We start from the raw sequence: 144,179 nt of genomic DNA, 5'->3' as shown, positions 1-144,179 counted from the left end.
AAGACTCGGTGCACTGAATATTAACATCATTTCACACATTCCCAAGATGTATGCAATTACCTCCGGGAAAGGAGCTGGGAATGTGAGGTCTCAAGGGCTTAGATAATGACACAAAATAAATTGTAACGATTACCCATGTACTTTTTCAGGAGATGTATTATTTAAAACCTATCGAGGCCTTCAAGAATGAAAGACAGAAGAATGTCCACTTTATGAAATTGCCATTAATGTGTGACCTAGAGTTGAAGACAAGGTTAATTATGGGTTTTTAACAGAAGTATCATTCTGGTTTAATATCAGTGCCCAGGTCTTAAATATTGAAGTAAGTCACATTTTTCAGGGACAATTGCCTTTGAATGAAGAATGACAGGGCTGTGATCTTTGCTGACCCTTACAACTCCCACTGTGTAATCCATAGCAACTATGTTGCTAAGGCAACCAGGGAACACGTAGTAAAAATAGGATAAGACCATGAAATCTGATGTCATACTTTCATAAGATACAAAATTGCAAGTAATCTCCTAAAGCAGATTTATTAAATATTTGATGTATTGTGTAGAAAGTATTTGAGATGGACGTGCACTGAATATGGATAGTCATGGCCTGATCACAACAAAATGACTTTGGTTGATTAGGTAAACCAATTTAACTAGTAACTTAAATGTCTGGTCTGATGTCCTATACGTCAAGAAATTATCCTCAAATAACTTTTTTGATGCTCTAATTTTCTTGAGCATTTTGATCTGTTTCAGGCTACAAAATGTATTATACTGAATATACTAAGTACTAGAGCCACGGAGTTGTTATTATGCTCCTAAGCAGAACTTGGTGAACAGAAGTAAAAACATATTTGTAAGATACACAGAACATTAAATACTAAGTTCCATTTTTAGCATATTCACTAACTTGTTATTCCTTGTGTTTGTGAACATTCATCCAAACAGAATTTTGCTCAAATGAAGATTCACAAACACAACCAACATAATCACACTGAATTATGTTTTATAACAAAAGGAAATGTGATATATGACCAAATAGAATAGGTCTCAGGAGAGAAGAATAAATGTCATGTGACATCATATGACCAATTTTAAGTTATATAATAGCAACAAGAATCAACAAAAAAAATTAAGATAAACAAAATTGGTTCACAAAACAATCAATAGGTTAAATTATTTGTTTTCAGAAAAAAGGCAAAAATTGGTCCAACAACACTAAAATAAAAACCTGAATCATGATAAATAGTTCATGCTGCTCTACTCTTAGAAGGTTTACCAATTAGGATAGTCTTCCAGTGGTCTTCTGTGTGTCTCACTGAATAGATGATTGTGTTATCCTTATTATAATAGTTTCAGATCTCTAGTTAATATCATGCAAGAAATCTATTTTATGAGTGCAGGAAGCACCATCCTGGAGCACACCAATCATCCATTTAGTCCATCATATCCTGTCTCAGACAATGGCCAATGCTGGATACTTCAGAGGAAGCTGTAAAATCCCCATAATGTACCTAATTATACAATTCTACACCACAGGGAGACATTTCTTTCTCAGCTCAGCTGGTGATCAACTTATGTCCTGACCTAAAGCATGAGGATTGATAGCTCTTGTAATCTGATCCTGCCTAGTTAGTACAGCTAGTCGATGAGGAGTGTGTTTATCTGAAAGTTTTTTGTCTGTATATAGAAATAGCCAGGGGCAATATGCTGTAGTGCATACACTATATATAGTTTCTATCTTAAGTGGAAAACCATGAAAGTGCATAGGCCCAAAATGGGAACTTCACAAAAAACACTATTTTTTAATATATCCCTTTGATTCAGGAAACACAAGCAGACTCCAAAACAAGTAATAGACTTAGGGGTGCATCAGATGAGTTGGGAGAAAAACAACAAAACAGACTAGACATTGGCAGTTCTGTTCTTGTTAGCCAACAAGGCGAGCATATATTATTTGCATGCTTACATTTGTGATCCCAACATTTTTAGGTTCTCTTTCTTTTGCTCACTCAGTACTTCAGTTGGTGTTTTAAGACTATTTTATGTCCTTGGTTTGGAGGCCATGAGTTATTAATGGTGTTTTTTAACCAGAGAGACTATTTAAAATGTAAGTTTTTAAACAGGTAGAAATCAAAGTATTGACTTGTCGGCTTTGACTTTATCGTTTTACATCTGCGCAAAATTAAGTAACAGGCTCTGTCACTCTCTGTGTAGGTGGTTATGAAAAAGTAATTAAATATATGTATGGGTATGTCTACACAGCAAAGTTATTTTGAAATAACAGCTGTTATTTCGAAATAACTTTACCAGAGTCTACACAGCCAAACCGCTATTTCGAAATTAAATTGAAATAGTGAAGGGCTTATTTCAAAATTGGTAAACCTCATTCCATGAGAAATAGCACCAATTTCAAAATTGCTATTTCGAAATAAGCGTTGTATAGAGGCTTTTTTTGAAATAGGAGGCCTCCAGCCCTTCCCAGGGTGCCCTGGTGGCCATTCTGGGCACAGCCAAGAAAACTCGTCTCCCTCCCCCCTCCCCGGAGCCCTTAAAGGGGTAGACTCTGGCCACAGTGCCTGTGTCAGCTCCAAGCCTGCGAGCCCAGAGCCAGCAGTCACTGCACCTGACCCAGTGGCCCCAGCATGAGCCATGCAGCCAGTGTCAGCCACCCCTCCACTGCTCCCCAGGATCAGTCTGCCAGCTCCCAGGAGCCTTCTAGGGGCCAGAAAAGGCGAGCGCCTGCCTGGTCCAGTGCAGAGATCAGGGACCTAATTCAGGTTTGGGGGGATGCCTCCAACATCCATGATCTCCGCACTAAACAGAGGAACGCAACTGTCTACAGGCGGATGGCTGCCAGCCTGGCCACCAAAGGCCACATGCGAACCCAGGAGCAGGTTTGCATGAAAATAAAGGAGGTGCAGCAGGCGTATGCCAGGGCCACAGGGGACAACTCCCAACCAGGGGCAGACCCAGACCCCTGCCCCTGTCTTGATGTCCATGCTCCCCAGGTGGTCATCGACCCTGGGACAGAGCTTGCTGCCTCCTGCTGCTCCAGTCCCTGCTGCCTCCCCAGCTACCACTCCTTCTCCCCCTCCTGCTTCTTCCTCCCATCCTCCCCACAATCCCAGGGATGCCAAGGCCCCCGCACCCACAGTGCTGGGAGACAGTTGGGCCGGTGAGACCCCAATCCTGAGCTCTGAGCTTCTCCTCCCCCTTCCTCCCCTTGCTTCCCCCTGCCAGCTCCCTCCTCCCAGGTTTCTCCCTCCCCTCTCTCACCCTCCCTCCTCCCCTCTCCCACCTTCTTTCCCCAGTCTCACTTCAGTTTCATTCCCCCCCACTACAGTTTTGTTCAATAAACAAACTTTGTTGTAATGAACACATGTGTCTTTTATTGTACAGCAGGAAGGGGGGTTAGGGAGGGGTAAGTGGAAGGACATGAGGGAGGAATGAGGCACAAGCCCCTAGTGGGGCATCCCATGGAGACTGTTACTGCCTGCAGAACATGCTGCCAGGCTCACAGCAACACGTCCTGGAGAAGCACCATAGTGCCCAGGGGCAGCTCCGGCTCCATGCTGCAGAGTGTTATGGTGTCCTGAGTGAGGGCAACCAGAGCATACAGAGAAAAAAATGCTTTGCTGTCCCTCAGCAAGGTAGGCAAGCAAGCAGGGAAACCTTAGAACCGGCTGTCGGGGGGGTCCCTTTAATCACAGGTCTCAGATAGCCTCAGGCAGCAGCCACACAAGGTAACTCCTGACCTGATGCCCTGCCAGAACCGGTTCCGGCCAGACTTAAATGAGATTCAGCATCCTATCAGTGTGGATGCTCTATTTTTAAATAGCAAAATGCTATTTCGAAATTCATTTTGTGTCTAGATGCGTTATTTTGAAATAAGATATTTCGAAATAACTATTTTGAAATAAGATATTTCAAAATAACGCTGTAGTGTAGACATATCCTACATGTTTAAACTGAACAAAATATTTGTTATAAGAATTACATTATTCAAAGAAAGGAAATTGAGAAAATTTCCTCTTTCACCACAATTTTTCATGTTTTCATTAAAAAATGAAAACTTTTTTTGCTGTGGTTGGGTTTGTTTGTTTGTTTGTTTGTTTGTCTGTAACAACCTAATTTTTGAAGGCTTTTGACAACTCAAAGACAATTTTGAGGAGGAGAATGGAGAAAGGCAGGAAGAGAGTATGTCTAGCTGTAGAAAACCAGAAAATATATATTTTTTATGAAAACTGAAAAATTCCATGAAACTTTTCAGCAACAACAACCATTTGTTGTCTCAGAAGTTTTCACAGACTATACAATAAATGTAGCTTTGCGGCTATTTAGGGGAACTCCTCCAAAATGTGAAGGACAGAACATTTATACTCTTTACTTTCTATGATTATTTACTCACAAGTTTATTTTACATAAAATTATAAGAAACAGAAGGCAGAGAGAATCCTGTGAAGCTTTAAGTGTTTCAGATGAGGCTGGCTTATATACTATTTGACTGCCAAATTCCTGCCTTTACTACTTTTACATTTTTATTATGGGTGTGACTAAGCCTGTTGCTAATCATTTTCTATATGAAAAGAGAAAGCTGAAATGCTGAACTCTTTTTCCTTATGGTTCCTGCATCACAGACATTGATAGGAGTTTTTCCATTGAGTTCAGTGGGTGCAAGGATAGATCTTAAATAGTCTCAGGTAATTTATCAAGCAGATTTCTTCCTTTTTACTAATGTCTGCCCATTGTACCAAAGACTGAAGATGTCTAGCCTAATTTGAGTAGCCTCTGGTGACTGGAAACTTAAACTTACAAAAAGTGTAATGTTGAAACTTATTTTGGGAAATACAAACCAGGTTTTGCTAGTGTCCTGATTCCACTGTAGTCACTGCAGCTTTTGTTTTGTACCAATGAAATAAATGATGCAGTTTGCTAATGAAACAACTCCTGCATTCTGTGTGTAGATGTTAAAATGAAAGACAGGGGTTTTTTTTTTTCTAAAAACACAAACTTATAATTCTTCTCATATGTGTAAGGGGGTTTATTTATATTCTTTGTTTTTTATTTTTATTTTTATCTGCTTTCTAGGCTTACTTATTTTATCAGCTAACAAACTGGAAAATATCCTTTCAACAAAATACTTTCATGTTTATATTTTATTTTGTTTTTAGTTAACCCCCATGATACTGCTCTATTTTTATAATGTTCCATGAAATACATTGATAGACAGAGGTGGGAAATTTCACATTATGTTATATAGCAATCCCTTTCGGTCAAAGTTGTCGAGTATATGATCTGCCTACAAAACAATTAGAGTAATAAACAACATGTTATGTTATGGGGTGGGGGGAGAGAGAGAGAGAGCCTGGGACTGACTCTTCAGAGTTTTATAAGTATGTTAGTTCTATTTCAAAGCATTGATTCTACTAAAACGTTGAAATAAATCAAATCCATACTAAAACTGTAAGATCTTCAGGGCAGAGACTTACTTCTTGTTCTCATTTTACCTGCTCTAGTGTGAGTACTTATAAAGTGCTACATTATTGATAAATAATAACTCACTTCCCCTGTTATATCGTCACAAAAAGGTTTAACTGATTTAAGTAGGGACTGATCCTAAGGGCTCATTGCTTAGTTTTTGTGGGGAGATTTTTGAGTTAGTAATAGTTTGATGATCAGTAACATAATTGGCTCTAATTTTTAAAAAATACTTTTTCTGTTCAAGTAGCCAAAGAAAACAACAAAAGAGTTAAAAGGTTAAAATCTGAGCCAACTGCCTTTCCTCAGGAAAAGTCTGTAGTTGGGACAAAGGGGAAAACATATATGAGAATCATTTGCTCATGCTGCATATAAATAAAGAAACTTTACTGTGAAAACATTAGCCAAGAGGTTGTTTTTGATATGAGGTCCTCACATATTGACTCCATCATAGTGCAGTAGAGCCCCTTTTTCACTGTGTCTTATTTTAATAAGCACTTTTAGTGAGGGAGGATAAACACTGTATCAGACTTTTTATTAATTTTTAGAGTACTGAATTTCTATATGGTTAACATCAAAATCATTACAGAGTTGAACAGTGCAGGGCAAGCTGCAAGTATAATAATGACTATGTGTACACATGTTTTAAATTAAATTGTTAGGGGCCCCTAAACTGCCCTCCACTGGGAAGAAGGGAGGGGAGAAAAAAATTTAAAAAGAGGTAGAGGGAGCTGCATAACTCTTACGATTTTGTTTTGGCTGTACTGTATTGCACTTTTAAATTTCTAACGAATCTGTGGCTGTTTTTGTGAGGCAGAGCTAATGCAGCATGTCAAAGAGGAGACACACTCTCTCTCGAAAGGAATACTTGTTATTTTTAATGCTCTTGAAAGGTCACTTTGCATCTCAGCATGGAGAAGCCCCTGCATACTAGCTCCATGCAGTCAAGGCTCCACAAGTTTCATGAGAGCCATCTTGAGGGTGGCGCCAAACAGGAATCATAGTTATACTAAGGAATATCATCTAGAAGACAGGGCTGATGTTGCTTTAGTATTAGCATCCCCTCCATGTCTGCAACATCTTGTAGGAAAGGGCTTGGGAATAAACACTAGCTGATTAGCTGTTGGCAACACAGCTGAAGATTTCTGACGTACACTGCAAAGAAACCTCCACATCACACCGGGGAGGACTCAGAGTTTGCTTAAGGTAGCTCTATAAGCTCAGGGAGTAGAAGAGTATGTACCCAAACTTCACCTCTCTCTCTTTTTCCCTTGAGAAGAGAATACAATTAAAATTATGCAAGTTCATACACTCAAGGATTTTCTCACAACATCCTTTCCTCCCCACCCTCCCACCACAGAGCAGCTTTCCTACCAGGAGAGAATGCACCCTTCGATATTAAGTATAAGGAGAAAAAAGTCCCACTGGTTTTATTATTATTATTATTTTATTAGAACAGTATTCTAGAGTGCTTTAGCTTCAGAATTGCCTCATGGAAAAGATTCACTCCTCAATGACAATCTGAAATTAATTATTGTTAGCCAAAATGTAAAAATAACAAATCTTCTCCATAGCCAACCCTATGTTTTGTTTTGTGAAAATCCTATCTCACTTTGCAGAAACTCATTGTTTAACATCTGTGGAACGGCGCTTAGAGAAACATTATTGTTTAGTATGATACAGGCTGTTACAACAATCTCCTTTTCCTCTGGGCGTTCACGGCTGCAATACTTCAGATTTTTAATAGAATTTTTTTTTGTATAGGTGCTGAAGATTGAAATTTATAGCTCTAGGATTACTTTGCTACTCCCCTGTGGCTTTGTAAGAGAGGGAGGAAGCAAAAAGAACACGTTTCCTGCCCTCCCTTGGAAGCAAGAACAAGAAAAGGAGCTACTGACCAGAAGCTGAAAGAACTTGATTATTCATCTCTGGCTGCCTGAAGTGCTTCGCTTGGACACCAAAACAGAAAGGACTGTTTTTGCTATCTTCATAGAGAAGGAAGTCAGAAAAGCTGTTGCTAACCAGAAGGCAAGTATCATTCCAAACCAACTTTTAGAATGTTTTCTCCCAGGGCCACTGCCTGTGGGGGCAGGCGAGAGGTGGAAAGGGCACAGTTGCTTCAGGGTCCAGCAATTAAAGGGGCCCAGGGCTCCCTGCTATGGCTACCTCAGCTACAGACCTGCCCCCGCACCCTCCCACACACACACCTTGTTCAGGGGCCCAGAAAGTCTCTCAGCACCCTCTTTTTCTCCACCATTCTTTTCAAAAGTGACTAGAGATTGTGAATGCCTCTCTTTCTGAGCACCCAAATTACGATACATTAAGAGGACCTGATGTTTGAAAGATGGATTCTTAGGCATCCAAAATCAATTATTTAGAAATATGGAAGCTCTCAGAGGTACAGAAGACACCTTAAAAATCAAGACTTGTCATCAAGTTATGTCAGATTGCTCAGATTGTATTTAGGGATTGTACATATTACCACTATGTCGGTATAACTTAGACACTCCATGTGTTTGACGAATTGGTTTTGACTCACAAAAGCGTATGCCCAAGAAAATCTGTTAGTCTTTGAGGTGCCACAGGGCTCTCTGTTGGTATAATTTATGTCACTAAGGCTGTGTCTAGACTACATCCCTCTTTCGACAGAGGGATGTAAATTAGACACTTTGAAATTGCAAATGAAGTGGGGATTTAAATATCCCGTGCTTCATTTGCAAAATCGCTTAATGGCGCTCTTTCAAAAAAGCGCCATTTCGAAAGTAAAACCGTGGTCTAGATGTGGTTCTGTCGAAAATGACAGGCTTTTTTGAAAGATCCTGGAGGCTTTTTGAAAAAGCCTGCTGTTTTTGACAGAACCGCATCTAGACTGCGGTTTTACTTTTGAAATGGAGCTTTTTCAAAAGAGCGTCATTACGCAATTATGCAAATGAAGCATGGGATATTTAAATCCCTGCTTCATTTGCAATTTTGAAGTGTCTAATATACATCCCTCTGTCGAAAGGGGAATTTAGTCTAGACACAGCCTAAGGGTATGAATAAATCACCCCCTAAGTGAAATAAATTACACCAATCTAAGCACCCATGTAGAAGACAGCACTATGTTGGCTGGAGAGCTTCTCCCACCAACAAAGCTTTTACATCTTGTGTAAGTGGATTTATTACACCGATCGGAGAGCTCTCTCCCATAGGCATAGAGTGTCTTCTCCAGATGCACTACATTGGCAGGAGCAGCCCTAGACAAGCTGCCGGCAACTGGCGTCCTAGGCGAAATGCGCGATCAGCGCACGATTGGCACCCCCGCCTCCAAATTCCTCAACGGCCGTTTTTCTCGGCACCCTAGGCGACCACCTAGGTCACTTGTATTGACGGGCCACCACTGTACAGTGGTGCAGCCGCATCAATATACTTCTAGTGTAGACATAACCCTTAGTAACAGCTAAGAAGCAGCTGTGGGTTCCTTGGATATCACCATGTGCTATTTGTAGGTAAAGGTTGATTTTTAATAGTGGATCAGGCATCATTCTTCATTAGTTTTATCTTATCACATTTTTTCAGACTCAGTGACATGTTTTCAGGTAGGTGCAATGCAATTTGGGTGTAAAATGTTTTTGCTTCTAAAGGGTTGAAGTGGAGAAGGAACACAGAGCACTGACAAACGTCATTGATGGTACTGAAAGATTTTGTATCAGAACTAAAGAGACAGGCTGATGTACTCAGGGGGGGAAAAAATCAATGAATAAGAGGCATTTCTTTGATGACATATGTCTGGTTTTAGATTCCAAAGAGGTAATAGAAAAGAAGAACCAACTGCACAGTTTGAAGAGATGAATACAGTAGAGATAAAGTGCACAAGAATCAGGATAACTGAAAGGTAATGACTGGGTAATTGTGAGGACAGGTATTAAGAGAAAAAGGAAGTATGTCAGAAAGAGGCTGAAGTAGCAGGGTCTAATGCGTCAAATATTAGTGATGTTGATTCAGAGGATGGGGTTATACAACACAGGGAAATGAATGAGGAAGCAAGAGTAAAATAAAGTAGAGATGAACAACATATTTTTCACATGTGGCAAATGGAGAGGACAGAAAAGAAAGTTGTTCTCGCCTCAATTTTTTCACAAAGGACAAAAAGAAACAATAAATCAATATATTTGAGTGAAGACATTGTTTAGTTTTCATCTGACTTTAATACATCGTATCTGTGGCTTCTCTTGTTTTTAATTATCTCTGTCCTCTTATATATTTCAGAAATGGTCTTCATTTCCTTCTCTACAAATTCCTTCTGTTTATTCCCCAGACTATATTTATATACATTTTTGTTAGGAAGCTCAGTTATCAGCTGCCATTGTGTTTAGCACATGCACTATTGCCATTAAGTTTTCAATTAAGGCCACTCTTGTTTGGTTGTTATCATCAAGGCCAAATTGTGCTGATGAGGCACTGGTCTGGTCTGGGTAGCTGTGAACCTGCACTGCCAATGAGGAGTTTGGACTAAGATTATACCTCAAAGAAGCACAGTCACTCCTTGATGCAGCTTATACACCCTATCCCCTTCGAGTCAGAGGCACTTCTATGGGAAGAAAAAATCATGACTGTTGCACCTGGGCCATGCAGAGGCCTAAAAAGAGGAAGTGAAGAAGACATATCCCTATTCTGACACACTGAGCCTTTCACTTAGTAGCCACACTGTCTTAGCATATAAGCACAAGAGGCCAAGTAACTGAGTGTAATAGAAATCATGGCAGACATAGTAGAGCTGATCAGGAAGTTGTAAATATTTTCCAGGAGAAAAAAAGGAATTTAATTTGTATAATCCAAAAAATGGTTGGTTGGTTGGTTGGCTGGTTTAAAACAAAAACTAAAAAGAAATAAAACATTTCCATTTCCCAAAAGAGGCATTTTTCATCCATTCTTTTTAAATTGACTCTAATACACAGTCTGGTGGCATTTTAAAAACTAACGCATTTATTAGGGTATTAGGACATTAGCTTTTGTGAGATACAACGCACTTCCTCAGATGCTGAAGAAAAAAGAAAACAAAAAAGGAAGGGAGACAGAGATGGGAGTGTGATATCAGTGCTAATTAAATCAGAATGGATGTGGCTCGTCTCCAACAGTGAGGAGAAGCTGAAAGTACCTGAACGTGAAATTGCCTTTTACCTATTGGGCCAGCATCAGAGTGCCAGCAGCATGGCAAGCATCAGAGTGCCAGCATCAGAGTGCCAGCAGCATGGCAAGCATTAGAGTGCCAGCATCAGAGGGTGTGTCTAGACTATATGCCTCCGTCGACGGAGGCATGTAGATTAGCCAGATCGGCAGAGGGAAATGAAGCCGCGATTAAAATAATCGTGGCTTCATTTAAATTTAAATGGCTGCCCCGCTCTGCCGATCAGCTGTTTGTCGGCAGATCGGGGCAGTCTGGACGCGACGCGCAGACAAAGAAGCCTTTCTTGATCGGCACAGGTATGCCTCGTGAAACCAGGTTTACCTGTGCCGATCAAGAAAGGCTTCTTTGTTGGCGCGGCGCGTCCAGACTGCCCCGATCTGCCGACAAACAGCTGATCGGCAGAGCGGGGCAGCCATTTAAATTTAAATGAAGCCGCGATTATTTTAATTGCGGCTTCATTTCCCTCTGCCGATCTGGCTAATCTACATGCCTCCGTCGACGGAGGCATGTAGTTTAGACGTACCCAGAGTGCCAGCAGCATGGCAAGCAGCCAGCAGTGGGGCCGGTGACCACTAGCCCCACTGGGCCAGCAACAGCAGGGCCAACAACCAGGCTGGGCTGGGAGCCCAACCAGGCTGTAGCAATGGGGCCAATATCTGGCAGCCTGCCTTGCAGTCAACAGTGAGACTGGCATCCAGCAACCCAGCTGGACTAGCAGCAGCGGGGCCAGAGTGGAGCCAGCATCTGGCAGCCTGGCCAGGCCAGTATCCAGCGGGGGAGTCGAGGCGGAGGGGTAGCATCCAGCAGGGGGTCTAGCGGTAGCAGGGCCAGGCCAGCAATAGTGGGACTGGCAGCCCTACCATGACTGAGAGCCCTGCAGGGCCTGTGGCAAGGGAGCCAGTAGATGGGAGCCCCACTGGGGCCAGGAGCCCTGCAGTGCTGGCAGCAGGGGGAACAACATTGACCTCTTCTGGTCTGGCAAACTCCCTCTTTCGGGACTAATCAGGTCCCAATGTGCCAGACCAGGGAGATCCAACCTATAATACCAACTGTGACCTATTTTCTTTCAAATAGTCTTCTATTTTTGTACTGCTGTGCATTCACTTTCTTGATACCTCTTCATATCTTTAATTAGTTCTCAGGTCTTGTCAAAACTGCTGACTTTTTACATTTGCAAATCTTTACATTTAAGGCACATACTGAAACAATTGCATAAAATGGTCCTCTAGACTTTCCTGAAATTCTGTGACAAACCACTGCTACTTTGCTGTACAAGCTAATCTTAAGCATCATATTAGCAGGGGACTCATTCATTGTGAGCTGCATTTATAGCAAAGGGCATTGGAACTCTGAATTGTCAGGATACAAAGCAATGTGTGGGCTTTCCAGCTACAAAGAATTTCCCTCTTAATAGATGAAATCCATCCCTCTGCAGAAGGCCAACAGAGGCACCTAAATTGAATTTAAGCTCTCAAAATATTGTGCAAATAATTTATGAACTTGAGCTGGTTCTAAGATCAGGAGTAAATTTCACCAATGGTGACACTGTTGTGTGAAGGGAAAAAAATGGAGAACAAGATTCCACAGCACTAAGCAGACTGAGTTAATTTCCAGTTTCATTTCTCTGGATTGGATTTTTAACAAAGAAGCTCTATGCACGAACTGATAACCCCCAAACCACTTCTAAAAGCTAACAGTTTATTCCATGATCTATGAACACTGAAAAATCATTTGTATGTAGATATGGTCTTTGAAATATTTAGAATGTTCTTTAATTTCTTTAGCTTCAGGGGGTAGCTGAGTTAATCTGTACAGGATAAATTTTAAAAACAACAAATGGTCTGGTAGCACTTTATAGACTAACAAAACATGTAGGCTGTGTCTACATTGGTATCCCTTTCCGGAAAATAGGATGCTAATGAGACACTTCGGAATTGCAAATCCGCGGGGGATTTAAATATCCCCCGCGGCATTTGCATTTACATGGCTGCCGCTTTTTTCCGGCTCGGGGTTTTTGCCGGAGAAAAGCGCCAGTCTAGACGCGATTTTCCGGAAAATAAGCCCTTTTCTTGAAAGTAGGAATAAGGGATCCTCCGGAAAAAGGCTTATTTTCCGGAAAATCGCGTCTAGACTGGCGCTTTTCTCCGGCAAAAACCCCGAGCCGGAAAAAAGCGGCAGCCATGTAAATGCAAATGCCACGGGGGATATTTAAATCCCCCGCGGATTTGCAATTCCGAAGTGTCTCATTAGCATCCCTTTTCCGGAAAAGGATGCCAATGTAGACACAGCTGTAGATGGTATCATGAGCTTCCATGGGCAAGCCCACTTCTTCAGATGACTTGTCATCATAGTAGCATAGTAGCTCTCCTGTCAACATAGTAGCATCTTCACTGAAGCACGATAGTGGTGCGGCTGCTGCGCTACAGCATTTTAACGGCTGATCTGACCAAAAGCTATGTCTATACTTAAAACTCTACAATATAGCCACCACACTTCAGTATAGACAGTACTGTGATGGGAGGGGTTCTTGCATCACTGTAGTTAATCCACCTTCCCAGGGCTGTCCTTAGGATTTATGGTGCCCTATACGAGATTATTAAACTGGTGCCCCTATGACTGACTTGCTCTTCCACCCCTACTCCCTCCCCTTCCCAGAAACCCCAGCAGCCAATCCTTTCCCTCAGACTGTGCTTCAGGCAGTGCATTCAGCTCTGTAGGACCCAGCCCTACTGTAACATGCTCTACTGCTTCCTGTCATAAGCATGTGCAGCACATTTCATTAGGGTATGCACCCAAAGAATTTTTTTAAAATGTAATCTTTGACCCCCCCATTAGCCATACCCCTGGCTCCCGTTAGCCATGCCTCTGGAGGCAACACTCTCAGGGCAAGATGGACACATGACCAAAAGTAAAAGGTGTCATGTAACACCCCCCCCCCAAGGACTTTTCCTACCATCCTCCTACCAATAGGGATTAGATTGGCCCCCACAGGTACGTCTACACTACAAAGTTAATTCGAACTAACAGCCATTAGTTCGAATTAACTTTAATAGAGGCTACACATACAAACCGCTAGTTCGAATTTAATTCGAACTAGCGGAGTGCTTAATTCGAACTAGGGTAAACCTCATTCTGTGAGGACTAACACCTAGTTCGAATTAAGTAGTTTGAATTAAGGGCTGTGTAGCCACTTAATTTGAACTAGTTGGAGGCTAGCCCTCCCCAGCTTGCCCTGGCGGCCACTCCGGGCCATACCAGGGAAACTCATCTGCCCCCCTCCCGGCCCCGGAACCCTTAAAAGCTCATTCCAGTTGCAAGCCTGCCAGCACCCAGCTAGCAAACCCTGCACCTGGCATGGCATGAGCCAGCCAGCCGCTGCCACCCAGCCCTCCGCCTCTTCCCAGGATCAGGCTGGTGGCTCCCAGGAGTCTGCCCGGGGCCGCAAGAGGTAGGCGCCCACCTGGTCTAATGCGGACATCGTGGACCTCATCGAGGTTTGGGGGGAGGCCGCCAACATCCATGACCTCCGCACTAGGCAGAGGAATGCGGCCATCTAGGGCAGAATAGCTGCCAGCCTGGCAACCAAAGGCCACATGCAAACCCAGAAGCAGGTTTTCATGAAAATCAAGTTGCTCCCGTGAGACCCCCGACCCTGAGCTTAGAACATAAGAACATAAGAATGGCCGTACTGGGTCAGACCAAAGATCCATCTAGCCCAGTAGCTTGTCTGCCAACAGTGGCCAGCACCGGGTACCCCGGAGGGGATTTACTGAAGACAATGACCAAGTGATTTGTCTCGTGCCATCCATCTCCAGCCTTCCACAAACAAAGGCCAGGGACACCATTCCTACCCCCTGGCTAATAGCACTCCATGGACCCAACCTCCATGAATTTATCTAACTTCTCTTTAAACTCTGTTATAGTTCTAGCCTTCACAGCCTCCTGTGGCAAGGAGTTCCACAGGTTGACTATGTGCTGTGAAGAAGATCTTTCGCTTATTAGTTTTAAACCTGCTGTACATTCATTTCATTTGGTGTCCTCTAGTCCTTATATTATGGGAACTAATGAAGAACTTTTCTTTATTCACCCTCTCCACACCACTCATGCTTTTATATACCTCTATCATTTCCCTCCTCAGTCTCCTTTTTTCTAAGCTGAAAAGTCCCAGTCTCTTTAGCCTCTCTTCATATGGGACCTGTTCCAAACCCCTCATCATTGTAGTTGCCCTTTTCTGAACCCTTTCCATGGCCAAAATATCTTTTTTGAGGTGAGGAGACCACATCTGTACACAGTACTGAAGATATGGTGTACAATAGTTTTATACTTCTCCTCCTCCTTCTTCCCCTGGCTTCCCCCTTCCAGCTCCCTCCTCCCAGGTTTCCCCCTCCCCTCTCCCACCCTCTCTCTTCTCCTCTCCCACCTCCTTTTCCCAGTCTCCCCAGAGGTTAATCCCTGCCTCCCCAGTTTTGTTAAATAAAGAGAGTTTCTATTTTTGAACACACATGTCCTTTATTTTTTACATCAGGAAGGAGGGCTAGGGAGTGGTAAGTGGAATAGGTGAGGGAGGAATGGGGCACAAGCCCCCGATGGGGAGGACTGGGGTGGCTCTGCAGGCTCCTCGGGGTGGAAGCTCTTCTGCAGGGCCTCCAGGGTCCTGACAGCCCCCTGATTGACCCCTCCCCCTGGATGGCAGCCTGCAGCAAGTGCAGCCGGGCTGATGGCCGAGTGTGGGCACTCAGGGCACTCCAAGACAAGACTTCTTTGCTGTCCCTCATCGAGGTAAACAAGCAAGCGGGGAACCCTGAGAACTGTCTGTATGGGGTGGGGGTTGGGTCCCTTTAAGCACAGCCCTCAGCTAGCCTGAGGCAGCAGCTCCACACTCTAAGTCCTAATCTGATGCCCTGCCGGCACTGCTTCCAGCCAGCCTTAACCTCAGTTCAGGGTCCACTCAATGTGGACATGCTAGTTCGAATTAGCAAAATGCTAATTCGAATTAGTTTTTAGGTCTAGATGCACTAATTCGAATTAGCTTAGTTCGAATTAACTAATTCGAATTAAGTTAGTTCGAATTAGTGCTGTAGTGTAGACATACCCCACCAAACCCCCCTCATGCAACTATCCTACAATTGCATTAACCCAATGTGTGTGACATTAACCTTGGGGGGGGCGGAGAGGCTGGGGGAAGTGTTACATCTCAGGCTGTGTCTACATTGGTGCGATCTTGCGCAAAAGCAGCCACTTTTGTGCCAAACTTTGCTGTCTGTCTACACTGGCCACACGTTCTTGTGCAAGAACTCTGATGCTCCCGCTCAGGAATAAGCCCTCTTGTGCAACCTTGGTGCCTTACCCTTTCTTCTCCTGACCTGCCCCCCTCCCATCAGCACAAGCCCCTTCCTCTCCCACCTCTCCCCCTCGCCTCACTTCCCTTCTGCCTTCCCATTTGCAGGGCTGGAGTCTGCTGCGATCGGGCCCCAGAAGTCTCCGCAGCCCGGGCTCCAGACCACGTGCCGGAGCTGGAGCTGGGCTGCTCGGCGTTCACAGCCCCGGCCTATCACAATACGGCTGGTCCTGCCTCTAGCGAGGCTCTGCTTCCCCACACCCCGCTCAGCACGTCTCCGTGGTGGCGCATCAAAGGGTCAGCACTGCATGGATCCTGGGGTGAGCTGGGCACTCTAGCTGATCACGGGCTCCATGCAGCACTGCCCCTTGGAAACATGGAATGCTTTATATGGAATACAGAACCTAAAGGGCACTCTTCTAAGGTATAGCATGTCACAGAATCCTTATTCACTAAGTATCCACTACCACTTATGTCAGTATAACTTACGTCATTAAGACCATGTCTTCACTAGACAGAATATCAACACTGCTGCAATCTATCTTCTGGAGTTTGATTTAGCAAGTCTACTCAGGACTCGCTAAATCAAATTCAGAGTGTGCTCTGGCCAGCGGCCAGTACTCCTGCTTGTGCAAGGAGTGAGGGATGTATTCTTCATAGCTAGAGTTGTGTACCGTAAGCCGAACTTCCAGGTGTAGTGTATACTAGGCCAGTGTTTCTTGACCTTTTTTTATGAAGTACCCCTTTAAAAAAAAAAAAGTATCCCCAGTACCTACAGTTTTCAGACACACCATTTTTTGGTTCTACCATTGCAACACATTTGTTTAAACAATTTAATCGTAGCCAGGTGGGCAATGAAATTTTTGGGTGTAAAAAGTACAAAAATAATAAAGCGCTGTAAAACTTACAACAAAAATTCAGTTTTCTTCAAATTTCAGTTGTGTTGATGTACTCCCCCGCATATTTCTCTCGAGTACCTCTAAGGGTACTTGTACCACTGGTTGAGAAACACTGGACTAGGCCATATGGAGCTCATGCTACCATATAACTGTCCTGAATGTTACTCTTCTCTATGGCAACCCTATTTCATTGCCCTATTTCATATAATTTCTGAGACTGGTTTCAAAGATGTGTAATCAAAATGGCAAATTCCTCAAAAACTTTTAATTCAAGTCTGTTTGTTAGATATTCAGCAAATATAACAAGGTCTTATACTGGGGTATAAAACTGATGTTATTAACTTATTTTCACTGATTGTTAAAAACTTATCCTAATTTTTTGTTTAACCAAAACAAAATCAGCAGCTGACACTAGAAAATCTGAACTGATTTATTATCTAAAGTTTGCTAAATATACTTTGTTATTTATTCAAACTACCTCAGCCTTGAGAGCTAACCTATATCAATGCACATTACACAGAACCAAGACTATCCTGCATCCAGCTAAATTCATGGAAGAGGGCTGTAACTCTCCAACCTGAAACAGCTGCTACAGTCTATCACATTCTAAGTATCAAGAATGTCCATATAAAATATGGCACCCTGTATGTCCTGAGTTCTCTCTTTCCTGATTACTAAACCTTCCTTCCTGATCCTTAAATATTTTGTATATCCTTATGAACCTGAGCTTTAATTAAGAGCAGTAGTAGATACATGTGCATCCAGAAACTTGTTTTGATTTTATTTCCAGATGTATTAAAATGATTTTATAAAAAAAAAAATTAAAATGTTTGCATGGACAGGCACACACACACATAGAAAAACACTCTTACGAAGTAGGGCTCAGCAACGTAAATAAGTTGATGAGAAAGATCAGCATTTCTACTGAAGAGAGAGATAAGATGTTACAAGCTAGAGCAAAAATCAAGTGAACAAGGACTGAGATAAAGCTAGAGTCACATAGTTATTGGACCACTCTGCTTTTCCTCCCCAGCAAGTCTTACTGTTCTACAGCGATGACAGCATCAACTTGATTGTGCTCTTTAAGCCATGCAGAATGAATGCTGAAGTTGCCCTTTCTGAATAACATATCATCTGATTACACCATATGCCACAATAATAGAATGGATTTAATTACCACTTAGCACCTGAACACTGAATTTTTTGAAACCTACCAAGTAAAACTTTCCAGGGTTCTTCTGAAGGGACATTATTATGATTATGATTATTATGGACAGGTCTATTGTGTGAAACCAACTTATCATTTCGTATTCTGGGACACTAAATTGTTCAGAGCACTGAGCTCATTCCTCACTCATTGTGCTGGGTCAGGCAGCTCCTATGAAGGGTTCTCAAAATTCCATTATCTCTTGTCACCTCTGTGACCTTCCCTTGTGACTGGCTGTCACCTCTGCTGTGTGGGGTTATGCTACCTTTGGGTTTTCACTTTGAGGAGCTTTTGTAAACTCTTCTTTTAGAAGTGAAACAAGGTTTCATAATTATGAAGTAATCCAGGAACCTTTTCTCTCTTTTTAAGTTCTTGCAAAAATCTCCAGTGTAGATGAATCTCCTGGACTGAAAGAGCTGGTACTATAAGAAAAGATAACGATTACAACTGTTCTGTTTAAGATGACATGTGATTATTTGAACTGAGTGTGACATGGATACGCTGGATTTTAAAAGTTGAAATGGCCATTGGCAGACTATTAAACGCTGGCAACTCAACAAACAGTATTTTTTAAAATTGTGTCACAATGATGCCTCAGTTTGAAGGTTCATATTTTCATAGTCTGGTTTAGAAACTTTAGCTGATAATGGTGTCAGTAAAATCTGCTATTCTATCAAGTCAACGGATAGCCGTGGGCAATGATGGCTTTTTTTCAATTAGCAATTTGCTTTTCAAAGTTGGCCCATGTATAAATTGGCAGGAGCATTCAATGAGCTAAATCAAATGAAGCTGAACAGCTAACTATCTGAAAAGAGACAGCTTTATCTGGGCAACTTGCAAAAACAAATCAGACTGACAGAATTTTTTAAGCAACACAGAATTCAATACAACAATCTGTCTAATAATTTTGCTTCAAGGGATGGGTAGATGTGGAAAGTTGATAAGTCTTGACTTGATTTTTTTTAATAAATGTTCAAATGTAATGCTACTCTTTAAATGAAAAAATATACTTAGAGATTTTGCTAATACATGAAAAATACAAGTGTAAGGTATATATTTGCAAGTATTTATTTTTGTTTTTGATTTGTTTTAGTTTTAGTTTTGGTTTGGGTGTGGTTTTTTTAATTGTATAATATTTCATAGCTGAAGGACATGAAAACAAAATGAAGAGAGAAAGGAATGTTAGTTGTTCAATGAGTACATGTCACATTTGATCTAGATTCTAGACAGTAGAAAAATACATTAACCAAAACACTCTGGTCATAATCCATCCACAAAAACAGATGTAGGTCCAAATTTAGCAAAGCGCTTAAGAATGTGACAAGTCCCTTTGAGGTTAGTGAGACTCTTTTGTGCTTAAAGTTAAGCAGTTGCTCAAGTGCTGCTGAATGGAGGCCACAGAGAAGTACAAAGTTAAGATGTTTTCAGCTCAAAAATTGTTGGGAAATGGAAAGTTATATCCATGAGTTATGCTAATACAAAATACAATTTTTTTTTCTTTTCAGGAAGAGGCACTATATGACATCAAACAGAACTATAGTTGGTAGCACATTAGCCCCAAAAATCACAGTGATTCCAATTTATAGGACATTTCTTCTAATCAGTCAGAGCCAACTCCTTTATAACACATCAAGTACTAGCATATTAGCACATAACCCCCCTGGTTGCTATAGGCCTCTGGTGAGGCCACATCTGGGCTACGTCTAGACTGGTCCCTTCTCCGGAAAAGTCATGCAAAGCAGGTAAGTCAGAATAGGGAAATCCGCGGGGGATTTAAATATCCCCCGCGGGATTTAAATAAACATGGCCGCCACTTTTTTTCCGGCTTGGGGAAAAGCCGGAAAAAAGCGTCTAGACTGGCGTGATCCTCCGGAATAAAGCCCTTTTCCGGAGGATCTCTTATTCCTACTTTCAGGAATAGTAGGAATAAGAGAAAGTAGGAATAAGAGATCCTCCGGAAAAGGGCTTTATTCCAAAGGATCGCGCCAGTCTAGACGCTTTTTACCGGCTTTTCCCCAAGCCGGAAAAAAAGCGGCGGCCATGTTTATTTAAATCCCGCGGGGGATATTTAAATCCCCCGCGGATTTCCCTATTCTGACTTACCTGCTTTGCATGACTTTTCCGGAGAAGGGGCCAGTCTAGACGTAGCCCTGGTGTATTGCATCCAGTTCTGGGGCCCCTTCTACAGAAAGGATGTGGATGCATTGGAGAGGTGTGGAGGGCAACCAAAATGATAAGAGGGCTGAAGCACATGACCTATGAAGAGAGACTGAGGGCTTTGGGCATATTTAGTCTACAGAAGAGACTAGTGAGGGGGGATTTGATAGCAGCCTTCGACTTCCTGAAGGGAAGTTCCAAAGAGAATGGAGAGAGGCTGTTCTCAGAAGTGACAGATGGCAGAACAAGGAGCAATGGTCTCAAGTTACAGTGTGGGAGGTCTAGATTGGATATTAGGAAAAACTATTTTACCAGGAGCACTGGAACGGGTTACTTAGGGAGGTGGTAAAATCTCCATCCCTAGAGGTTTTTAAGTCTTGCTTGACAAAGCCCTGACTGGGTTCATTTAGTTGGGATTGGTCCTGCTTTAGGCAGGGGGCTGGATTTGATGACCTCCTGAGGTCTCTTCCAGCCCTATGATTCTATGATTCTTCAAAGAATAAGGAAGGAAGGGTTCGCTAACTAGACTTTCCTATCTACAGAAGTGCACATTTCCACTTGTCCATTGTCCAGCTGTCATGTACCACATCCACAGACTGCATGCTATTCTTCCCAGCTGCTGCTTCCTCAGGAGCAGATTCTTTCTTAATTCTTAATGCTTCAAATTTCTTATCGGTTGATGAAATTGTCCTGTGTAAGGAAGGGCAGCAGGTTATTGATAACTAATGAGATAGTGTGTCATGCCAGAGAGTTTTTCAAGGCTCTATACCCTTGTCAAAGCTGGGACCATGTTGGGTTTGGTCGGTGGGAGTAGAGAAATCTACATCGTTAGGGGCTTCTGAATGAAAGAGGAGAATTTATTGCCTTTGATTTATTTAATTTCTGGCAGGCATAACAAAGCTTGGGGGACAACTAACTTTAATCAAAAGATCTATTTTGAACCATTTTTCACTTCAAAATGCTCTTCCAGGGGATAAGAAGGAAAGAATAGATCATAGCCATCTTCCTCAACCTTCCAATAGCACCAAGTCTTTATTGTTTCACAAAATACATTTTCTCCTTAAATGCCACTTTGCTGTGCTATATATTATTCAGTCATAATTAGCATGGTGCTTTACTTCTGTCTGAGTAGCTCTGAGGCCTGGAGCCTGAAAAAGAAGAAAGCTCAGTGCTGTTGTAGCCCCAACGGGGCAGATTTGAACCTGGGACTTCTGAAGCTGAGTATAGGAGCCTCTACCCTCTGAGCTAAAAGCCAGCTGGCTTCCTGCTTATGCTGTAGAGGTCTCTTGGTCTTAACTATTGCTGTGGTCTAGGTACCACTTGCATTGCTCAGTAACCACACTAGGGCTATGTCTACATCGTGGCTTCTTGCGTCAGAAGTATGCAAATGAGGCAAAGTGTGGAATATTGCCAAGCCTCATTTGCATACTTAATGAGCCGTCATTTTGCAGAAGAGGTTCTTGCGCCAGAAGGAGCTGTCTACACTGCCCCTTCTTGCGCAAGAAAACCCCTCTTGCGCAATGCCATTACACCAATTATTTTCAGGAATAACGGCATTGCACAAGAGGGGTTTTCTTGCGCAAGAAGTGGCAGAGTAGACAGCTCCTTCTGGTGCAAGAAACTCTTCTGCAAAAATGGTGGCTCATTATATATGTAAATGAGGCTTGGCAATATTGCACGCCTAGCCTCATTTGCATACTTCTGACGCAAGACGCCGTGAGTGTAGACATAGCAGGTGTGTGGGTTACACTGTCACACATAGACAATATGGGAAAAGAGCAGTCCAGAGTTGCTTAAGAAATGCAGAGAGGCAGGAGATATTTTGGGGATGGAGATCTCCACCAGAATCTGCTGGAAAGAAAAGGGACTTGACTGAATGAGCCAGCCTTCATTTGCATTTTAGTGATGATAGTTTGAGGCATTTGGTCAACGTTCAAGTAATTTTTGAGTTTAGGGACAATAAAATGCAACTTTGTTGGAAAACACATTGATACTGAATTCGCCTGTGTGTCATCTGATCAAGTCTGTTGTTAGGGGCAGTTGGGTAAGGAAGCCTGCACAGAGTTAAAAGAGCCAAAAAAAAGACTCCTGGGCTGTGTCCAGACTCAGGGGTTTTTTCGGGAAAAGTAGCCTTTTCTGAAAAAACTTCACCTGCGTCTAGACTGCAGCCACGTTCTTTTGAAATTAAATCGAAAGAATGCGGCTTTTCTTTCGATGGTGGTAAACCTAATTCCACGAGGAAGAACTCCTTCTTTTGAAAGTGCTCTTTCGAAAGAAGGCGTTCTTGAAAGCAAACAGGCTTTTTAGAAAGAGAGCATCCAGACTCACTGGGTGCTTTCTTTCGAAAAAGCGGCTTGCTTTTTCGAAATTCCGCGTGCAGTCTAGACGCTCTCTTTCGAAAGAGGCTTGCAGTCTAGACATAGCCCTGGTTTGGGATGGGAGCTTGTCTCTGGTGGTGAAAACTCTGTCAAGTGTGCTACCACTGGTTTTGAGTAGACACTGCTGAACCATGGATAATGCAGAACAGTGGCAGCTTCAAGACTGTGGTAGCAACTTGGTGGTTGCACACAGCACACAACGGTGGCAGCAGCAGTTTCTCTGAGGTGACAGACATCTCAGAGCAGCAGCGGCATCTTTGTGGTTAGATCTATGCAGCTTGGTCTGAAACAGTAGAGAGAGCGGCAGACTATCCAATGGACTCTGGTGTTGGACTCCACTCCCAGAAATGGAAGCTGAAATCACTAGAGAGGCATCAATCTGGGAGAGCCGAGGCAACATGACCCGGTGAGAATCCTCAAGCTTCTCCAACACAAGACATCTAACTGCGAGTAGAGAACAAGGGAGCAGGGACATGACCAGAACACAGCAGCCACGCATAACTACCAAAGGCCTGAGATTGGGACTATAGTTAATACATCCTTGAAGGGAGAAGAATCTGGCATCTTAGATTCTGTTAATTTATTAATAGCTGGTTTGCCCAACTTCATTCTGTTAGCTTGTTTTCCATTCCCTCTCTCATAATAAAGTTTTCACTTTCGTAACCCTTGAACTCAGTGCTTGCAAGTGGGGAAGAATCACCCATCAGGGAGGCCAAAGTTGGTGTAAATAGCTTCCCAAGCTTATAAGTAGGGGTTTTAGCAGGTTTTGGGTAGGTCTTTGAGAAAACGCTTCGAAAATTGAACCTTGCCCTTTTTGCTGTCATCAACACCGGGCAAAATGGCTACATCCATTATTTCTTAGTAAATGTTTCCTCAAAGCCAGCAAACTATCCAAGTTCCCATTTATTTCTTAATATAAAGAGGGAATGCAGAAAGTGCTTGCTCTGCTTTTATTAATGCACAGCTTACAATGCAGATAATCCACATGATCCGAAGAAGAAAAATTGCCACTTTATGCAGGTGCGTGGGCACGGCTGAATTTGCAGGTGCTTCCAGAAATCTAATATTGGTCTGAGGATTTATCCTCGTTGGATAAATATGTAATCCTTCAAGTGGTTTTGCACCCAATACTTCACTCAGGAACATAACAAGAAGCTATTTGGCATGTGGCATAAGGTACAGGTTTCACAAAGCCATGGCACAAAAGTGATTTATCTTGTTTAACAGGGGGAAAATGACTAATGTGCAATCTCTAATATTTCTTGGAGCCTGGAAAAAAATAGCAAGAGAGAATCTTCTTGCCCAGTGACAAGAAAAATCTTCAGGGATTTTTCACACTAAATCTGCATGAAGCTATCCAAAAACTATCTTTTCATCCTTTCTCTCAGTTTAGGGGACTTTGTGTGGGGGGGAGAAAGGGAGGGGTCCTATTCTGTTTGGCTTTACTCTTACATTTTAGTACCAGATGTCACCATAAAACAAAAGGAATACCAATCAAAAACATATATATTAACTGACATATCAGGCTTTATTGCTGCTACACCAGTTATGCCAGAAGTTTATACACTTTACCAGTAGATGTGCTCAGCGCTGCTCGGGTCCTTAACTGTAGTAATGTTTGGGGTTTGTTTTTGTAAATTGAAAGGAAAATGTGCATGTTTTATTTACATGGGGTTGGGATGGAGGCTCAGAGCAGGGTGTAAAGGGGGAGCTCAGGTATGAGGTGGGGATGCAGAAGTGAGAGTAGGAAGTGGGAAGTGCAGGACTCAGGTCAGGGAAGCTGGAGAGGGTGTTTACCTGGGCTGTTCAGGGTGGTGAGGATGGCGCTGGTGTGGCAGCAGCTCAGCCTGGGGACTTTGGAGGTGCTTTCTAGACTGCGGCTCCTTCTGTGAGGCTAGGACTGTAATCCCTGGTTGGTCGCTTCTTCCAGGACGCCGGAGCTGCATGGGCTGGCCCCAGTCTGCAGGTTGTCTGAGGGTGGCGAGGCTCCCAGGGCTGGCCCCAGGCTTCGGCACTCCACCCCCATCCTGAACTGTCTGTGGATGGGGCAGGCTGTGGGGGCCAATCCAGGCCTCCAGCCACCCCTTCATGTTCTGCAGCCTGTCCAAGGGGGGCTGCAGTTAGGGGCCGGGAGTGGGGTTTGGAGCAGTGGGGCTACTTACTGTACTGGCAGGAAAGATGAAAGATGTCGGAGACCCAGCTCTGCTGGTCACTCCCTCAATGGTATGGCTGCCCTCACTGCAGTTGCAGCAGGGATCTGTAATGTATGGCTCTTGAGCCAAATATGGCTCAGGATGGAACCAAATATGGCTCTTTTGTCATTCCCAAAATACATGCAACCTTTTAAATTAAAATAAAACATTCAAAATTTAAAAATGTGTAATTCCTCATATAGCTTGAATGTGTGCATGAACTAGAAGTTGATTAGTTATGATGTAAATTTCAAAGAAATGTGCGAAAAGATGGAGCAGCAGAAGTCCCATTAAATAAAGTCTGTGAGTGCCTTTCATTTATGCTGCTATTAATCATTATATCAATTATCAATAATATTAAGTTGTATATTTCCAGTCATGCAAATGGGCATTCTTTTATGGCTCTTTGTTGACCATGTGTTCTGAATTTTGATGTAGTTTGGCTCTTTGGTTTGAAAAGGTTGCTGACCCCTGCTCTGCAGAATAGCTCTCCCCTGTGGACTTGCTGCCCCCAGTGGCCACTCTCATATCACATCTGCAGTGCCAGAATGGGCCTGAAAGCCTGCCTCTGCCTTCACCCCCACGTTGTGCTGCTGACGGGGAGCTGCTCAAGGTAAGCTCCTCCTGTCCCAGCCCTCACCCTCCCCAGAGTTGGAGCTCCCCCATACACGCCAAAGCTCTCATCTTCAGCGCCACCTCAGAGTCCACACTCTAATTCAATGATGCTTGGTCACAGATTTCAACAATTTTCTTCAACTGAGTCCTGAGAAAAAAAGTTTGAAACCCCCTGCTTTAATCTATATCTAATATCTCTATCTAAAGATAATTAGGCATTACATGGATTCCAGCAGCATCTAGAGGTGCAAACTGATTTTGAGGTCCCATTATGCTAGGCCTTGTACATTGAGAGAGATTCCCTGGCACGCAGAGTTTGTAGTCTAAGTTGTTAGGATAGACAAAGGTTGGCAGAAGAAACAAACGTGAAGTGACTTGTCCAAGTTTTCAAAATATGCCATTGCCACAGCTAAAACAGAACTAAGGGCTTCTAATTTCTAGTTCAGTGTCTTATTCTTTAGACAGTTCTATCCAGTGGAGCTGATAGCTTCTACAAGCCCTGGGCAAAATGTGAGGAGGGGTCGGCCGAGGCCTCAGGCAGAAGGGGTGGGGCTGGGGGCAGCCAGCCCTCACCACCTCCCAGACAGCAGCACTTGCCCCCTTAGAGCCGTGTAGAGTGTGTAGAGCAGTACTCTGGTGGCAATTTAAAGGACCCAGAGCACCAACTGCCATTGCTGCCATAGTAGCAATGGCGGTAGCCAGGAGCCCTGGGCCCCTTTGAATCTCCAGGCCCCATGGCAATTGCCCCTGTCTGACTCCCTCCCCACCCCCATCAGTGGGCCTGGTGTTATTTCTCAACCGTAGTTGAAAGTACTATAAAAAGTAAACACATGGTAGTCTAACATAAATTGCCTTCATTTAGTGCCCAATTCTACCATACTTACTTACGCAATCTCTTTTAGTAGCTCCATTGATTTCAATGGGATATCATAGTAAGGTAGCAAACTATTTATAGGGCAATGTAATATTCATGGGTATGTCTACACTACCACCCTAGTTTGAACTAGGGTGCTTAAGGTAGGCAACCGGAGTTGCAAATGAAGCCCGGGATTTGAATTTCCCGGGCTTCATTTGCATAAAGCCGGGCGCCGCCAATTTTAAATGTCCGCTAGTGCGGACTCCGTGCCCGCGGCTACACGTGGCACGGACTAGGTAGTTCGGACTAGGCTTCCCGAGGAGTAACGGTAGTTTGGACTAGGAAGCCTAGTCCGAACTACCTAGTCCATGCCGCGTGTAGCTGCGCGGCACGGAGTCCGCACTAGCGGACATTTAAAAATGGTGGCGCCCGGCTTTATGCAAATGAAGCCCAGGAAATTCAAATCCCGGGCTTCATTTGCAACTCCAGTTGCCTACATTACCACCCTAGTTTGAACTAGGGTGGTAGTGTAGACATACCCCATGTGAGTAAGGGTGGCAGAACTGGGCTCTTTATTAATAACTGAGATATTATTAAGTAGAATATTTTACTGTTGGTAAATTCAGAGCCTTATTTTTATAAAAGCACATTCACCTAAGTGTATTATGATGAATTAATAAGTATCATAACAACTTACATAGTTAGATCATTATAATTCATAACTTGTCTTAACTGAACAACATTCATTTTGTAGCAGAAAAGACAAAGTATTTTTCCTCACAGGCAAAGTTTATTTATGAAAAAAAATCAGGCTTGTATCAAGGGATGTGTAACCTATAGGTGTTTACAATACAGTGTCCCTGCCAATGCCTTTCACATTTTTTTTCCATGTCAGAAGATTTCGGATTTGGTTCAAGGAGCAGGCGGCATATGTTTTACATGGGCATGTCTGGTCATCGTAGGGAGTGGCAGGTGGAATGTTTGCAGGATAGTATGCCTTGGGTCAGTGGGTTAAGGGAGGACACAAGTGTCTGGCTAGAGGGAATGGAGAAATGGGATAGGCAGGTTGGAAGTGGGATACTTTGCCATGGAATGGGAATTGAATGTAAGAAATGCAGGGGAAAAGGTTTAGAATAAGATGTGTGTATCACAACTAAATAACAGGACAGAATTGTTTGTAACCCTTATCCACCAATTTTCCTACTTTCCCTCCTGTTGTTTATAACTCTCATTTGTTCCACCATGCTTGTCATTGAACTGTAATCTTTTTGAGACAGGGATTGTACCTAGTTGTATGTTCTGTAAACTGCCGAGTAAACTGTAGGGGTTATAAATATACAATTTTCTTCTCTGCTTCTCACCAGCCATTTTCTCTGTTTTGTTAATTGCTGCCCTAAAAATCCCAGCGCTACATATTTACTCATGAGTTGGCTCTTTCTCCATGGTGTGATATGCTGTCTTCAGTTCAAGCAACTAAACTAAATGAATGGCAACTAGCTTCTCTTTCTAGGTTTTCACTTGCCTCTGTAAGGCTCACGCACGCACACGCACACACACATACAAAAAGTTCTATCCAGTCTGGTCTCTGAGAGATGCAGCTGTAGGCTAATTATTCCTCCAGTGTGTCAGCAAAAAAATTAAAGCGACATACACCTTTTTTATATAAACCATGGCCCAGAGCTTACTCCAACTAATTCTCCAATCTTTCCCCACTAATTTCAAAGGGTACAAATAATGGCTGAATTTATCTGCCTATATTTTTACAGCCTTTCTAAACTGTACATATAACTTTACAGCTATCCAGCTACATTAGCCAAACACAAGAGTTTCTTGTTTCCTGGATGGTTAATAATTAATGCTTATCCGGAACACACTTATATAGTGCAATCCTTAGTATCACAGATAAGTCTTCTCACATGATGAGACAGATATATATTACTTCCATTTTGTAAAAAAGGATTTTGAGGCACATAGACTATGCGACTTGTCCAGTCCCACAGAAAGAGTACATGGCAGATTGGAATTACAATTTAAATGACTGACTCTCCGTTCTGTGCTCAGACCACTAGGTCAACCTATATTCATTTATTAGCAACAGGGTGATCATAGTTTGCTAGATAAGTGGCTTAATACAGGCAAAAAATCATGCACATCTAAGTCTATTATTTCTGCCTTTCTGGTTCAAAGAGATACCAGTGCACTGGTTTTACCTTGCCAAGTTTCTTCACACAACTAAAAAGGATACAAAATTCTTTTTAATTTGTAATGAAAATCTAAATATTGGAAAATAAACAAGTTTTTGGTAAGACCTTAAATTATAACATTTTTCTAGGACTGAAATTCCTGTTGCCCAAACCCCTGATTTCACTGCTGTTGTCTAAGAATGCTAATATGATATATAGATGAGAGATACGGAAATATACCCTTAAGCTTATGTGTTGCTGTTTCTTTTACATTTCTTCCCTTCCTAATTTTCTTAAATACATTTGTTTTTAGACTCATGTACATCAGGTTTTTGCTGCTTTACCTGGTCTTGAGGGTTCCATTGTCAGGTAGAAGTTGTAACCAGACCCACGTCTGGAGAAAAGAACCAGCTGCAGCTTCTTTACTTTTACAGGAAAACAGAAACCCTAGATCAGTTGGAAAGTTGCCTAGATGGTTTTCCCCTGTCCTGGGCTGAACTTTGCTGCAATGCCTTAGTAAGTAAATCAACAGCAATTAAAGACACACATCCTCTCTATGCATGTATTTATATGTTTCAATATGTGATTTTGTCCAAAGGGAAAATGTAGCTTCACACTTCCACAGTCAGGAAGTTCATCCTAGTAGAACTGGTGTATTTCTACAATATAAATGGGGATGGTGGACATGTGAAGAACATACCCGAGACAGTATGACCCTTTCCACAGCAATGCCTAGGAGCAGGAGAAGGTTGACATAGGTAGTTCTTGAGGAAACTATTTCTCTTAATAAACTGCATGGGGAAAAAAGGGCAGCATTACCCAATACACTTCCAATACATGAGGGTTCCTCAGACAAGTGAATGGGGCAATAATGAAAACAGCGTTGACCTTACGGTGTTTTTGTTCCTGTTGTCATGGAAAATACACTGCTTGTTAATTAGTTTACTTGTCCTTAAATATTTTGCATTAGCTTATACACAGACACGTGTAGGTTAAATCAATCATTTGTCAAGAATCTGATGGGCTGGCTATGTCCCTGTCTGGGAAAATGGCTGACATTGCATTAAACAAGGGAAAATTGTCATCTCCACTGATGGAGGAGTGAAGGAAAACTGTCCTAGTTTCATAGAATTCATTCTAGAACTGCAAGAGAAATCAAAGATGTTTAGGGACTTTTCTCTTCAATAGCATAGCAGGAGAATTAGAAGCTGTATGGAAACACCCAAGCAACTAAGGGTACGTCTAGACTACATGCCTCTGTCGCCAGAGGCATGTAGATTAGGCTAACAGGTATAGGAAAATGAAGCGGCAATTTAAATAATCGCGGCTTCATTTAAATTTACAAAGGTGCCGCGCTGAGCCGATCAGCTGTTTGTCGGCTCAGTGCGGTAGTCTGGACACGCGGGTGTCGACATCAAAGGCATTTGTCGACCACCCAGGTATGCCTCCTGGGATGAGGTTTACCTGGGTGGTCGACAAATGCCTTTGATGTCGACACCCGCGCGTCCAGACTACCGCGCTGAGCCGACAAACAGCTGATTGGCTCAGCGTGGCATCCATGTAAATTTAAATGAAGTGGCGATTATTTAAATCGCCGCTTCATTTTCCTATACCTGTTAGCCTAATCTACATGCCTCTGGCGACAGAGGCATGTAGTCTAGACGTACCCTAACATTCAATGGGAATTACGAGAAAGGCATAAGGGACTGTACTTTTCACTCCATAGGATTAGCTGAATATGAAATACTGAAAGACAACAAAAAATGCTATTTAGACATGTCCAAGATAAGAAACGGGCCAAAAACTGGGTGATGATAGTAAGGGTCAGATTTTCACTTTGGCCTTTAAACTTGGGCATGCAACTTTTTGAAGGTCATCCATTTTGAAAACTGGTTAGTGCACAATTTAAGCTGACTAATTATATACCTGAGGACAAGTTCTCAGATGTGGGGGGACTGAAAATAAGCCCCCATCTCTCTATTTAGGCATCATAATAAAAATAGCCTGAATTTCAAAGCTGCTAAAAACCCGCAGCTTTCACTGAAATCAATTGAATGAATGCATCTGAAAATCAGGTTGCTTTCATTTAAGTGTCTAAATAGTAACTAAGGGTATGTCTACACTACAGCACTAATTCGAACTAAGCTAATTCGAATTAGCATGAATTAGCACATCTAGACTTAAAAACTAGTTCGAATTAGCGTTTTGCTAATTCGAACTAGCATGTCCACACTGAGTGGACCCTGAACTGAGGTTAAGGAGGGCCGGAAGCAGTGCCGGCAGGGCATCAGGTTAGGACTTAGAGCATGGAGCTGCTGTCTCAGGCTAGCCGAGGGCTGTGCTTAAAGGGACCTGACCCCCACCCCGGACAGACAGTTCTCAGGGGTTCCCCGCTTGCAAAGCAGTCCTGGCTTGGAGTGCCCTGAGTGCCCACACTCGACACATCACAGCACTCGGCCATCAGCCCGGCTGCACTTGCCGCAGGCTGCCATCCGGAGGGGGGGTTAATCAAGGGGCTTCAGGAGAGCTTCCACCCCAAGGAGCCCTCAGAGCCACCCCAGTCCTCCCCATTGGGGACTCGTACCATGAGGAGTACAGCTAGTTCGGATTAGGCTTTCTAATCCGAACTAGCTACTCCGTGCCGCGTGTAGCCGCACGGCACGGGGTTCGAACTAGCCGGGATTTAAAAATGGTGGCGCCCATCTTATGCAAATGAAGCCCAGGAAATTCAAATCCCGGGCTTAATTTGCAAGTGCGGTATGCCTACATTACCCTCCTAGTTCGAATTAGGAGGGTAGTATAGACATACCCTAAAAGAGACTGGTTTCCTGGAAGATTTTGTATGGGTTGGGGCATCGGTATAGCTCCATTTAATTTCACACAAAACTACAAAAAAAAAATCTTCTAATAATTTGAGGGCTGATCCTGCCTCTCTTATCCTTAGTGAGTAGCACTTATAGCTTAGATCTTCAAAGGTACTGATGTGCCAAACTGCCTTTGATTCTCTTTTCTAACAGCACACGACTTACTACTAAGAGGGCTGGTTCACTGCTAAATCTGAGCTGTGTCACCTTCTGAATTGCCAGCACCACTTCCTGTGTAGCATACAGATGCTCTTTGGAGCATCATATGCTCCATTACGGGTCTGGGTTTTGTGTTTTGGTTTGGGTGTTTGTTTTTTTTGCTTCCAATACACTTTATTTTTTTTCTGCTAAGCCTTTAGGGCATGTCTACACAGCAGGCCTAAAGCCAAAATAAGCTACATAATTTGAGCCACATTAATTACATAGCTTAAGTCGAAATAGCTTACTTTGGCTTTTGGCGCTGTCTACACAGGAGGAAGTCCAAGTTAGATTTCCCTTATTCCTTGTACAATGAGGGTTACAGGAGTCAGAGTAAGACGTCCTCCAGCTCACCATTATTTTGACCTTATCTTGAAATAACTGTTTGGTGTGTAGACTCAGACTATGTTATTTCGCTCATGACCCACTTCGGAGTCTTGACCCACAGTTTGAGAACTGCTGCCTTAGAACAACACTTTCCTAGCTCCCTCCGCTCTCTTTTTTTTTTTTTTTTTTTTGGCACTGTTCAGATGGTAACTTGAGCACTTGTTCCATGTACATGGTAAGTCTCTTGGTTTGAAAAATTCCAGATTATTTTTAAACAGCCAAAAAGCCCCTGAAATACTCCAATGGGAAGATACTTCCTTCATCTATTGTACATTTCAGAACTGTCACAATTGCCAGACAGTTCATTATGTTCACTAAACCAGGCAAACCAGTTCTTACTCCTAGAAAATGCATGAGTGAAACAAGACATTAAAATGTTGAGATACATTCAGGCCTGTCTTTATTTGGCAGAGTTGTATGCTTTACTCTGGCTGAAAAAATAAATGTTCTTACCTTTCCAGCAATGGTCTTTTTTTAATCCATTCAGAGTGGAATGAACCTCAAAGGAGATTTGGGGCCATCGTGGTAAAAGGGTTAAACAGCTTTATAAGCAAAGACTATAAGGCTACGTCTACACTGGCCCCTTTTTCGAAAGAGGCATGCTAATTTTAAACTTTGGAATAGGGAAATCCGCGGGGGATTTAAATATCCCCCGCGGGATTTAAATAAAGATGTCCGCCGCTTTTTTCCGGCTTGGGGAAAAGCCGGAAAAAAGCATCTAGACTGGCCCGATCCTCCGGAATAAAGCCCTATTCCGGAGGATCTCTTATTCCTACTTCGAAGGGCTTTATTCCGGAGGATCGGGCCAGTCTAGACACTTTTTTCCGGCTTTTCCCCAAGCCGGAAAAAAGCGGCAGACATCTTTATTTAAATCCCGCGGGGGATATTTAAATCTCCCGCAGATTTCCCTATTCCGAAGTTTATTATTAGCATGCCCCTTTCGAAAAAGGGGCCAGTGTAGACGTAGCCGAAGAGACTAACTTGCTGAAGTTTTTAAAATGTCATAAAAAAATCACCATATTCATATAGGCAACATCCTGGGACAATCTTGGAGTGCAAAAAACTGTATTTTAAAAAGAGCTGTTTATTGGTCAAGTACATGAAAAGAGTAGTTTTAAACATCTGGGGCTGAAAAAGCAGTACAGCTCAGATCTATACTTTAAAGGAGAAGGCAGTGAAATCAATTATGCAGCACCTGGCTCCTGTCTTAAAATGACTAAAAAACTGAAGATCTCATCATTGATTGCCACAGCATCTTGCAACATGATCCCTTTCTGATATATTTTTTCTAAGGCTCCTTTTAGGCCTCCTGTAGGCTGTGGCTACAGCAAACAATCCCTGTGAGCTCTTTGTCTGTGTGGAAATTGGCAGAGAGAGAGAGGAAACAGAGTATAAAAGATAACAAGTTTTCTTCTATATTGTTATCACTTCCAGCTAGCAATTGTGTCTGCTTACTACACTAAGCAAACTCAAGATAAAAAAAAAAGAGTTCTTGAGGCCATCTTGAAACCTTAAGTTTCTCCCCAATTTTACTCCCTTTCTACCATCAAAACTCTGTCTTGTAGTAGTCACATTCACAGCCAAGGCCTGAATGCATCAATGTTGCTTCTCAGTTGGCCAGCTGTGTGCTTCAGAACAGTGAAGTATGACCTCTTCCATTCCAAGAAACAAGGACAGCTTTGATATAGGCAGGTCAATTTAAATTATGCCCACTTACATTAGGGATGGATCTGGGGTTGGCCCTAGATCTGCTGTCTCACACAGCATTCCTAACCGCAACAATAGCCACTAGAGTTTTCTAAAAGCCACTATTGTATTGTGACTGATTTTGAGATGGCTGTACTGTTGCCCCACGCTGCCCCTTTGGTCAAGTGGTGACTTACTGTTCAGTTTCCCACTTGGGACAGAAACTAGTGAGCCACAACATGGTATTTTTTTACATTAGGTATGTAAATTTTCCACACTAGGGTGAAACCCTGGAAGGCTGGGGTGAGTTTATCACACAGATCCAGGAATGTGGCCTTGTGCATCTGAAGGTTCTACAGCCAGTGCTTGTCATCTCAAACCTGCATGATGATGTGATCCCCTCAATCAGTGCTTGTTTTTCACATGCAGAAGTGGCGCTGCCCACGTGTAAGGGGACTGTTACTCCTTACTAAAACTCTGTGGGAGTTTTTTGTTTTGCCAGCTCCCAGTTTCAGAAGGGGAAGGGTTCATGAGACTGACAGACCCCAGAGACAATGGAAAGCAGCCAAGACTCCAGCTCAGCCTGATTGACAGGTTGGACAGGCCAGTGAGGAAGGGGAGAGGCTAGGCCCCATCCTCCCTGTGAGCTGGGATTGTTCTGGCTCTCTCTGAGCAAATAGAGAGCTGAGACATAGCCCAAGGAGTGCAAGTTGTGTGCAGAAGAAGTCCTGCAAAAGGAACAGAGAGCTGAGAGACAGCCCAAGGAGTGCAAGCTGTGTGCTGAGGGGCAGTTTTTGCAGCAGCTGAGCCTGACCCACACAGCTCAAGGAGCGCAGACCCTGTGTTGAGCAGCAGAATGGCAGTGCTCAGAGAGCCAAAAGGAACAGAGAAGCAACGCAAGGAGCTAGAGACTGGCCAAGCAGCACCCTGCAGCTGGATGTGGTGAGCAGCTGGGAACTGCAAAGTGTGGGGAGAGGCTCTAGAGTGGGAGAGGGGTCTGGCCACTTAGAGCTTAAGGCTGTGTGGTCACTGCCAGAGCAAGCGTGTCCAGCCTGCAGCCCCCCCCCCCCCCCCCCCCGCAGCACATCCAAGGCCTCTAAGGGGCCTCTAAGGAAGAGACTGTAGACTGTCCTTACACTCTGCAGGCTGCTGTTTTGATGTCCCTGTGCTACAGAGCAGGGCTGTGTGTTCTCATTTAACCATGCTCATTTTTTTCTTATTTTATTCTCTTTAATCAGTTGTTGTTTAATAAATTGTATTTGCTTTGAACCTTATGAAGTGATCACTGGGCCAAGAAGGCCAGCAGTGTAAAGAGAGCACCTCGGAGTGGGGACACCCTAACTCCTGCCCCTAGTGACTACAAGGTCGGGGATTAAGCCCCAGGAAATCTGGGCCCAGCCTTGTTGGGGTTTCCAGGGCTCTGCTACTCAGGAGAGTGGAGGGGGAGCCCTCAGGAACAGGGGAGCTGTGGGGTAAAGGAAGTGGGAGTGGGGACTCAGATCCTTTCGCTGGTTCATTTCACCGGGGTGGTATAGAAGCCAGGAAAGTTCCCCACAATAGCGGGATCATTTCCCCGCTTACACATGCATTTGGTTATTCTTGTGATTCTGCAAATACTGCAGGCTTGCGTGCCCTGTGCTTGTAACATTCAAGGCAACAATGACAATCTGTGTAGGCTCCAAGCTCCTGTTAGAATGGCAGATAGTGAGCAAGGCCATGCATGCTTGTGGGATTTTGTAAATTTAAAAAAGTCACAAAAGTTATGGGATGCAAATAACATGATGAGATGATGGAAACAGTTGACCCCATCCTTCTTGTAACTGCTGCACAGTGCAATTTGGTCCCATTATACATAGACAAAATTTCTAAAACACAGTGCACTGGACAGTGCCCTGTTAAACAATGGGATGCCTACCCACGGAGCACAATACTCTGCATCCATACGGGCAGCCTTGGTGAATATTTATGCACCATCAACAAGAGGAAACAAGTATGCACATGGCCTAAGTTTGCTGTCAGGACAGGCTAAGAGACACAGGAGGTATATGTACATGCATGTGTCACCTGTAAATAATTAAAAAGACCTAGTTCTGGGTTTACCAGAATCAACTATGCTTTAACTTTCATTTCCCTGTTCTGACTTAAGACATTTCATATTTTGTGTGCCAGGTGACTAATAAATGCTTAACTTGTTTTGAAAAGGCTGCCTGTGTCATTTCAAATACTCACTGAAAGCTTAATACCCTGAAGGAGCACAGTACAAACCTCCCTCCTGACTCAGGCCCAACTGGATTTGCTACAGGGAGTCATAGAGTGAGACAGGGATCATAGCGTGGGACAAAACAAATGGTCTTGGAGTTGTGGAGTTCATGGGCTTCCCCTCTAGAACTGTAGCTGTCTTTGGGACCCAGCACACAAAAGGGGTCAGTGCTGAGACACTGGTTACAGTGTTCCATGCCAACATTTCTTTAAGTAAATTTATTTTTCTAATTGAAACAACCTTTCTTTCAAAACGTTAGTAAATACAGCGTAAAGGAAATAAAAAGGAAGAAGGGTCAAACGTGAAATAGAATGTTTCATAATTGTCAAAACAAAATCTTTCAACTGACTCACAGCAAAACCTTTTTCAGTTTCTGGGTTTGAGAAAACGGTTGAGAATTTTGACTTTTTGTCCTGATTTGGGATGGGAAATTTGTCTGAAATCTCAAGAATTTTCACAGAACAGAAACTCCATTTCCTGCTCACCTTGGGCAGAAACTAAGACAAAATGCCTGACCCAAAGGCACATCAATCTCCATGGAGAAACCTCTCCTGAGACCAGAATGAGCACAAGCCTGACTGTTTCAGCACACTGTACAAAAAACAACAACTACCTTCTTTTGCGTAAGTCTTTTGCTCAAGTGGAGCTCATGATTGACTCAGCATTATTTCTCATCATCAGATCATGACAGAAAAATCCAATCACTAACCATTTGCCCAAGATATGGAGAAGAGACCATTAGAAACAAATGTATATTTGACATCTAGATCCCTTGATAATTGGGCACAATGAAATGTAACAGAGGAATAATTCTCAAAGTCACTGAATAAAAGCTACATATAAACGTTAGCCTCGCTGATCTTCTTCCACATGTACCTAGGCATTAGTATATTTCTGGTGTCTTCAGTGAGGGAATGCCGTGCAAACTTCCCAAGCAACCAGCTGCATGGAGAAACAAAAATGCCTATGTAAGTACATTTCTGACAATAGTAATACTTACTATTTTATCTTTAACATATTTTAACTTTCAGGGAGTGTAAAGAAAGCGCGGGGGGAGGGGGGGAGAACCCTGCTGAAAGAAACTGCTAGCATGGAGAGAAGGGGAATGTATGTTTTTGTTGGAGGAGCTGTATTTCTTGTATTGTATGTATGTGATCACATAGGATACAATGACTGGTATCCCAAACCCCCAGACTTCAGTTTTATCACTGCTTGTGGTAAGAGATTGGACAGTGCTAAATAAATAAACCCAATACTGGCTGACACCATACAAATGCACAGAACAGTAAAACTAATGAAGACTTTGACTTTCCAGTGCTGAGTATTTAAAAAAAAAAAAGAATTGATTATTGCCAAAAAACAGTCTGTCTTTCAAATATTTGTGCTCATCTGTGGGCTGCAAACTAGCCACAATCTCTTGATTCTGCCCAAAGGAAGTCTTCCAAAGTAAACTCCTTAGGCTTTCCTGGAGCAGATTTACTAAAATTTACTTTAATAAAAAAACACTGCTTAACATTTTTTGTATAGCACAATCTACTGAGAAGAAATGTAAAACCAAATGGAATCAAATGAGTTTGTGCTTAGGAATTTCATTGCATGCATTTTTTTAACCCAAATACTCAATACAAAATGTCTGATTAAATAACATGGAGTAGAGGAGATTGAAAATCAGGGATGTGGTGAAAAAGCATGAACATTTTCAACAAAAATTTCTGATCAGCTGTCGAGACTCAGCCTTACAAAAGGGAAGAAATTCTATGTTAAAATTCCAAGGGAATCATTCCCTTTGCCCTCTTAGACCGCTTTTGAACTGAAGCTTATTTTTGAACTGAAGCTAGATCTTCCACTAGAGAAGTGAATTTAAAGAATCTGTTTTCCCCTGTAGAAGCAGCAGGACAGGGTGTCACCTCAGAAGAACAACAAAGGACACTGGCCAGTGCATCACAACCAAAGGAAAGTCTGGTCTGCAAAAATGCATGTCCAGCTGTGATCAGCAACTGGGATCCATGATACTCCTTTACAAAGCAGCAGCAAAATCTACCCCACATCTTGACCTGTAGGTTTGAACCGCAGAAAGTGTCCTAGTCGAATGGGTTCTTAGATCAGAAGATAAATAGGCCCGTGTTCCGACTCCGCTACCATGCCACTCCAGGAAGGATTTGCCCCGTAACATATATCAATCCTGACAGGACTCTGAGCGGGGTTGCAAGGGATCTTGGAGTTGGCAATCAAACTGGTGCTTGATTGCCCTTTCCAGAGTCAGCACTTTTGTCCATGTCCTGTTCAGTATTGCAACATCTTTACTAAAGTCTTCACCAAGCCACCATTACTGGAATAATGGGTGGGTAACTGGGACACAGCTCAAGAGTATGTGGTAGCTGGGCTGAAGGAAGATAACAATATATATATTTGATGACCACCATTTTGGCAGACACCAGAAACTGAACTGGGGACTTTCAGAAATTGGAATGATTCTTTACAGCTAGAGCTAAAGAGCCAGGTTCTGACAATATGGCCTGTATCAGACTCACATCCTATGTGGATCAGTCACAAGCAGAATATGCTACATGCTATGACTAGGGAAAAGGAATTATCTATGGAAGGACGCACAAGTGAACAGATACTGTAAAAGTAACTAAGGGGGCTTAGACCATTTGGGTGAGTGCAGAGAGTGGAGGGGACAGACCCTTTGGTGGATGGGTACTGTGTCTGGTGCCGAGTATGGCACAATAATTAATTTAAATATTGAATTAAGAGAGGATGAAAAAAAGATATTCAAATTGAAACTATTTTTATTGTACAATTGTTAGTAATCCAGCCTACAGTTGCAATTTTTAATAAAAGTTTTAATAAAACTAATATTTATATAAAATGAAATACAAATTACAATTATTATGGAAATTAAATATCACTTATAAACACATTGCCATTAATATGGTTTTCAGTCCAGTATTTGTAGTGCCAAGTGCAGTGACACTTCGATAAAGCAATCTCTCTCCCTTGAGGAGCTTGAGGTGCCATAAGATGATCAAATCTATACCAGCATTGTGGATAAAGGTAGAATTCAGGACTGTGAGAAAATTGAACCAGATGCTAAACTGAGCAAAGTTAATTTACACCAGCTGAGGATCTGGCCCAGACAATAGAGCACAATCACCTTTCCCACATTGATACCCAAAAATCAGAGAGATAAGGCAGGCCCTCCTTACTGTTTTTTTAGCTGTATTTCAGCAGCACCCACATAGGCACTATTCATATATGTATGAAAATATAGACCAAGTCCAATTCCTGGCTACACTATCTCTTCCATTGACTTCCACTCTATTCCTATCTATGACGTATTTGAAAGCTGGTTCCCATTCTGCTCTCGATTGCATGTTCCTTCTCTCCTTTCAGTATCTATTGGCAGAACTGCCTAAAACCTGGCGTCCCACCTATTCATAGTGCCATCCATCAACTGGTGCTTGATTGCCCTTTCCAGAGTCAGCACTTTTGTCCATGTCCTGTTCAGCATTGCAACATCTTTACTAAAGTCTTCACCAAGCCACTATTACCAGCAATGGCATCTCTTTTCTCCAGCTACCACGAGAACTGGGACTGACATCTAAGCCCACTTTGGCCCACCACTGCTCTCACAATTACTGATTCTCCTCTGCATCTCTTGCTGCCATTCCCAGGATTGCTCAGCCAGATTCTTCCCACCTTAACCCACCCCATCCTTCTTCAGGATCTATTGTCCTTCTCTCCATCAAGTATATGTAGAACTGTGCCCATGTTTGGCAAGATTGTTAGGCTCTTTTCCCATGTCTAGCCTGGGCAGAAGTTGCATGCATGAATAGGAAAATGCCATGTGAACACCACACCTCCTATCATTCTTTCCATCACCACTCTCCCCACTGATTTACCTGTCTGACAACTCCTAAGAGGAACATGAAGCCCTGATTAATTAAGCCTCAGAGCATGCCAGTGAGTCAAAATGTACGTAGATCTCATTTTATAAACTACGGAAGAGTCAACAAGCCAAGTCTATGCAGCCCTTCAGTGGCAACAGCACCACGTAGTTCTGACTCCTCAGCTCCCTTTTTCTTTATCCAAAAATCATCATCCTACTTGTAATCTGATGCTTCTGTTATTATAGGAGCCACTGTGTCACCAGTGTATTATGGACTTTACCCTAGTTTGTTCCATCCTTGCCCCTCTGATTTTACTTTTGTCACCTACGAAGACCAAGCTCACCTTACAAAAGTCATTTTCCACATTTTATTGACTTTTCTCATTTCTGTTGCTAACCATTGTGCCTGTTTTTGAATGACAAAAATTTCTTGCAGAAAGAAAGTGTACAATGTGCATAGAATCCAAGAGTGACACTCACTGAGTGAGCATTTGAGCAATGCACCATTGTCATGTTCAAAATAAGAGAACATTTCAGACATAGGTAGTAACATTTTGCTATTCTTACTCTGTGAGACAATATTTTATGTAATAGATTCTTACTCCACTTTAGAAGGATAACAACTGTACATTCTAATTTTATTTTCCACTTAGCAGAGCCTATTGACTCAGACAGACTCCTACTGGGGAACCAGGCTTCATAATGAGAACAGTAAATTTTGATTTTGTGCTTGTTTGATAATTAATAGTGCAGTGTCAGCAGCCGTGCAAAAATGCAAGTATATTTTTTTCTCTGCATGTTGTAAAAGATGGGCTGTAAGTCAGCAGTTTTATGTTGGCTATATTTCTGTAAGGCACATACCATTCCCCAAAAGAATGTAATAGATTGAATGGAGTGTCTATTTGTTGATTTATATGCCCCCACCCCATCAGCATAGCATCTCAGCCCCTCACAATAATGAATGTATACTCTCATGATATTCGAGCAAAACAGTGAAATATTTTTAATCTCAGATACAACTAGGGAAGGAAGACAGGGACACCAAAGCTGTGGACCAACAAAGCATCCCAATAACTTAAAGCACAAGTAGGGCCCAGTAATGTTATCTACATGCATAAGATTTTATAGGATCAGACACAAGTGACTTGTCCGTGAAGTCAGTGGAGCTACTCACATGCTTAAGTGCCTTGCTGGAGCAGGGACCAAATGACCTGCTCAAGGTCATAAAGGGGGTCTATGGCACAGCAAGTTAAAGTCACTGACATTCTCCAGGCGTACAAGTCCAGTATCAAAAAATGTGTCAGTGCAACATATGCACCACCTAAAAGTTACTTTTTACCTGTCAACCTTTCTTTCTCTGATTATTCAGCAAAGACAAATAATTTGACAAATGGGAATTACACGACCAAAAGCTATGAATAACTAGCTGCCTTTCTCAAATGGAAACTCGAAGACAACTTGGCATCAATTGTTAAAGTGACAAAGGCATCTTTCCCCTCCTCAGACCTCCCCACATATTACTCTACAGATGATTGTTCCAATTATGTGCTTTCATGGTGACTGGGCTTTTGTGAAAAAAAATGACAGTATTTGTTAAATGTGGGTGTCAGTTGTTTTAGTGAAAATTATAGAGCAGCACGCCCACATATACTGTATGAAGGCTTGTATTTGCTTGTATGTCATAGGACCCAATCCTGTAAAATCTTATGCACTTTAACTTTACGGATGTGAATACTCTCATTGATTTCACTAGGACTGCTCACCAGCAGCAAAGTTGAACATATACATAAGTATTTGGAGCAGTGGGACCCTGAGCAGTGCCACTGACTTTACTAGGCTCCATTCTGCAAGCTGATGCATGTTAGTAGGCCCCTATACCTTAATAGCATCCACTGATCTCAGGCTACGTCTAGACTGCAGAGTTGCGGTATCCCAGAAAACCTCTTCTGAGTCCAGGGAACGCCTCTGCTTTTTTGGAACAATTTCCAAAAAAGCGGGCACGTTCTTTTGGCATCCCTGTATTCCTCTCAGTGAGCGGAATAAGGGATGTTCTGAAAGAGGAGGTTTTTCCGAAATGTGCCCCCATTTAGACAGGCCAAATTTTGGAAAAGCCTCTTCTGGAGAAAAAAAAAAAAAAAAGATACACAAATCGTGATTTGCAATTTGTGTATCTTTTTCTGAAAAAACCCTGAAGTCTAGACATAGCCTCTGAGCGGCTTCATGTGGGGCATAACGATCGGCCACTATGAAATAGGTTGTAGGATGAAGGTCCTAATTTGAAAAAAAATAAATAAAAAAAAGGCTTATGTTTCCCCTATAAGTCAGTAGTTACACTGGAGAGGTTTGGTTTGGTTTGGTTTGTTTTTGAAGAAAAAGAAAACTAAGAAAAAGGAAAAAAATAACTGATCAAAAACCAAAGAAAATACTTAGAAGGCAAGATTTCCATAGGAAAAAATATTTTATTTTTTTAAGAACAAATTCAGTTTGAAACAGACGTGGAATGTGATTTTCATAGTTTTCATTTTCTGGGGGCTAATTGCAACGTGGAACTAAAGCAGATTTCAAACCTATGACAGGCTAGTTAAAAAAAAGAAAAAAAGAAAAAAATTATTTATAACTCAAGCGTAATACTGTGTTACTTACAAACTGGACAAAGAAATTCTTAAATAAATATTCATGGTACACACTTACAGCACAAATATGCAGCAATTTGGCAACCTTTTATACCATTTTTTTCCTCAATACAGTGCAAAGGGGAATGACACTGCCTTTAAACAAGCTGTAGCTAAATACATTGCAAAATTCAAATTTTATACAAAACATCTTGCTTAGACTTTATAAAAAACCAACATTGCTCTATATACACAATCTGGTTAAGAAAAGCCATTTCTATTTTGTTTTCATGTGTATTTTTTATTTAAAAAGGTGAATAAGGCTACTGTAACACCCCAAATCCATAGACAGTGAATCTGAACCTATTTACAGCATCTTCACTTAGACATGATGGTGCAAATTCCAGGTTGGGTGACTAGGGATGATAATACAAGCAAGGCATTTACAGTAACTTTTCAAAGCTGAACCAACGTCAAATAAAGGAACAGTTGGTAGATTGTCATAATGCTGCACCAAACACAAAACAGAAGCACAGTACGTTTTTTTCAACTGGTTGCAGGTTGCTCTTCATCAATTCATCTTTTTTTTTCTTCACAGTTTAGTACATAACCAGAATGTAGCCAACTGATGAAACATACATTTGATTTAATTAAAATCAGACACACTATGCCTATCTTTTCACTTCCTCCCCCTCCTTCAAAATAAAATCTTAATGACTTACAAGAAAATCTTGTGTTGATGGAGTCACAGATAGGAGGAGTTGTTGGAAAGAATTACACATGTACTGTAGTTAGTCACCATGGTAACCTTCCACAGAGCCATGCTTTTTTCTTTTCTTTTTTGCCCCCCTCCTTTTTGACCAACATCATTTTCAGGTTCAGGAAATAGAGAGAGTAATCATTTCTATGACAGTTCATTTTTTTTGCAGATGCTCGCTGGAGGTTTGAGAACCTTAAAATGCTGTTGCTACATTTTCTTTCCAATTCGGAAAGCAAAGTGTTACCATAGTAACATGACTATGTTAAAGATGTCTATTTTGCATAGCACATAAAAAGTAGGATTTTTTTTTTAGCTTGGGGGATGTGGGGAAAAAACATGTTAAAGCAGAAAAACTTTAACCTGAAACTCCCCTTCTGTGTGACCTGTTGAAATCTACAGAACACTTCAGTCCATAAGGCAAGGGAAAACACAACACAGAAAAATGCTGGAACATCTTGTCATTGTTAAATATATGACGCAGTAACATTGATTTCCTGGATTTCTGGGCTTGTGTTTCCTAGACTAGTGTTATGTGAGATGCCTTCACAGGGCTTTGTTATTTTTGTATTTGCACTCATTATTGTTATTTTTGGAACAAAGTCGTTTTTTCCCCATAAACAGTCATCCAATTTTTATTTTTAATGCTAACAAATTAAGATCATTTAATTGACACAAATTCATTTCACATCTTCTGGTGTAGATTCTGTGCAATCTCAAAATATATATTAGAAAAACAATCTTTCACTTTATATTCCTTGCTTTCTATACACCTATTATAAATAAGTCATATCGTCCTTCTCCCTTTCAATGTCATAATTCATTTTATCTTTATGGTAAGAGGTTTTCCATATGTGCTTTAACTTTGAAACAGAGCACCAACGAACTGCTGTGTCAGTCACTGTACCTACACTGCACTGCGCAGGGACAGCACTACCATAAACCAAAGAGTCAAAAGGCTCAATCAGAAACAAAATCCTGATCTATTATGAGAGATGAGAAAGTATTTAATAACTTCATTGGCGATTGAATTACAGTTCTTTTGACCCTTTGGCTTATAATCATCCATGTCAGATTTGGCTCTCTGCTATTTTCTTAAATGCTTTCCCTGTGTTTAGTAAAATATGATAAGTATAGCAGCCGAGTCTGCTTAAAAAGTCATCCAAAGCAGACCAAGATTTTATTACAGCTTGCAAGCTGTATATCTTATTGCCAGTACCACAACAGTTCTGCGCTAGTACATCATCAGCGGTCTACTATTGTCTTGTCTTCCAAATGTATTTATTAACAATACCCCTTTGTCCTACTGTATTGAAGGTACTATTTTTTTCTGCACACTGCTATTTGATAACCATGAACTCCTTCAAATGCAGCCCTATTCCACTGCCTGTGTTGTGTCTCCTACTTGCCTCTTAACACTTAGCATACCAAAGTGCTGTGCTACCTACATTATGTTTCTTTCCAGTTTCTATTTCAGAGGCAGCAGCATTCAACTGCAATTGCAGTTGGCTCTTCCCTGCCACCACCCAATCCTGGTCTTGACCTCACTGACAGTCTAGCTGGAAGGCTCCTTATTAGCAAACACAGTTTCTATAAATATATTACCCATTCGAGAGAGGCTGCTGTAGCAGATGGATGGAGCACGGAACTCCAAATGTTAATGTTCCATTAGTGATGCAAAATGTGGAGTGAAAGGAAATCTTATGTGAAAGATGGCAGAACCCTGGACAACAGAAATAAATGTAACAGTGACAGACTAAAAGCAAGAGAACTTTAAAAGTCTTACTTATATGCCGAGGTCTGTGTGACAAATCCAGTCTGCACTGAGAAAGACTCACAAAAAAGTCATAAGATTGCATTTCAAGCCTGATATCCCAGAGCACCTTCCCAGGATGCCTAGAACTATTAAACATCCGCAAATCACTCCATCTTCCCTTGGTGTTTGTCCATGCCTGGATGCCGGCAGCACATGGCTTCGAGGATGACCGATGTAACAAGAATACAGCAATCAGAGAATGGGTATCTTCTACGGAAAGTCTTCCAGCTTTTAGTGAATGTTCGTTCACTGAGACAGGAATTCTACAGACTAGGTAAGCTGTCCAGCTCAAGAAGGCTCTCTGAGAAAGGGCTGTTGCCTTTCCCCCCCTGTGCCTGAGTCAATACTAGCGCACAAGGGGTCATCACAAACCCCAACAGAAAGCATCTGACCAGTAAGTTTCCTCTATAACTCAAAAGTACCACAATTGGTCAGACTTTGTAATAAATGTTTGCTGGACTCTGAGGAGGCATCTCTTGAACTATATACACTGGATGTCCATAGTCTCCACTGACCTTTTCATAATGAGGGCAAAAAACACTGTCTGCAGTCCTTAGAGGAATGATAATGTCACTGGGCTCAGAACCATTGTTGTTGCCACTGCGTTTTGGGGTGGCTAACGTACTAAGTGACAGAGTTGTAGTGTGCTGGGGTGAATGCTTCCTGTGTCTTCGCCGGTACTTCAGTAAGAGAACCACCAAAGTGATGATGATGACGATGAAAATTATGCACCCTGATGCAATCCCTGCAAATAAGGCCACCTCTGAACCAAGTATACTGGAATGCCCAGCCTTACTGCCATCTGTGCTGGAGCCTAGAAAGAGGAGAAAACACAAAGAAAAATTATCGCTGTCCTGTGACCATTTCATGGTGCTTAAAATGTGAAGATTCAGCAGGATGGGAAGAATTAAGTGGCAGCTAAACTTTGACAAACCAATTACCCTGTTAGGTAGCTAAATGCAAACAGCTGAAGTCAGCAATCAATATTAAACAAGACTTTGTGTCTGCTGGTCTTACTTTTATGCTGCTCCCAAACCGCATTGTTTTCTTTTCATATATCATCATCCATCAGCAGCAAGGCCTGGGACTGACAAGGCAGCCTTTGATACATTCTGCATTTTTTAACAGATGCCAGCCGGCTCAAGGCAGCAACCAGGGAAAAACAGGGAAATGGCAAGTCTCAGGACAGCTGACACTTTGGTATCATAGTCTTGCTAGGGCAGTCTTTGAGAAATTAGTTTAAATTAAACCACTGACTATTTCTATGTATTTTTTCTATTAATGAAACAAGGAAGCTTGCGGTAGCATGGGAGGCAAGTAAAAAGTTTCTCATGCAACCCGCTTTTATTACTTAAATTACATTTATTAAAAAATACATTTGGAAGGCAGAAAAAAGTTCTCACGCTGTATACCATGCTATGTGCGTGGCATCGTCACATTATCAGTTAGTCACAAGATTCAATGAAAGTTCACTTTACACTTTCTTACTTAGACTGTCTGAAATAACTTCCCTCTCTTGGTGCTCAGCTCCAGATGGAATAATGCTGCGGATGCTAAATTCACAGAACTATCAACTCTGTCTACAATAACCTTAGCACAAAATTGCTGACGCCTGCTCAACAACTGCCAACTCAAAGATTCATTAATGGGGTAGCAAATAATGTAGCCAGCAAGGACAGACTTGAAGCCATTGGTGAGAACCTAGAATTGACAGATAACCAGTGTGGCATTGTAGTATTCTAAATTTCCTGTCTTTCACAGTGACCTTTTTCATTTTCTTTTGTTCACTTAAAACATTAATGCAATTTGAAGATATTGTTCTGAAAGCCATACTAAAAAATGCATTTTAAAAATACCTTTAAATTTAGAGAAGGATCAATCAGTCATTTGTAGACTTTATATGAACAGATAAGAGATTAGCGCATTAATTATACATGTGTTACAATAAACCTTACAAATGGTTGTCGAGAACCACTTGATAATGTATCAGATGAGAAGAGAAAGATAGTAATATCCTCTCATCTGCCAGGGCACTAGCACCTACCACTGTAAAGCTATTCAGAGAAACTACTACTCAAGAACTTTACTGGAAATTAATGATTTTCTTATCAAATGTAATTTACTCCCAACTGCAAAATGGGATGGGGCAATATATGTCCTGACCAAAATGTACAGCTTCTAGCTACCATCCACTGGTGCATCAGAACACATTTTTGTTTGATCTTACTATACAAATATTTGCTTTTAACAAATCCCAGCACGAAAATAGGGATGTATGGTGTAGAGGAAAAAAAATCCTTACAATAGTACTTCCTAAAACCAAAACATCCTGATGTGTACCTGAATTATCCTTTACAAATGGACTTGTTGTGGAGCTTTTTCCATTGGTACCAGCTTCTTGTTCTGGACGCTTAGTTGGATCAATATTACGGCGTGATCCAACAGAATTGGGAACTGTAAGAAAAAAAAAGAAGACTGATTTGGACAACTGAAGCTTTATAAGGCTGCTACATATCATGAGGTAGAACTAGCTTTGAACAGAAGATTCGTTACGCAAACGTTCATTATGAGATAGAAGAATGCAATTTTCCTTTTACAGCAAAATTGTTTTTTTCAGAGGTTTAGATTGTGAGGCCATCTGCAGAAACTATAGGGATTCCTGTAATTGGCAAGAAAAGCTTTGCAGATGACATTTCAGTTTAACTGAGCAAGATGAGTGACTCCTAAACCAACTTCTAATTAGAAGAATAATTCTTTCTTTCTGCACAATAGGTTATCTATATACAAATGAAACAATGAACAAAAACCTCTTCTGTAGTTAGAATTCATAACAAGAAAACTATAGAAACATTAACTCCCCTCCTTTCATTTATTCCAAATAATTTTGAACTGTGAAGTTGAGGTTTTGTTTTTAAAATAAAAATAAAAATGACTGAAACACATTATTACTAGCTGCCCTTCTCTTCTAGGGAGCTCTGCAATAAAGAGATCTTATTACACAGACGCTCCTCTTGTAGAAATCTGTCAGTAGTTTAGGTACAGAAAATAGGCTTTGCTCTCAAAACCTAAGGGAAGAATGACCAAACTAGACTCAGTTGGCACTCTCTTCTATGCTATTAAAAGAAGCCTGCACACTAAGTGGGATACTGAGGCCTATCAAAGTGATTTCAGGAAACAGCAGATGGTCTTTACCTTGTCCAACTTTCATGAGGATCTTCATGGCTTTTGTCTGGCACACCCCTCCCTCCTGGTTATCCAGGCCCTCTAAAGACCCATTTGATGTTGCTGATTAAAAGAAAAACAAAAGAGGATTTCAGGAAATCAGTAGGCAAAGTGATATGAATATGAGTCTCTGAAAACAGGGATTCCTTTAATCTACTGGATTCTGTTCTTGTTGCTCAGGTTGACCTAGGATAAGTTGTGACATGTTGAAAGCCAAAAGAATGAATACATCAGTAAGTAATACATTATATACAAATGCTGGAATGAGTTATCACGTTTCAAATTTACTCAGCCACTTTTTCTTCTATGCACAATTGACTGACTTACTATATGTCCCTAGATGAAATGGCATCACCTTCCAAATAAAGGTAATGGAGTCAGCTGAAAAGAAAGCCATGCCGGGCTCAAAGGAGCAAAGTACTTAATTCGCTCTTTAAAAAATCATCATCATAATCACCATAGTACACCTGCTTTCTCTGACATTTCCTGCTTAAGGAAATGCACACATACAAAAGACAAGCTGAAATTCCACACTGATTGGAAAACAGTATTTTATTTTTTTTAAAAGACATTTTTATTTTTCTTAGGGTTTTAAAAAAATGTTCTACTTTAATACAAACTTTTCAGCTTCTACAAACAAATGGGAGTCTCTCCCATGTTTAAACTGTTCTTTCTTATCTGTGTGCTTGCTTGAACTCCACACGCCCTCTTGCAGTCCACTGCTGGATAGTATGACAATCTGATTTGTGTATGAAGCACAGTTCCGTTTGGGAACTCATGTAAATCAAGTATGAGTCTACATCATTTTACTCTGTCGCTCGTATTAGGAGGAAGAGGAGAAATCTGTTTTCTTCCATGCTAAGTGAATACTATGCTGCGTTGTATTCTTAGAATCACAGCATATTACATCCCTTACTGGCCTCAGCATCATAAGATTACTCCTGACAAAACAACAGTGCAGATGGACCAGATCAATTAACAACAATGCAATATTTAATTGTGGGGTATGATTCTAAATTAAGGTTGCCAGGTGTCCGGTTTTGAATCGGACAGTCCAATATTTGAGGGTTCTGTCCGGGAAACAAATTGAGAAAATACCAGACATATAAAAAGTCTGGTATTTTCTAATTAGATAAGTTTTATTATTATTAGGAGTATCAGTACGTGGTTGCAAACTGCCTCGATGGTAGACATGCTCACGCTGCGTGAGTGTGTCTATCAGCCAGCAGTACACAACTATGCGAGGGGGGCCGGGCTGGGGTGGGATGGAATCAGCTGGCGGAGAGTGGGACTGACCCGGGCGCATGCAGCTCCCGGGGTGCCGCAGCTCCCAGGGTGCCGCCGGGACCACGTGTGGGATGGGCAGCACCCCGGGATCTACGTGCGCCCAAGTCAGTCCTGCTCCCTGCCAGCTGATTCTCTCCCCTCGCTCTCACCCCAGCCAGCCCCACTGCCTCCCCCAATTCTCCCTCCCCCGCCAACCCTGCTTCCTGCCGGCCAGTTCCCTCCCCCTACCTCCTCCTGGCCAGCCCCGCTCCCCTCCTGGCCAGTCCCCTCCACATCTGAGATCAAGTCTGTCCAGTATTTTTTTTTGAAGCCACCTGGTAACCCTATTCTAAATCTACTTCATGTCATGATTTGTATGAGCTTCGTGCCTATCTCCCTTCATCTCCCAACACACACACCCTGATGCCAGATGACCTAGTGCAAAAATATAAATAAATAGCAGATACCAGTTATATTACATGTTGGGATTCCCATGGACTATTAAAATTAAACAGCATTTTTTTTAGTCTTTTCATCTAAGGACCTAATTCAGCAAGGGCCTCACACTGTCCAGCTCTTTGTTTTCAGTTCCCCTTTCCTCTCTTTCAGCTTCCTCTGGGATTTGCTTTCAATATAGCTTATGTGTATTTCCTACTTCCTTTACAGTTTCTTCCCAGCCCATGTCAATATTTATTTCTGTTTTAATCTTTTCCTTAGCTATACAAGTTATAAAACCTTTACACTGAACCTACTTTCTGGGCCTGTGATCCATTAATTTTTCTTCCACTTCTATTCATTTGTGTGTAACTTGTTTTGCCCCCTCTGTGTAAAATTTCCAGTTTGTTACTCCTTCACCCATATTTCCTTTTCCATATGTTTGGGCCCTCCCAGATTTTTGCCCCCTCTACAACTAATCATGTTTACTCTCATCACTGCACAATAACCACAAAGAAAGTTACTGAATATATGTTTGTTTTTCATTTCTAATCTTGTCTTTAAAAGTTTTCATAATAAAATAATAATAATAATAAAACAGCAACCCGCACCACAGTAAGTAATTTAAGATAAAAGCAGTTCTGAAATGTACCATTGCATTGCCAGACTCAGAAAATAATGGAGACATATAGTTTTGGGGTTTTTTTGTTTTGTTTTCCAGAGGGAAAAAAAATCAATACTAAGAACTAGTTCTGGACATAAATCAAATATGTCTTTGCTGAAAGTGTTTTTTATGACCTATTTGCCAATGTACAGGCACAAGGACAGGGAAAAAGTGGTAAATAGAAATATCAAAACTGAGCATCAGATGAGAGTGTAACTAATACACACTGACTTTTTTGTTTGTGGGTTTTTGTTGTTTTTGTTTTTATCTAAGTTCCAGGGATTCGCATCACTTTAAACTCCTCTTTTTTTCAGATTTTAATTGAATAGAGTACAGCCCCTTCTCAATAATGGTGCTCTTTAAAAATATATCTGATTTAATCAAACATATCAGAGACGCCAATAAAATTAGAAGGCCCACAAATCTCAGACTCTCATACAAAGAAAGTACGATGGCAACAGGAATGCAAAACTACTATGCAAAACTACTACAATGCCTGATGTCCATTAAGACAGGCCAACATTACAATGAAGCGGGTGTGTGCTTTAAGAGTTCAAACTGCCTTGTTTGCTTTCTAAAAGAATGCTTTCATCCCTTTGATGCTGGATGAATGAATTTGCAGGAGTTTTCACTTTTTTCACAGTCCTTCAACAGGTTTTCTGAAAGCCAGTGTTACAGTTTAGGGAGAGAACATCATATCCTGTGGAATGAGGAATGGTCAGTGAAATAATATTCCAGTGGCAAAGCAACTTTCCTCCTTAATTAAACTAACAATTAGCAAAGGCTGCTGGAGGAAATTATTTCAAAAAATTTCATTAAGGCTGTCAAGATATCACTTCACATATCCCAGTGTGTGGGGAGGAAAGGACAGTTTAAACACAGTTTTAAGATTCATGAAGATGAAGGACTTTCATTGAGAGAGAAAAATAACATGGAACATCAGAGAAAACAATGTTTCCTGTTGAAAGCTTAGTATGCAGAAGTCAAACAAGGGAACAAGTATAAAATATTCCTGGAGCAATTGCAGCTGTCTTTATATTTGCTCTCTGAGTGAAAATTACACCTACGGTGATCTAAATCTTGTACATAACCCTGTCCCTGGAGTTGTGAGTACAATAATGTTGTATCCTGATTCTAATTTTTTTAAACAATCATTAAAAAGGGGTTTTCTTTGATATTACTTCAGGTAATGATCACAAAAATCACCAAATGAATTACCTATATTTTAAAGTGGAGTTGCTAAACTAAGATTTGTGTGTTTATATAATATTGGACCAAACTCTTAAACCAAAGGTGAGGAACCTTTTTGGGGCTGATGGGTCAGGGACCACTGACTCACAGAAATATCACACAAGTGAGAGGCCAAATAAATAAATAAATAAATAAATAAAAACCCACCTCAGTGACATGGCGCCCAACTGAAGAGAAAGACCCCCACATTCTCCTTGCACACCAGAGTCCTGAGGTTCCCCACCCTGTCTTAAACTCTCCATTCAGTTTATTTTGAAAAAGAATGTGCATTTTCTATTCCTATGCATGATCTGCTTTAGGAGCATTTGCTCCAATTGTCATGCTAAGGAGAAAGTGTAATGGATGTTTAATGCATTAGATTCTACTTCAATGATGACTGTGATGCTCTATGATTGAAGGTGACCATTTGTATCTTTGTTTCCACCACTGTTATATAATTGCACCAAATCTTGTACTCGGTGAATCATGTGAATTCACTGTGAATACTGTGAACACTGAATTGTGTACAGATGTAGTCACCTCATCTCAAAAAAGACATATTAGCAATGGAAAAGGTTCAGAAAAGGGCAACAAAAATGATTAGGGGTTTGGAATGGGTCCCATATGAAGAGAGATTAAAAAGACTAGGACTTTTCATCTCAGAAAAGAGGAAATAAAAGGGGGATATAATAGAGGTTTATAAAATCATGACTGGTATGGAAAAAGTGAATAAAGAAAAGTTATCCACTTGTTCCCAAAACATACTAACTAGGGGTCACCAAATGAAATTAATAGATAGCCAGTTTAAAACAAACAAAAGGAAGTTTTTATTCACACAGCACACAGTCAATTTGTGGAACTCCTTGCCAGAGGATGTTGTGAATACCAGGACTTTAACAGGGTTCAAAAAAGAACTAGATAAATTCATGGAGGTTAGTTTCATCAATACTTATTAGCCAGGATGGGTAGAAATGTTGTTCCTAGCACCTGTCTATCAGAGGCTGGAAATGGATGGCAGGAGAGGGATCACTTGATGATTACCTGTTTCTGTTCACTCTCTCTGGGTTATCTGGCATTGGACATTGTCAGAAGACAGGATACTGGGTTAAATGGACATTTAATCTGACCCAGTATGGCTGTTCTTATGTAAGGTACCAATGGAAAAGTTACAAGCGTTCAAATATGATTATTGGTTAAATCCATGTATCATCAGTTATAAATATTGGTCACGTGTATCCGTATCTCAAATGTGTTTGTTCTTGGGATCATACCCAGAATGTAGGGTTTTTTTCCCTATACTAGCACTTCTGTCTGCAAAACTTAAGTCACTCAGAAGTGTGAAAAAAGCATGCTTGGCCAACCTGAATTACACAGATAGAAGCGCTGTTGTGGATAGTGCCATATCACTGGGAAATGCTCTCCTACCATCATAGCTACCACCCTTTATTGAAGGTGATTTAATTTTTGTCGACAGGAGCAGCTGTACAGGAGATCTTTTAGCAATGCTATTGCATTGCTATACCCAGGGCCACCTGTAGATGGGTTCAGGGCCAGGAACAAACCCCATCCTCTGCCCCATGCCTCTTCCCACCCCTGTTCAACCCCCACCACTGCCCCATGCCTCTTCCCACCTCTGTTCCACCCCCACTCCCTCTTTCCTTCTCCTCTCCCCGTCTCACCTCTTGAGAAACACTAGGAACTGACAGAGTGGAGTGGGCAAGAGACAATTTGTTCCACTTCCTATCACTGCTGATTAGTGCAGGGACAGGTCTAACCCCTGATGCTGGCGCCAGGCTCCCTGTTAATACCCCAGGCCACTCTTGACTCCACACTTCTGCATACGCTGAAGCACGGTGCCCCCCACCCCAAAGTGCCGAGCCTGGGGCAGTTACCCCAAACCATCTTATGGACCTCTGACCAGACACTGCCAGGTCCCCCTTTTTTAACCACACTTTCTGGTCAAAAAACTGGAACCAAGCAATACCAGGCAGGAGATAGAAAGGACTCCTGAGACATCTCCATTTTCCCTCATTTCTGCTCCAATTCTCTGTCTGGACTGTGGATTTACAATTAAAACAGAGTATTCTGAACTATGGATGGAGAATCTTCCAATCTTCTGGAAGTTACTAGAGAGACTTTTATAAGCAAGCAGTTAATTCCATCACTGGTATGATCCTGATCTACGAACACTGCAAATCATTTGAATGTATTTGATTTCTTAACCTTCAATAACTCTCTTCTTTTCTTTTGTTCAGAACATCTTAGTATCCTAATGATCAGCTGACAGGGTGATATTTGCATAGGATCTGAAATACATATTAACCTCGGGCGCAAGCGTCTGATCCCTTGGGATTGGCAGAAGCTCATATACGGTGAACTGAGTTTTCAATAACCTCTCAGTATATTAGACCTGTCTGAATGGGAGGCAAGGGCTAGAATTCCTAAAGAGAACTGCGTTTGGCTTCTGATCAACTATGGTCATGTTGTAGAACAGGGCTACTCAACTTTGGAAGCCAAGAGGGCCACAGTGATACTCCTAGCACATGCCAAGGACCATAACTTAAGTGTGGTTGCATATACATGCAAATATATATGCAAATAGCTTCTTTCACACTGATGGGCATGAATACAAAAATTAAGGCAAGACTATACAACGCATAGGCCCATTTAAGTCAGTTCTGCTGATATTAATAAAATGCAATATTTACCTGATTTTTACCGATATGACAGCACTTTTAATGTGCAATGACAGTCCAGGAATTTAACCACTAAAACGCATATCAACAGAAGACCAATGTATTGACTACTTTTTTATTTGGACTCCAACCCGTGGGCTGCGTATTGAGCCCGCGTAAACCCAAACAACACCGTGGGCTGCAAACAAATGGGCTGTGGGCTACATGTTGAGTAGACCTGCTGTAGAAATTCCTTTGATAATGCTTTGGTGAAACTAATTATAGAACAAGCCACCAGTTTGGGGAGATAAGAACATAAGAATGGCCATACTGGGTCAGACCAAAGGTCAATGAAGTCCAGTACTCTGTCTGCCGACTGTGGCCAATGCCAGATGTCCCAGAGAGAGTGAATTGAACAGGTAATGATCAAGCGATCTCTCCTGCCATCCATCTCCACCCTCTGACAAACAGAGGCTAGGGACACCATTCCTTACCCATATTGGCTAATAGCCATTTATGGACTTAACCTCCATGAAATTATCTAGTTCTCTTTTAAACTTTGTTATAATCCTAGCCTTCACAACCTCCTCAGACAAGGAGTTCCACAGACTGACTATGCGCTGTGTGAAGAAGAACTTCCTTTTATTTGTTTTAAACCTGCTGCCCATTAGTTTCATTTGGTGGACCCTAGTTCTTATATTATGGGAATAAGTAAATAACTTTTACTTATTCACTTTCTCCACCCCTCATGATTTTATATTCCTCTATCATATCCCCCCTTACTCTCCTCTTTTCCAAGATGAAAAGTCCCAGTCTCTTTAATCTCTCCTCATATGGGACCCGTTCCAAACCCCTAATCATTTTAGTTGCCCTTCTCTGAATCTTTTCTAAAGCCATTATGTCTTTTTTGAGATGAGGAGACCACATCTGTATGCAGTATTCAAGATGTGGGCGTACATGGATTTATATAAGGCAATAAGATAGTCTCCATCTTTATTCTCTATCCCTTTTTGATTCCTAACATCCTGTTGCTTTTTTGACTGCCACTGCACACTACGTGGATGTCTTCAGAGAACTATCCACGATGACTCCAAGATCTCTTTCCTGATTAGTTGTAACTATATTAGCTTCCATCATATTATATGTATAGCTGGGGTTATTTTTCCCATGTGCATTACTTTACATTTATCCACATTAAACTTCATTTGCCATTTTGTCGCCCAGTCACTGAGTTCGGTGAGATTGTCTGCCCATTTTCTTGCAATCTGTGCTCAATGTGGCATTCTCAGGGTGGTCTACCTGATCACATTGACATCATCAGAAAAACTATATAACCCTGCAAACACTGACATACTTAAACAAAGTTGCTCCCAAGTGTGTTTTCAGGATTGGGCCATAGTTCCATTATATCATCAGCATCTTTTAGTAAACTGAAAATAAGCAAGAATGATACTAAGCATAGAGGGAGCTTGGCAATGCAAATCTCTGTCACACTCACACACTGTGTGTGTCTCTGTCACTCCCACAAACACACACTGTCCTAAGACAACACGTACATGGGGAATTAGTCCTACTTTTACTGCTTGCAAAGTGGGTTGTTTTTAGTTTTTAGTTGCTGCAGGTGCATCCTGAGCTTCTGAAGTCCAAACATATTCCACTGAAGTCTACGGTAAAACTTCTGTTGACCAAAGACAGAAGCAGAATGAAGCAGTCAGTCAGCAAGAGCCTATAGCCAAGTTTTAAACAAACAAACAAAAAATGCTTAGAATCTTTAGGAATCCCACCTGTTCCTATCCAAAGTTTAAGGATAACATGTTTTCAACAATAAACTGAAATTGATGTTTGATCACTATACTAGAGACCTGTGTCACATTACTTGAATTTCATAAGAGTTGTCAGAGGGCAAGGAATGCAAGGTTGGGCTCAAAGTGAAGCTGATTTGCAGATTTGTGTCACTGGATTTTTAAGATGTGGCAGTTAAAGAGACTTGACTAATTCTTGCTTTTGGGAAATGAATGTGTCTATTTCAGTCACTGTAAAATACATTCTCAGTATATCCCCGTCTGATTTGCCATGGGAGGTGATTATTATTATTCAGACCAAAGCATACAGTTCTAGTGCTGCCTTCTGTGGTTTAAAATACATAAAAAGACACTGGAAGTCATAAATCAGTGTTTGATCTTTCATATTTATTTGCTTTTAAAACTTCACAATCCCTGTTTATTGTGTGAAATGCATTAGCTGTAAATGCAGAGGCAGAGAATCAGTGAGTGAAACAGAAATCAGCAGACAAGAATAGTTCCTGGCTATGATTTTTATACAGTCCCCATGGAGAGGAAGTAATATTACATTTTAATATGTCTTCATTTGATTGTTATTACTCGGCCTCCCAGGAGGCTAAGCTGCTCCATGGATCTTGGCTGTTTTCAACCTATGAGGTTGGTGACTTTGCTCTAATCAGATGGAAAATTAAGCTTCTGGATTTGTGCCTGTATATAGCTTTTCATTCACAAAGAGATTAGAAATGAAGGCAAAGTCACAAAAATCAAGGCTCACTCATTTTTAAAGATACACAGTACAAAATTAAAAATGCCATCACCATTTCTTCAAGGAAAATGTTACTACAACAAAGTCTTGAGCTTCACATCTGTCACAATTACCTTTGATTCTGTCAGTTAAAAATACTTGTCTGCTTTCTCAGTGAGAAAATAGGCAACATTCATGACATGTCCCTTAGCCTAACACAAATTTGCAACCAATGTAATCCAAGGTTGGATTGTGACATGGATTACACACCCCCACAGCGGGAAGTAAAATCACACCCATTCCCAACATGCCCACGCCTCCGGCTCAGACCTTGCGTCTGGGCATGCAGAGATGAGCAAGTGCTTGCTGCTGACTGACTACTTCTTCCCTTTGAGAAGTTGGGCGGGGAAGCAAGTGGAGCCTCTACTATGCGAACCAGCACAACTACATCATTGCAGAGGCAGAAGTTACTGTAATTTGCTGCTGGTGTAGGCCACAGTAAAGGCAAAGCAGGGAAGGAATTGAGACTCAGAAGGGTCTAATGAGGCACAATGCCTCCCAAGGCATACCCCTGAGGTAGTGAGCTCTATGTACCATCTCTTGCTCAGAATTGAACCTTAAGTCACTATCTAGGCCTTTGAAATTTCTTACAATTAAGAGTCAAATAAAATCAACATACATTTATTATCAGCTTTCGTCCTATGCTCCTCTTGAAAACGGAAAAAGAAACAGAAAAACCTAAGAGCAGCAATAAAACATAAATCCAGCAGTAGCTTCAACAGTAATAAAAAGTTATTCTGACTACTAGGGACGTAAAATCCTGTTTAATTAGTTAACCAGTTAAATGTTAAGTTTAACCAGTTAACTTATTAAACGGGGTGGGTGGGCTGTTCCAGCCCTTTGAGGAGCTCCCAGTTCCTAGCACAGGTAGGCTGGGAGCTGTCAGCCCTGCACCAGGGTCCAGTAGAGCTGGAGCAGCCCTCCGTTCACAGCAGGCCGAGGGCGGGGGACTGCTCCCTGGCTTCCAGTTAACCGTTACCTGGTAAGCATCCCCGTTAAGGGCGATGCTTAAAGAGTAACCAGTTAACTGGATACCCATTAACATCCCCACTAATTACAATGGTATACCTGATTGAATATGAGCTCACAAGATCACTATGTACATTTTTTAAAATAAAAGAGCATTCCTTTGCTACAGAATCTTGTATATATGCTCTAGCTGCTTTCATCTACTTTTAGTCTTTTCAAAGACTTTCTCAGTAAAACACCAAATAAATAATTCTTTCCCATAAATTATCTACATTTACGAGACCAGTTTAAGAACACCAAGAACCACATTCCAAAAAAGCACAACTCAAAAAGGTTGTTTCTAGAACAGCCGGGGTGATGGACTAGGCAGCTGCAGAGATATAAAGGGAGTTTTAATTAAATGAATTATATTTGCCTTTTTCATCCAGCAGCAATGCCAGATCTTCATGAGTCTGGAATAGCTAGAGAAACTCATTCAGATCTGTTAACCGAAGAATGAGTAAGTCATCATGTACTCCGCCTGGTGGGCTAAAAGAAATTTTGCAGGGGGAATAAAATTTTGCTATTAAAACACATTTTAAAAAATATACTGAATTGTGGCTTCTTTAGAAAAGAATCAGCTTCCATACTGTATCCATAAAAGGTCCCAAAATTAGGCCCTGACACTGGAAATACACACCCCACTCATAATTTTAAACATGTGAGCAGCCCCACTTAGTCAAAATAGCATACGTGTGTCTACCTGCCAGCTGGGGAATAAATCATTAGGCTAATTTTGACACCTTTATTCACATTCAGTAGTGCCTTAAGTAGGTGAATAATGCCACTTATTCCAATGGGATATAGTATTATATAACCTGAGCAAGGGTGGCAGACTTGGGTCCTTTATTATTAATTATTACTACTATTAAACTTAAGTCTTTCCTTTTAAGGGAAGGAAAGGGCGTTTAGCAAGGTTCCAATGCCATTTGTTAGCTCTACATTTATTTGCTTCCAAACCTGTCAGTTTTGAGGAGAAAGGCAGCAGCATTTTTATCTCCAGATGAGTGGATTCCATGGGTAAAGTGTGGTAAACAGAAAATTCTGCCATAATTATCCCATGTGATCCAGAACTACATCTTGATTTAACGGGCAGTCGTCTCAGGGGCCACATTTGTCTTTGTAAAACACAGGCTCTGCCTGTCATTGTCCATTGCAATGCAATCGAGAATGGTAAGGCTACAAGTACCTACCCATGCTCAAGCCAAAATATGTGTTCTTTCCCATGAAGTTCAACAAACAGTGATGTCAGTAATGGATGACCTTGGTCACATTTAAATTAACAGCAAAACCGCCACTGACTACATCTGAAGCAGGATCAGGCCTAAATTGCTCCCCTTCCTATTAATGGAGATTGGACCAATGCATGGGGTGATATGGAGTAATTAGCTTGTGCCCTCCATAATCACTACTTCTTCCTTGCCATCAAACCATATGATTGTTTCACTGTTTTCAAGTGTCTTAGAGTTGTAAAGGTTCAGAGCCAATTACAGAAAACAACCGTCAAGGCTTTCTTGCTAAAAATATTTTACTTCTAAGATCTTTCATTAGAGTTACATTTTTTCCAACATTAGTTCTGTTAAATGGTTCTCATGAAAAATATTTTAGGAAATGTATTTTTGACATAGACTTGCAGAGCAGGATCACTATCACAAACAGGTGCCTATAGTTTACATAAAGAAATGATGTGTATGTGAGTGGTGAATATAACTATATAGCAAGCCTGCTAATTAAAATATATTCACTTTATAACTTTTTCCAAAGCGGATTACTGGATTGCTAACATCACCAGACAGGAACAGATATTTTACAGAGTTTGTAAAACAGCCGCTGGCAAAAGCCTCACATGGGTAGAAAGAAACCTCCCTACTGCCACAATGTGCTTTGCTTAACAGTTCAGCTGAACAGAACTAATAGAATTAGTTAGCATTCGGGTTACACTGATTGTCCCTAATGACAAATAGCCTGGCTAGAAACAAGACCCTGCGTTTCAATATTATTCAGGAAAATACTTTCTGTAGCACAGAAACTCAATAGCTTCCTTTAGAAATCTGCATCTGCCTTTAAATTCTCTGTTTTTTATGAGTTGAAGCCCTTGATGAGAAAAGGTTATAGTAAAATGTTTATATTAAAAACAAAATAAAAAGCCCACTCCTGCTCATTCTACTGTCACTAATTGCATGCAATGATATTAATGACCCAGTAATTGCTATACGAGTGGCAGTGAAGTGGAAAACATCATTTTGAGGCAGAGTTCATCTCTAGGTGGTAGGACTTCACCAGTGACTGAGTTAATGCCTAGTGACAGTTTAGAATATAACACTACAGATGAGAAAATGTGCCACTCTCATGCTTATAATAGTTTAGATGGACATGACGTTATTTGCTTTGACCGCGTAGAGTCCAGCAGTAACCCCAATAAAGTGCCACAGTCAGAGTTTGCCCTACAGATGAACCTCATTCCTTTCAGGGGAGACGCTCTATACTATAACAATCTAGAGCAATTTTCCACATGTTTGCTTCAATAAAAGAATACCTTCATCTCCTGCTTTTACATCCAGCACAACAAAAGCCCGCTTTATTGCAAAACACAAAAAGCTATTTACATCATCTAACTATCCTTCAGCAACACACAGCTTGGCACCTGAGTATTCAGATCAATTATGATACTATTGAATGCACTTTTTGCAAAGCTAATCAGAAGTTAAATGCTGTTGTGATTATTGTATGTATGTGTCTGTATCTAGAACTATAAATGATAATCCCAGAGATCAGGGCCCAAGTTTTCAAACTTGGGTGCAGTACTTAAATCAAACTAGCCTGATCTTCAAAGGTGCGGAGTGTCTGTTATTCCCATTAACTTCAGCAGGAACTGTGGAGATCAGACCCACTTTTACTTAGGCTACAGACTATGTTTACGCTATAGACTTTGCAATGTGGCACAGCTGTATCACTACAGCTGCACTGTGGTAAGACATCCCGTGTAGCCGCTCTATGCCAACAGGAGAGAGTTCTCCCACCATCGTAATTAAACCATCCCCAATGTGTGGCAGTAGCTATGTTGATGGAAGAGCATCTTCCACAGATATAGTGCTGTTCACACCAGGGCTTTCGGTACAACTTAAGTCTCTAGGGGGGTGTTTTTAATTCCTTTTCGACTTGCATGCCAGGACCTGAGTTCAGAGCTCTGTATGGTCTCTGCAACAGTTAAAACATCATAAGCATAATAAAGATGAATATTTTCCTGCACTTTAATTGCTTATGGTGTCATTAACTAGTGCATCAAAAACAGATAATGCTATCAGAAGTTAGAGCTCTAACCAAGTTTTTAAAATAGGTTTTGCTACAAAGATTCCTGTGTAATTTCCATGAACACTGTGACCAAGGAACTTAACCACTGCAAAGAACCACTGTTATAGACTACCTAAAGCCAAATCCAACTTGTCTTACATTAGTATTTGGACTGAAAATAGCAACTAAGGTGTGGTCGTAGTTTACAGAAGAGCTGATCAGAAATCAAAACGTTGATAATTTTTTCATCAAAATTTCCAATGTTGACTAAAACTAGAGATGGAATTTTACAAAAAAATGTCACCTCAAATTTCACCCAGCTACTATATGATGTAGTTTGTCTAGTGCAGTTCTCAGATAAAAAATTATCCAAAGAAACCATATCTGGGGAAAATGCATTTCTGATCCCAGGCTGGGCAGGACTTGGGTAAGGAGGAAAATGATTTTTTTGAATATTATATATAATTTATTTTATTGTTTGGATATATAAAAACTTCAATAGATGCCTATGCAATTCTCAGGACTCCTGTACTATTCATTAGAAATAGATCCTATGAAATATGTAATGCACAATATTATGTAATAGCACAATATAAATGACCACTGGTCCCACACAGAATAAATGAATGTAAGTGTATTTCTTGTTTTAGGTTAATAAATATATTGGATCTTAATTAAGGGACCTACTCTTTAAACTTGCGATACAAGTTAAGTCTCATTGATTTTAGTGATAGGTACTCATATCCAGCAGCACAAGAATAGGCTCTAAGGCCCTGATCCTTCAAAGACTTGCACCTATGCTTGATTTTATACTTGAGCAATCTGACCGAAATCAGGAGAATGGCTCATGAGCCTAAAGATAATCATGTACATAAGTCTTGGCAGGATCTGGTCCTAAGTTATTTTTAAAAGCATTTCAATTCTCCCTTAACGCTGATCTACACGATGAATAAATAAAGGCTCCTTAGCAAGGAAATTGTTTTCCTCTGTGCGTACACTACATCTCCAGCATTGTTAAATCATTCATAAAGCTAAGTGAACTAAAAAAAAATGCTATAAATAAATAGTGGTTGAAAATACTAAACTGTATCCTGTGAAATATTAAAAGCATTTTCATTTTGAGCAATTCTTAAATAATTCTTTCTTCCCTTCTAAGCAATCATTCTTCATTTCCTGTCTGCTTATATATCCACTTTGCATATAATTTTTTTCCTCACCGGCTCCCATCCTATTAACAATCAGAGCAATCTTGTTCTTTCATTTGCTGCCCTTGGGAACAGAGAAGTGGTACTTACAGATTTCCTGCTGTAGTACCTCTGTCTAGTTTTAAATGAGATAAACTGTCAGTAGGTAATGGCACTGAATATGAACAAAGACCATCAATCTAAAATAGTCTTATTCTCTTACAAACCTTGTGTGGTCTGGAACAAAAATCCCACTGGACCATGACTCCATTAGTCCAGCAGGTCTTAGACTCTGTTAGGAATTTGAAACTGTACAGACACTGGGTTTTTTTCTCTCTCCAATAATATTATTTGTATGAATTGTATTTATATTTAATTTAACAAGACTTAAGTGGTGTTGCTGATATATCCCTTAAAACATTCTCAACAAACTCAAAGGCTGACCTTTAGATATCATTTTACACTAAGAAGAGTTGGAGGTAATTCATTTAATTGTCTGAGGAAGAGGAGAAATAGGACAAGGAAGGAAGAGAGAATGTACATGTATAGCCAGAGTCAAGGTGGCTTTTAAACCATGGGCTTTCCCTCCTGGAAACAATACAAATTACATTAGAGCGCTACAAATGTACGCTCTGCAGTAAAATTACAATTGCTTTTGTGTAATGGGAAAAGGAGTGAAAGTCTATAGCAGTAGTTCTCAACCTATTTACCTTGGTGGGCTGCATCCACTACTACCTTTATGGCTCTGAGGATGTCACATGGGTCACAGCTCTGGGCTGATTGTGTCACAAAGATAGAGAACCACCACTCCGTAGGGTTTTTTTTTTTTTTTTTTTTTTTTTTTTACAGCTTTGTGCCTTTTAATCTCAAAACATTTTAATGACGGCACCTTTGCACTGGTTGCTTTTGGGTAGCTGAAAATGCTCTTGTGAGCTGTTTGGCAGGTTCCAAGTACTGCAAACTAAGAACACTGTGTAAAAGGCATTGGATTCTTCAGACTAGCAGAAGATTAAAAAATGTTTTGTCAGGAAAAAAAAATCAAATGTTCTTGTAAATCTGATCGGTCACTCTAAAAGATTTACTCCTTCCAAGCAGGCCATATTTCAGGGCGCAATCTGTAGAGTCATTTAATGACAGTTACTGCCTTTTAATTGTAATAGTATGACAAACTGATGGTATAAAAGTTTTATTAAAAATCCACTTAATGCTTAAGATCCAGAATAAATGTTTTAGCTCTTAAAAAACACCCTGCTATTAAAAGAATTCTCTGAGTGTTAGTACTACTAGCCAGTCCAACCTTTTAGATCAGTGAGGGAGTCACGATTTTTTTTACAATTTAAGCCAGCGGCCAATTACATAAATGGGTCACTTGAAGAAGCTGACAAAAAACGCTTAAGAAAAACTGCATATTCCATTTTGCTACTGTCAAAGCAAATGATCATCTAATGGAAAGCTGAGCTAAAGAGGTCAGAGTCAGACGATCGGATTCAGTGGAACTTTTCCTAGGGGCATTCTGTAGCCACCTCTTGGGTCCAAGCATTCTCTCTTGAGGAATAAAACTTATTTTTCAAATTTCTAAAATGCAATGATTACATTGAACATGGCTGTTTAGTGCTTCATATTCAGCTTCTTGAAGACTTTGGACCAGATCACTCCCTTTGCTTTATGCCACAGAATGGAGGAGGTACACAGAAAATGTGCTCTGCTTGCCACAATTCTACTATATAGGTGGTGGTGATTTGAGCAAAAATAACATTGTCTCTTCCTTCAACTCCATGGAATCCCCTCCAAGCCAAATTAGTGCATTTGTGGCTCTGCACTTTCTGGGGCTAAACGAAGAGTAAAGTTACTGTATAAAAATCACAGTTCTCCTGGAGTCAGTGAGATTTTTGTCATTGACTTCAATGGGGCCAGGACTTCCCCAGGTTTAGGCATCAATCCATCTAAAATCATAACAACTTCCATAACTACAATGATTTTACATTTTATTTTATGTAATCTTGATCCACCTTAAAAAAATCTTCCTTTCCTCTTAGGGAAGGTTATTCCTTCCAGAGAGGTTCTGGGCCTCTGCATGAAGACCCAGGCTTTTGTGGATATCTGAGTATCACAGAGCTTATTATGAAATACAAGGGATAGAGAGTCATACCTCCTGCCCACACAGTGGTTTAGTGGAATGAATGGATGAGATGGTTTACCAGAAACTCCACAGGCTGAAATCTGTACAGTTTTCTACCTATCTTTGTCCTTCCCATGTATGCTTACACTGGAGGCATGATTTAGTTTCATGCATTTAATTATAGATTTCCTTAGGGAGTTATGTTATGCTCGTTAAATAGCTGTATATTTTAGGGTAATCTTATGTGAATGCATCTCAGATCTCAACTACATTTGACCTCATCCAGCTCTACTGGAAAGAAATCAGATAATACAGCAAAAGCATAAATAGATCAATTACAGCAGAACCTCAGAGTTTGAAACACTTTGGGAATGGAGGTTGTTAGTAACTCTGAAATGTTCATATCTCTGAACAAAACATTATGGTTGTTCTTTCAAAATTTTACAACTCAACATTGATTTAATACAACGTTGAAACTTTACTATACAGAAGAAACTTTGAAACTTTACTATGCAAAAGAAAAATACAGCTTTCCCTTTTCTTAGCAGTTTATGTTTAACACAATAATGTACTGTATTTGCTTCTCTCTCTCTTTCTCTCCTGCTGACTACGTACTTCTAGTTTCAACTGAGGTGTGTTGACTGGTCAGTTGATAACTCTGGTGCTTATAACTCTGAGATTATACTGTAATTTCCAAGGAATCAAAAACTGATGATAGCAAGCTCCAGAAAAGTAAAAACATTATTCCATTGCAGTTTATTCATTTTCACAATAGTATGCAACATCATCTTTCCAATACTGCCATTAGCAGCATTAACTCTTCAAATCAGATTCTGATGCTCTTACTTACACTGAATAGTAGTACATCACTTTACCAACAGTCCCACAGCAATGCAATGGATTCATTGCAGACTAATGTACAACTGAATGCGAGAATGGCTAGCTTTCAATATGCTTTCTTTTCTAATGCATTTTAAAGTATATTTTTGTTAGTGAAATCATTTTTTACATGTAATTACTTAATGGAGAAAAACTATTTCCCTACCTTTATACAAGACTTGTCTACATGGTACTTTAGTTCAAACCAGTGTGCACTAGTGTGTTGCAAACTAACTGACCTGTATGGATCCTAACAGCATGCACTAGAAATTTCCTAGTGCACACAAATGTAGTCAAATTTCAAACAGCATTACATTAACCCATACTAGAGATTTTTTTGTGTTATTAGCAAGGCCTTCACTGGCCCTGACATACTAGGGTGCATCAGTATTTACACCTCTTTGGTGCAGACTAAAACATCGTGTGGACAAGTCTATAGTCACACTTTTGGGGGGATTTGGGGTATGAAGATCTCTCTTATATTTCCATCATCAAAATGTTTACGTGACATGGGAAAACATTACCTTAACCTCAGCTTTCCCTTATGGCATACAGTACAATGGTGTTTCTCTGGTCACTTCACTATTAGCAGTGCCATCATCATCATGGTTGGGATACTATTCTTTGGAACCTTTAAATTCTTTGGATCAAGCCACAGTCAATTCTCATAAACTTCCCTCCCAACATGATGATTCCCATGATTCATCAGCATTCTTAATCAGATGGGAACATACTGTCAAAAATGGAATGCAAAAACCACACAGAATGGGAAATGTTACAACAAAATATTTGTGTCTCTCTTGCAACAGATAACTCGATGCATTCTTCCAGGGGAACTGACATCTGTTAAACTGAATATATATATATATATAAAAAAAAAAAATCTGGATTTTATGCAAATGACTGCATGTCCTAATTTGCATAGATGATAAATATGCATTATATCATTTACATATCTGGCAGCAAATATCTTGATTACCAGAGCCTACTTCTGACAGAGCTATATTAGGGAACTAGCTTTACAGAGCTGGAAATTGCTGTGCTCTTTACTGGCTATAGCATATCTCTGGGCAGCTGTTTCTGACTTTGAGTCTCTTTAAATTTAAGTTTTCTGGAGAACCTCTTGAACTGAGTGATTTACTACACATTTTACATATAGTGAAATTACCAAAAGCAGTGCATATGAATACTATGTAATAGGGAAGTAGGTCTTCACATTATTTTTACAATTTGTTTTCCTTTAACACTCAATTTCACATTTTGTGTGTGTGTTTTTAAACAATCTATGTTCATTACAAAAGAAAAAATATCAAAAGCATTCTCAGCTTTTTTTCAGGGGCTCAGTTTCCAAAGAAAAAAGAAAAAATGGAAAGAACCAATATCTGCCAATGACCAAACTATCTGTAACTGCAGGAAATTGACTTTCTAGAGTTTACCCAACTCCTACCAGTAGATGATCTCTGCTCAGCTCTCCAGTGAAAGATGGAATGCCCATAAGGCTATGAATGAGACACATTGACCATTACATCAGAGGGCTGTATTCTTAGCTGGTGTAAATTTAGCATAGCACCTCTGAAGTCAATTGCCATTTTACATTCACTGAGGATCTAGGTCCTAATCTTTAATAAGATTTGACTGAGGCTAGATTTGGATACTTTTACTCAGAATAGGTAGAATATAATCTTGCAAAAAGCCCCACTGACTTCTAAGGGACTCTTCAAATTGCAAGTTACCATATGAACAGAGACATAGCTATCTGCTGTAGCTTAATAAGTACCCAAAGCTATTATGAGATGCTCCTTACAGGCATAATTGTACAATCTATAGTGACTGAAAACAAGCTGGAAAAAGAGAGAGAGGCTCTACAAATGCAGCAGGGATGTTGTTAAAAACAAGCTGCCCAGAAAAATTTTTCAAAGAAAATAAATACAAACCTAGTCAACTTCTTCTCATGTGTATACAATATACATATATAAAAAAGAAAAAGAATAAACAAATGTCGACATGTACTTACAAATTATGTAATAATCTTTGTTCCTCTGAAATTCCAGACCCCAGAGATTAGGGCTGAACTCTTGAAACTTGATGGTAAATTTAACATCTTGATCTGGCTTAGCACAGTTGAGTAGAGGCGTGTTTTCCATTTTAATAGTACAGCTATCTGCTTGGTCCTTATCTACCATGTAGACCTTATAATACTCATACTGGCCAACAGTTTTAGAGTCCACCTTTGGGCATATAATATCCAGTTTGTCTCCTATTTGTGGATATAGTACCAGTCCTTGTCCAGGAAGGAATCTAAAAGAACCAGGAGAAAAGGGGAAATGTGAGACATTTGATAAAAGACTAATGCATACAAATGGCATGTAAAATGGGTGGACAGGAAGAATATAGTTTCCAAGCCATACATGATACAACTGAACAAAGCAGCTGTTGATAGTTCGTGCCTGACAATTCAAAAGCAACAAAATTTGAGCAAGAGAATGTCTTATAAGCACTGTCCCACTTTTGGGGACTTCAAAAGACTTTGTGTCCCACTCAAGCACAAGAATTATCAAAGCTTCCTTGAACTCAACTCCATCAGCCAGTGCCAGAAGGGCAGGATCATGCATTGTTTCTCCTCCCTGTTTTAGATCGCTATTATCTCTAGTTTTCACACTACTTTGAACTTATTTTTGCTTGGTTCCTGTACGGGAGACAAAGAAGTGAGGAATTTGTTGCACCTTCGGTGCCAGGGCAGAGTATGATCTAGAATGTACTAGCATATCACTACCTATTATTTGTACAGTATAGCACTTAGAGGGGACCCAGACATGGACTAGGACACCAATAACAACTTCTGTTAGATTCTAAGGGGTATGTCTATACTGCCACCCTAGTTGGAACTAGAGTGGCTAATGTAGTCATTTGAACTTGCAAATGAAGCCCGGGATTAAAATATCCCGGGCTTTATTTGCATGTTCCCAGGTGCCGCCATTTTTAAATCCCCCGTAGTTCGAACTACCTGCCCGCGGCTACACGCGGCAGTTTAAAGTTAATCCGAACTAAATCCTTAGTTCAGATTAACTGTTAAACCTCATTCCACGAGGAGTAACAGTTAATCCAAACTAAGGACTTAGTTTGGATTAACTTTAAACTGCCGCGTGTAGCCGCGGGCAGGTAGTTCGAACTACAGGGAATTTAAAAATGGCGGCACCCAGGAACATGCAAATAAAGCCCGGGATATTTTAATCCCGGGCTTCATTTGCAAGTTCAAATGACTACATTAGCCACCCTAGTTCCAACTAGGGTGGCAGTGTAGACAAACCCTAAAGTACTACAGGACTTCTTGGTGTTTTTGCAAATGCAGACTAACCTGGTTACCCATTTTGACTCCATGTGCAAGATGCTGTACAAACAGAGCAAAAAGACATTCTTTGCTCCAAAGAGCTTACCTCTTACTGCCAATGTATAATAATGTGACCAGCTTCACTATAATGATATCATCTTCACCTTTTTGCTGCCCAATCTTGAGAACATGGTTATGGTCTTTGTAACTTCCCCAGGGTTTTATGTCTCGTATTGCAATCCAAAGGTACTCTATTTCTCAAGCATTCCCTTTAAAAACTTGCTGACACAGATTTCATAATTTTTCGGAAATCACAAGTGTGCAAGCATTTTGTTTTCGTCCTGCTATTATATGTTTGCTGTTGAAGTTAATTAACAGGCAAGCTTTATCAAGAACATGTTGAGTTACTTATCATAATTAGTCACTCATCGATCAAACAACAGGACATATTTTAAATTGTGCCTTAACAGAAATGTTTTACAAACCCATAAAGGAAAACTAAAAATAATTAATTGAAATATTGATTCAGCCACAAAACGAAGAGCCCTATTCTCGCAAAGACAAAAGCTACTGCATTTTTCTGTTCATGTTTTTTCTTAAGACGTATTTGTTCCAATGAATGCCTCAAAGCAAGTCTTTACAGCTGAAACTACTGATACAATATCCCCTAATGCCTACAGCTGAAAGCCTCTCTCTTCCCTTTTTCTCCTGCCTACCAGCCATATTGCCGCAAAGATCTTCCTTAATGGAAAATTGCTCTGAAAAACTGAAACAATGGCTTCCTAATGATCATCCTTTTTCAAGTGCTAAAACTAAACAACACACTTAGTAAACCCAGTTCATTCGTAGGCCTTCATACTGCAGGCTCATTAAAACATTAGAGACAAAGAACAAAGCTGTAAGTTTACAGTACCCCCATCCTAAAGGAGTCCACCAGAGTTAAAGCATTAATAATAGATCAGAAGTTGCTAACTCAAAGACAGCAATGAGGCGCCCCAACTTCCAGGTCTGTAAACTGCTTGTGAGTTTAGGATTTATGATTTGTATTACTGAATAAAACTGTCTCACTCACAAAGATTTTGAAAGAATTATATTTGTTGTAAAGCAGCACATAGTAAGAGAAAGGCAATTGTACTTACAAATGCATTAAAAAAACCAAGACTGTTATGGCAAGAAGAGTGCATGTTGCTGTAATTCATTGGGTCCCTCTCTTGTGCTAGTTAATTTCAGTGTTGCTAATATTGGGCATAGCTAGGCCTACTGGAGTCAGGCCTACCTTAGGGCCAGCGTGATGCTGTAACGTACAGCCTCCAAGAGCTCAGAACAGGTAGGAGGAATGCAATATATACTCTCTCCATGGCAGAGATGGCCAGAACGGAGAAGCTCCACACTTGCTTTTTCATCCCGGTCACCTTTGGAGAGGGCAGCATCTATAGGGGTACTAGCAGGGAATGGCCAATCCTTCACAAGGAGCATAAAGAGGGTTGGGCTAGGACAGAACTTACTCTACCTCTCTCCAATACACATACAATCTTGGGGCAGACTGAACATTACATGTGCTCTTCTCCTCTCCTCCTCCTCCTAGGGTTGCCAGATGGTTGAAACAAATATACCGAACACCCCCCCCCCCAAAAAAAAACACGGTGAAAAAAATCTGTTGAAGGGAAAAAAAAGGGAGGGGGAGACCAAAGTTGTTGAGCTGGGAGGGGGAAAAAAAGGGACTTCAAGGACTTACTAAGCCAAAAAAAATAAAATAAAATAAAACAGCATTAAAACAGCATGTCCCCTTTAAGAGTGAGTGCAGGGATAGGAACTGGGGAGCAGATGAGCACTAAGACCCAGGGAAAGCATTGCTTCCCCTAGGTCTTTTAGCCGGCAGCCATTTTGTGCCGGCAGCCTTGGGGAACCAGGTAAGCATGGGGGCTGGGGTCAGGGAGCTGGGGGGGTTGGGGGGGAGAGGAGGGAGGCCGGGCGCTGAATGTTTGTAGGATTGCCAGGTGCCCGGCATTTTCGCCTCCTGGCCGGGGAAAAATTCAGAAAATACCGGACATTTCAGGTGTCCGGTATTCTCTTGAATTTATTTACCGTGCAGGAGATGAAAATACCAGACTATCCGGGTGAATACTGGACACCTGGCAACCCTACCGCCTCCCCTCTCTCACCCCAAGGTGCCAGAACAAAAACTAGCTGCTGTTTGGTACCAGACCTGCAAGCATTTACTCATGTATTTCCATTGCAGATAATTGAAATACTCACTACAATTCATAGAAGCTGTTTGCAGAACTGAACCCTTTATTTTAAGAACCCAGTTTACATTTGCATATCACAATGATGTCAATGTTGCATTAATTGGTTTAGAACATATGCCTGATTACCATAAATCTTGCTGATAAAATTTAGAAGCCTTTCTGAAAACAACAAAGAGGACCCTTTGAAGATGATCCCAAATTTTGGAGGCACTGGGTCAGTAGGGATGAGTGAAGTGAATGGAAGTTTGGAGTATACCTTGGCCCCAAACACATAGGGGAGGGCCCAAAGGTAGTCTGACAGGCCAGTTTTCAATTAAAAACAGACACATAGTTGGAAATCTGCTTTCTATTGCTCTTGATTGCTTGTTTGTTTGTTTCGATGAAATAAATACATCCAAAAGAACAGAAAAATGGAACAGGACATAAAAGGTTAAAGAGTTTTAAAAGCTATCTAAAAGCCAGGAATTGGAAGGTAAAGTGCAAAGGACACACCAGCCCCATTTTACAGTTTACATACGTTTTACGAGAGCTTTAACTGATGACCTGCTTAGACATTACAGCAGAGAGAATATTCTGGCTGTGTCTGAACTCGGCATATTCTGAAAATTGAACCTGACAAAGCTACTTCCACTCCAATTTTCAGACTTCTAACATTTAATACTGATGAGGTAGAGGAGGCAAAAAAGTGGGCCTGAAAATGAAAAGGTTGTGCTAGGAGCCTGATTGCGTTGAAACCTTCTCCACAGTTTGTGGCTTTCGCTGTGACCTTTCCATGAGCAGAGTTGTTGCAATTTACTTTCCTTGTGATAGTAACTTATAAAAAAGGGTGGAGACTGTAAAGATCAAGAGCTTCACGGATTCATTTCAATGCCATCATACCGGGAACGGCTCTACATAACTGGGAACAGTTATTATGAAGTGACGTAAGAGTAAGGCTGAAATATCCCCCAAAATATGAGACTAAACTTAGGCTTCTAGGGCAAAGGTTCTCAAACTTCATTGCATCACAGTCCCCTTCTGACAGCAAAATGACTACATGACCCTGGTAGATGAGAGAGGAGGGAAGGACTGACACTTGAGCTTGTCTGCCCCAGATGGGGAGAAAGAAGGTCCAAACCCAAGGCTTGTCATCCCGGGTGGGGCAGAATTCAGGCTTTAACTTCAGACACGGATATCAACAATTCTAATGCTGGCTCTGGTGACCCCATTAAAAATGGATTCACAACCCACTCTGGGGTTGCAATTCACAGTTTGAGAACTGCTACAAAAGCGAGACTACAAAAACTCCCCGAGCCTTCGAGACTCAGAACCCCCATCAACTGACTCGGGATCCTGGGGCTCATGTTACTGGATTAAAAATATTAGTGTAAATGTTTACACTTCGGCTGCAGCCTCGATTCTGAGACCCTCTAATCTCTCTGAGCTTCAGAGGCCATGTTCCAACCAAGGGCTGCTGAAGTGAGGCGGGGGCTTACACACCAAGGGCTGCTGAAGTGGGATCGAGGCAGAGACAGCCCCTTATTTTTTTTCACTTTGGCTCCTAAACAAATAAACTGATTTTCAAAAGTGCTGAGTAAGGCCAGTTATTTGGGGTGCTTACATATGGAATTAGGAGAAGAATTCTAGGATCTCATTTTTTAAAAATCTTGACCTAATCCTTTACTTCTGTAAATGGAGGATTACATTCAGCCAAAGTGTAAGTTAACAAAACTTCAGCAGCTTGTAATATAGCTTGTAATATTTATATCACTGCATCTACTGTTTACAAATGTTAAATGTAGTAAGCCAAACACCTCCCTGTTGAAATGTGTGAAGGGCTGCATAATAAAGTCACTAAGTTGCTCTCATCCTACAGTCCTAACAAAAAATTCATTGTTTGACGCCAAACAAGATAACAGCAGGATGACTGCAGTATTGGACATTCACACATCCAAAATCCATCCAAGTACCTTGGAAATGCTTTGAAAGGTGTGCACAAGAAGGTGCCTTCAACTAATTAAAAGATTATGTCAAATAGAAGTGTAACTAATACGGAGGATCAAAAAGTCTTCTGAATCCCACGAACGATGCCAGAACAGTGGTGCCAGTGGCATGTGTTACACTAAAGATTACACTCTGGACTTTAAGTCTCACAGCAAGGATACATTAATTACATCTGAAACAGTTGGGGCAACTTCTAGAGCAAAGAAACACAGAATACGGATTAAAGCCTAAATGCAGATTCCATAGTCCCAAATGCTATGTTACCAGCCAGTTGCCTGCTTTCAGTGCAGGTTTCCATTGGTGGTGAATTTAATCAGGTTAAATCAATTATTTCTGTTAATATACTGAAGAGATACAATAGTACAAATACTAGTGGGTAAATAGATACAAAGACACACACGAAGTGGGGAACAGTTCCTGCTTCTATTGAAATTTATTGGCATACAGCTGCCTCTTTTCCAAGAATGAGACTTTTAGGCCAGGAGTGCAAGATCAGAGGAGACAGAGGGACAATGGTGAATTTAATCTACCTCCTACCCTCCCCAATCCCAAGAATTGGATGGCAGTACCAGGGATGCTCTAATTTGCACTTAGTGTCTGCCTAAGGACCCAAGGGATCATACTAGCAACTAGTATGTCTGGCCATAGGGATGCTTTTTTGCTCAGCAACGTCCCTTATGCTGGCAGCCCTGAACCAATAAAGAAGTCTCCAATTCTAATGCAATCCTCAGGGGAAGCAGCTACATAACTACTTCTGAAACTATAAATAGTCAAGGGAGACAAATTCTTAGACAACATTAATCTGGATACCAAAAATACGTGCTGCTGTGCTTTTCCCAACCTGGAAAATTCTATATACTCTCAGCTTTAGAAATTTCCCAATAATGTTTAAATGAATACAATTATAGAAAGCATGCTAGTATCTATTAACCTCAAGTATGGAACTGGGTAAAGAGTGCCAAATTTCCATGCTCTAATATATTGGTATCAACACTGAGTCTTAAATTAACATGATAAAAATCCTAAGGCTATGACTACACTACAGAGTTTTTGCGCAAAACCAACCATTTTTGCGCAAAAACTCGTGGAGCGTCCATACTACAAATGCATTTTTGCTCCAGAAAAAGTACAGTAGATCGTCAGAAGATAGGGTTTTTTGCACAAGAGTTATTCCTCTTTCTGCAAGATATAAGCTTTTTTGCACAAGAGCTCTTGCACAAAAAGGTGTGTGTGGACAGACAAAAGGGGTTTCTTGAGCAAGAAATCCTTATTGGAAAAAGCACAGGTGCTCTGATGGCCATTCTGTGAATGGCTTTCAAAGCTTTCTTGCACAAGAGCATCCATGGCAGTTTGGACGCTCTCTTGTGCAAAAGCACATGGCAGTGTGGACACACTCTTGCACAAAAAGTTTTTCCGGAAGATCTCTTTCGCAAAAAGTTCTTGCGCAAGAAGCCTGCAGTGTAGATGTAGCCTAATATTGTGAACAATCAAGTCACTTCTTTAAAAGTAAAATAGGAAACCTTCTGTTAATGAATCCCAGCTACTTAACTTCATGAAGTTTAACTACCAATCTGACTATAAAGTTACTCACTTAAAAGTTTCATGAAGGTAACGTCATGAATAGTAATAGCCTAATATGTTAGATGTGGCCATGTTATTTGTAAAAGTACAAATTGCAGCAGACTAAAGAATATTATGCCAAGTATATCTCATTTAAAAAACAAAAAATAAAACAATGGCCATTATATATTCGTGGTATTCTTTTTCAAACAATGACAAAATTAGTATTTTGTATATCATTTTGCCAATGGCAGGCACATTTAAACAAAACAAAAGTTCTAAAAGGTTGATCCAAAGCCCACTGAAATCAGTAGAAAAGCTCCCATTGATTTCATTGGGTTTTACTCAGATACCAATGGCCTGACGCAAAGCCCACTGAACTGAATAATAGTCTTTCAATAGACCTGAGTGGGCTTTGACTCAAACCTCAAATGTCCTTAAACAAGTTCTAAGTGAATGAATTCTCTATTCAAATACAAAAATACAACTTTTTACATCAATCACCTTATTCCATTTCAGGGTATAACTATAATCTGGAGATACTGTATACTTTATTAGAAAGTATATCTCTACATTTCCAGAAGCAGTAGCTTTATGGGCCTGAATTCACTCTAGATTACATTAACAGGGAGTTTTGCTACTAAACTCAATAGGACCAGGGTCTGACCTGGCACATACTTGACTCCACAGCAGCTGATGTGGTAGAAATATCAAAATGAGCAACATTAAAAAAGATAGAAAAGCTCATCTTTCAAAAATCATATGGAATTTGGTTTTTTTAAGCGACTAGTTTTGCACCAGTCCTCTGGGAGAAAAATTATCTCTGACTGTGGAATTTATACCAAAAATATAATGTGATGACTGAATCAATTTAACATGAAAATTAGCAGAATATACATTGAAAATAAAGGAATGTATTCCATTTTATGTAATTTCAATTTACTTAAACATGGTTTGAAAGTTAGGCAATCAGAAGCATATAACAAGGTGTGACACGAAATTTTAAGTGATGCATTGGTTGAAAAAAGTCAACCTGCTCATCTAGTATTTACCCCACAAAATTCTTACTCACACCAGTAGTCTTTGAGCATACATGAACTCTCACAGTAATGGGACTACTCATGTGAGGAAGGATTATGTGCATTAATAAAGGATTGCAGGATGAGGCCCAAAAAAAGATTTAATAACAAAAATTAAATTCACAATTACAACTAAAGATCACTGAAAGTCAAAAGAACAAATTACAAAATATTACAATGAAAGTTTCTAAAACTGCAGCTCTTTTACACTCCCTTTCAAAAAAGAAAAATAATTTTTAAAAAAGCCCTCAACAAAGGTACTTTGGGGGCCTGGAAACATTCTACATATTTACTTTGGTGATCCATTTGAATACAAAAGTTTCAAAAATAGTGTCCAATAGTCACTATTTTCCATACTCTATTATTGCACTGTGCAGGACCTGTTCACCCCTTCCTCTAACTCACTAACCCCTGCTTCTGCTTAGACGGGAAGAAGTACAGGCAGTGTGTTAAAAAAAGGTGTATGTCAAGTCTTCAGCCCACTTAGGACTTGTCTATCCAAACATTTTACTCACGGCAAGCTGGGGTGTAAATCTACTTCATTATGAAACAAGATTAGATCAAAGTGCACTGTGGAACTGCTACCATATGTTCACACAACCATTTAGCATGAAGCAGGCTAATGCAGGGCAGATACACCACCCAGCCAGCAGCGAACTATGTATTCATGTAGTCAAGTTTCCATTCTACACACAAAATAGCAGCACTGCCACCAGTTAGCGTAACAAAATTCACCACAGCCTCAGGCATGTCATAGTACTTCATAGAGGACAAGATCCTCTATAAAGTTGCGGAACTTCAGTTTACCACAGTGGTGCAAGATAAAGTCATCTGGAAACAGGGGTTGTCAGAGGGTCAGCCTACTAATAGGAATGTAAAATCCTGTTTAAAATATTAACGGTTAAACTATATGTTTAACCAGTTAACGGGCCGCTGCATCATGCCAACAGCGGGGGGCCAATGGAGAAGCCCCATGCCCCGCCCATGGTGTGGTGGACCCAGCCGGGCCGGAACCGCCTTCCGCCTGCAGCATGTCATGGGCAGAGGGCTGCTCCAGCCCAGCTAGCCTGCCACACTGCAGGCTGCACCAGCCAGGCCAGGCCAAACACTGCACCGTGCCACAGGCAGGACTGCTTCAGGCAGTGTAGGCACTGAGGAAGGGACACTGAGAAGTCATACAGTCCCCATCTCCTCAGCCCTGAGAGACACTGGGAGGCATGGCGTCCCCTGTAGCTCCTGGGAACAAAGTCCTTGAGCGACCCTTTATGAGGATGCAGAATGTTCTTGCTTTTGTGACCAGTGAACTCAAGGCTCATTGCCAGGGAGGGACCTGGAGGAGGGGGGGAGGGAAGGGGAGGAGAATAAGCACGATTACATCTCTTCTGAACCTCTTATAAGAAGGTTGGCTGAGGGGTGTCACAAGCTGGATACAGTCTTGCACTTGAAGGAGCACAGAGTCTCCAAATGTAACCAGATCCGGTGTGAGGAAAGTGCCCCGCCTCCATCCTTTGTGTACATGCAAGAGGCCAAACACGATCTGGCACTGAATCTCCTCTCCTGGAGATACCATTACATTAGATACCTTATCCTCTTGTGAAAAGATGTGGTTTTTAAAGGCTATGATTTCATCTTAAAAATTAGCTCTTGTTCAATGGAAACAACACATAATGCCAAATATAGTGCAGTCCAGGCTTTCTACATCTGCCACCTCATCTCCTGGGGTGAATAGAGGACCACTGGTCTACTGCACTTCCAACCTACACAAGTCCCAGCAACTGGAGTCGTATAACTGAGTAGTAGCTTAATCCCCAGCATTTCTCTCTGTTCAAAGTCAACCTCCCCAGGACCTAGACTGCAGAAGCCATAATGAAGCTCTACCTTCAACCCCTTCATTCGGGGCTACCACAAGATTCTGGAACTACATCATGTCTTCTGTGCATGCTCAACCATGGGGGTGAAATTCAACCACAGTGTATACATAAAGGGCAAGATTTAACTTTTCCCTCATGCTTACTGTCAATTATGAAAACAAACAACAACAACACACCGTCACCCTTCTTCAAATTTGGACAGGCTCACGCTTCACCCTTCACTACAAGACATACATCTGGGATGAGCAATCAGTGCAAAATACACTGAATGGATGGGGAAAACTGAATTTCATCCCACCTAAAAAGCAAAAACACTCCCATAGCAAATGCCTAGCTGGCTTTTTTTACATTAGGATGGGGAAGAAGGTCTAGCTTTTGTCACACCAGATTGCAATGCCTCACTTAAGAGTATTTACTGTAACCCCAGTAGTAAGGCCTGGGATTATGAAAATGTTAGGATCTAGCCTCTTTTAACAGGGCTGATAGTAGACATCTGTTCAAAATGGCAGATATTAGATTCAGCCTTCTTAGGTGACCTCCACATAAAGTACTATTAATAGCAATTAACTTTTTTGTATTATTGTGCAGAAAGCAATTACTGCAGTGGCCTAAGAATATAAAGCACTAGAGAATTCTGATCCATTTACTAAATCAATTCTGGTTACCACAAAAGAGAAGCTAATGTGCTGTACGTTTGGTCTCCACACTAAAGAATGTTATATAAATATTACCAATATTCTATTTTTAAACTGAGCTTGATTATATTATCTATATTTTAAAGTGGCATTAGATTTTCAATTTGGTAACACGCACACATTTACACATACACATACACTTCTACAGAAGAGGTTTTTAACAATTAAAAAAAAACAAAAACAAGTGGCTGCAGTGGAGAGTGGAAGCCAGTCTGTACAAATGGGTTATTCTGTGGAATTTCTGAAGAGAAAACACTCAGTAGGTGCATTGTAATTAGTTGCTCTTTCTAGTTACCTCTTGATAAATGATGCATGCGGCTCTGGATGAGAGCCCAACTCTTGACCCATGACACTGCTATACACTTTAGTACTTCAAGCAGGAATCCCAAGCCTCAGAGTTCTTTTTGTTTTGTTTTTTTACACAGATGTACTGCTGGTAATACACAAAATGAGCACTAGTTGTTATTAGTAATGTTAGACTTCTTTTAGAAGTGCTTTATGTGGTTATGAGCTAAATATGTTTGAGGAAGGATTTCTGACTCAATCGTTCTAAATGGGCAGCATATTTGATGCAGGGGTTAAAGGACAGAGCACAGAAATACATACATCTAACACTTATGGCCACAATGCTTAATGTTAAATGACTGCTACGATTTTTTTAAAGTCTGCACATGCAGAAAATATTCATAAATACTAGTTATTTGAAAAACAGAAGATCACAAACCTAGAGAGAAATGCAACCTCAACCATGGAAAAATACCCTTAAAATCAACATTTTTTTGGATAGCACTTTACTGCCCCCTTTTGCACTTTAACATTAGAACAGGTTTCTGAGTGAACAAAATAACGTGAAACCCTGTATTATAATGGGGTACAACAATAGGGCACTAGGTTTACACAGGATTACATTATCACATACTACTTTTAGAGTATCTTGCAATTACCTAAAATGTAAACAAGTGAGGTGTTGATCCTTCTCGGCCTTCACTCTGCCAGGAACAGATCAGTAATTGGAAGCTTGAATGGACATTTTCTACTTTAATCTGCTTGAATGTGTGTGCTTGGGGTGACTGTTTGTTATCGCAGGTGGCCCTTCTTTCACACTTTTCTAAAGCAAAGATCATATGCAACTTGAACCTGGCTTATTCATGGGAAAGAAAAGAGTGACAAAGGGTCATCCAGTTTGGGGAGCCATTAAGGTGTTAGCAATCCCTGTACCAAAAGGATGGGTGTGTGTTTCAAACCAGAACTTCTCAGACTGGCAAGCAAAATATTTTCTTGAACGCTAAAGACAAGAAGCCTGAAGATAGTCAAATGCTCTGCAAGCCCAACGGCCACAAACCTGTTCTACAACTCTGCGCGGCAGCTACAGTAGTCACAGCATTCTTGTGTGTATGTCTATGTCTGTGCATTCGTATAGTACAAAAGGTAATAAATCTATAGTCTAGTGGCTAATTATTTACAAAATAGTAATTCATGATGGCAGAGCCATAGGGGGCTTTCCCTGCCCCAATAACATTGTCTTTCATTTGACAAAGTCCATGTGCTGTTGTGTACACTTATATTTAAACTTAATCCATTTCCCTCTGTCATTCTACAATTACTATACAAGTCACAATAATATTACATTTCACTGCCTACAGCACTGCACAATTGAACCTCTACTGTAATGAAAACTGACTCCCTTTGAGATTAATGCTGGTGGTTTTTCCCCATTTGCTAGTCACAAAATACAGGAAGAGTCTGATGTTGACTAAAATATGATGCTGGAAACATTAAACTAGCCTTTGCTCTCCCAGTAAAGATAATCAAGTTATTTATTTATTTATTTATTTATTTATTTATTTGGTTAAAATCTGGGCCATGAATTCAGTGCAACACAAACCATCTGCTCCATTCAAAGTGTTCAAGAATGCTCTGAGCTGAAAATGAGAAGCACAGCATTTCCTTGAAAAAATGCAGAGTTCTAGTGTAGTTGGAAAAGAATATCAAACCAAACCATGTATATTTCTGACAAAAAAGCTGCATCTGCCAAAGAACTGGCTTTTTAAAAGATATTGTAAATTACAAACCAAGGCTGGTAGAGAGACAATAAAAACAGATTTTCTGTTGCTATGCTATGGTCTATTTCTATTACAGATCCAAATCTGGTGTCAGCTACAATGTAAAGAGGTGAAATAAAGTTTTCAGTTTCCTTTCTCTTAAGTATAATTTGTTTGCACCTGTACAGTCTTGTCCAAGCAGCGCTCCGGGGGGGGGGAGGGGAGTCTATAAAAAAGGGTGGGGATTGCCTTGCTATTTGGTGACTAGGTAGACTACCACTAATCACTATCTCTTATTAAATACATTCAGTTAATAATTTCATCTGGTTCTTAGTTGTTCTAAAATAAACTATGTATCTGCATAAGGAAACTGTAGAGTTGGAACAAGTTCCTATTTCATGCCGTTTCAGTCGGGGATATGACATTCCACCGTTTTTTAATCTTATAAGATAGAATGAACAAACACCTCTCTAATAATACACTGGCATGCTACAAACTAGAATTTATATGCAATTACTTTCAGAAAAAAATCCACAAATTGTATTTCACTTTCTTGTTTCATGTTATATGCTCTTCCTTTCACATACAAAACAAACTAAACTAACTAAACAAAACAAAACAAAAAACCCCAGGAATATTACAAGGAAGAAGTTTTACTTAGAGAAGGTCCCAAAGCAAAACTTGACATACAAGCTCAAGATCTACATTTCTGTGTAAATCCCAAATTCAATTATCCTATACTTGGGGATATGAAATCTAGAGGTAAATCAAAACTCTTCCAAAAATTCCGATTCAGTTTTCAGACTTAGCCCATTATAGAGCTAGGTTCAAGCTGTGATCAAAAATCCCAGCCTGGATTCTGTCGCCAGGATCTTGACTGTGGTCTGGAATAGCCCAGATTCAGCACTGGTGGTCAACAGTCAGTGTAAGCACTGGCTTTAGTACAGGTTGTACCTCCGAAAACCTGCATTCTCTGATCCTGCAGTATCCATTGTCATAGGACCACGGATACCCCTGAACCAGAGAGCCTGGGAGCCTAAGGGCAGTAGGGCCAGCTCAGGCCAGGGTAAAAAGTTTGGCAATCTGTCTGGGGACAGTGTGAGACCAGGGCTGGTGTTCTGAGGTCCCTGAGAGCTCAGGGCTGAGGTTGGAGCCCAGTGGCAGCACAGGGCCGGAGTCTCCCAGCACCCCCCCAGAAGCATAAGGCCAGGGCACCACAGCAGCCCATGGGAGCACGGGGCTGGAGTTGAGCCCCACAGCAGAGTGAGCAGCAACCCCCTGGAGCGCACAGCCGGGGCCGGAGCCCCACGGTTGTTTCCTGGAGCTGGCAGCCGGGGCCAGAATTTTGGGAGGGCAGCAGCCATGCACTCTGGGAAGTGGCTTGCTTTTCATCCTGTTTTCCGGACTATCAGGGGGTGAGGGGAAAGTACTTGCATTCTGTGGGTTGGTAAAGAGAGCTTTCCCCTCATGCCCTTAGTGTCTGGGGAACAGGATAAAAAGCTAGCTGCTTCCCGGAGCACACAGCTTCTGCCCCCCATTTTCCTGAAATTCCACCCTTGGCGGCTGTCCCCAGATGTACAGGGCCAGAGCCCTGTGGCAGGAGCCGGAACCTGTGCTGCCTCGGAAGCCAGCAGCACCTGGGCAAGAAGCTTGGTCTGACTGGGGAGGAGGAGGCAGAAGGTGATGAGCTTAGGGGCCAGTGGCTCCCTTGGTCCACTAAATTCTCTCATTTGGGACCGGTCAGATCCCAACAGTGCCGGACCAGGGAGGTCCAACCTATACTAAGAGCAGTGAGTAACATGCAAAGGTTCATACCTTTTGGCAGCAAGTACTTGATGTAGTTGGTCAATGGTTCCCAAACAGTGGGGTGTGGCCCCTAAAGGAACATGGAGGAACATTTGAAGGGGGAGTGCAGTGGGACCCTCACCAGCCCCGCCATGGGGGAAGGCCAGGAATGCAGGAAAAGCCTGGAGTTTGATGCAAGCCCATCTACAATGTAAAGGATTTTACAAAGTTAAAGGAGAAATTTATATTTTTCACGCTCAAAAGCCTTCTTGCTCTAGTTTGAATTCAGGAAGGCAAATAAACACATGCTTAACTCCCTTCTTCTTTAGCAAAGTAGTTAAGCATGTGCTTAAGCACTCTGTGAAGAGGGATGCTTTTCTGAATCACAGTCTTTACGAGTACACATACTTAGGGACAAAACCTGCCTGCCTACCCTTGTAGAGATCCACTGAACTCAATGGATAATGCATGTGAATAAATTGCATGGGATTTGGCTCTTATCTTTCATAAAAAAAAATCTCTGGAATCAGACTGATTTCTGTAAGTTCAGAGATACAAATTCTCCTCAAAATGCATGTCTTTAAAAACATGCCTAGCTTGGCTGCCAACATGATTTTCCCTGCTCAGCTCACCTACAGAGTCTGGAATTACATTGAAAAAACCCCGAAGGTTAAACATTACACAGTGATTAGAGCAAGCTACTCCTGAACTAAACTGAAATTAATTAAACATAAAGAAAGCAACTGAAGTGTGGACTGTGAATGCAATGGGACTGTCAAGCCCCAAAAGGAATCAAGATGTTCCTAACTTCAAATTTGCACTTTATCCAGTGTGGTGTAGAAACCAACTGGTGTTCAGGCAGTAACAGATGGCAAGCACTAGTGAAAAGGGAAATGCAAATGACACACCACTCGAGCTAGGTATGGATTCACCAGTACTAACTGCATAGGTTCCAAGCAACCTGCTTCAACGGTGCAGAACATCAAAAGCCAAGAGGGTTTTACTAAATGAACCAAAGGCAAGAAACCAGGATTCCAGTCTGCTATAGAAATAGGCCTTCATTTGATTTAAGTCTTCTCAGTTCTGACAGGCTGAAATCTGGCCAAGTTCCCAAATCCAAACTAAGATGACTTTCAACTGTGACTTGACTTTATTTTTTTATTAAAAATTGCATACTTTCTCATTACCTTTAACACATGCTTACCCTTAACCCAGTCACTATCCATTGCCAATCTTTTCCCCACTGATCTTTGCAAAGGGTAATAATATATTAAACAGAAATCTCATGACAAAGAGATAATAAAACATTAAGAAACAATTCATATAGTCAATAGCATTTAAGCTTAAAAGAGGGTATTATGAGCCTAACCTCCTGCACAGCACACAGGCCATCACTTTATTTTGCAAATGTATATTTTGGTTATTATTTCATAAGTGTAAAGGTCTAGTCCCATGAACAAAAAATTGGAAATGTTAATTTATTTTTTTAGACATACGCCATTTCAAAATGTCTATAGATTTTAAATGTTCTACATAAATATGTATATGTCACACGCAGGAATGATTTGCCTAGCAATGCAATCTCCTATCACTCTTTGTAAATCATTCTTGGCTGGGAGGCTGTGTTTAAAACCAGAAAAAAAGCCTAGACTATTACATCAAAGTTTAAATCAGCTGCAATATAATTATCATGCTGATACTGCAATGAAACATTGGGTGTTGGCTCCTCAGGGTTGCCAAAAAAAAGAAAGACAGAAGTCCTGCACTTCTCACTTATATTCAAAATGCATATAATCACAATATCAATGCAGAGGCCTATGAAAAACGCGACTGTTAGGTGGGGAAAGTTAAATGTTGTCTTACACCAAATAAAACTATGTACTTTCAACACTGCCAGGAAATAAGAACCTGGACAATGATTCAGATAAATAGAAAGAAAACAACTCTGAAATCCTAAAATACAAAAGAAGGTGCTATAAAGCAGAAGGTTGCTCCCTTAACTCCTACTGAAGAAAGCAGGAGTCTTTCCACTTTACTTTACTGGGAGCTAGACTGGTGGACCTTAAACATGTCTGTCTTCTTGAGAATGAAGTAATCAAATGGGCAAGATTTTTCATAAATGAATGCCTAAATTTGAAAATCAGATCACGTATTTAGGCACCTAAATATACATATAAAAAGCCTAACTTTAATTGCCTACTTTTGAGAATTTTGGCCCAAGACTCTCTCATCAAGTCTTGCAGTCATTGATTTAGTTAAAGATGTTGAATATGGGTAAGTGTTTCGGGGCCTAATCCTGCATGTCTGGAATCAATAGTGATTTTGCCATTGCCTTTGGTGGGAGATGGAGCAGGCTGTTCCAGAGACAGAATTAAGAGACAGGGGCTGTGGTACTGGAATACAGTTCTACATATTCTAAATGGTGCTGGGATCCTTTATCCATTGACAGAGTTTGTATGCATACCTTATATTCTCTATTTGGAAAATCTACCTATTAAGTTTTTGGAGAATGGAGACAGCAAATCAAATAATGCTCTGATGCTGCCAATTTGTTTTCATGCTTTGTTTAGAGAATTGGGCGGAGGGCAATGGGGCTTGTTTTTTTTCTTATGAGTTTCTCCTACTATTTATTTTCTACTGGAATCAGAGAATACAATCACCATCTGCAAAGCTCTGTTTGAAAAACTATTTGTAGATGTTTGTAAGAACTCTTTAATGTATACATGTGAAGTTTATTTCAGGGATTGGGGCCTGTTGATTATTCTCAATGGGAACAACATAAATAGGCTCAGAGGGATAGCCTTGTTAGTCTGTAACTTTAAAACGAGTAGTCATGTGGCACCTGAGAGACTAACACACACACATTATCAGGGCTTGACAAACGGCGGCAAAATCTACTCGCCAGCCCCGCACTGCGCATGCGCAAGACCTGCATTGCACATGCGCGTACCGCCAGTGAATGGGGCAAGATATATATATCTATATATCTATATATGTATTTTGTTAGTCTCTAAGGTGCCACTGGACTACTCGTTGGACATAAATAGGCATACCTGACATTCACTGGATGGGAAACTACATAAATGATCACCCACTCTTTCTTATGTCTCACCAAATGTACATAGCATTATCTACTATGTTTCTGAAATGTGACATGACAGGTAGGTTCGAAAGCTAAATGTTGGATAATGGTTAGCAAACAAAGGACATTGGTTTTTGCATTATTTCTTTAATCACTTTAACCCTTGTTCTAACAGAAAGCATAAGGCCAGAGTAATTCAGCTTCCTCTTTTGTCATTTGCCTGCCATAAATATGCACCAGTCTGCATTTGAAAAGCTGAAGGAGGCCGCAAGCTTGCTGGACATTTATCATGCTCTGTTCCCTGTTAACAAGCAAATACTTTAGTTGAATGGCCCATTAGCAATCATTGTCAAATGCAGAATGCAAGGTGTTTGGATGTGACCAGCCTGTAAATTAGAGGAGGGTGCCCCGTACTCTGTAGAATTCAGCAAATGAAATCAATCTTTTGATATAGATTTCTGAAGCTTAAACTGGAATAGAAGAAATATTTTGAGTGGTTCAGATTCCATATACTGTATTACACAAATCTACTTCCCCTCTATGTGGTGGTAGTGTGTGTATGTGTGAGAGAGAGAGAGAGCACACACACGCACACGTGCATATATTATGCTTTTGCTTTTCGTCTCCGTTTTTCTGTCAGAAATTTGTTAAACTTCTCAGCTAGGACAAAAACTGCATGTTTGAAAATGCAATTAACATCTTTATCAGGATTCCCTATATCACAGCGAGTGCAGAAACCTAGAAAGTGACTTAGCCTCTGTTAACAAACAGCACTTAAATGCATTTTCCTTAAACTCACACAAGTCCCACTTCATCAGAAGAGACAATAGTTACAGTAGGCATCAGAATGTTTCTTCCTCTGTCTAGACTCCCCCTTTCACACACATGAATAGTCAATAAATAGTAAATACTCCTTTCTGGACTGCACCTGTAGTTTGCAGCACAAAAAGTAACCTAATAAGTTGGTCTATGACCTTTTTCTGTTTTTTTGGATGATTATAATGATAAACACAATGAAGAAACAAAAGTCTAAGTTATTTACAAGGATGTGTAAGACAAGAGGCAATGAAGAACCAATGTAGTAGCAACAAGCACAATCTTTTCCTATTTTACAGCTCCAGAACACTTAAAATAAATGACAAAACAAAGAGCCAAATTCTTTGCTGACCTAACTCCAAAGAGAATTTAGGCCAGTGATTTTAAGTTACAGGGGGCCTATCGCATTCAACTATGGATTTCAGATTGCCTTTCAGGAATAAATACCACCTGGACTAAGTCATATCAACTTGGCTATCAGCAGCTTTATTAGCTAATTTGAATTAAAACTGGATTTTTTCTTTTATATGTTTGCAGGGTGGGAAACAGAAAAATTGTATAAGAATCATCTCACTAGGAAAAGGACAATGTGGAATGTTTATCTTTGCTTCTCCCATGGAGTGTGAGATTGAGACCACAGTCTGAAAGATGGCTGAAATCAAAAGGTCTCTGTTTTCTTTTCAGATAACCCCAGTCCTACCTATCCCCTCTGCTCTCTGTTCCTTGCCAGCATGTCGCTGCCTGAAGCCCAAATAGATTAAGGAAACAAACTCAAAGTGCTGCTAATCCTACAGAACGGCTGCTGCTGCTAGGCCAGGAGTTAAAAAGAAAAATCTTCCACATGCTAACAATTGCGGAGATCTGAAGTTTTAATCAGTCCAAATCTTAATAAAAAGCAGTAAATGAAATCTACCTTTACCATATTATACACCACCAATGAGCAAGAACTGAGCAGCTTTTCTTTACTGCTTTAACCATCCCAAGCCACAAGTAGGCCTTTCATACTTTCTAATCCTGGCCTCCAAGTTTTGTGCAGTTCTCACATAATACCTTACAGCCCGGAGCAAGGCCCTTAGTTTCTAACACCCCTTTCAGAGACGTGTCATTTCTAACATCAAGCTAATCTATATGTTGCCATGGCATCACCCTTTATCTGCCTTTACATCTTATGAACTGCATGGATTTACCACATTATTTTTATCTGAAAGACAGAAAATGGTGGTTTTATTGCCATACAATCAGATTACTGCTGCTAGTTTCTCTATGCCTTTTTACCATACTTCAATCAAAAGGGATCAGTTTCTTTATACTCTGCCCTTGATTTACATTACATCTGTAAAGACCTAGTCTGAGTTGTAATCCCCTTATTAACTATGACCAGGGTTGATTTGCCTAAAAATAAAAGCAAATTGTGTCAGACCTTTTCACTTTGTTTTTGATTCGGAACTACAAAATGGATTACTAAAGAAATCTTCAGAGTTCACACGGCTGGTATAGTACTGAATTTAAAATGAGAATTAAACAAGTTAAACATGGGAGCCGTGTCAACGGTTTACATTTTCCATCATGGGAGAAGGCTGAATTGCGTATGTCTTTGTATCGTCTGGCTTTAAAGAGACAATGAAGCCACAGGAGTTTTTCCAAGCTGTTCTAACATTGTCCATTTGCCATCCTCCCTTCCTTTGCTTTTTCATATACCAAAATAAAAATTTTGTTAAAAAAAGTCAACCAAAGACCTAAGTCTTTGCTAGAAATGTACAGTTCCATGGACCTGCATTTTAATCAAAACATTCTAAACACTTGAACACTCCTATTTTAATCTCACATCATCACACAAAGGATGATCTCACAAGCAAATCTATGTAGATGTATGACAAATGACCTGAAAAACAGGTTTCTTTATGTCAGGAGCCAGGGAAGGCAGAGATTAGAAACTCATGAATAACATTTTAATCACTATTTTTCTCAGAAAGTTTTTTTTTTCTCATTTCCAATAACCAATTTTGAGTAGTTCAGGTTGCGTGATACATTAAAATGAAATGGCAAAAAAGTTGATTATGGCTGCTAAGCAAGTTCCTGAAAGGCCTATATTTGCCAACACCTCCCTGTAGGCATCTTGGGATTTAAAGCAATTTCCCATTATAGGAAAGTTTTATGACCCTGCGATATATCCTACATGCCATACTAAAGCAACATCAGCTCATTATAATAAAACGCAGGAGAAAGTAAAGCTTAAATTGTTATTTTTTTCTTTTTTTTAAATCCTTTTTTGATTTTAGCTTGACTTTCAATCACTGCCTGTCTAAGGACAATTACAGCACTAACTAAAGTGCTTTTCCTTAGTAAGGTTTAGAGATAAGAGGCTTTAAGATAATTGCTATAAATAATATAACAATTATACTCCAACTGATCCTGTGTACAAAGGGCTGTAGAAAAATCACTGAGTCAAAATTCAGCCTTTGGCTTGTTTGAAGTACCTTGCTAATTCACCTGAGCTAGGCGTTGGCCATAGGTGTCAGAAATATCTAATGGGACAGAGGACATTGTTTAGAGTTCTCTGCACTAGCATGCCCAAGCATCAGCAACTATGTTTTGGGTAAGACTTAGAAGCATGTGTTTAAATCATTTTAACCTTCAGCTCCTGTTTCTTTAGCTTGACGCTGTAATTGTTAAGGTTAAAGAGTGCAGTCCCATGGCACAAGATTCCCAAATAAATTCTTGTCTAGAAAGAGGAGACCAAACATGTGAGATATCCTTTTAGCAAGCTCTTTGTACTTTGGTTGGCTTGGCTGTCCTGTGAAACAAGGACTGTCCATTACCTACAGTTTATCATCCTGACAAAATGTGAGGAATGTGGATGTGAAAGCACTAACAATTCCACCCCTGGTGCTTTGTCCTTTTTTCCTCTCTATATTAAAACCGACAAGATTAACCCAAATGCAAACTGAAGAGCATAGTTCAAGGGGCTATTCAATCAGTAGTGAATGTGCATTTGTTTACCTACAAAAATAAGAATTTCAGATACAATAAGAGGCAGGCTGGTTTATATGCTCTTGAATAGACTGTTTAAATAGGATCATCAATTGTGGTTTATTTTATCAATCGCTGACACATTGGTATTTATTCAAGGGCCGATTGTGGCAGATTCCACATATATTAGGTTAACATAGGTATTATTTAAATATCATTTGTTTTTTCTAAGACAATCAGTATCAAAAATACAGCTTTTTAAGGAGAGGCTTCATTGTGTTATGAAAGAAAAAGGCTTTGTTAACAGGCCTACCGCAGACAGCAGCGAACAGAGGCCTCAGACAGCAGAAATACTGTTCTTGATGAGTGAATCTCTGTAACATTTGACTAAGATAAAAAATTTACAGTCTGAGATGTAGTCCAAAGGCAGTGGTTGTGCACTGTGAGATAAAACTGAAGCACACATGCGATCTATGTATTTCATTTCTCTAGATGGAAGCAATGTACATGGAGAAAATATTCCCTGGTTGAAATGTGTCCAATAACAGGAATTATGTTTCCATAATCATTTGTCTTTATCTTCTAAAGATCATGGTTTAATGTCTGAGAGTCTTCCAAATGAGAAGTGTATCATGAAATCAGTCACTACAATGACATCTAACTGAACCATTCTCCCCCAAAACGTAATGTCATAGGCAACGGATAATTCAATCCTTTTACCATAGGGGTTTTTAATTGCATTTGAAGATTTGGCCAAGGAACGGAAAGTGGATCTCTAAAGAAAGAACTGTACAGGGGAAGAGAGCCTTGATCTTATGTTCAAATGGCTACTATGAGCTCTCTCTCCCAACCACCTGCTAAAAATTATGACCTCTAAAACTAAACAGAACGCATATTTAGTTTATGTTCCCCTCAGCCTACATTTATTAGTCCATCCTTTATATTAAACTAATACATTCCCAGTGTATTTAATTGCCTCCCTGTACAGAAGATTTATGTACTGAAACTTTCAACAGAAATATACATGCAACTTCCATAAATAAATTAGCTGTAACACCAAAGCTGGTAATTATTTATTACAGACACAGAAAGCATCTTTAATATTGCACAGTCCTCAGATCCTCCCTGCAGCAGCAGGAGAAAATTTTCTAATTTCTCAACCTAGTGTTGAGCTTAGATCCTGTGAAAGAACGACCTTTTCTAAGGAGAAATTATTCAGTACCCTTCAGGCAAAGCATTGTGACAAGAATTAGAAAGAAATCCTCCTTCTCCTGAAAAGTGGAGCAATCACACCAACAGCAATATCACTAATGCATTTGTAAGCTTCCTCAAACTACAGGCCTCCAAGTGGACTATAAATCACTAGGCCCAGCAACTGAAAAAGACTAATTTTAATAGTGTACTTCTTCACTGTGGTGATTAAACGTCAATGAATCACTCAAGAAAACTCAATTACATCAACGAACAGAACCTATTTTTTTAAAGTGTAAATTTAAGTTGAAAAAGTAATTAGACAGTATCATTAGACCTGCCATTAGTAATGTTCAAACCTTTTTGAAGTCAAATACCTTAGAATTAGCAAAATAAAAACTATTTTTATTTGCTAGGATAGGACCAGAACCTTGTCCTGTGGCTAGGATTAAGTTTGGTTATTTAGAAATCAATTAAATGAAAATATCTAATGTAAGCTGTCAGTGGAAGCAAAAAAAAAAGTGAAGGCAGGCTGGGAATGGAAGAATGGTATGGACTATGAAGGAAGGTCCGGTGCACAGGAGTGTTCTGTATTGGAAGAGTGACCTCTATAGGAACAAACTGATCACTGGATTGTGGACATCTGATGTGTCTCTGATTCCTCTGCCATTTGTACTAAATTTCTCTCCAGTCACTGCAAGCCTGCTAATGCAATGCAATCTGGTCCTTCCATCAATTTGTTAGTGCAGGCTGATGGTATTTTAAAGGTGTCCTGTTTGTGTCATTCCCAGATTTGGTGTTTAATCTTTTCTAGGTCAGAAAAAGGATTTAATAAGATAGCAAACATATTCATGCAGATCCATAGATCTAGTTTAAACCGTGGCTCTGTTAACTGGCTTTTCATCTCACAGTGTATATGATCATTTGTCAGGTAAAACTAGAAAAAAACAGCATTTAAAATGTTTCTGTTAATGATCATCATTTTCCATATTTAATGAAAAATTATGTTGTCTTTTTTAAATTTTCCTGTAAAAGCTTTACAGAAGACCTTAACATTCTCATAAATCTTTCCATTCTTGAAAAAAGTTGGTAGACATTTATAATGAATTATCTTTTAAAAGCAGTGGAAGATAAATGCTGATGTTAGGATGTGATTGCTTAATTTTTTTTCAGCTCCTAGATTTATCCAAACTTGTGTGCTTTCAGTCAGACTCTAGGTTTTGCTATGCATTCTTCTTTGGACAGTTTCTAAAATGTCTTTTTCCTCTTAAGGCACTTTTACAGACATTCACAAAATGGATTAAATGGGAAATCCTGAATTCAGTTAATACACAAAGTGAGTGTGCTGAACTTTACATTTGCAAGTTTCTATTTATTAAAAATTATACAGTATTGGCATAAAACTTTCTAAACTTATCAAACTATCCTTCCTGATAATACTGTGAGAAGGGAGTTCAAACTATGCTAAAGAAAATCTTTCTATCACAGAAGTTTTGATGGGCTTCATAGATTATCAAAACCAACTTCTGATATATATATGCAAAAGTGTAATAAATAAATCATGTGGGAACAATCTACATTTTAAAGCAAGAAAGGCGTGTATCATTGCCTAGCTTTCTCTTCACCAGGAAGTCTTATGCAAATAACATCCCTAGTTCCAAAAGTAGCAATCTTAATACACTTAAGTTAAAAAAAAAAACTTTCAAAGGACAGAGCTCTGTTTTAAGAATGTGTCTGAATAATGAAGTCTTGTGAACACATACACTTTATGCTTGGTTTTGTTAATGAGCAGAGATATGAAAATGCTATCTGGTGGGCAATAAACAGTTCTGCAGCACCTTAGAGACTAACAAAAAATGCTGATGGTAGATGTAGATGGACAGTACTTAGTACATTACTCATAAGCATGTGCATTGCTACTATCAAGTTCACTGGCCAAATTTAACCCTGCTGTCAGCACGTGCAACTTCACTTTAGTCAGTGGGCTGCATTTGGCCCACACAGAGAAGCTGAATAGTAGTTCTCAGAGTGCAAAAAGCAGTGCTGCTCTAGGGAAGTGAAGCAGCCAACCTGCACTTCCTGCTTTGCTGGAGATGAGGCGCTAACAAGAGTCGGCAATGAGCCCCTCTGGGTCTGGCCCCTCTCTGCCAGGGGCTCTGTCCTCGGTTGTGTCCTCCCTTGGGAGCACAGAGCCTGGCCGGAATCCCAATCAGTCTTACTATTTCTGTAGCCCCTAGGGGGCCAGTTATATTGGGCGCTAGGACCTGTGCAAAGCCAAATGAAACCACGACTCCTCCCTATTCCCATCGAGTGTGCAGACTGAAGGGGTAATCCTGACCCCATTACAGTCAAGGGCAAAATTCCCCGTGGACTTCACTGTAGAGATCCCTCTTATTAGTCTCCCACCCACATCTCCTCTTGCCTCAGATGCTGGCGGGATCCTCGCACCCCGTGCCCAGGCAAAAGGCCCCCCTGACTTCCCAGTCAGGAAGCATTGCCTCTCCCGGGGAGCGGCCGCGGCCGAGCACAGGAGTTGGGGGCTGTGTCCCTATTTGTCCTGCAGAAAAAGAGAAGGCGAACGAGGTCTCCCGTGAGTCCCTCCCCTGTGCACGGGGCACAGACTCGGTGCACGAATCCCCCCTCCGGGTCTTGAAGGAGGGTACTTAATGGGCGCCAAGCTCCTGAAGTGCACTGGGACGTCAGCGCGTTTCCAACCTGGAGCGAGCGCACTGAGCAGGGCGAGGGACTGTGTCGGAGCCTGGCGCATAGGCAGCCACGGCAGGGTGGGTCAGACTGGCAGCTCCCGCTCCCGGGCCTATACAGCGGCAGTCCCTCGCCCCCAGTGGGGTACGAGCAGGAGCCGCCGGAAGCTCAGCCCCCTGGGGGCGCAGTGCCAGCCCTGCCACTCGCCTTCTCCGAGCCCCACGCACCCCACGTCGGCCTCACTGGCTGGCTGTGCCATTGAAAGGGAATAAGCCCCCGCTGGAGGGGGAGAGGGTGGCGGGGGAGGGATGAAGCAGAATGAGGCAAACTTACTTGGGGTTGGAGGAATTCCAATAGATCGGGTCTAAAACTATCGATCTGGCCAATGCAGTTCTGCATAAAACCATCACAGCTCCCCAGCAGTACTTCCAAAGGGAGGAGGCGCCCCGCCGCTCAGCCATGGTCAAAAGCGGCTCCAAGTCCCTTGCCGAAACCTCGCCAACTCCTCCGTACGGCTCCCCGTACCTGCTCGGCGGCTGGACGCCCGGTATCCCCAACAAGACAGATTGGCCAGAAACAACCCAACACCCCCACGCGCGAGAGCTGCAAGCCGCGTCACTGAGTCAGAGGTGCCCCAGGCATGTCGGAAATGCTCCTGCGAGATACGAATCCAGCCCCCTCCGAAGGAACACCCCCGCCGCCACCAATGCAAGCGCCTCAGTCCTCCCTGCTCGTCGGGGGCTCCCAGCGGGCTCGCAAGACGCCACTCAAATTGCCAACTCCGCTTTGGATCCAGTGCGCCATGCACGGAGGTCGCGTACAATAAAAAAACCGAGAAGAACTGGAGGTGGGGGCGAGCAAAGGGGAGAAAGGACCCGGCCTCGGCCAGAAGGATTCCCCCTGGGTCTTTGGCTGCGCTCCTGGTCCCCGCCGCGTGCAATCCGGGCGGCCCCCCGGGCAAGGATGGCGAAGGGAAGCTTCGCTGTATAAATCCACTTCGAGGATCAGCTGCTCCCGAAGCCGCCTCCGCGGGGTTCCATTCCCACGCCGGTGCGGGGACTCTGGCCCCGCTCTGAGCAAAGATGGGGGCGAGAATGGGAGGGGGCTCTCGCCGTCAAAAATCTTCCCCTTCTTCTTGCTTCTTCCCAGGCGCGATGTGCAGTGCGTGCCCAGCGCCGGGTGGCAAGCGGGCAGACCCAGACAGGAGTCCCCTGGCTTGGATGCCCCCTGCTGCTGCTGCTTGCTGCTGCTGAGTAGGTGGCTTGTGCGTGTGTGAGACAGAGGGAGGCAAGGAGAGAGCGATAGAGGCGGGCAAGCTGCAGCTTTTCCCTCCTCTGCTCCTTCAGGCTCCGAGGCGCTGCTGCTGCTGCCGCTTGGAGTCTTCACTGAACGAAAGTAACCGCTCCTATGCTGTCATAGCAATATAAACTCAGCCCATCCTCCCCTCCAGCCCGCGCTCATAGGGCTGCTGGCGGAGAGGAGGCTCTGGTTGGGCGCCGCGTTTGTCACTTACACACCTCAGCCCCCAACATTCGGGCTTCGGGTGGGGCCTGGTGTGTGACAGGTGATCCCCTGAAAACCCTCTAATAGTCATACTGTGAATCATATGAACAATACTAAAAAGCCCACCGATGTTATTTTTAATGCCATAATACTATTAGGCGAGGAGACTCCAGCCACCTTTCCATCCGATTATAGTATGAAACAACAAAAAAACTTTTTACACATCATGTCGCAAAGGCTTGAACATTGTTTATGGCTGCGAGGTACGGGCAATGTTATACCTGGGATAAAAAGGATCAAGGTGGAGTGTTTTCCTTTCTGCATCCAACTTGTATTTTCGGAGTAATTATATTTTCTGACTCGGTGCTTGCTGACTTTAATTACATTTCGCGATGAGAATCACTGTTATGGAACTTCACGTCAAGTTTATGCTAAGAAGCTCCATCTAGTAATTTAGTGATGGAGTTAATGAAAGAAAGCTCTGTCCTCCCTCCTCTTCCAGCTCCCCCATTTTTATATTTTCAGTCGGTTTTTTTCTCGCCATCCCGTCACGTTCACCTAAGCATTTCCCACGGGGGCTCTTAATTACAGATTTCAACATTTATTTTGTTACAAAATAATTAGCCACGGACCGTCCTAAATAAACAGGATTTGGAAATGCAAAGCCACTTCAAAGAGCTGAGGAGCCTGACTTTGCAACAGATAATTAGAGACTCTCAGCTTGGGCGTGAATTTCCTCGCCCTTCCCTGTTTGTCGCTCAGTTTAGAACTTTCTTCACATTTGTTAGGATGAGGGTTGTTCGGTCAATACTCCTCTCCAGATACTGTGAATCTCAACAGCACTGGGCAACTTTTTGCAACCAGGCAAGAAATGGCAAATGAGAGTCACTGCTGGCTGTTTCCTTGGGGTCAGACTCCCCCATAGGTCCCTTTAGACAGGGCTCAAAAAGAGCAAATCCGATCGAAAAGAAAGAGGAAAGAGGCAACAAAAATAAAAACGGAGTAGGTGGCCGCGGAAGCCTTCAAACGCGAGCGTTTGCACACACTGATCGTTTCTCGCAGCCCTGGAGAGAGAATTGGAACGTGCAGGTCTGAGAAGCCCTTGTGTGATTCCACAGAACCACAGCTCCCACTAGCGGCGATTTGTTCAACCGGCTTCAATATGAAGCAAAACGGATCTGCACGGGTCTAATCCCACTCCTGTGTCTCTTTTCCTTTTCTCCCTAAAGCCTACAGCTATTTCCCCCCAGAATGTAACAACAATAAAAACCCTAATCCGTCGAATGTTAGGAATTGTTTGGAGTGGAGTGATTCAGAATGATGTTGATCCCAAGACTAAATAATAGTAAGTAACTCATAAACAGTTGTTATAAGTAACTCATAAACAGGTTTTTTTTAAATCAGGTAAATTGCCAAATTTCGTCAAATAGTTCTATTCTCCCAAATCCACAAATAAGTTAGAGCCCTGTAAACTCCGCTGTTCTTTTCCTGACTTGAAATATAATCATCGCCCCCCGTTTAAATGATAAACAGAAAAGATATGAACAAGCCCATTCTCAATAATTTTATTCCAAGAGAAAATATTTCTAAAAAATCAGTATTGTTCATTCTATTTGCACTCAAACAGGAAAAAAGATCTTATAAAGGAAAGAAGCTGCCATTTTAATTTGATTTCTTTTGGAGAAGGTGGCTACAATTCCTCTTTTTACTAATTTTGTGAATCAGGCTTCACAGACGTGTCTGGCACAGAACACTCAAACCTTTAACAACACAAGGAAAAGGAACTTTTGATGCCTCGTGGGTTGTGTGAATTGTATATGGTAATTCTCTAATGAAATCTACAACTCAAGGAAGAGGGGAAATCAGTTTGTTTTTTACACAAAACATCGAATATGCCCTAAGTAAACTATTAATTAAATTTAATTTACAGGGTAGTCAGAATTGCAGATTCGGCGCCGCAATTAGCTAGAAAAGGGTTTGAATCCCAGGATGGGATCCTAACAGAGTTTGTATATTATACAGGCCCTCGTCAGTCGGAGTTTGCGGGTTGGTGTTTAATCATTACTTTAAAAAAAAGAAATTGTGTGATTTGTATCCCATAGTGAGCCAATATAATCAGTGCGTTTGATCAATGCTTCTATCAACAGAGAAGTGTAAAGTAGACTAAACTCTCTATTTTGTTATGTTCTTACTGTTGTTTGGTTTGAAGCGAAAGGTTAGGGAGTGGTGTTCTGTAAAAGCTGTGAGTAAACGGTGACCTCTAACTCTCTGTATCCTTGTTTTAAGTAATCCAGAGGAAATGAAGAGCTCTGCATTGTCTGAAAATATCCTTTAGCAGCTAAAAATACTTGCAACACATCACATTTTGAGCGCCCAGAGATTAATCACGTGTCTACGCAAATTAAATTGTTTTAGCTCGTCTTCAAAACAAAACAATGCCTATTTAAAAAAAACAACAACCTTTTTTTGTATAACTAACCATCGCATGGTGCTCTCTTTCAGTATTTTTATGAGACAATATATAGGAGACTTTTAAGTTCAAAAAGTCATATGCGAGATACTGATATATTGATTGATTAGTTATTTAAAAAAATATTGCCGATAACATTTTATTTTTCCCTAGCGGCGATTTCAAATTATTTGAGAATAGCGATATTTTTCTTTCAGCAGCGAGGCGTAATTTTCCAAGTCTGAGAGGCTGCCTTGCCCAGAAGTGAAATTCAGTGCAAGCGGGATCACACTCATAGCGGCTGTGTGTTTTATAATGGGGCAGGAAACTTTCCCGGCTATTCCATAGACTGTTGCCCATGAATGTCCGGATCTTGAGTGGTTACTTGGCCCTATTTACTTCTGTTGCGTTCAACACTCCCTGGGATCGCGCCCTCTCTTTTCTGGTTTACCTCGGTACAAACCAGAAATCGCATATTTTGTAAAAGATACAAAAGTTGAGCTATACAAAGCTACAGGAATCGCTTCTTTAACGAAGCTTTTTTTTTTTAAAAAAAAATCAAAAGATCGGGAAGTTTGTGACCGGGAATAGGATTATATACCCAAGGTTTCACATTGCATCGAAAACATAGGTTTCCCCCCTGTTTAAATTCTGAGGATGAAAGCTCGATCTTCCGCGGAAAAACATGGTATAGTTTGGGGGCCCGATCCTGATTGCCCAGCATAAACCTTGCTCCCGTTGTCGGTGTGGGGTTTGTGTGAGCGAAGAAGAGGATCCGCCCCATCAGCTGGTGCAGAAAAAAGGTACAAGGAAGAGAAAATGCTACTCGTGTTTAGCTTGTGCAAGAAGCAAACAAAAATAGAACGATTGGATATGCGCTCTAGAAAACTTTATTTCCTTTTCTCAGGCTAGCCACAGAGCAGAAACCAGAGCTTTGTCTCTGAATAATTCGGTTCCCGCTTCCCCCCAGATCGTGGTGAGTACATAAACATTGGCTTTGATCCTATCCCCACTGCAATCTTTAACAAAACTCTCATTTAGAGGAAGCCGAATCACCTCCCCTCAATTCACTAATCCCCCTTTTTAAAAGGAGGGAAATCCTAATATTTTAAGTGCAAAATCCCACCCTCATTTGTCACTACCTGTGGCCAAAAATAGCCACAATGAATAGCCACTTAATAAAAAAAGACAGAAAAAATGGATAATTGATGCTAACGGTTTTAAATGGATTATTTATTGTATGTGTAAGGGCCAAACCTGCTGAGCACTGACCAAGGCATCACTCAAAATTTAACAAGATGAATTTTCCATCTTTCTGACACAGTGACTATAGATCTCAACTATTAAATGAATTTGTCTTTTTTCTGTCTCTGTTTTATAAATGAGAGCCGTTTTGGCTCCTTATGTGTGTCCCCCCCTCCTTCCCCCATGTTGTTTCCTTCTAAGTGCTACCACTGACAAAATGCATTCTGTAAAACCTGGCAGTGAAGAGTTTGGCCAGTGCTTTTCAGAACTATATTTGAATTGATTTAATACTGACTCTTCTTAGCTCAGGTACTGGCCCGGAAAGGAAATTTAAAAAAACACTCAAGCATAAATAATTATTTTCTGAAGTCTCTGGTTGGGGGCAAGGGAAAGAACCAGGGAGCAAAGTTTCAGCAGCCTTTTAAAGGGGTGTATGTCTACTCACACAGAACTGATCACTGAGCTAGTATAACCATTGGTCATTCCAGGGAGATGGCAGTCATTTGACTATCCACTACAGGGACATTAAAAAGGGGCTCTGCTCTTTTCTCTTCACTGCCTTGAAAATTAAGCCCTCAACTACTGTCACACAAGCACATGAAGGAATTTAAAAAGCAGTCTGTATCATGGAGACATAGAGGCCTGGAAAGCTATGAGAAGAGCAATTCTGATTTCTCTAGCTGCAGAGCTCTCAGGGCTGGGCACTTTCCCCTCTTCCTGGCTTTCGCTGTCATGGATAAATGCAACCTCCATGCTTACTTCAAAAAGAATTGCCAGAGCATACAAATTGGAGCGTGTGTTTCCTATTTGGTTTGAATTTCTCCACTGCACTAAAAGTGTCCATTAAAGAAAGTGGCAAAACTCCTATGGAGTCCCGTAGTGCAACATCAGGCACTCATGGGGGAGAGGCAATTGTTTTCCTCCCCTAAAGGGACAAAGAAGGAATCATGGTATAGGGAGGTGAGGACTGTTGCACCATCACTCAGTACTTTTAAATGGTTAAAACACAAGGTAAGGTTAAGGGGTGGTTTACTGTAAGTGCATATTTTTTCTCTGATTTTTAAAAAGTTGTTTGAATCTATGGGTAGGGTAGCAGTACTTGTTTATTTCACCCTATTTATGTTAGAAAACAAAGATCCAACAGACATTTCCTGAAAAGCAGGGGTAACCATGACAAGCACAGATTGTTAGAGAGTGCACAGCCTCTGTTAGTGAGAAACAATGAAATAAGAGCATATGAAATAGCATACAGAAAACAGCAGATGATAGTATTTGGGGCAAATGAATATGTAAGGGGGAACAAAGGGGAGATGAGTGATGGTTTTTTCCCCAAGAAAGCATGCTCACAACTGATTCCTGAATTAAATGTCTTGAAGTGTAGTGTCACTGCCTTTATAATATGGGTAGGTAGGGGCTTTGGTCTATTACTTATTGACCAAACTGTCTCTGCAGGCTTTAGGGCAGCAACTCTTCATAACAGATGTCAATTTTCATCAGCCTAATGAATATGGAAGTATAGTTTATGGTAACAGCAAAAGAAACTTCTATTCTGATTTTGAAGATTTGTTTGACTCTATGGCTAGGGTAGCAACTCTAATTTATTCCACCCTATTAATTCCAGATTAGGGATGTAAGAGTGTAACCATTTAAATTGTTAACCGATAATCATTGTACCAGTTTTCATTATGGTTATATTCTTTGCAGTGCATGCCAGCTCTTGGACACCATCCCTGCTCCTGTGGAGCCGGCTGCTGCCCCACGTTGCAGACTCTGCAGTAAAAATCCTCCTAGTAAGATTTTTAACTGTTACTATAACATTTTAGATAAACATCCCTATTCTACATGCAACAGATATCACCTGAAAAGCAAGATTAAGAAGGGACCTCGAGAGGTCATCGAGTCCAGTACCCTGCCCTAATGCAGGACCCAGTACTGTCTAGACCAACCCATTATAGATGTCTGTCTAACCTGCTCTTAAATATCTCCAGAGATAGAGATTCCACAACCTCCCTAGGCAACTTATTCCAGTGTTTAACCACCCTGACAGTTAAGTTTTTCCTCATGTCCAACCTAAACCTCCCTCGCTGCAGTTTAAGCCCATTGCTTCTTGTCCTATCCTCAGAGGCTAAGGAGAACAATTTCTTTCCTTCCTCCTTTTGACACCCTTTTAGATACCTGAAAACAGCTATCATGTCCCCTCAGTCTCCTCCTTTCCAAACTAAACAAGCCTAATTCTTTCAGTCTTCCTTCATAGGTCATGTTCTTTAGACTTTTAATCATTCTTGTTGCTCTTCTCTGGACCTTCTCCAATTTCTCCACATCTTTCTTGAAATGTGGTGCCCAGAACTGGACACAATATTCAAACTGAGACCTAATCAGCGCAGAAGAATGGCTTCTTGTGTCTTGCTCACAACACACCTATTAATGCATCCCAGATTCATGTTTGCTTTTTTTTGTAAGAGCATCACACTGTTGATTCATATTTAGCTTGTGGTTGACTATGACCCCTAGATCCCTTTCTGCAGTACTCCTTCCTAGATAGTCACATGTGTCTAGACCAGGGGTCTCCAAACTTTTCAGCCCGAGGGCCGCATTAACTATCAAACAGCAGTTCGGGGGCCGACTACACACTTGAGGTCCAAATAAAAAACAATCAAAACATGGATGTTGTTTTTAATTATTTATTTAATATTATTTTATTCAGTTATTATTTAATAACACATTGATACACTACACATGAACACCTGTATTAGTGTGAATGGTGAAATTGTTTCCTGGATGCCAAAATAGCAGACATTTCTGGCTTTGCGAATCCGTTTCTCCCGGAAGGGGGGGGGGGGCTTTTCCCCCTGCTCTCCCCTTCCTCTGCACGCTGTCCTCCCCTCCTGCTTGCCACCGCTCACTCCTTCCCCTCCCCTGGGCGGAAGGGGTCACCTTTTTAAAGTTCCCGCCGGGGTTCACGTTCCCCCGCACATCGCCGGGCGGGCGTTACCACCACCGTCCATCCTGCCCCCTGATTGGCCGGCTGCCCTGTCAGTCTGGGCGGGGGAACGCCGCCCGTGCTAACCCCCGCCCCCTGCGTCGTTTGCCGCCGCGCGGCCGCTTGTCAGCAGAGCAGCCCGCTTCTCCTGCCCCGGCGCGGCGTGAGTACACGCCGCACACCCCTGACAGGGCCCCCCCCCGCGGCAAGAAGGGCCCGTTTGGCGGGGCCCCAGGGACGGTCTCCACGGGCCGAATGAGAGGGCCTCGCGGGCCGTAGTTTGGAGACCCCTGGTCTAGACTACTGTTTTTTTCTGAAAAAACTTCCCCTGCATTTAGACTGCCACCGCGCTTTTGAAATAAAAGCGAAAGAACGTGGCATTTTTTTTTAACCGTGGTAAACTTCATTTTAAGAGGAAGAACGCCTTTTTTTTCCGAAAGTGCTCTTTCGAAAAAAGGCATTCTTGAATGCAAACAGGGCTTTTTTGAAAGAGAACATCCAGACTGCCTGGGTGCTCTCTTTCGAAAAAGCGGCTCGCTTTTTTGAAAGAAGTGGTTGCAGTCTAGATGCTCTCTTTCGCAAGAGGCTTGTAGACTAGACCTAGCCTATGTGAGATTGATTGTTCCTTCCTAAGTGGGATACTTTGCATTTGTCCTTATTAAACTTTATCCTATTTGCCTCAAACCATTTCTCCAGCATGTCCAGATCATTTTGAATTTTGACCTTATTCTCCAAAGCAGTTGGCCTTATCCTCCAAAGCAACCCCTCCCAGCTTCATATAATCCGTAAACTTAATAAGTGTATTCTCTATGCCAATATCTAAATCGTTGAAGATACTGAACAGAACCAGTCCCAAAACAGATCCCCGTGGAACCCCACTTATGCCTTTCCAGGAAGATTGTGACTACTCTCTGTATTATCAGATCAACAATGTATGCTGCACGCTACCTATATGCATGTGGACACAAGGATGCCCCATTCCTATCAAATATTCAGTAAGGTAACATGTTCAAATCAAAGGCTGAAGTGGCTTAAACAGGAGAAATCAGCAATCCTTTTCCACTAGATGAGAAATAACCCTCCAAAAGAAAGTAAAAATCAATGAGAGAGCTGAAATTTATAATCCTGACTTCAGCACAGTTCAGTGCTACTTAATGCAATAACTCCTTAACTTTTTACTAAGTATGCCCACCAATTGTCATTTTTTTGCTAGGCACTGAGAGTTCAAAGTGGGGGAGGGGGAGGGCAAAATAATAGGCAAGTGTTCTCTTTCACCAGGGCTGCTGTCTCCTTTTCTCTCTGCCAAGACTACACTGATCACCTACAGCAGCACCCTAACCTCCCTATCCTTGTCCAGTGCAGAAGGAACACCCTGTGGAGTGGATAGCAAGCTTGCCCCTCACATCCTGCACTAATGGCTCCAGTTCAGTGCAACCTGGACTTCAGGGTTCCTTGGCCCAGCCAACTCATCCCTTATGCAAGAGGTGGGCAGGCCAAACATGAATAGAAATGCAACCCCATATGCCAGGTTGCAATACTTAGAGCAGGAAAATCAGGACAGAAACCAACAATCTCCAGTCCTCCCTTCTGACCCATGCTCACAACCCATGTACAACTTTCCCAGGACCATCCTTTGGGAAATACTAACTTGGATTAATAATCTGATCAGTTTAATTCTTTCCCGAAGTGTTACAGAATTATGTATTCACTACAAATACATAAGTATTTTATTAGGTACAAATATCAGGGAGGAAGGCAGAGGCTTCAATCATTTGTGACAGGATATCACACATGAAATAGCAGAAAAACTTTTTGAGTCTTCAGTATTGACCTAGCAGAGTTACCATTCTTTTAGTGGCAAGAGAAAACACGTACAGGTTGCACTTCCCTGAACCAGGACTCTTTGGTCTGGCAACATTTATGGGAGGATGAAGTTTGGCAGAAGCAGCCCAGCCAGGGCCACTATAGCGGGTCAGAGACTGCATGCTGCCCAGCAAGAGGACCAGGGCTGTGGAACACTTGGGTGACGTGGGGACAGGACTGCAGCAACCTGACAGGGGCAGCCTGGCCAGGTCGCAGCAGTCCAATTTCAGAGTTGGGGCTGCGGCAGTCCGGATGACAACGACACAGGAGCTGCATGCCACCTGGGAGCAGGGCCAGAGCTTTGGCAGCCCAGCCAGGAGTGGGGCAGCCAGGTCGGGGTCAGGAGTGGGGACTGCCAGCAGGCAGCCCAGCTGGGGTGGAATAAGCTAGAGGCAAGAAGGAGTGGAGGGCTGGGAAGCCATAGCAGGGGACCTCCCCTGGTCTGGCAGATTCCCTCCTCTACTGTAACATGTAGAAAGATGTGAAACCTATTTTTGGGGGGGTCTGGACACCGTAGGAGGAAGGATGACAAAAGCTATCATCTGAAGAAAATAGTTAATGAAATGTGAAATGACTAAATTGCTATCATGTTCTAGACAAAAAAATATTTCAACTATAAATCTGCATTAGCTTAGAACAGGAGAGGAAACAAAATACATAGGTCTGTTTAAGTATTGATTTTTTAATAGCTTGTTTCTTTATATAGGGAACAAAGGGAAGTTTTATCTTTTAGAAATACAGGTATCAGTTGAGTTTTTAAATAAAACCTGATGGTTGCTACAGGTCATGTACATTTTTTGGTTTCAGTTTGCGTGTTTATTCATTAAGCAACACTATTTCTGTAACATTTTATCAAGACAAATTTAAGTACAAGTACTGTTGTAGATATAAAATATCTTCATGCTTATTGTGACACTCAGTGCAATGAAGAAAGTGTCACTGTGCACCTGACTAAGTTCTAGACAAAGACCGCTGCATTCTGCTAGTGACACATTCAACCTGCAGCATTTTATTTATCAAATCCACAGAAACAGATCTGGTGAAGTAACAGGAATTCTTTCCTAGTCTGGAAAACTTTATAATGCTCATTCAACAATTACAATCTTTCATTTTAAAATATTCACTATAGATGTTGTAATATCAATACGAATAATGAATAAGAATTTTAGAACTGGACACTAAAGTAACTGAAATTTCAGCGGAATTACATATAAAAAGGGCTCATATATATATTTTCAATCTGTGTATTCACTGGTCAGAATAAAACCTGTATATGTATATAAATGGGTAACATTCAGGATGTTGCACATGAACAGCTGCTTTGTGCCTAAAACAATATATTTAAACAGAACTTAACTTCTGCTTTCCATTACTTTGCCAGTGTGCTTGCCCTTCAGTTAAAAAAAAAAAAAAAAGAGAAAGAGAGACACCTTATTTTTCCCCTCCTAAATCTATCAGATCCATTATATATGGTGATGACCCTAAATTATAAACCGTATTATATAATGAGGCAAACTCAAGGGCATTAAATACTAATGTACTTCTCTGGGTTCAGTAAGCTAAACAAGCCAAAGTAAGTCTCTCTCGAATAAAATCAATATTTAATGAAAATAGCAACAGCCCTTAATATACAAAACTGTGGGTTTTATTAATTGTGTAATCCTTGCATTCGATGTAATAAAAGCAACATTTTTTGAAGTGAACTTAAAAAAATACCATTGTATTTTTGAATTTATGAAAGTGAACTGCCCCCCTTACTGTAGTTATACAAATGTGCTAAAAAAACTACTTAAACATATGAATTTAAGACTTTACTTTATTCAGCAAATTGGTTTATTTACACAATGGTGAATGCTGGTTGAATTTTGTCAATGTAAATAAAAACAATCGAAGAGACAATACTGAACTCTCAATTTCTCCATATATATACTCAGAGCAGAATTGACCAACTGTTTCCTTACCTGTATCAGGAACATCAAGCGCAACAGTGGGACAGTATCATAGGACACTGATTTAACAATAAACCAAAGAGGTCCAGTAATACTTTGGGAATTTACTGATGCGTGTACTAACTTTTTTGTTATTAAAAGTCAGCAAAACCAGCACGAAATTCGGTCTAATGTCAGAGTATAACTCTGAGATCAGTAGGTCAGTAAAAACCTTATCAGATCATACACAATTTATAAAGTGACCCAATCTGCTTCAAACCACTATTACTGAAACAAAATGAATGAGAACAGATTACTCTCTAAAAGGCAACCGTGATCTGATAAGGATTTAACTTAATGGAAGTTTAAAAAAAATATTAAGAATTGCAGAGCACAGCCCCTATTAGAACAAGCTAACTTTCCAGACTTAAAAAAAAAAGACCAAAAAAAAAAAAAATTAAAATAAAAAAAAATAAAAATAAAAAAAGAGAAAGAAACCACTTCAACATGAAGCTACCATACAAAGTTTTTCTGTTTCGTTTTTCTTTTTTTAAGAGTTCACAGTTCCAATTTAATCCTGGCTCTTTAGAGAGAAAGACAGTTTTGGCCTAGACTTTCCCTTGCCCAGGATCATTTTTTGCTCTTCTTTTTGCTGACGTTGTCTCTCTTGTTCTAGTTTCATCCTCTCCTCATGAATCTTTCTTTGTTCTTCAACAATTTTCAATTGTTCTTCAGCCTGTATATAAAATCAGTAGAATTTAGAATACGTAATTTTCTGTAGTCCCTTTATTAGTGATTTCTAATTCTTTATTTTACATATATTCAGCAAACATAGGGCCCAATTCTGCAAACTCAGATGTGTAACTTCACTCATGTTACAAGTCCCAGTTTCTATTTTCAACACACTTTACAAATACCATGTGTACATATTTCTATGCATTAAAGTGTTAAATATAATGCTGATCCTCTTTTCATTATTAGGGAACTCAACTTACAAAAATGAATATTCTCCTTTTTATTGCACCTCTTTGTGTTTGATAATTTAAAGGGGCTCTATCAATACAGTACAAGCAAAACCTGGCCAAGTTTTCATCCGCTTTCTTTCTTAACCTGTTAAAAGTAACAACTTAAGGTAAAAATCGTGTAAGAACTTACAGAGTAAGTTTAATGGATGGACTCAGGCATAAAATTATTTCTGTCTATTTGAATTACCAATGAATGAAAAATTAGATGAAGAACTTCTGTATTATCAGGTTTTTATTTTGTTCATTTCACAGTATTAAGCATATAGTTTGTGTGAATAATTTCATCTGTGTGTGTAGTTCTTTTTCCATAAAGTGACAGAAAAACAAATGTGGTTGTAAACCCACAAAAACTGAAATGAGATTTTAAACAGGTGTACATCAAGCAGCCAGTTTTACATAGGTCTTATCTACAAAAGAAATCTGTCTTGGTTTAAATAAGCATGTGATTTTAAACAATTTAGTTAAACTGCTGCAAAACCCGTATGTGACCCGGCTTATTTTGTATTTCAAACTGATCAACCAAAATCAAACTACTCAAATCAAAACAGTCTCGATATAGGCAGGGCTCACCAGCTGCGCAGTTCGACGCGCTGCGCGGCTTGTAATCTACTCGCCACGGGTGAGTAGATTATATTAATTGTCAAGCCCTACATATAGGGATGCAATGTTTCTGCACTGATTTAATTAAGCTGGCTTAAAACATACTGATTTACTTTAAACCAGTGAAATTTTCAGAGAGAATCTGCAGTACACGGGCTGACAATGTTCTCCCCACAACTGCACATTGGAATTTCACTTCTGTCACACATGCTTAAAGGCAGGGCTCGACAAATAATGCAATCTACTCACCTTTGGTGAGTAGATTGCAACCCGGAAGAGCCGGGTTTGGGCGATCTGCACATGCGCAGAATGATCTGCGCATGTGCAGATCGCCGGACAGCATGGCTGGCGAGCGGGACTCGCCGCGGTTCAGCGAGCCCTGCTTAAAGGTATTTATCAGTCAAAACCTGAAAGGATACATTGGGAGGTGGAAAGCAACTGTTTGCCATCAAAGTCAAGGGGAACATTCACACTGATTTCAATGAGAGTAGGATTGGATGTTTAAAAAAAAATAAAATAAAAAAAATCTTACCTAGCACATCAGACAATAGGATTTGAACATGTCTACATTAAACTTCACTTCTACCTACCAGTTTAGCTTGTGCTTCTGCAATTTTTCGATTATTCTCTTCTAATATTCGCTCTAGTTCCTCACGTTTTGCACGCTCTTCCTCCTAAAGTGGAGGACAGGGTAAGATGTTAGAGAAGTAAAATACTCATTTATATGTCTTCGCTAGCCTTCCTCAGAATTCTTTTGTGAACTGACTTACGGGGCAGCTTTACAGCCACCTACTTTGTCTCAAGAGTAAATTGTGCAGCCACTAAAATTGGTCTCGAGTACTAATTTAAATCATCCCTCCCAGTCCAAACAGCAACCAACTAAACCCTCCCTAATCATAGATTCCTGACTGTTTATTACTAGTATTTTAATACCACACAAATGAACAAGGACAACTACAAAAACTGGATAGTATTTATCAAATTAAAATAGTAATATATAAAATATAAATAAAGTGAATAGTTTGTCTCACCAATTAAGTATACCTACGTATTCTTTACCTATACTCCTTTAATCAGCATTAAAAGTTGAATATTTACTGTCTTGTCCAGTGTCCTGCAGAGTGTGCTCCTCGGCTGCCATACGCGCCAGCTTCCTCTTTAAAATGATTTGTACTGTTAGCTTGGCAATACCTGCATCAGCAGCTCAACCATTTATAAAGAAACAACATACAAGGAAGGCTGAGCTGAGGAATGCAGATGTTTATGATAAGAAGGAACAAAAATATGTAAATCATTCCTAAGGCAAACAATTAATAAGAAAAATACATTTACTGTTAGTGAAAAATACAAATGGTAATCCATACTTCATGGAACTAAGGGCTTCTTTCGTAGGGAAAATGATGGACTTAGCATTCAGTATTTTGACAATTTTAAGACAGCTTAAACTGTCATCTACAGTTTGAACTGGAATTCAGGAGTCCAGGGAAGGCATAATCAGGAAATAGAGCCTTATAAATTGCTGCTTCCTTGGTGAGTTTAATAAAAACAAATATGAAGAGTGCGTGAAGGTTTTTGAGGTGCTTCAGTTCACATAATAAATATCCAAATTATTTTAATATTTGGAAGATTTTATATCAGCCAGATGTTTGTGTCTGTGTAAAAAAAAAGTTAATAGGAAACAAAACAAGCATATGAAGAAAAAACTTCTTATGAAGACTAGTAATCAGCTACTTAGCGAGCATGCTGTGTTCCAGGAATTGAAGTTTATTTTCCATGGTAGAGCACTGAAGAAACTACTCCGTATCAAACTTCAATATTGGTTTTAAAAAACCTTTTTGTTAATGGTGTATCCATTTAGTCAACTGAAATCCACTATTCACAAACTTTTGCTGAAATTAGTATCTAAAGTAAAAATGTTTCACTTAAAGATGAACTTCGAATTGCACACATGTGAAATTCTGCATATCTAAAGTCTCAGCAATGAGCTTTTATTTCAGAGAGATTATATTGGCAAACAAGTGATGTTCTGCCTCAAAGGGAAAGCATCATTATTAATGGCTTTCCTACTGTAAACTGATCAAGTTTTTCCATTTAAACCAATGGGTAAAAGTAGTACGGAGTGAGAGAGTTAATGGACACACAGTGCTACATAGCTAAATTTTCTATAAGGTTTTAAAAGTTTGACTTTAAATTTTTGGATCCTGGAGTAATTAGTGAAGACAAGCATCAAAGCCTTAGTAGCAAATTACTGTCCCACAGAAAGACGTTTTTCAGCTTTTCTTCCAGCTGCTGATAAAACAAGTCACATGTTTCGCTTGACTTCAGACAAAAACAACCTGCTCCTTAATAAATTCTAGAGGAAAAAAAGGAGTTAGTAGTTACTGAAAAATGGAAATAATGATTTGGAATTAACTCCTTGGTGAAGATGGTGGCTGGGCTTATGCTCAAAGTACAGGAATTAGTCCAATGTATGCTCAAAGAGAATGTTTGTTTTAAAGGGAAAACAGTAAGAAAACCTTCATAAAGACAGGTACTGCAGCTCAGTGCTGGACCCTGCTGTTTTCCTGACTGAAGGCAAAAAGCCTCTTACAGTCTAGGTAAATAAAATGACACAAACGAAGGATACATAATTATAAATTTTAACCCTTTCCCCCCAAATAAGAAAGGTTTGCTGATAAATCCTGCAGCCATGGCAAAAGTTTCAAACAATTCTCAAATATGTAGGTCACTTCCATTAAAATTCAAGTATCCTTGTACAGGTTTTAGGAGAATAACTGTTTAAGTATCAGTGAGCTCCTCTGAATAAGCTAAAAATTAAGTTTCGCAGCAATGCAAGTTTACACGAGAAGGGAATTAGATTTTCTGTATTCCATCTCTTTCTGAACAGAACAGGAGGCACAACCAGAAACTGAAAGTTTTGCCATGGACTGTCTCTACTTTCCAAACGACCGAGCGTTACCTCTCTGGCTTTTTGTGCCGCAAGTTCAGCTTGTCGCTGTCGCTCGAGTTCTTCGAGCAACTGTTTTTCCATGATGCGCTTAGCCTCCTCCACCCTGCGGAGAACTTCTCGTTCAATCTCATCCTTCCGTTTCTCCAGCTCTTCCTCAACACGTTTAGCCACAAGCTCTTCCACTCTTCGAGCTGTCTCTTCTTCTATGAGTTTCTCTTCAATTTCTTGTTGGCGTCTAGAAAGAGAGACATGCAAATTATAATTAAATTAGTTATTAAATTACATTTCATTATTGAAAAGTTTAAATTTACAGGTTGAAGTAGAAGATTGATTTATATATTTAAATGTTTCCCTTTATTCTTTGTTTACACACTACCCATACAAAAATATGTTTTACATTTGGAAGTAAAGGAGTACGATGACGACCACTTATTAGAAAAAAAAGCCATTGCAACATACCATATTTAACCCATCTTACACTTGTTACATTTAAGAACCAAATAGCATTTAAGAACCAAATAGCATTTTGAAGAGCTCAGCAAAAGGATGATTTTGACTCTGAATGTTACTTAAAACAAAGTAACACTAAAACATAGCTATCCAGCTAAAGAACCCATCCTCCTTTCAAAACTCAGAACATTTTCTGTTCTGTTACACGAAGTAATAAAGCACTACCTTACGACCTCCACCTCCAAGGCACCAAACTGATCTCTAACTAAAGCAGAAACAATAAAATGTGTAGTCTGAATAGTCCTAACCTAAAGCTTCCAGGTGTTGTAATCTAGGGCTCCAATAAATTTACCTTATCACATATCAAGTGCAACTGACCTGCTTAATTTCTTTATTTTGGTATTGAGTGTCAAACATAATTGTAGAAAAGCAAAGAGTATCAATTTTGAGTCCCAAATAAAGTAATGTTTTTGAGAGAAAAATCTTTATAAACACAAGTGTGGTTTATTTTTAGTAAGATACAATTTTTTGTTTAAAAAAAGGCTGCTCACCAAATACAATAGGATGCAAAAAAGGTATATTGACTTAACTGTAATCCCATTCAGTTTTTCTGAAGAGTTAAATATTGGGTTAGATTCTATAAATGCTTAATACTTGTTGTAGTGCTTACAACCATGAAGATGAAAAGCCTCCTCATGAAAGCAATGCACTGTAGTAAACATTTGCAGGATTGGGCCCATTCATGAATTAAATATGCAAATGCTAACAAGATGTCCATTTTATATAAAATATTCTACAGATATTCCTTACTGCATATTCAGTATTACTATACTGTATTATTTTTAATCACCCTGGACTTTTGTTTAAATTGAGACTCATGTACACAAGAGAAATACTGACTACAATATGTTTAAAAAGATGCACCTTAATTTATCAATTAGGACCAATAACCAGTGGTTCACAATACAAGACCTAAATTAGTACTGTTTCCAGTCTCTCTTTTTGTTAAAATAGGAATTTCACATGTTATTCACTCAATTATATTTTTAATAGAGCCGGCTTTAATTATTCATAAATTTCAGAAAAAAATTATAAATTTGATAAATTCTGGATTTCCAAATGGATTTTACAAAATAGAAAGGGAATAACCAGCAATCCAAATAACATATTGGAAACTCCGAGGGACTCTTTGAACCCATAAGTCTAACCCCCAATCAAGTCAATTTAGTCTTTCATTCTGCTGATGTAGATTTGGGCTCTTTTTGATGAAACCTTAAACCAAGGTTTTCTGCTTTAAGTGGATATAAAACATGCCATAGCCCATTTCCTCACTCTACTGCACTTTCATTCCAGAAAAAGCGACAAGTTTCTTGCACGCATTATAAAGGGTTTTCAAAGCCTTCAGAAAAAGGTAGAATATAAAACAGCGTTACATTACTCTTTTGGTTGTAACTGTGCTGTAAAATTTGCTTCAAGATAAACCATAGTATATTGGGTGTCAATCTGTACAAATCTGTATTAAAGCCACATAATTTTGTTTTAAATTAAAACAAGTATTTCAGTAATAGAACACATGTAAAGTGCTCACCTTTTAAAATAATATAAACAAATTATATTGTTCTTAAATTAGCATTGCACTGTACAAATCTCACCTCCTCCTACTCCCAGCCAAAACAACTCAAGAAAAAAAGTGACACGAAAAAGCTGTGTTAGAAAAAAACATGAATACGTAGGGGTATTCTCAAATATTTAAGTTCTGTATTAGATCACCATGACAACATCTACATTGATAATTTAATTTCTTCAAGTCAATGTTGTAGATTCTCATGAAATGGAGGATCAGCCTAGTTTCTTTCTGGAATAAGGTATTTTCTGTAAAGTGTATACTACTTGTAAAATTAGCATCCTCTTCTAACATGCAACATCTTGAGAAACATCAGAAAGTAACAGCATGTTAATTTTTCAGATAAATTATGAGATTAATAGAGTGTATTAGCAGTTCTATGAGAGCTACAAGAAGGAAAATGCTTATGATTCAATGGCTTTGCTGCATAAAAGTTTTCATATGCGTTTATTTGCAGACCTTGAAATTAAGCATCACTGAAACAGGGTAAAGCACAGAGGTCTCCTACATCTCACGATAGTACAGATTCAGAAGGAAGTAATATTCAATGTATGCTGTTGTTTATCAATCAGCAATTTGGTAAGTGACATATAAGCCAGTATGAAATATGAAGCACTTGATTCTACTAGCTGAGCACAAAATTTAAATGTATTATAGTTTCCTACATTAGTAAAGCCCCAAAGGAATACTACCATCCCCTCCATATTCTACTGCAATCTTCTCCCCAACCATTCCCCCATACCCTACCAAAAGCACAAAAGCTGTTTGTTTGAAGTTCAACACACTTAGATAGCCTGGACAACTAAAGATTCTTGTGTACCTCTGAAATAGTATTTTGACAAACAGCAGAATTGTGTGTGCCTAACAAACTCCTCTTGTAAGAGACTACTTTTTTACTGTTGCTACTCTGATCAAATCCCATATTGTCCCTTGTGATCTAACAAGATCATAAGTCAAAAGTATTCCACCATTTTTCAAAAGATAATTTGAATAGTGTAACAAAGTTGTTTCAGAAAAAATCCTAACACACATGTAGGAATGCCAGATTTTTTTCCTTAATAAGCTCCAGCCTATTCAGGTAACCAGAACTAGAACTGTTGCAAATCAAAGTTTAATGGTAACATGATGATCAATTGCTTGATATAATGATATGTGATATAATGATCTTAAACATTTTCCTTCAATACTAAAACATTACTTTCATCTCTTAAAGAGCCACTGTTGCTTTGGTTAGAGATCAGGCCTTTTTTTTAATAAAAAGTAGATGTCCAATTACTTTAAAATGGTAAATAAGTCACATATATGTTCTTACATATTTGTGTTTGCTTTATAACTCCTTTAAAGTGAATAAAAAAGAATCTGGAACATAACCATTAAGATTCCAAATTGAGAAGAGACTAAACATTTTAAAAATAAACAAAATAGAAACTGAGTTTCTTCCCATTCTAACTACTCTAACTTCACTGTCTTCAATATAATTAAACCTGATTGGCCCCTGTCTAACAGAAGAATCAATGTATCTTCAAGACAAAATATTTTGAAATTTTTCATGTGTGTTATGTAACCCTACATTTGATGATGTCGCTATCAAACTGCACAATACTTTAAAAAAGAAAGTACGTAGTAATATGGAGAGATCAGAATTTCTAACACGTAATCTGTAATTATTTCATTCGTTATGATATTGCTAGAATAAAGAATAAAAACAAAATGCAATTACTTTAGACAGATTACCATTATTTGAGCCTAAGCATTAACTTACAAACTTGGGCTCAAACAGTATTTTTGGTTATTCCCAAGTCAGTATTTTTGCAAAACAGATCCGTAGATTAAGCTGCCAAGTTTAATGACCATTCAAAAAATAAAGTTTTGTTGGCCTCTGTGATGGAGCAAGAAATCATATCATGTTTTAAAAATAAATAAGGCTGCAAGGGTGAACTATTTAGGAATCTAATCCCAAAGCTAACACAAAATGAAGCAATTACTGTGTGTTTTATGAAATATAGTAAGAGCAACCCACGCAAACACTGAACATGCTAGTTCCTTTCAACTGGGCAACTGTTTCAGGATATGAAGCCTCGCTGATTCAGCACTATAGCAGAGAGAACCTCCAAGCTAGTACGCTTTTGAGTGCTTTCTTTGGAAAGTGTAACACTAGGGCTGCCAGTGTGGGCTAGATTTAACCCTGCATGTTTCATCACAGTCTAATTAAAGATTTAATTGCTGGCGACTCCAGGCCAATCCTGGAGGGTTGGCAACCCTGCACACCACTGCCTTTGGCCAGCTAGGAGCTTCAGCCTAAAGAATAAGCTGCCTGCAAAAAAAGGGGAGGGACAAAAGTCTGCCAGTGCTGCCCACAGCCCGAGAGGCGGCCGGGCCCGGGACAGAGGAGGAGACCGATCCGAATGACCCGCTGAATTGCTGCACGTTGCAGGAGACGGCGAGATGGATGGGGAGGGAGGGAGGGACGGAGGCAGTGGCTCGGGGGTGGGTGTTTTCCAGAGAGGAGGGGCTGGGCACGATTCCCCTCGGATGGCAGCGAGAGGCGGGAGCCGCCGCGCGCCGGGCTCGGAGGGACGAGGCCCCAGGCGGCATCCCCCCCTCGAGACGGGCAACTCACATTTTCCGCTGCCGCTCGAACTCCGCTTTCTTCTCCTCCTCCTCCCGCTTCTGCTTCTCGTCCAGGCTGCTGCGCTTGCTCACCGTGCGCCCGAAGATGTCGATGCGGTCCGGGGGGGACGAGGCGCGCTCCCGCTCGCGCTCCCGGCGGGACGAGGGGGCCGTGTTGGAGCGGGACCGGGAGCGGGACTCGCGGCGCCGGTTCCGCTTGGTCTCCCGGGACTTGGAGCGCTTGCGCGCCCGCTCCTTCTCCCGGGAGCGGGACCGCGAGCGGCTCCGGTTCTTCTTGGTGTGCTTGGAGCTCTTGGTGTGCTTGGAGCGGGACGAGCTCCGGCTGCGGGACCGACCCATGGCGGAGCCACCCCCCGGCCGCCCCGCCCGAGCCTGGACGCTAGCGGCACGCGAGAAAGGCGCGAGGGGACGCGCGCATCAGCCTGGTTTGCCGAGGAGAAGGAGCAGGCCCCGGAGGCGGCAGCGAGTCCGGACGGAGACAAGATGGCGGACACAAGCCTGCGGTGACTCGGCTCCTTGCCGCCCCACAATGCACCGCGCACTCCCTCCTCTTACTGACCGCCGGAGAGAGCCGAAGGCGCTCGGCGAGGTTCCGGGCTGAGAGCGGGGAGGGAGGCGGGGAGAAGAGGTCGAGGTCCCCGCGCATGCGCGCAGAACCCTGTGGCAGGCGCGTGGTGCGGCGGTGTCAGGCTGGATGGTCCAGAGGCGGCTTCGGGCCCAGCCCGCGGGCGCGTGTCGGGGGAGCTGCGCGCCCCCCCAGCCCTTCCCGTCTGCGTGGGGTGGGGAGCGCGCCTGGTAACCCCACAGCCGCCTCCATGTGGCTGGGGGGGGAGGGGCAGCTGAGCAATTACAAGGGGGGAAATTGAGACAATTTTCATGCCCCCCCCCCCCGCACTCACCGACCAAAGGACTAGCCAGACATTGAGCCTCCCCCCCCCCAGCTCTAAATTATTCTCGCTCTGCCCCCCTCCCCACCTCCACAGATCACTGTTGTAGGAGGGGACATTCCCTACCCTGGGGGGGCACATGTCAAGGGTGCCCTGCAGCCAGTTCTCTGCCTGGTCTCCCACACACCTTTTGTGGGGGTAGCTGAGTTAGTCTGTACAGGATAAACTTAAAAAACAACAAATGGTCTGGTAGCACTTAATAGACTAACCAAACATGGAGATGGTGTCATGAGCTTTCAGCCCACTTCTTCAGATGACAGGAGTTTTGAGTTTAGGATGTGCGGACCCAAAATAAATAGGGGGTAGGGCAAGGAAAAATAAAAAGGCGGGCAGGAAACTGGGAGCAGAGGGCATGAAAATATTAAAGGGAAAAACAAGTAGGCAGAACTGGCAATCTATAAGCATATGAAGATTGGATAGTTCAAAGGAAGCAGATAAGGAACCAAGGATAGCAATAGATAAGAAGGGTATTAACACAAGAATCTACACAAAGATCTGTTGGCATCTTCATTGAATGTTAGGTGGATAATATCCCAGCCATCTCTTATCCATTAGTGTGATAATTGAACTTGTGGATGAATTGTAATTCCAGCACATCTCTGTGTATTTGACTAGTAGAACTGGTTTGTGACAAGACAGCCACCTGGAGATCTTTTAAAGAGAGGTTAAGTAGATTGAAGTGCTCTCCAAAAGGTTCCCATGTAGACCTCTTACACAGAAAGAGAATGAGTTTGCTCTACAACCTTAGCTGAGAGCCAGCTGGCTTTTAGCTCAAGCTGTAGACAGAGGCTCATGCACTGAGCTGCAGGGGTCCCAGATACCATTATGACTGTCTGGTACATTAGCTTGCGTCCATTCCTGCTGAATATGGCCTTGATCCTACCCTTGAATTTCCATAGGAGGTGCTATGCCTCCTCGAAGAGCACCAGTCACATCAGTGAAACTCATGTGGGCACTAGGGATGTAAGTAAAGTGACTACTCAACTAGTTGCTTCTTTGCAAGGGGATGGGGGACAGCTGCCTCTGTATCAACTACTTGATTAGTCAATTATCCAATAGTTAACATCCCTAGTGGGCACAGCAGTCTGATGACAAGATCAGAGCCATAATTTGGCATTGTCTACCCTTGCCTTGCAGCTAACCCAGCGTCAGCTCCACTGTGGCTTACCACCTAGTTACATGTACTGGTGTAGACAAGGTCTGGTATACTAGTGTAGACAAATCCTACCTAAAACAGTGACTAAAAATCACTTCATGGCAGGGAGGGTGTGCAAGGTAGTGGTAGACCCAGCATTAGTGTACAAATGAAAATGCGTGGTGCTATTCACACTGCTGTCATAGATTTATTTATCTTCAATGAAGAAATGTACTCAAACTTCCGTTGATGTTATAATTTATTAAGATAAAATGGAGGAAGCACTAGACAAGGGAAGACGTTCAAATTCTTAGGGTATGTCTACACTAGCCCCCTAGTTCGAACTAGGGTGGCTAATGTAGGCATTCGAACTTGGAAATGAAGCCCGGGATTTAAGTAACGGTAGTTCGAATTAGGAGCTTTAATTCGAACTACCTAGTCCGTGCCGCGTGTAGCCGCAGGCAGGGAGTTCGAACTACGGGGCACTTAAAAATGGCGGTGCCCAGGAACATGCAAATACAGCCCGGGATATTTAAACCCTGGGCTTCATTTGCAAGTTCGAATGCCTACATTAGCCACCCTAGTTCGAACTAGGGGGCTAGTGTACACTTACCCTTATAGCTTTTTATTATAATAATATGAAGCATAGACGTGTAAGTGGTAAAGCAAAAAATCAGTTAAAATACATCTTTTTGTTGGGGTGGGCAATAATTGGCCCATAGCCAGACACAATTTGCCAGAGTTAGCCTCTGGTGGGCTGCCAGATGCTTCGTTTATCTGAGCAGGTACAGCTGTTCACAGCTCCCATTGGCTGGGAATGGCAAACTGGCCAATGAGCTGTAAGCAGCCATATCTGCAGACATTCAGGTAAAAAAAAAAAGCCCCACAAGTGGCTAACCCTGGTGAACTGTGTGGGGCCTGTGGACCACATATTGCAATACCCCAGCTCTATGCTACATTCAGTTTTTAGAAAACAAAGTTTTCTGTTAATGATGATTCCTTAAAGATGACCAGCACATTTCTAAACATGTAATTTGTGTGTCCTTTTTTGCTTCTTTAAGATATATAAAGCCTGTTTGTTTTACCATCTCAAGAAAGTAAAGTCTAGTTTTCCTAGGTTTTACTGGAGGACTTCTTTGGGTTCTTGAAGTATATGAGTTCTCACATCTTAATTGAAGGAGTGAGGGTCAGAGATTCTATCTTTAACAGTGACAAAAATGTTTATTAGTCACTGCAGTTAAATTGATATAACAAACAACACAGAATTTTAAAGTCTTGACAGTCTGTTCCATTTTATTTGCTCATATTTTAATCTACCGACTCTTGTGATGTCATAACTAGATCTTTGTGAAGAAAGATAATTCCATTTCATGGAGGATTTTGCTATTTTGAGTTCTGGATTCATTCCAGTTTGGAATAAAACGGTAACATTTTGAAAACCTCTGCAAAAGTAAATGGGCCCTAAAAGTCCTGGGGTTCCGAACACTAATGGGCTGTGTCTACACTGGGCCACTTATTCCGGAAAAGCAGCCGCTTTTCTGGAATAACTTGCCAGCTGTCTACACTGGCCCCTTGAATTTCCGGAAAAGCACTGACGATCTACTGTAAAATTGTCAGTGTTTTTCCGGAAAAACTATGCTGCGCCTGATCGGGCAAAAGTCCTTTTCCGGAAAAACTATTCCGGAAAAGGGCCAGTGTAGACAGCACAGTAGCCTTTTCTGCAAAAAAGCCCCGATGCGAAAATGACGATTGAGGCTTTTTTGTGGAAAAGCGCGTCTACATTGGCCACGGACACTTTTCCGGAAAAGCATCCTGCCAATGTAGACGCGCTTTTTCCAGAAATACTTATAACGGAAAACTGTTCCGTTTTAAGCATTTCCGGAAAAGGGTGCCAGTGTAGACGTAGCCCTCCAGTCTACTGGCTCAGAGGCAGTCAAAGCCTTGGAGTTCCAGGATTAGTAGCAGTCTTCATCGTGGGCTTCCCCAGACCCTGATAGCCTGGGCTCCTCAACAGTTGGGTAGTTAGCAGACGGAAACGACACAGGTTTTCCAGAGAATCTTTGTTGAAATTGAATGATCAGTACTAGAAGTAATTTTCAGCTTCAACAAATCAGTAAGTTCTTACCAAAAATGTTCCACTGGAATTTTTCTGTCAGTTTTTGCCTTTGTTTACTAGTACTAATAAACAAAAAATAAACTGAACAAAACAAGAACTCGTAAACATTAAAGCTACGTCTACACTACAGGCTCTTTGCACAAGAACATGTGCAAAAACTTGCGCAGTGTCTACGCTGCACATCCATTCTTGGGCAAGTACATTTACAGTAAGGCGTTGGAACAGAGGGCTTCTTGTGCAAGAGTTATTCCTCTCCCCACGAGGAATAAGCCCTCTTACGCAAGAGCTCTTGCATAAGAAGGCAGTGTGGACAGGCAACAGGGGTTTTTTGCGCAAGAAACCCCTGTGGCTAAAATGGCCATCAGAGCTTTCTTGTGAAAGAGAGCGTCCACACTGCCATGGACAATCTTGCGCAAAAACACATCTGTGTGCAAAAGCACAAAGTACACGTAGCCTAAGAGCTTAGAACCACCAAAACCAAAAACTAGTACAATCACTGTAGCATGTATAGCACATGAACTTTAATGGAGAAAGCAAGAAGAAAACTCATATCTTTCAGGCCTCCTTTAAAAATCATAAACAAGCAAAATAAAGACACAAGTCTTTAATTTCTCCTTTGCAGGTCACCAGCATCTATATTTGCCCTTTATGTTACAGAACTCTTACCCATTCTAATTATAACTATTAATGCACCAGACAGTACTGGCTTCATGAATGCAGTGTTTTACCAGAAAGTGTATGACCATAATTCTTTATGTGATTTAATAAACAAATGATTTGATCATGTTTGTGCAATAAAGCAAGTACAAAGGTAAATTATTCATAGCAGGACTCCTTTTGCTGGAAATTCAGGGTTATTCAATTAATTGTTATTCCTTGTTTATTCAACAACATGGTAGGAAAACAGAGTTTCCAATACACAGGATCAAACCATCAGTCCATCTGCTCTGATGTCTAGGTCTTGGGTATGTCCCACATCTGATGTTTCAGATAAAAGGTCCTGTTATCCTGAATAGTGCACCTGTCAAGCCATGCAATGGAGAATACTTTCAGTCTTTCATGCATTCTGAGGTATGAGATTTGTTTTTCTCATCAGTCTTAGTTTGCCTACCACAATAATAATAACTTAGAATAAACTAGAAGACATACCTTGCATTGCCAGCTGTGGGGCTGGCCCAGAACCCTGGGGGCCATGCAGCACAGTGGATGGCTCCTCCCACCTGGTCTCACAGGGACCAGCCCGAAGCACTGGGAGCCACACAGCATTTTGAGCAGCAACTCCCTGGGGCAGCCAGGGTAGTGCTGCTGGCCAGCAGCTGCTCCCAAAGCTTGAGTTATTGCTGCTGACCTGTGGTCATTCATGAGTATACTGTCCTTGCTGTCTTCGTATAACACCTCTCCCTTTCCATTTGATGTGAAACAACCACATTCCACACACTTCCCATTGTCCTAGAGGAAGCTGCATACCAAATGTGTTCTTAGCTCTTACTGTTTAGGAGGAGTTCTTGAACAAACATTCATGGAGGAACACACAGACAGACACAAGCTGTCTAAAATATATACTAGATTAATTAATATCCATTTCTTTTTATAAATACAGCCACAATAGGCTATGTCTAGACTGCAGCACTTTTCTGGGATACCAGAAAAATTTTCAGAAAAGCGGATGCGCTTTTTTGCAATCCCTGTAAACTTTGCTCTACGAGGCATAAGGGATGTGTTGAAAGAGTAGGTTTTTCCAAAATTTGGCACCGTGTAGATGCTAAATTGGAGTTTGCAATTTGGCTATATTTTTCGGACTTTTCTTTGTAGTCTAGACATAACCTTATTGCAGTGAACCCCACAGTTGATTATACACTCTGAAAATAAATATTTCCTTTTATACATGGATGGTGGGTGGACACTACCTTCAGGGAGGTCAGATTTGTGGTCCTGCCCCTTCTGCATGAAGCCCCACTCATCCCTCTGCAACAGAGCTCTGATGCCACTCCCCCTCTTCCATAGCAGGAGGAGCTCTGGGCCAATTGGAATATTGAGTCCCCGTCACTGTTGGAGGAGCCCTGGACCAGCCCCAGCAGTTCAAGCAATACCAGCCGTGGGCTAGCCCGAGCCACACTGGATGGATAATGAGAAAGGTGACATGCCTCCCATAGCTGCCCAGCAAAAGAATGCTTAGCTTTTTATATGGTCATGCAGATTCTGACGAGGCAGTATCTGCTGCTTACTCTCCTGGATTCATCAGTAATGTTTGTGATGTCCATCATGTCCAGGGAAATTACTGATGAGCCTTGGAAGCTGAGTAGCAGATAACCCTCCTCTGCTGTCCTGGAGCCTGAAGGGTGCAAAATAATAAATAAAAACCCCAAAACCGTCTCTGGCTGATCCTTCCCTGGCCTGTTTTTCCTGGCATCTATGCTATTATAGGTATTAATTTTACAACCTTATTTTTGTTGAGTGCTTTTGTTGCAAGTTCTTGTGTTAGGTAAATGAGTAAAAGGAGGGATTGGTCATTTTCCTAATCGGTTTCCTTTCTGATACTTTAATGAAGTCTCATCTATCTTTTCTTTTTTTCTCAGTTAAATATTCTTAATCTATGCAATCATAATTTCATATGTTTTCTCTTTAGGGTTAGGTATCCAAATCTGAATGTTGTACTTCAGTACTGAGCATTTTCAATTTCTGTAATGCATCACATGTCTCATTTGCCTCTTGAACAGCTTTTGTGCACTTCAGAAACATCAAAATTGAGGGCCAAATCCTGTCTTGGTGAAAGCAACATTTGCCTCCTTACTCCCTTGTCCTGGGTAGCAGCATGGGAGAGGATGCTATATTTCTCACCTTGTACAACCTAGGTGTATTCATAGCCAGGCACTGTGATCTGGCAATCTCTAGCTCCATAGCCTGTGTAATTAGCTTATGCCAAAGTCTCATTTGGCCCACAATTAAGCCAACTATCAGGGGAACCACTTTTTCTACTCTATATGAGTATGTCTACACTACCACCCTAGTTAGAATTAGGGTGGTTAATGTAGGCAACCGAAGTTACAAATGAAGCCCGGGATTTAAATGGCGCCGCCATTTTAAAGCCCCGGTAGTTCGGACTCCGTGCCCGCGGCTACACGTGGCACGGAGTAGGTAGTTCGGATTAGGCACCTCGTTCCATAGAATTTAGCTCAGTTGATCCTAAGGATCCAGCCCCAGGAATTTGAAGAGGAAAGATTCCGCTGTGCAAGCAGGGAAAGAACAGCAGACCATAAACCACTTGATAAGTATTTTATGGTGAGCCGAAATAACCTTGTTCACAATCATACAAAGAAAAATAAGGTCAGAAGAGCAAGAACTTTTAACAACAAAGAGGTTCAAATATTTGTCCATTATTTCAAACAAGCTGTTTTTCATCCTCTATTCAGTTATCAATTGTTTATTGAATGACCAGGAACTTTTACATTGTACACAGTAATAAAGTGATTGGATTGTGAGACTTTGTGTCATATTTCAAATTACTAAGACAAGATGGGTGTCTAAGCTGTATTGTCTCATAACTTTTTTCACATATACTACCAAAGCTGCTGGGTTTGGTTGAGCATTTTGTGGCAGCTGCTTTGATTTTCTGTCAACAGCTCCACATATTTCTTAGCAGTCCTACTCGACATATAGGAGAGACCAAGCATCTGGGAGATCAGAAGAACAACTGGGTAGAAGCATGGCAAAAGCGCAGATGTGGTGGCAAGGTGGATATCAATCTTTTTCTCTTAAATCTTCTTGTGAGAATGACCGAGTCCTTAGAATTGTTGAAGAGGGACTACTTGGGAAAGGGGAAATGGTTTAATTGGAAGATGGACAAATTTTATAAAATTACGAACCACACAAAAGGGGTTTTCACATTGTATTTATACCAAAGGAGCTGGATACATACATACAATCACTAGCTTAATACTGTTGGGAAGAAGTAAAAGTCAGTTGATATAAAAGACAGTTAATAATTTTGTGTAGAAAATATTTTTAAAAATTAGATAACACATTGCACTGCAATTGACAATATATTCCATAACTGATATAAAAAAGGCAAAGCTTGTTTCATCAGAATTATGTGCATAAGAACATACGGTTCATTTAAAATTGGATCTAATTTTATCACAGCTTTAGTTTCATAAAAATTAACAAATGTACTGAGATCATGACCAATAAGGTAGTTTAAATGCTTTTAGATACATTAACAAAATGCAAATTTCAAAGGATGGCTGTATTAGTGTTTAATTCTGCGAATATTGAGATTGCTTAGGCCTGGAGTACACCGTCCCTGAATCCGGTTAGTTTTGTTCTTCATGACATCCTCTGACAATGGGTTCTACAGGTTGACTGTGTGGTGAATGAAGAAGTACTTCCTTTGGTATTTTAAGCCTGCTGCCCATTGATTTGATTGGGTGAACTATGTTCTAGTATGAAGAGTAAATAATATTTCCTTATTAACTTTTTCCACATAAGTCACAATTTTATAGACCTGTATCACATCCCTTCTTAGTCATCTATTTTCCAAGATGAAAAGTTCCAGTCTTTTTAATTCTCCTCAAGTGGAAGCTGTTCTATATCTTCAGTCATTTTTGTTGTCCTTCTCTTTGCTTTCCCCATTCTAATATATCCTTTTAGAAATGGGGTGACCAGAACTGCACATGGTATTCAAAGCATAGGTGTGCCATGGATTTATATAATGATATTATGATATTTTCCGTCTTCTTATCTAACCCTTTACTAATGGCTCCTGACACTTTGTTAGCTTTTTTGATTGCCACTGCACCTATTAAGCAGATGTTTTCAGAGAACTATCTGCAGTGATGCCAAGATCTCTTTACTGAGTGGCAACAGGTAATTTAGACTCCATCATTTTGTATGTATAGGTGGGATTATATTTTCCAATATGGATTACTTTGCATTTATCAACATTGAATTTCATGTGCTGTTTTGTTGCCTAGTTACCCAGTTTTGTGAGATTCCTATGTAATATTTTCACAGCAGGGGCGGATGAGGATTTTGCGGGGCCCAGGGCAGCACAATTTTGCGGGGCCCTCCCTTTGACAGGGCGCATGCGCGGTGGCACCATGGCACATGCTTGGGGCTTCTTGAAGTGCGGGGCCTGGGATGGCCGCCCCACTCGCCCTGCCTTATATCCGCCGCTGTTTCACAGTCTGCTTTGGGCTGACCTCATCTACAAAACCTAATTATTTAACTGAAGATGTGAAGATTCATGTTTTTAGCTCTGGAGGTTCCTAATTCAAGCCTTGATATACTGATCCAAATTATGATAATTTGCAAAACTACAGAAGACAGGTGACTTATGCCTCCTCTGTCTAGGGTAGTGTTTCTCAAATGTGGCCACTATGGTCACATGCAATCAACAGTGGTCTTTCGAGAGCCCCCTGGGCAATTATGGGGGGAGTATTTAGTCTCTCCCTTTCCTTCCCTGTTGCTCTTGATGCACTGCTCTGCATCACCTCTGGAGATAGGTGGAGCACAATGCTGCCAGAGCAAGGTAAGTTCTCAACCTAACTTGTGTGGGAGTGCTTGGGTGGCAGGCTCCAGCAGAGGAACTTCAGGAACCAGTCTGTAGGTCTTTGGGGACCTTCTGGCCCCTAGCTCTGGCCCTTGACTCCAGTCCCAGACTCTGGCCACTGGTCCCAGGTCCCAGCTAGGTCTGGGCTCCCTCCCCTGGTTTCATCTGTGCAGCCCTTGACTCTGACCACACAACAGCATGCACTGACCATTGCTCCAGCCATACCGGCTTGCCATCACCCCCAACACTCCGGGCCCCCACTGATTTACCCAGCCCTGTATTCATCCCCCTATCACCGGGCCCTGCTGCCTTCTCTATCAAGGGCTTAATTTGTCCTTGGGCTTGCTATGAAAAGCATTATTAACAAATTTATGAGCATTATTTTTCAGAACAGACTTAATAACTGGGATGCTAAGTGATACATGTATGTTTGTTAATATCACTTTACACAGCACACTTTGTAGTTAGCTGAAAGGGTGTGATAAGTGACACTACAAAACGTACAAATTTTACTTTTCACAATATTTTCACTATTGAGTCTGCAATTAATCCTAATGTGGTATAAATAATGATTTGGATATGTATATGTGTATATTTGTGTTTATTAAGTATTTTAAGAGAAGTGTCAGTACAGCCACTAGCAAAATGCTCTGGAGTCCACCAAAAAAATTGTCTTGAGAACCTAAGTTCCCTTATGTATATCCTTATGACAGTGTCCCAAAGGGCCACAATAGTGATGCAGCAATGTTGGGGCGTAAAAATACTTCACTAACTCTTCCTTCTGCCCCTGAAATTCCACCAACCACCACAGATTCCCCTTTAATGGAATCTGGATAGTAGGTAACTGTTACTCTTGCCTCTAGCCATTGTACTTCTTAACATTCCATATAACACTTCCAAAATGATGGTGAGAAGAGATGGAAGTTGGAGATAAGTGGGGAAATAAGGTACAAAAGAAACTCTCAAATAAAATATGGAGATTAACGCACAAGGGGCATTGGTACATTAATATTATCCTACACCTGTGTAGTCAGGTCTCTGGAATTTAGCACACAGTTTCAAAATTACCTTCTATATTAGCATAAAAACTAGAATACACAAATTTTCAGTTTTAGTGGTGACAAAAGAAGATTCAACTTGTATCTACTTTGACTTTCTGCCAATAAATTCTGCTAGTTGATCTATATACAAATATTGAACCCTTCCAATGGAATTTCAGCCAGAATTGTCATAAGAACAAAGGTGCCGATAAAACAGACTTAATATTCATGGATCATCAAGGAGGAGATTTTCAAAGACACAAGTGGCAGAGTTGGTTTCCTACTTTAATTTCTGAGGCTGTGTCCAGACTCAAGGGTTTTTTCGAAAAAAGTAGCCTTTTTTCGAAAAAACTTCACTTGTGTCTAGGCTACAGCCGTCTTCTTTCGAAATTAAATCGAAAGAACGTGGCTTTTCTTTTGACGGCGGTAAACCTAATTTCACGAGGCAGAACGCCTTTTTTCGAAAGTGCTCTTTCGAAAAAAAGCGTTCTTGAATGCAAACAGGGTGTTTTCGAAAGAGAGCATCCAGACTGCCTGGGTGCTTTCTTTCGAAAAAGCGGCTTGCTTTTTCGAAAGTACTGGTTGCAGTCTAGACGCTCTTTTTTGAAAGAGGCTTGCAGTCTAGACGTAGCCTGACTGAAAATCTCCCTTCTAGGAATATTAGGGCCTTACGCTGTATGGTCTTAGGCCTGAATTTGAAAGTGTTAACAAACAGAAGAAAGAAAACAAAAACTGCTGAGGTTTCCTCATGATATTTTACTTTGGGACATCTCTAAGTAAATTATAATAATGGCTGCATTGTACACCTCTAATGAAATATAATGCTAGATCAAAAGTGTGTTTCTCTTGATGTTTCTTTTTCACAAAGAAAATACACAGCTAGATTTTGGCCAAAAGTGTAAAAATAGAAATGAAAAGTGAGGGTCCTAAATTATCAGTTAAAAACCCGCCTGATTTATAAATATGCTGAACACCTGGTAGCTTGCATGCAAGTAAATTGGAGATGCAGTACACAAATAAAGACAGTGCTGGCCCTTTTCTGATAAGATTACAGTTTATGGGTATGTCTTCATTGCAACATAATCATTTGCAGTGAAGATAATCACTAACTCAAGTTTTCCTAGGTGGGGTGTAAGCAGCCACACTGCAAACCTGTACTGCACTCTTTATTTGTGTTGCTAGGACTTCTGAAGGTTCATCCCAGAATTTGTTCTGTGGTAAGCTGCTCTATGGGTTGTTCCCAGTGAATTGAGGGAGAAATGTGTGTCCAACTCCTGATCCAACCTGGCTAACTTGGGAAGGCATTAGAGAACTATCAGCACTCAAGTAATTTAGCCTGTGTCATTGCTGCAAAGAGGATGGTTTACAAGCCTAAGCCGACCCACAGCTGGGTCTACAAGCTTGGGTTGAAAGCACCACAAAACTCTAGAGAGAAGGTTTTGTGTGTGGACAGGAGCCAGGCTGAGGCATTATCTACAGCTAACTGCAGTAAAGACATGCCCCTTTACGGGCAAGCTAGATTGTGTTATTTAGGCACAGCCATCTGTTAGGGTAATGCAGCTGAATTCCTCCTTATCAGTATAAAATCTACTGCTCTACTTTAAGGGCTTTGCTAAGAGGCAAAGCTATTGGTTATGCCTATGTCCCCCATGGATGTGGGTGGAAGCAGTCTCTCTGGACTGCAAACTCTGCAATTATGCCTGTCTCTTCTTTGTGCCACACAAAGGAGGGGGAGGTTCTTTACTTCTGGTCCTTCCTCCCCAAACCCTGTGCACCTGCATAACTATTAGGCATGAGCTAGCCCCTTAAATGAGATTATAATTTCTCATGATTGTCTCTTGTCATTAGTTTAGAAAAGGGTAGGAAGAAAAACACGCTCTGTATTTTGGAGCATCAAAAAAAAAAAAAAAAAAAAAAGGCAAAAAACAAAATCCAGATGGTAAAATCAAAATAATAGTACAAATAAGAGTAATCCTTTAAACCTTGATTGCAGTCTTGGAATGAAAAATGTAAATCATGCACAGTTGTAGTTCCACTAATATTAACCTTTTTTATTGTGTCCCCAGCTTTTTAGACATTTTCATATTAAATAATATATTTTCTTATTAAAAGATAACCAACTACAGTCCTGACTTTCAAATCTTCAGTGTATGATTAGTATTGTAAGCCTGATAGTGGTCATAATAGTAGTATCCTTTCATAACACTGTACACGGAACTAGCTATGTTTCATTATGAAGTGAAGCCCATGTTAATCTATGAGGCTACGTCTACCCTGCGGTGCTATTTCGGGATGCCTAAAGTATCCCGAAATAGCTATTCCATGTCTATCGAAGCAGTCAAAATAACAGCTCATTCCACGAGGGTTAAGGGATGTTTTGGAATAGTGCTTTATTTTGAAATTAATTCGAAATAAGCTACGCAAATTGTGTAGCTTATTTTGAGGTAAGGGTGCTGTGTAGACACACACTGAGGTATGTCTACTCTACAGAGGTTTTTTTTGGAAAAATGGCCATTTTTCCGAAAAAAACAATTACATCCACACTGCAATTGTGTTCTTTAGAAAGAAAATTGAAAGAATAGAGTTTTTCCAACATTGGTAAACCTCTTTCTACGAGGAAGAAGTTTTTTTCTGAAAGAGCTCTTTTGGAAAAAGGCATGTGTGAATGGGGAGGAGGGAGTTTTTTCGCAAGAAGAGGAAAGAGGAAAAAGCACAGGTGCCCTGGTAGCCATTCCACCCATAGTAATCACAGCTTACATGCGAGATAGTGTCCATTCAGTGTGGACGCTCTCTTTCAGAAGACATTTTTTTCGAAGATTTCTTCCAGAAAAGCTTCTTCCAAAGGAAGCCTGCAGTCCAGACACAGCCTCTATGTCTAATGTAGCTCTGGAAAACAAAGGTAGTGCCTTTAGAACCATTTTTACCAAGGATTGCGATGAGTTTTCTATCACTGACCATTTTTAAAATCAAGATTGAATGTTCTTCTAAAAGTTATGTTCTAGGAATTCTTTTGGAGATGTTCTATGGCCTATGGAATACAGTAGGTTAGGCTTGGTGATCACAGTGTTCCCTTCTGGCCTCCATTTTTCTCTGTTATTCCTGAGACACTCTTTACCTCAGGGCATTGCTCTGGGACTCCTGTATCCACTCCATCATATAGTTATATTTTATAGAGTGTGTCTAGACGGTATCCTTCTGTTGGAATAAGCTACTCAGTTTGTGCTACACAATTTGTGCTATGCAAATTGCGTCGTTTATTCCGAGTCTAAGTCAAAAGAGCTTATTTTTAAATTTGGCACAGTCTACACAGTGCTAAATTTCAAAATAAGTCACTATTCCGACAAATCCCGTAACCCTTGTGGAACTAAGGTTACAGGGCATAGCACGCATCCGCTATTACAGGAAATAGTGGGTTCTTTTAAAGACACAGTGTTGCTATTTTGGGATACTTTTTGGTACCCTGAAATAGCAACTCAGTCTAGATGTACCCGTACAGTGCATGCCAGTGGAATGTCATGTGAAAAATCATAATCTCAAGTGCAGTGCTGTGTTTGGCTATATGTTTCATTGGTGTGTGTAGGGGAGAGAAGTGGGAGTTGTGGGGTTTTGCTGTATGTTTGTTATTGAAATTTGCTGTAAGTTTGCTAGTGACACACAAAGAAGGTAAACCGCTCCTAAATTACTCAATGACCATTAAGAATGGTAATCAAGGGGTTTACAATTCAATGAGAGCTTCCCAAGTACCACAGGATGGGAACTGCTTAGCTCTATGACTCAGTTGCATACGACCATTGGGGGAATTGCTGAATCTGGTTTCTCAGCAAAACCTACTAGAATATATCTGGGCAAGTATCTTCTAGGCACATGGACTAAGAACAGCCATCTTACAGGTACTGTCTATTGCAACCTACTTCCCTGCCAGCTCTTTAAATAGCTCCCTGCTGACTTTTGTCACAGCTCTGCCAGCTCTTGCCTGAGCTGTGCACAAGGCGCACCCACTTAGTTTCACCTCTGACTAAGAATATAAAATTGGAGACTGTGGCATCATGTTTTTGCCTTTCTCTTCCCCCACCTACACTGGAAGCAATAGGAATGCTGAGAAGCCGGTGCATTAAGAACTTTAACAGCCTGTGGAGTGAGGAAATTGCTGATCTAAATACTGCCTTGAGTAGTAAAGTTTAAGGTTTAGATTGTGCTTTTACCTTTTATTTTCTTTGGTAACTATCTCCGACCTTTTATGCCCATCCCATATAATCACTTAAAATGTATCTTTCTGATATTAATAAACCAGTTCTATATTTTACTTGAAACCGTGAATTTTCCTTGAGGTGTTTGGGAAACTTCAGCTCACGTGATGCATGCGTGGCTTTGGGAGCATTCATGTAGTACAGTGGGGTTTGGAGCTTCCTATGCTGTTGTGCTGCATGAAAGCAGTACCTGGATTGTTTGCTGCTTGTCACTAGCAAAACATTGTGAGAGACACTTTCAAAAAAAGGCATTATTCCTCATAAATGAGGTTTACCACAGTCAACAAAACCACTGCGTTCTTTTGATTTAGTTTCGAAAGAATGTGGTGGCAGAGGAAGTTTTTTCGAAGAAAAAAAAAGGCCACTTTAAAAAAAAAAAAGCCTGTAGTCTAGACACACCCTTACTCATGGAAGTCAATGGGAGGATTCCAGAGTGTACATTTGAGACCAGTACCAGTTTGAAAGTACAAATGAAGCATTTTGATGCTCCATTAAAAACTCAATTCAGCAAGGCATTTAAGAATGTGTTTAAGCATATGCTTCAGTCCATCCCTATCCAGTACAAAATTTGAGTTTAATGCTATGCTGAAAAGGTGTGGAGTTCAGCATGTGCTTAAAGTTCTGTATAAATGAGAGATGTCTCTAAAGTTGGTTAGTTAATAGTTTAGGTGACAGTAGATGGCACTCATGAGTACATTCCATAGTTCCTCAATATGGCAGGGCAAATAATTATTGTTGTGCACAGCAAATGACTTCTTGCATATAGATCATTGCATGGAACTAACAACAGAATTTAAGCTCCTGCTTAAATGCTTTGCTAAAATGGAGCCCAGAGCACCCTCATTTAAAAATTAACCCCTATCAATACAAGCTGCACAGCTCTCTCTCTCTCTATTTTTTTTTTCCTGTGGGATGACTGAGTGATGTCATTCTGCTTCACCATGCCCCCAACTCCAACCCCAGAACCCGCACCCCCACCTGGAAATGGCCTCTTGCCATGCTATGAACTCCACCAACAGGCTTCCCTGCTGACTGTCCTCTTCGCCTGCAGCCCTACTGGCTGCAGCCTCTCCAGGTCCTTATGCAGGCAATCCAAATAAGTGTGAGGCTGGGGTGGCGCATTGCCCCAGCCTCCCTCCCCTGTGCTCCAATTGGGGAAACGGAAGCCGTGAGCTGATGTGCAGCCTCTTCCCTTTCCTCTCCCTGGGAGGGCGGGAGTCGAGGGCGGGAGTCACACAGCCTCTTTCCTCCCTCCTCCCTAGTGCTCCGGAGGCCTAGAAGCCATGTGGCCTCTCCCCTCCCCTTTCCCAGGGGGGTGGAAGCCACGAGGCCACCCCTTTTCTGGTGCTCTGCGGGGGGGGGGGGGCGGGGAGGGAGCCATGCCCCTTCTCCCCTCCCCACACTCCCTCTCACAAAACTCCTAGGTTGTGGGAGAGCCAGGGCTGGGCGCAGCCTTTGCCTGGCCCCCTCAGCTGCCAGGGGACAGCCAGGCTGGTGCTTTGTGGCTCGGTGCTGCCCAGCGGTGGGTGATGGGGCGAGAAAGAGCCAGGTCAGTCTGGGAGGGGGAGGAGGGGTGAGAAAGAGCTGGGGAAGATTGTGGGGGAAGAGGGGTGAGAAAGAGCCGGGGTGGGCCTGGGGGGAGGAGGGGCAAGAAAGAGCTGTGCAGGCTGGGAGGGAGAAAGAGGGCCAAGAAAGAGCCAGGGTGGGCCGGGGAGAGGAGGGGCAAGAAAAAGCCGGGGTGGGCTGGCCATGGGAGAGGGGCGAGAAAGAGCCAGGGCCCTGGTTGCTGGGGGATGGGGAAGAGCTGGGGTCGGGACAGCCTCAGCCTCGGGCCCTTCCCAGCCAAGAGATGAATATAGTGAGCAGGAGGCTCATCCCCCTAGTTTCTTTTTAACAGCAAAACAATTTAAAATTAATTTGCCTATTTCAATCCATAAAAAATCCTAAAATTAGAGGAATTAGAATTGCACAATTAGAGGAACCTTTCTTCTAATTCCAAACAAAGGCAATTAAGATAAAAAGTCTACAAGTAGGTCAGCCTTTGGTGAACATCACCATGTTTCCTGTTTTGTTGGACCACATTAAATTTTCTCCCTGGCCTCTGATTGATAAATGAGCTAATGCTTTGTCTTTCTCTAGGGGATATGGGACTCTTGATGAAACTAAAGTTCCTTTTTATGAAAAAATCATACACACACACACACACAATCTTGAGTGAGCACTATACTAACACCTACCATTACTGGTTTATCAGAGCCTCCACCCATCTGTCTGGATAAGGGAATTGGCTCTCTTCTTAAAATAGTTATTAGTCTAGACTGGAGACATATCAATTTTGTATTTCCACGTACAGAAAGCTTTTCCCTTCAATGCCAGATGGTGGCTTGAATGACTCTACTTGATTCTGGAATCAGTTCCTGAAACGAACATGATTTGGTCACAGGGACAGCGATAAATGCTTTGGGAGCCTCTCCCAGAAAAGGAAAATGTGATTAGAAGCAAGCAAAGTTGGTTTCCTGTGGAATAGATGTAGTGAAGGAGGCTTAAGTATAGTGTGGACTGAAAACATGTTTGCAACAATGAATTTCCTTTCAGCTCTGGCTCTGGCCTGCTACTGCATATATGCTTATATACTTAGGCATCTGATGAATTTTTGGTAATGTAAGAGAGTAGATTATGCCAAACCATAATGAAACCCACATGTGATTATTAGGTTGCTGTTTCTTATACCCTTATCAGATAGAGATTTTCTGGGTGTCATATTATTGGACACATGTGAAACAAATGGTTTGTTCTAAAAAGAAAACTGGCAATGACATTTCAGCCATTTCTTCAAAGTTTTATCTGTAACAAAAAAGTTATGTGAAGTGCTTGCCATGTAATTCATGCCTCATTAACACATCTTATAATACATCATCACTCTCAGCTTACAACAATTCCCTCTTCAAAGCTATTCTGGGAAGTCAGGACATTTGCAAGATAGTGATTTGTGTGTCTGTGCTATAAGGAAGGTATCTGCACTGAACTGCAAAGCTGTGACATGAAGCATTGTATATCAAAGGTAGCCTCAGTTGCTTATAAATTGCATGTGTGTATGTCTGGCTATCACTGTTATAGTTCACAGTTTGCCAGCATTTCCATTATGAACCCTCATTTTCAGTGGCTTGTACAGTAACAGCCTCTAAAATGTCTTTCAAAGTAGAAACTTGGGATGTAAATTCTCAGTGCAATTATTTTTGTATATTTTTTTAAAGAAATCAGTTTGGCCATTTTTATTTTTTACAGGAGGTAATATAAAGAAATTTTCTGCTTTCAGATATTTTAGTACATTCCTGCAATATAGTAAGAGATTCATTAAAATATGTTTGCAGCTTCCAACGTGAACTATTATCTTTCTGCATTTTTTAAAAGGTTGTCTTTTTTAGAATTAGAAAAATAGCTACAGCATGTATGCTATTATTTCCAAGATTTATTTTTAGCATATAAAATTTCTCCACATGGACAGATCTGCAGATTACACTCTTCCTACATGTGTATTGATACCTCACTTAACAAAGTGTACTATCAGAGATTTCAGAGGTCTGTAAATCTGTGACTTTAAAAACAACAAGTGTTCTCGTGGCATCTTAGGGTATGTCTCATTATAGAGAATAACTGAAGCTGCTGTTGTTGATCTTCCAAGGATCGAATTAGCGGGTCTAGTGTAGACATACTAATTTGAACTGAGAGGGCCACTCCAGTCAATGCTGGTATTTATGCTTCCACGAGGTGTAAGGGAAGATGAAGGAAGAGTGTTCTCCCTTCGATTTCCTGCAGTGTGGACAGCACCAAAGGTTGAGTTAAGGTGCTTCGACTTCAGCTACGCAATTAACGTAGCTGAGGTTGTATATCTTAATTCGACTTTGTCCCGGAGTATAGACATACCCTTAGAGGCTAGCCAAAATATATAGAATCATGGTCTTTTGTGGGCAAAACTCACTTAATCAGATAGATTGGAGTGGAAATAAGAGATCTGTAAATAAAGGATTCTGTGAATGTTATGTTCAAATTATGGGATTCAAATCACTTTTGAATTAGGCCTAGGTTTGGTCTACATTTAAACTTAGTTGATGTAGGCCATGTCTACAGAACAAAGTTAAGTCAATAGAAATTATGAAAGTGATCCTAAACTGCTGTACTTACATCACTTGTTCATGTTCACAAAGTGCTCCTTGTGTCAACAGAGTACATCTCCAGGGGATACTATAGCATCGACAGAGCAGTACACTGTGGGCAGAGTCAGCCTTAGGCCGATTCGCCCAATTCCCCCGAATGGGGCCCCATGCCTAAAGGGGCCCCGAACCCTGAACCCGGAAGTGTGCCGGGCACTATGGGCGGCGAGTTAATATTCAGAGCCGGGGCCCTGCTGCAGAAATATGTGGAACTGGGTCTCTCCCCCGGCTCTGCCTGGAGCAGGCCCCAGCCCCCTCCTGCCGCCCCCCCCCCCCGCACGTCCTCCCACCCTGACCCCAGAGCATCCTCCCCCGACTCCGGACTGTCCCTGCTGTATGCGGCTCTCAGTGTGGCTCCCCCTCGCTGGCACGTGCTGCTGCTGCCATACACGGCATTTGCAGGTGAGCGGGGAGGATGCTCGGGCATGACGTGACGTCATGGCCCGGGACTTTAAAACTCCTTGGAGGCACGTTACATCTCATGGCCTATCTCTGGGTTCAGAGTCTGGGGCCTGAGCGCAGGCTCCAGCCCCACAAAGTGGAAGGCAGACGGTAGGAGAGGGGAAAAACTAGAGGGAAGGGGAAGAGGCTTGTGCGGAGGGGGAGGTGGAGGGGAGAGAGGAAGGGGCTTGTGTACATGGGGAGGGGGAAGAAAGGGAAAGGCACCAAGAGACAGGGTAGAGGAGAGACAAATGCCAGGGGGCCAAGTGCAGACAATGAGGAAAAGGGCAGGAGGGGAGGTGTCAGTGGGAGGGGGGACAGGGTGATGCTGGGAGAGGAGAGGAGAGGGGAAGGGCATTAGGGGCTAGAGAGGGGAGGGGAAGGTGCTGAGAGAAGGCTTGAAAGAAGGGGTGGTCATGAGAAAGATAGGGATGGAGCAAGTCATGTGTAAGGGCATAGAAGGACAGGAGGGGAAAGGGGCAGAGTGATGAGGGGATGGGCATCAGGGAAAAAGAGGGCAAAGAGGGTAGGGGCAGTAAGGGAAGGGGGAGGCACCAGGAGGGTGCAGGGCTAAGGGAAGGTGCAGATGCCAGAGGATTGTGGGGGTGAAGCAGAAGGGCAGACACCTACAGGGGAGAGACCAGCACCAGAGGAGAGAGGCAGGGCAGGTGTGTAGAGGGAGGTGTTGGAAGAGGGGATGAGGAGGGGTAGCTCACATGATCAGAGTGGGGCTGGTGGAGGAGTGGGCACAGGGAGGAGAGAAGGGCTGGTGGAGGGGGGCAGGTTGCAGAAGGGCTGAGGGCAGTGACAAGGGCAGGAGTCAGGACAGCAGAGGAGGGTGAGGAGTTGGGGGGCAGCAGGCCCCAGGGGAGCTGATGGAGCAAGGGGAGAAGACACGGCAGCAGAGAGAAACGGTAAAGGTTTATAAAATATTTATTAATAACTCGGGTGCCATAGTGGCACATCCAAACAAGCCACATAAACTCAGTACAGGTGCACAACACAAAATCCATTCTGCTCCTGGGAGGAAACTCTTAGGCTATGTCTACACTGGCGGCTTCTTGTGCAAGAACATGTCCACACTGCCATGTATGAGCTGTGCTTTTGAGCAAGAGCATCCATGGCAGTGTGGATGCTCTCTTGAGCAAGAAAGCTCCAATGGCCATTTTAGCCATAGGGGCTTCCTACACAAGAAATCCCTGCCGAGCATCCACACTGCCCTCTTGTGCAAGAGGGCTTACACCTGTTCGAAAAGAGCGTAGCTCTTGCACAAGACACCCTCTCTTACCACGCCATGCTGTAAATTTCCTTGCGCAAGAGCAGGCGGGCAGTGTGGCTGCTCTGTGGGTTCTTGTGCAAGAACGGCTGTACTTGCACAAGAAGCCGTGAGTGTAGACATAGCCTTAGAGGGAACACCTCCCCTAGTCTCTCTGCCCCCGAGTTAATGTCACACACATTGGGTTAATGCAATTGCAGAATAGTTATATGAGGGGGGTTTGGTGGGGGCCAAACTAATCCCTGTTGGTAGGAGGATGGTGGGAAAAGTCCTTCGAGAGGGGTGACGTGACACCTTTTACTTCTGGTCATGTGTCCATCTTGCCCCAAGTGTGTTACCTCCGGAGGCCTGGTTAACGGGGTTCAGGACTTGAGGCTGATGGGGGTCGGGGTGTGGTTAATCGGGGTCAGGGAGTGTGGCTAATGTAGATTATATAAATCTGCCGGCCTCGGAGGAGGAGTGCGTCGGCTGCCACAGGAGGTGTGAGTATAGCACAGGGTTTTCCTGTGCCATGGGAGGGTACGTGTGTGTGTGTGTGTATTGGCGGGGGATTTTTTTGTGCTGGGTTTTGGTTTTGGTTTTTTTGCTCAACCAAAATTGCTATGGGGCCCCATCAAAATTGTTTGAATTGGGCCCCGCACTTCCTAAAGCCGCCCCTGACTGTGGGTAGCTACCCATTGTGCAAATTGCCATCTTCTCTTGTTAGGAGTTCTGGGAATGGATCATAGCAAATCATGGGGCTGATATCTCTGCTCCAGAATGTAATTTTTCCCATCCCATGATTTTAAGAGCTTCTGAGTGTTTCATGCCTTTTTCATCTGCCCTTTTAAACTTTGTGCCTGCCATCTCTGCCTGAAAGCATGGATCTTGCATTATGCACCAGTCTTGTGATAAATGTCATGGAAACATGTCTGATTCTGAAGTCTTTCTTGTGATTGTAGCACATCCTTTGAAAGCATCCTCATATGGACTGTTCATCACTATTCTGAGCCCTAAATAAAGATGTGGCACTCTGTGCCTTGTATTTACCATTGTCATATAATTATGATATGTATTATATAACATACGCCTTGTGAAGTATCACTTTAGAAGTCTTGATCTGTTGAACTTTAATATCCTGTTAGATTGTATGTGCTTTCATTGTTTATGAAGTTACAGAGTTTTCTTATATGTGTGCTACTGAAATACGTTATGAGACTGAGAATACCCACAACCAGACTTTGAGGTGCAACAAAGAAATAGTCAGATGTGCTTATAGCTCATAAAGGAAATCCACGGTTCCCAGGACTATCCCAGTGGAGACTTCTCAGAGATAGGACACAGACAATGGAGATTGCTTGGCCTACATAAGAACAAAAGATCTTTCCTTCAAGCTGGAAGAAGTTGTAAAAGTGGGGAAATCACATTATCATTTGGTCTCATTCTCTCCCTGCTCCCCCACCCTCCACAATTCAACACCTGGAAATATGTCTGGAGGAGAAAGACTTCGAACTGGGGAGGTGGTCCAGGTGTGAAGGAAAGTTCCAGCCTGTGTACTGAAGATCTGCAACCTGCTTGAATTATCTGTCAGACTGAGACACTGCTTCATTCAAATCCTGTTTAATTTATAGAACTTAGCTTGCTAGGACTTATTTTTATTTTCTTTGGTAACCATCTCTATTATTTATGCCGATCCCTTATAATCACTTAAAATCTATCTTTCTGTAGTTAATACACCCGTTTTATGATTTACCTTAAACAGTGTATTTTGCATGAAGAACTGGGAAAACCTTTGCTCAGTGTACAAAGCTGGTATGTCTTCTCCACATTGAGGAAGTAGCAGATTGGATAATAAAGGTCAGACTTTTGACAGGGCAGGACAGTACAGCTGTGGAGTCCTAGACTGGGGAACTGGGTGGGTGGGGGAAAATAGTTGGAACCAATCTGTTCTTGGTTCATGACTGACTGTGAGTGTCTGTGTAACTAACTATGGTACCTGGAGAAGATTACATCTTGACACAGCATCATCAGTGTGAGAGGTTGGTAAACCAGAGAGCTCAGTAGTACCCCAGGGAATCTATCACAGGCCAATCCAGGCAGGATGCTTCCGGTTTTATGATTGTTATACCTTCAGACTCCTCCATGTAATAGTCAGACATTTGTTCTTTGAACATAAGGATGAGTCATCACTGAGATTGACTCTGGAAAGCGTCAGTACCAGCACAGATCCGTTGTAGAGTGATTAGACATTACTCTCCTTACCTAGAGTACAAATACACAAAGTAATGGAGAAAGGGACTTTTGACTGTTGTTGTGTTGCTGTAAAGCTACCAGATTGGCTTGTTATATTCAGAAATTTCAGATGTACAAGAGTTTGAGACATTGCCACCCATTCCTCTGAACTAGCAAACCCTATAGGGAAATAGAATTATGCCAATTAAGTAAATGTCCCAATCTGCGAGAGTCTCATAAGAGTACAACAAGAAGGAAGAGAGATTCAATACATTTATTTTATATTTTAATAATTGTCATAATTTAAAGCACTGCATGACTCAAAGATCTATATTAAAGTCATATTGTTTCCTTTAGCAGCTATCAGGGAGCGTGAAGACATGAATGATCACAGGATGTATGCCTTATACATCACACCAGTTTATGCCTTTGCATTATTTAAATGATTGGAATTCATTATACAGAATTTAGTCCTTGGCAATCATCTCAGCCTGTGTCGTGTTTTTTTCAGGATGCCATTTGAGAAACATTTAGTGCAATAAGCCAGTATGCAGAATATTTGAGAACTTATCTGCTGCAGATGCCAATAGGCTGTAGGCGTTGTACAGGCTTGCAAGTTCTTTCTTAAGCCATTTTGAGTTAGTGAGTAATCTTTGAATTTTTATGCTATTTTTCTACATCATGTTGGAATTATATTTGGCCACAGCAAATCTCAGGGCTCAATACTGTTTTTTCTTACACAAGGGTCCTACTTGAATAGTAAAGTGTGAAAGAGTTGAGAAGCCCACTGAAATTCTTGCTGAAAACATTTACTGCTGGAGTGAAAATTTTCTGTACATTATTTTATCTGATGTGTATTTTTGGGGAGTCACTTAGTTTTTCTGTTTGGCTACATCTAGACTGCAAGCCTCTTTCGAAAAAGGTTTTTTCAAAAGATACTTTCGAAAAAGCCTCTTTCGAAAAAGTGTGTCTAGACTACAACCAGTGCTTTCGGAAAAGCGAGCTGCCTTTTGAAAGAGAGCACCCAGGCAGTCTGGATGCTCTCTTTTGAAAAAGCACAGTTTATATTACATAGAATTTTTTTTTTCAAAAGAGCACTTTCGAAAAAAGTTGTTCTTCCTCGTAAAATGAGGTTTTCCACAGTCAAAAGAACTGCCACGTTCTTTCGATTTACTTTTGAAAGAACGCAGCAGCAGTCTAGATGCAGGGGAAGTTTTTTCGAAAAAAGGCCACTTTTTTTCGAACCCCCCCCCGTAGTGTAGACACACCCTTTGTAAAACTAGATGATTTATCCAGCATTGCTTGAATCCTTAACTCAAACACATAGGCTACGTCTACACTGGCCCCTTTTCCGAAAGGGGCATGCTAATTTTCAACTTCGTAATAGGGAAATCGTAATAGGGAAATTTAAATATCCCCCGCGGGATTTAAATAAAGATGTCCGCCGCTTTTTTCTGGCTTGTAGAAAAGCCGGAAAAGAGCGTCTAGACTGGCCCGATCCTCCGGAATAAAGCGCTATTCCGGAGGATCTCTTATTCTTACTTTGAAGTAGGAATAAGAGATCCTCCGGAATAGGGCTTTATTCCGGAGGATCGGGCCAGTCTAGACGCTCTTTTCCGGCTTTTCTACAAGCCGGAAAAAAGCGGCGGACATCTTTATTTAAATCCCGCAAGGGATATTTAAATTCCCCGCGGATTTCCCTATTATGCAGTTGAAAATTAGCATGCCCCTTTCGGAAAAGGGGCCAGTGTAGACGTAGCCATATTGTTTTTCTTCATTTAAATCATTGTTCTGGGTTGAGCCTGGGGATGAAGAGTTCAGTTTGCAGGCTGCCTGCGGGAAGAGAGGACAATCTCAACCCTCTCTCACTGCAGCAGGGTGGGGCCAGGTGAGAAGCACCTGTCCATGGCTGCTGCAGCTCTAGCAGGCACAGCATGGGAAGGGGTGCATATCCCTCAACTAGAGGACAGACAAACACACAAACAGACAAACTCTCTGAAATAAACAGTAGATAGATGTCCCTTTCTCCACCCTTGCCCCCTGCTGACCCAATGGGGTTATAGCTGTCCTGGTCCTCATCTCTGGCACCTTCCTGCCCCTCTGTGGTCACTCTGTGGTATAACTTCTCCTTCCAGACCCTTCCCTTTCCATTTTATGTGACACAATCAAATCCACAAACATCCCATTATCCTGACACAAGCAAACCCTGACCTGGTTTTAAGTTATAATAAAAGATATCTGCATACCAAATTTGGTGGTCCAAACTCTTACTATTTAGAAGGAATTCTTGAACAAACTGACTTGAAGATAGACAGACAGTTGACAGATGCACATTTCTGAAATATATAGTAAGATGAGGCTAACAGTACTCTCTCAGACTGTATAGACTGCAGAGCTTTTCCAGGGTACCAGAGCTATCCCGGAAAAGTTAGGCCGTATAAAAAGAAACGCATCCACTTTTTTGGAACAATTTCTGAAAAAGTGGACATGTTCTCTTGCTATCCCTGTAATCCTCATTGTCCGAGGAAGAAGGGATGTGTCGAAAGAGGAGGTTTTTCCAAAATTTGGCCCCGTGTACATGGGCCAAATTTCGGAAAAGCCTCTTTTGAAAGAAAAGTGGAAAAAGATACGCAAATTGCAGTTCCCACTTTTCTTTGTATTGTAGACTTAGCCCCAGAGATGTTGTGGGGGTTGATTAAAAGTATCATCAAGTGTTCAGAAATCATAAGACTGATAGAAATAATGAGATTTAAAAAATAATAAAGATTGGGTTCTTACTTCCTTTCTGGGTTTTTTTTTTTTGTTGAGACTATAGGTTTCTTGCATACAAGCTGTTCTTTGCCATCATAAAGTCTATAGACTTTTTTGTTTGCTGAAGGCTGAGTTTCACATAATCCCATGAGTCCAGGATCTGGGGCTTTAAGAAGGTACCAAATATCATGGGACTCACGATAAAATCATGGACACACTAGTAGTTATTCATTGTATTTTGCTTTGACCATATAAATATGTTGTATTTATTTACTACCATTGGAACCCTCTTATCTGGCTTCCCTACAGGACTGCACTGAGCCCTCAATGTTATTAAGTCTAAGCAGAGGGAGGGGACAGAATTGCTGGGTCCCTGAGCAAAGGGAGGCAGTTCCACACCCCCGAAAGGAGTGGGGTTAGGATTAGTCTACCCAAATCAGCCTTTCACTGCTGCCTGGAACACACCATCTGGGGCTCCAGCAGTTATTTAAAGGGCCAGGGGCTCTGACTGCCACAGCTGCCAGAGTATCAGCTATGATGTCTGGGAGCCCCATGCCCTTTTGAATCATTGGGTACCAGGGCAGCTGCCCTGTTTCCCCCCTTCCTTTCCACCAGTGCCCCTGGGCATTTAGCCTGGTTCTTTTTTAACTGATCCTGCAAGGTACTGAGCCCCTCTGTGTGCTGAGGAGGTGCTCAGCATTTTGCATGACTGGAATCCTTTTTTCTTTTCTAGCAAGCCTATCCTCATCCCCATACGATATCCATTTTCCAATGACTCAACTTTAAAATCTCCACAGAGTTATTATGAAAAGAGTCAAAGTGAACTCTGCCATCAAGCTCAGCCTATGAAGAATGTTGTTTGCAGTGACCTCTTGCCCACTCACAACAGAACCCAATAATGTGTAATTCACCAAGAGAGGCATGAGTAACAAATGGCTGCACTAAATGTTATGCATTTTTCAATATGGTACACACAGTAGTTAACCCAGCTGATCTGCGAATAGAAAGTCTGGCCAAAGAAATCTGTAGACCATCATTGAAGGTATTTGTAAACATAATTAAAATATTCTAAATAGATGTGTAGCATTATTATAGAGAAATTATATTAATCTCTTTGTCCTACCTATTGCACATACATAAAATTATATTTTTATGAAATATGTTTTAAAAAAATATGTGATTGAAAGACAGAATGTTCAATAGGAAAAATCTTGCAAAGCAAATTTCAGTTAACGGTAAAATTTCAGTAATACAACATATCTGTCTTTCTGTTTGCCTGTCTAGAACCTGGGGAAGTAGACAGTTACAACATGCCATGGTGATATCAATACACAGTTGACAATCTCATCTGAACTCTGTCCACTAATTTAGCTTTACTACTTCTAATACTTTAAATTTCTGAGTAGATTCAAATCACTTCTAGTTAAACAACAATAACAAAACAATCCTCTTAAAAATCCCAGCCCACCAGAGAAATGTTTCTTGTGTTATTTACCAAATATCTGCATAAGGAATGATCCTCCATATGCAGATATAATCCTTTTATTGGGGAAGAAGGTCCTGATGCCTCTGAGGCACTCCCATGGAACCCATACAATTTACAAAACCACAGACACTGTTAACTTTATTGCTGATCTCTTTCCCTGACTGCTGGGACACCCAGGACCCACCATAGCTAGAGTGGGAGATCCTACCCTTAAGGTTCCAGTATAGCTGCACTATCAGGAAACCACCATTGCCAGAGTCATTGTGGGTTGTAGCTCAGGTTGCCAACAGTCCTGTATTACAAGGGGCGTTCCTCATTTAAATAGAAAATTGCTCCGTACTAAATTAGTATGGGATGCCTTTTATACCATATTTTAACAGCAGGAGGTCAGTACTCAAGGATGCATTTTCCCACTGTTATCCTAATCCTGGCCTTTCAGTGTTGCTCTGGGAAACAGGGCTGTGCTCAAGGGCCAGGGTCAGGAGGGGAGTGGAAAAACATACAGCCTCTCCCCAACTTACGAACCGGTTACGGACCAAGCAATTGGTCGTAACTCAGTTTGTTCATAAGTCAGACCCCATACAGTTACACACGACCACGTTGTTTGTAAGCATGGATCGCGTTCGTAACTCAGGGTCCACCATTTACGACAGCTTCGGTTGTAAATGTGAACAGTTGTAAGTTGACTGTTTGCAACTCGAGGACCTGGCTATACTGCCCCTCAGTGAACAGAGCCCTCTGTTGACTCCAGCCATTGAGTATAGCCCTATCTGTTTTCCCCATGCAGGCTCTGTCTGGCAGGGCAAGTGGACAGGGCTGTATTCACTGACGGGCCAGGGCTAGGGCCAGGAAGGGGCTGGTTGGCAAGGGGGTCAGTACTCCTGGGTTGTGTCTAGATTGGCAATTTTTTCTGCAAAATCATCTGCTTTTGCGGAAAAACTTGCCAGCTGTCTACACTGGCCGCTTGAATTTCCGCAAGAACACTGACGATCTCATGTAAGATCATCAGTGTTCTTGCGGAATTACTGTGCTGCTCCCGTTTGGGCAAAAGCCCTCTTGCGCAAATCATTTGTGCAAAAGGGCCAGTGTAAACAGCACAGTACTGTTTTCCGCAAAAAAGCCCGATTGCGAAAACGGCGATCGGGGCTTTTTTGCGGAAAAGCGCGTCTAGATTGGCCACGGATGCTTTTCCGCAAAAAGTGCTTTTGCGGAAAAGCGTCCTGCCAATCTAGACGCGCTTTTCCGAAAATGCTTTTAACGGAAAACTTTTCCGTTAAAAGCATTTCCGGAAAATCATGCTAGTGTAGATGTAGCCCTGGAGTGTAACTTCTCCACTTGCAGAATCTCTTTCAAGGTGCACAGCACTGCAGCAGATGAAGACTAGCAATTGCAGTTTCCAGCTCAACTCCTGGCACCTGTGCAGAATCTGAACTGGAATCACAATGGCTGCTAATGCAACACCTGAGACTCTGGGTTCACTGCAGCAGCCAATGTCGGACAGCAGAGGCAATTGGGCGGAGAGGTGCTGGGGGCCACTGGCCTGGGGAAGGGTTAGGACAACTCCCCTTTGCTCAGGCCCCACCTCTTCCTGCCCCTGCTCCACCCCGTCCCTGCACTTATTCTGCCCTCTCCCTGCCTGTGCTCCACTCCCATCCCACCTCTTTCCCCAGCCAAGATGGCCTGAGGGACTAGTGGGGCCAGTGCCAGCAGCAAGGGTCTGCGGCCCCTCCACATCAGCACTCACTGGCAGTGGCAAGGGAAGCAGAGCAAGGCTGCCCTGTTGTTTTGTTTCCCCAGCAGCCGTGTCGCTCCACTTCCCACCAGGGAGTGTGGGTGTAGTCCTGGCCCTTCCCCCTGAAGCCGAGAGAGCAAAGCAGCTGAGGCCACCTTGTTCCACTTCCCTCCGCACTACACACATTATTGCCAGTGAGTGTGTGGTCCCTCCCATTGGATGCCAGCTTCCCCTCTCCCCGCTAGTCTCTCTGCTGGTTACTGGCACAGGAGTTGAGGGGAGAGGAAGGGAGGGACAGGGAATTGCCCCCAGAGCTTCAAGTCAAGATTGGGCACATCTGAGGTCGGTCCCATATTTTTTTAAAGAAAATGTTGGCAACTCTAGGTGCAGGCATCTACATGGATGGCCCTGACTTCCGGTGGTTCCCAGAGAAGCTGCCACACTTGGAGGGAGATTTTCCATGCGGCTAGGAGCGGGGGAAGAAATGCATTGCCAACCCTAGGTTGACGCTGTGGGAGTCTCTCTGCAATAAAATCTCACAGAGGTTATAAACCAGTGTTTCTCAACCAGTAATACGAGTACCCTCAGGGATACTTGAGAAAAGTCTGGTGGGTACATCAACACAACTGAAATTTGGAGAAAAAAAGTTTTACAGCACTTTCTTATTTTTGTACTTTTTACACACAAAAATTTCATGGCCCGCCCAGCTACGATTAAGTTGTTTAAACAAATGTGTTGCAATGCTAGAAAAAAAATTGTGTGTCTGAAATTTTTGTGTAGGTAAAGGGGGCACTTATAATCTTTTTTTTGGAAAAAAGGGTACTTTATAAAAAAAGGTTGAGAAACACTGTTATAAACCTCTTGTGGTTTTTATCCTGGGAAGGGAGTCAAGGGACAATCCAGGTCCAAAACTTGACATAAATTACACTAGCCAAA

At 41.4% G+C, this 144,179-nt stretch overlaps 2 protein-coding genes across 3 annotated transcripts; both read right to left on the bottom strand.

Moving 5' to 3' along the window:
- Positions 1-41,939: 41,939 nt before the first annotated feature.
- Positions 41,940-94,269, bottom strand: EFNB2 (ephrin B2). The gene is made up of 5 exons (XM_006115561.4): positions 93,188-94,269; positions 67,515-67,798; positions 48,134-48,226; positions 47,282-47,395; positions 41,940-45,755 (listed from the first exon to the last, which is right to left on the bottom strand). Exons 1-5 carry the CDS (start codon positions 93,313-93,315, stop codon positions 45,373-45,375), a joined length of 1,002 nt encoding a protein of 333 aa, XP_006115623.1. The 5' UTR covers positions 93,316-94,269; the 3' UTR covers positions 41,940-45,372.
- A 10,423-nt stretch (positions 94,270-104,692) lies between these two features.
- ARGLU1 (arginine and glutamate rich 1) lies at positions 104,693-114,736 on the bottom strand. 2 transcript variants are annotated; one of them, XM_075918732.1, is made up of 4 exons: positions 114,092-114,731; positions 109,407-109,632; positions 107,038-107,121; positions 104,693-105,558 (listed from the first exon to the last, which is right to left on the bottom strand). In XM_075918732.1, exons 1-4 carry the CDS (start codon positions 114,439-114,441, stop codon positions 105,394-105,396), a joined length of 825 nt encoding a protein of 274 aa, XP_075774847.1. In that variant the 5' UTR covers positions 114,442-114,731; the 3' UTR covers positions 104,693-105,393. The 2 variants fall into 2 exon arrangements, 1 of the variants encoding a protein (XP_075774847.1); XR_012900563.1 differs by having other exon boundaries at positions 105,493-105,558; positions 107,038-107,603; positions 114,092-114,736.
- Between the last annotated feature and the right edge of the window lie 29,443 nt (positions 114,737-144,179).

The sequence above is a fragment of the Pelodiscus sinensis genome, chromosome 1 (genome assembly GCF_049634645.1).
Source record: "Pelodiscus sinensis isolate JC-2024 chromosome 1, ASM4963464v1, whole genome shotgun sequence".
In the NCBI taxonomy this organism is placed as follows: Eukaryota; Metazoa; Chordata; order Testudines; family Trionychidae; genus Pelodiscus; species Pelodiscus sinensis.
Note: the sequence above shows the minus strand (reverse complement) of the source record. Positions and strands in the feature narration are given on the sequence as shown.

Excerpts from the sequence above, each read along its gene's own strand:
- EFNB2 (XM_006115561.4), bottom strand. The coding sequence starts at position 93,315 with ATGGCTGAGCGGCGGGGCGCCTCCTCCCTTTGGAAGTACTGCTGGGGA. Across the intron at positions 67,799-93,187 it reads TGGAATTCCTCCAACCCCAA|ATTCCTTCCTGGACAAGGAC; the intron begins GTAAGTTTGCCT and ends TGGTTCTTTTAG. Across the intron at positions 45,756-47,281 it reads ATTTGTAAAGGATAATTCAG|GCTCCAGCACAGATGGCAGT; the intron begins GTACACATCAGG and ends TCCTCTTTCTAG.
- ARGLU1 (XM_075918732.1), bottom strand. The coding sequence starts at position 114,441 with ATGGGTCGGTCCCGCAGCCGGAGCTCGTCCCGCTCCAAGCACACCAAG. Across the intron at positions 109,633-114,091 it reads TTCGAGCGGCAGCGGAAAAT|ACGCCAACAAGAAATTGAAG; the intron begins GTGAGTTGCCCG and ends CTCTCTTTCTAG. Across the intron at positions 107,122-109,406 it reads CGGCACAAAAAGCCAGAGAG|GAGGAAGAGCGTGCAAAACG; the intron begins GTAACGCTCGGT and ends CCTCCACTTTAG.